The sequence below is a fragment of the Myotis daubentonii genome, chromosome 11 (genome assembly GCF_963259705.1).
Source record: "Myotis daubentonii chromosome 11, mMyoDau2.1, whole genome shotgun sequence".
Taxonomy (NCBI): domain Eukaryota; kingdom Metazoa; phylum Chordata; class Mammalia; order Chiroptera; family Vespertilionidae; genus Myotis; species Myotis daubentonii.
In genome coordinates this window covers 53,141,869-53,267,804 of record NC_081850.1, presented here as the reverse complement: position 1 = coordinate 53,267,804, position 125,936 = coordinate 53,141,869, and the positions used below count along the sequence as shown (strand labels likewise).

The window sequence follows — 125,936 nt, the reverse complement described above, 5'->3', positions numbered from 1 at the left end:
GAAGTAGCGCTTGACTTAAAGCAGCCATTGAGACTTCAGCGGCCCGGTGCCGACACCTCGGAGGGGACGCTAGTGCTGAACCCGGCGTGAGGTGAAGTCAGGACGGCGATGATACCAGACAGAACCTTCTGGAGCTGTTACATTCTGTAGCGATCACCCGGTTCATAGGAAACTGAGGCCTCTGTGTGGGAAGGGAGGCAGTGGTCCTGGCTCATCCGTAATGGCACTAGCCACAACGCTTATATGTACACACCTTTCCCAGCGACGGACTTGTTTTTGAAGTTCCGTCCGTGTTTTAAACCAGGGACATGTTTATAACCTGGTTAATCTTGCCTACACCATAGGAACGATATAGAGGGGTTCCAGTTTGTCCTGCTCATGTGGAGGAGGGGAGCTCATGCAGCAGCCCCTAGAGGGGAAGAATCGAACACCAACAGAGGCCAAAGACGTCTCCGGAAGTAGTCAGCAAGGGACAAGAAGCTGGTTTTTAAAAATATACATGCGTTTTTTTGTTTTCATTTAAAGGTAACAAAGCTATTATACGCCGAGAAGCTAAATTACAGAGACTAGCCACGTGCCTCACCTTAGGAAACCTGTGAGAGGTGAGATGGAGGGGAGGAGAGGCAGGGGATGGTGCTGTGCTCTGGGAAGCGATTTGGCTCAATAATGGAAGAATCAGGTAAAGTACATGCATTCACTAGTATGTAGTTGAAGAAAGTGTGGTGTAGTCAAATCAGGGAGGGCTTGAGTGCCCAGGTGAGGATTATTCCTGAATTGCAGAGGCTTCTAGGAGCCTTTGCCGGACTTGAAACAGGCAATGACTTGGTGAGAACCTTGGCTGCACATTAGAATCGCCTGGGAATCTTTTTAAAATCCTGATTTCTGGGCCTCATCCTCCGGAAATTCTGTTTCTTTGTCATGGGGTGGGGCCACAACATTAGTAACAAACAGAATTTCCAGAGGATGAGGCCCAGAAATGAGGATTTTAAAAAGATTCCCAGGCCGAAACCGGTTTGGCTCAGTGGATAGAGCGTCGGCCTGCGGACTGAAAGGTCCCAGGTTCGATTCCGGTCAAGGGCATGTACCTGGGTTGCGGGCACATCCCCAGTGGGGGGTGTGCAGGAGGCGGCTGATCGATGTTTCTCTCTCATCGATGTTTCTAACTATCTCTCTCCCTTCCTCTCTGTAGAAAATCAATAAAATATATTTAAATAAATAAATAGATAAAAAATAAAAATAAAAAGATTCCCAGGTGATTCTAATGTGCAGTCAAGGTTGAGAACCACTGTTCTGGAGGAATCTCCTGGCCGTGAAAGAGGGCTCTGAATGTAGGAAGGGAAGTTAGGAAAGACACAGCTGCCATCATTCCGGAGGGAGATGGGGGAGGGGGGACAAGGATAATATTCTAGGGCAGGGAGCATCGGGCTCAGGTGGAAGGAAAATAATGGAGGTAATGTACACAGTGCTTGGTAAGTGATAGCATTTAGGAGGCAGAGGAGAGTTACAGATAACATTTACAGCTTGGAAACCCCTGGACAGAAATAGCCACAACAGAAAAAGCCAGATGAGTAGATGGAGCAGGAGATGAGAGAAAGGAAGAATTCAGTGTGGACATATTAAACCCAGGGACTGTGGGATAGTCAGGAGACATTCAACAGGCGATTGGAAATCTAAGTCTGAAGTTGAGGAAGAGGAGGTTTTAATTCCATCAATGGTGGGCAAAGTTGTTTAGGGCCGACTCTTCTGCTGAAAACAACTAGAAGAGCTGGGGGGGGAAGGTTTTTAAAATCTCTCTGAAGGCATCAGAGGATGAACAAAGCAGTGAGGAATTATGGGCCCAAGTTCTAGGAGAGGAGGAAGCCAAGAACAGTGAGCCTACCATTTGGAGCCACTTTTCCTCTCAAGGTGACTGGTATTTCTAAAAGCAGAATCTGAACCCTAGTGGGTTTAACTCAGTGAAGGGAGCGCCCGCCTGGGTATGAAGGGTCCCGGGTTCAATTCTGCCCAAGGGCACATGCCTGGGTTGCAGGCTCCATCCCCAGTGTGGGGTGTGCAGGAGGCAGCCAATCAATGATTCTCATCATTGATGTTTCTATTTTTCTCTCCCTCTCCCTTCCTCTCTGAAATCAATCAATCAATAAAATAAAAAGCAGAATCTGAGAAGCTGAGTAGATAATTCAATAAACAAGGCTGGGGAGAAAATAGTTGACCTACCAAGGAGGAGCCCTGATAAATATACCAGGCTTTTTGTTGGAACCCTGAAGGCTACTGCACACTAGGAATAAAGGTGAAAACAGACTAAAGCCCAACTTTAAGTGATATAGATCCTTGATTGAATTAAAGTGATTGAGGCTTTCTAGGGCCCTTAGCCTAGCACTGCCTGCCAAAAGCAACGGTTAAATTCTCTCTGATAGGAAAAAATGTCATGCAAAAAATAACCAAGCATGTAAAGACAAAACATACTCAGAAACATTCTCAGGGATAGACATATAGTAGAAAGCCCAGGGGATTCAGATAATGGAGTTACCAGGCCTAGACCTTAAAATCGCTATGATTAATGAGTTCAATTAAAAGCAAATGAGGATTTCAGCAGCTTGAAAATTTGAGAACTAAAATTTACAGTAGCTAATATTAAGAATTCAATGGATAAATTTTAATAATGGATTAGACATAGCTGAGAAGAGAATTAGTGAACCAGGAGGTAGAGCAGAAAAATATCCAGGTTGAAACACAGAATCAAAAGGCTGAAAAAAACACAGAAAAGAGCATTAAAAAAACACATATGGGCCCTAACCGGTTTGGCTCAGTGGATAGAGCATCGGCATGCGGACTCAAGGGTCCCAGGTTCAATTCTGGTCAAGGGCATGTACCTTGGTTGCGGGCACATCCCCAGTAGGGAGTGTGCAGGAGGCAGCTGATCGATGTTTCTCTCGCATCGATGTTTCTAACTCTCTATCCCTCTCTCTTCCTCTCTGTAAAAATTCAATAAAATATATTTAAAAAAACACAACACATATGGGATATGAAGAATACGATTTATAAACATATAATTTTAGCTAGGAGAGGAGAAAGAGAATGAAGCAATGTTAGGAGAGAAAATAGCTAAGAATTTCCCAAAATTGATGAAATAAATCAAGCTTAATATTTAAGAATCACCATAAATTCCAAGCAATATAAAACATACCCTCCCTAGTGAATATTTAAGAAATCTGTGTCTCTTGTGCACTTTTAAATTGGCATCTAAATTTTTTCATAATAATTAGTTGCCAGGGATATAATTTCTAATATATTGTAAATATTAATCCTTTTAAATAAAATTGTTTCATTGCTCTTTTCAGTGTATCCAATGGCTTCAAAAACAGTGATTTGATACTATCCATTTAAAAAATACATGACAGCTGTTCATTAACCTTAAGAAATTTGAGATTCACTTTTGCTCCATGGACATATACTACCATTCCAATACTTGCCCCCTAAGTTCTATCCTATTAGAATTTTGTGCTTCAAAGACTTATTGATCGTTATAATACAGTAGCATCAACAAAAATCACTTATATAAAATCCATGGGGAGAATGTGTATATTTCTAGGGCTGAAATTCATGAATTTCAAAAGCAATTCTGTTGGGGTTTATACTAGTATATAACCTTTTGAAATAACCAAGTACTGTCAATTATAATTTGCAGAATGCTATAATTAAAATGTTTATTTCAGTATGTGGAAAAAAAGACATCAATTTATACTTCTTTGTTACAAAAATATGTAACATAAATATGATTGACTTTTAAAAAATATCCCATGATCATAAGATTCTGAATGTTAAAATTTTGTTTTGGATTGACATCATTGTAATTATTAACAGTATAAGCAACAAAAATACACCCAAACGCTTTGTAATTATTAAATATAACAGGTAAAATTTGCCCTAACCGGTTTGGCTCAGTGGATAGAGCGTCAGCCTGCAGACTCAAGGGTCCCAGGTTTGATTCCGGTCAAGGGCATGTACCTTGGTTGCAGGCACATCCCCAGTGGGGAGTGTGCAGGAGGCAGCTGATCGATGTTTCTCTCTCATCGATGTTTCTAACTCTCTATCCCTCTCCCTTCCTCTATGTAAAAAATCAATAAAATATATTAAAGGGGAAAAAAAAGAACATGTATCCACAATTCTAAAAAAAAAAAGTAAAATTTTGTTAGAAATTCCTGTCTTAATGAGAGAGGCTTGTATTATCTGTTGCTGTATAATAAATTATCTTGAACTTCGCATCTTAAAGTAACAGACATTTATTATTTCACACAGTTTCTGAAAGTCAGGGATCTGGAAGGGCTTAACTGGATGTTCCTCACTGTGGTTTTGATGTGCATTTCACTGATGACTAATAATATGGAGCATCTTTTTATAGGATTTTTGGTCATGTGTGTCTTGTCTCAGATCTTTTTTTTAATTGTGGGGGGTTTTATTTTGCCTTTTACTGTTGAGTTGTAAGAGTTCTTTATATATTCTAATACAAGTACCTTGTCAGAAATGTGGTTTTCAAATATTTTCTCAATTTGTGTCATTTCACTTTAATAGTGTCCTTTGAAGAACAAAAGTTTTAAATTTGAATGATGGTTACTTATGTTTTTGGAATAATGTCTAAGGAACTATTGCCTATTTGAAATCATAAAGACTTACACCCGTGTGAGACAGATAAAAGTTTCTAAAAATTCAAAATCAGAAATAAAAATGGGATCACTGAAAATTTTAAAGACATTATAAAGATCATAAGAGAATATATGTTAATGACTTTGAACATTTTATTTTATTTTTTTTCTTTTTAAAATATATTTTATTGATTTTTTTACAGAGAGGAAGGGAGAGAGATAGAGGGCCAGAAACATCGATGAGAGAGAAACATCAATCAGCTGCCTCCTGCACACCCACCACTGGGGATGTGCCCGCAACCAAGGTACATGCCCTTGACTGGAATCGAACCGGGGACCCTTGAGTCCACAGGCCGACACTCTATCCACCGAGCCAAACCGGTTAGGGCAACTTTGAACATTTTAATGAAACAGAGAAATTCCTAGAAAAATACAACTTAAAAATAACAGGAGACATAGAATTGAAAATTCCTAAGAGTAGTAAAAACAATTTAATAAATTAAAATCTTCCTACAGCCCTTGCTGGTGTGGCTCAGTTGGTTGAAGTGTTGTCCGGTACACCAAAAGGTGGTTTGATTCCTGGTCAGGGCACATACTCACATAGTGGGTTCGATTCCTGGTCGAGATGCGTGCCAGAGGCAACCAATCAATGTTTCTCTTTCACATCAATGTCTTTCTCCCTCCCTCCCTCCCTCTCCCTCTCTGAAATCAATTAAAAACAAAAACAAAACACCTTCCCACACACCCACAAAACCCTCCATTTGGTTTCATTAATGAAAATTCCAGTCTTTACAGATTCTTCCAGAGAATGTTAAAAAGGATACACTCCTCAACTCATTTTATGGGAAGCATAATCTTGTCATAAAACTTAACAAAAACAATAAGAGAAAGGAAAATTATTGGCAAACTTATTCATGAAAAAGGTTGTAAAACCCTGAGTGGGAGTGGAATGGAGTAAGCACATTCCTCCTGGTCTTTCCCAGTGCATGCAGCAGTAAAACCTAGCCAGAATGCGGGAAGCAGAAGCTATTTGAGAATTTTGAAAAGTACATCGTGGCAGGTGAATTGGGGAAGAACCCCAAAATATGAGGCACTGAACTGGTAATGAGTTCACCATTTTTTTATCCTCCTGCCACTTGGCCTCAGCCATGGGCAAGGTTATGAAAGCACGTGGCAGAGTGGGCTAAGTAAAGCTCTAGCTTTCTGGCTGGAGAACTAAGAAGAGGAACCCCGGGGAACTGAATAAATAGTATAAGGGAGATCATAGAATAAATAACATAATATTATTTATAAACTCCTTTAGAACTTTACACCTTCACAACTTTAGGTTGATCTGGTCTTCATCAGCATATAAAACACTTGGAGAACTGAATTTACTGTCACCCAGGTCTCAGACTAGCCACTGGGTGGCGCACACATGGGACAGGCCAGAACCCCATTGCAAAGTCTTTGAAAAGTGAAATGAAATTCTAACCACAGCTCACAAAAAGTCAGTTGGAACTAATGGCCTGAACCTAACTAGGTCAGTTGCATACTAATACAAAAATATCAACATTCTTCATAGGATTTAAACAAAGACCCAAAGTCTCATGTCATAATGTTCAAAATGTTTAAGATGCAATCTAGAATTACTTGGCATATGAATAACCATATAAGGAAAATTTCCACTCACAAATAAAAAGACAACACATGTCAATACCAAGATGACTCATACTGTATATTGCAATTATCTGACAAAGACTTTAAAGCAGCCATTATGAAAAATGCTCTAACAAATAATTGCAAACACTCTTGGAACAAATGGAAAACTAGAAAGTTCCAGCAAAGAAATGGGAAATACGTTTTATGGAAATGTTAGAACTAGAAAATAAAAAATAAATAAATAATAACTGGATAGACCCCCCCCCCCCCAGGAAAATGGAGATGTCAGCTAAGCCTGGAGGGCTGGGGACTGGGGCAGCTGGGAGGAAGAGGAAGTGGGGGAGGGGGGGCCCAGGGGAGAAGAAGAAAGAAAAGGAGGAGAAAAGAAAAAGTGGGAAAACAAATAATAAAATAGAAGACTTAAAATCCAAATATATCAATAATTTCATTAAATGTAACTGTTTTAAACATACCAATAAAAAAAATAGAGGTACTTACAATGAATAACAAAACATGAAACAATTATATTCTGCCTACAAGAAACTCATTTCAAATGTAATGCTATAGATAGGGTAAAAGTAAAAGAATGGAAACATTAATACCAGACAAAGCAAGGAAAATTATAAGGGATAAAGGCATATATTACATGATAATTAATCAAGTCACCAAGAAAACATTACAATCCTAAATATATATGTAAGTAACAACAATGACCTCAAAATACACGAAGCAAAAAGTGACAGAACTTAAGAGAGAAACACACAAATTCACAATTATAGTTGGGGACTTTACCTCTCCTATGACAAAAATCTAGCCCTGGCCGGGTAGCTCAATGAGTTGGAAGAAAAGGAGGAAGGAAGGACTACATTGGTTAATATATCAAATTATAATTCCCCTCTGCTAAAGATTTATTTTAGCAAGCACCCCAGTGATTCTGCTGCAGGCGGTCATGGTCAATACTATCTGGTACAGCAAGGAAAAGAAATAATACCGAGAAAAGGACAAAAAGGACAGTGTCATCATTAGGCAATCTGGTGGCAAGGTGAGAACAGAAGCCAGCCTGAGTGGGTTAGAGACTGATCTGGAGCCAGAGAGCATAGACAACCTTTGGGAAGCTCAACTGAGGAAAGAGATGGGCAAATAGTAAAAGGAAGACCTCAGAGCTGAAGTGGCTTTGTTGTCAGGATCAGAGAAACGAGAATATTTATGGGATGGAGAGAAGAAATCAGGAAGGGGGTGTAGAGAGGGAACTGAGGAGCCTGAGAAGTTGTGAGGGGACAGAATGAGGAGACAGGAGGGATCAACATCAAATTGTGGAAGGGCACCTCTTCCTCTGAGGCACAGAAAAGAAGCCAAAGCTCTGGAGAGATTTGTGGTGGGCATGGGATTGTTTGTGGAGTCCAGGTCATCAGAACTCTCTGGAGCTCTGGTGGCAGGATGAGAGATAAGTGGCTGAGAAAGAAGAGAGGGAAGCCGTGGGGCCCCAGGACACCAGAGAGGGTTGGAGAATCAGCTGTGGGGAATGGCATCCAGCGTCAGTAAGAGGTGGCTCCGTGGTCAGCTAAGCGGAGTGGGCTGGGGGCTGGGGCAGCTGGGCTTAGTTGCATGGGTCTGTAAGACCCCGTTCCTCTAGCTGGGGGGATGCAGTGAGGCGAGCAGAGGTGGGGGCTTCCCAGGATTGGGGAACGGAGAAGTGTGGGACAAGTTCCAGGGGAGAGGGGGTCAGCAGTGAAGTCCAAGGTTCTGGCCTAGAAAGAGGACACACTGTGTGTGTGTGTGTGTGTGAGTGTGTGTGTGTGTGTGTGAGTGTGTGTGTGTGTGAGAGAGTGTGAATTGAGTGGCTAAGTAAATTCATAAATGAATGAGGTGAATGGATGAAAGAGGATTGTATATGGTGTTCAAGGACTTGGTCAGTTTCTTCTAAATTGTTGAGGATTATATGTAAGTACATAAATGAATGAAAGGGAAACAGAGGTAGTTAGAATTGAAGGAAGCTCACCAAAGCTTTGAGGTAGGAAGTTTCAGAAAGCATTTTATGGAACCTAACTTAATATAAGGGCCAAGAACCTGGACCCTTGCCTCACTCCTTTACAGAAGCAGGAAGCAGACTGACAAATCTCAGAGGGAAGGTGGCGAAGGGTGGGTGGGTGAGGAAAGATTAACCAAAGAACTTATATGCATATATGCATAACTTATGGACACAGACAATAGTGTGGTGAAGGCCTGGTGGGGGCAGAAGTGTGGTGGAGGGGGTCAATGGGGGGAAAGAGGGGACTGTAATACTTTCAACAATAAAGGTAATTTTTTAAAAGTCCTCCTGTAGCACTTTTTAATATATGCCAGGGACTGTCCTAAGCATTTTGCATGTTGTAACTCATTTAAACTTCACATCATCCTGTGAAGCCAGCACTCTTATTATCTGCCTTATACAGATAAGGAAACTAAGGCAGAGAGGTGTTAAGTAACTTGCCCAGGATTACCCAGTAAGTGATGGAACTGGTATTTGAACTAGCCCATCTGTCCCCAGCGACCGTAACCAACCACTATACCATCCTGTCTCTCTTAGCCTGTCATTTCGCCTCATCCCCAAGCTTTTCTCCAATAGATATATTTCTCTCTTCACCCTTTACTGACTTCTCTTCCGAGTCCCTCAGACCGCATATTTCTGGAGAAAGTTTTCAATGAACCTTGCTTACTGTAAATAATTGTAAGAACTTTCCCTCAAATGATACCCAGACATACCATAACTTCATAGTAAAATACCCTGCCCCCCCCCCATCTTCTACACTTCATCTCCCACCCCCAACCCATTGGCTATGCCCCATCCCTGAGCCAGGCCCATATCACCTTCTTCCTCCCCAGCCCAGGGGGCTCTTCTCCCTGACCTGGGATTGGACCTCCCTGCCTTCCTGGGAAGACTCTAGGGAAGTGAGTGTTGGAGGAATCTATGACCTTCCAACTAAACAAATGCTTTACCTATCAGTCTATCACAGTGGCCGCCAACCTTTCGGACCTCATGGACCACCAGTGGTCCGCGGACCACGGGTTGGCGACCGCTGGTCTAGCAGATGCCTGCAACTTGACTACAGTGTTATAGAACAGGGGGCTTTCCGGATATCATCTTGGCCAGTTCCCGGGAGATGTCTCAATCTCACCCACTAGCCTCAGGTTGGAAACCTCCAGTGACAAAGTGACCCTGAATTTCCACCCACTAGGAGCCAGTGCCCAGGACATGCCTCCATGCTACCCACCAGGGACTCCTGCTCAGCCTCAGCTTGGATCCCTCCAGTGACAGAGTGGTCCTGAATTTCTACCCCCTGGGAGCAGCCCTAACCCAGAATCTCCACCTTCAGGATGAACACAGACTGGAACACAAAGAAGGAACCAACAGGCCATCTTCCTTTCTTTCCCTCTCTCATTAAATTGCGAATAATAATGCATTTACTTATTCTCCCACTTAAAAAGTGGTTTAAATCCTTTGAAGAATCTTGCAAGGTAGCTTGGCTAGACAGCAGGCAGGACAGTCCAGTGCCTCTGGTGGGGGGGCCACGATCTTCCACTCGCCTGTCTTTTGGTCCAGCAAGTAGGCATTTGGATTGATGGTGTAGTCCTTCGTCTGGACATCGCTGGCTGTGGTGATGCCCCCACATACAAAGACTTTGCTGTCTCCAATGGAGCAGATGGCATGGGACACATCCAAGGGACAGCAGTTTGGCAAGAGAGGCACTGTGGTGGTCGTCTTGTTGGCCTTTATCTTCTGCAGGTTGATTTCCACACTCTGCCGGTGGCTGTGCACACAGAGGTTGTTGTCTTGATCAAAAGAGAGCAGGGGCCGGTGGTTGAACTCAATGGGGAAGGTGATACATTGGACTACGTCCCCAGTGTTGGTGTCAAAGCAGTCCACCACCCCGACCCGAGAAATGTAGCCCTTCACCAAGCACCGCCCAGTGACAATGTAGAGGTTCCGGTCACCCTTGGTGATCACGGCTGTCCCATCCATCGGAATGCTCATCTTTCCTGCCAGGTACCAGGCCTCCTTGCGCTCATCATAGCGATAGATGTTAGAGACATACCGCCTTGGGGCAATGCTTCCACCCACTGAGTACACTGTCCCCCCGCAAGTCACCATGGTGTGGAAAACAAGCCCAATTGGGAGGTCAGGCAACTTGGTCCAGGAGTTGTCATCCATGTCATACCGCCAAGCTGTCTTCAGACCTGAAATCTGCTCAGTGGTGCCACCAGAGATGTAGATGTAGCGACCAGCAGAGGTGGCGCTAAGTGCTGCTGCCCGGTAGGGCATCTCTGAGAGCTTCAACCACAGGTTCTCCTGTATGATATAGGCAAATACTCCATCATTGAACTTGCCCTGGGCCTTTTGGCCACCTAGGATGACCACCGAATCAAGCAGGGCCCCTTTCCGCTGGTAGCTCAGCAGGCTGCATGGCTTCTCCTGCTTGCGGTCCACGAGGACACTCTCAATCATGGTTGCGTGAGCTGAGCTGTTCTCCATTCCCATCAGTTTGTTGCAGGCGAATGTCAGTGTCTTGTTGGAGACGGCATTAAGATTGATGTACATGAAGAACTTCTTGAAATACTTCTCCCGCTCATCCTTTCGAAAGTACACCCAATTGATGAGCGCGCTGAGAGCCTGGTCCTCATTGAGCACGTGCAAGTTTTCATCTCGAAGCAGGCGGCCAAAGATGACGGGTGGACAGCGCATGAAGTGCATGGAGCCCTCAGGACTAACCCAGTAGTGGAAGTTGTCACGAATGCCGGAGTAGGCCAAGTCTGATACCTCTTTGAGCTCAAACAACTCGGCCAAGAAGAGGTAGTGCAAGCAGTTGGCACGACGGATGGACTTAATCAGAAAGTCACTGCAGTGGATTCGAAGGCGTGGTGTGTTGAAATACTGGGCCCCGCGAAGGAGTTCCTCCACATTCTGCTCTGAGATCACCACCTTGCCACTGTAGAAGTAGTCCAGGAGCTGCTCCACTGTGGTCGGACTCAGGTAGTTGGGGTCAATGGTGATGAAGAGCTCATTGGCGGTCTTCATGTCGTTGCTGGAGATGAGGCTCTTCACGAGCGGAGAGACAGCAGCCAGCACGTTTTGATGTGCAAAGAAGACATGGTGATCCACAGTGAGGGCCATGTCCCAGTACTCTTTCCGTTTCCTCTGTTTGTTCAGGTTCTGCAGCACAAAGCTGTTGTAGTTTTTCTCAGTGAATTCCAATTTCATGGTGCTTTCTTGCTGTCTGAGGCAGAAGAGCAGCAGCAGGTACTGGAGAACAGACTTTCTCAGGCCTTTGGGTTCAAATTGATGGTTGTTTGTGGAGCAGTTGATCAGGGAGGAGTGGGTGTGGGAGAGAGGATGATGTCATAGAGTGGATGAGGTCATCACAATGCAGGTCCCCTCTGAGGCCTTTCTCCCCTCTTACGGCTCCAACCTGCCAAGACCAAATACCCTACTAGGACCTAGTGCCAAGGGCCCAGTGCTCAGTAGGAAACCAGGGTTGCAACTCCTACCTGGGACCTTCAAACCTCAATTTAAGGCTGCTTCTGGAATGTCAGAGCCACTTTGGATGGGGTTGGTGTAGGGAGGGATAAGGGAAGGCGGGGGAAGGAAAAGGATTATTAGATCATCTAGAGCAGTGGTTCTCAACCTTCCTAATGCCACGACCCTTTAATACAGTTCCTCATGTTGTGATGACCCCCAACCATAAAATTATTTTCGTTGCTACTTCATAACTGTAATTTTGCTACTGTTATGAACCGTCATGTAAATATCTGATATGCAGGATGTATTTAGGTGACCCCTGTGAAAGGGTCGTTTGACCCCCAAAGGGGGTCGCGACCCACAGGTTGAGAACCGCTGGTCTAGAAGAATCCTCCCAGTGTACAGGAGGGAAACAGACCTAGAGAAGAGAGGGGACTTGCCCAAGATTAGTAGCGAGCTGGGAGCAGAGCAGGACCCAGAACCCATCCTCTGTAACTTAGGACTCTTTCCACTCTCCCAGGCGTCTCCTAACTACTCAGCTCTCCCCGTCTCTGGTTCTTAGGCCTTGAAGTGTCTTTCTTGGGCAAGACTCCTGGGCATCAGAGAAGAAAAGCTCCGACGTTTGCGGCGGGAGATGGCATTCCTTAAAATAGAGGAAGAGATGGAGGCCACTCCCTGATGCAGGAGTTGGGGGGTACTGGGGGATGGGAGGGCCTCCGAAGCCCTGATTATTTCAGTTCCACAGCAAACGGGGACATTCACCCCACATTTCCCAGTCCCTAGTTGTAAACTGTTGGCGTCTGTCATGGGTCAGCTCTCTCCAAGTTGCCCATTCATGTGAGATGGGAATAATAGTACCTGCTTCAGAGTATTGAGTTAACATGAGAAACTCGTTTAAATGAGAATGTTAAGCACGGTGTTTGGCTTGTAGGAAACGTTCAATAAATGCTAGCCGTCATTATTTTATTAATATTACATTAGGCCAGCCAAGCAGGGCATTCCTGGCTCCTTCCTGCATGGATACTGTCGGGATACTGGAATGTGCCAGCCCTTAGGGCGCTCCTGAGCCGCCTGTGGCCACACGGTGGGGCTGGAGGGTCATCTCCCGCCTGTGTGGGACCCAGTGGGTGGACACTACAGGCTCTCAGTTACCCGAGCGCGCCACCCCGCTGCACCCCTCTCCGGGGTGCGAAGAGCCGTGGGGGTCCCCCTCTTCCGCTGGGCTGCCAGGCGCCTGCGTCCCCCAGGACAGAGGCGCAGGGCAGGTCCGTCTGCTCCGACCCCGGAATGGAAATGCCTGGCCTCTTAGGCTCACCACACACAGACCTGTGTCCAGGTTACCGATGGGGCACCGAGCGCAGACAGGGTGCGCGGGACCGCGAGGCCAGAGAGGAGCCGTCTCAGGTCGAGGCGTCCGCCCTCGACACCCCGCCCGGCGCGCGTGTTGAGCTGGGAACCCCCAAGGGCTGGTCCGGCGGGGCCCTCAGAAGGTTCGGCTGACATGGATCCCTCCTTGGGATAGACGCTGCGGGCACTCCGGGAGCCCCACGCCAGCCCGGAGACGGGGTGCCCACCTGGTCGAGTCCGCGAGCAGCATTGCTGATGGCGCGGAGAGGACCTGGGCTCGCCCCGCCTCGGGTCTCCTCCAACCTGGGCGCGGAGCCCCACTCCTGGCCCCCCGCGCGCCCTTAGCGCCCCCACTGGGAAAACTCAGCGCCGCCTGGAGCCTGGGGGGCGTGAGCCGGTCAGCGCTTCCTTTCCCCGGCCGAGTCAAATTCTCATTATTCGCGGGCTCTCCCGCACCCTTCCATTCCAGACCTGGCCTTTCCTTCATCTTGGCATTTGATACTTTGCAAATTACTGAAAAGGACCTACCTTTTCCTGCCGAATGCGTTCACCTTGATCCCTGGCGGGGACAGAGGCGCGCAGTCTCCTGAGATACCTGTCTGCACGGGGCTAGGCACTTGTGTTTTCCGACCGGAAGGTGGCTGAGACTTCAGCCCCTCCACAGAGCGGCCTTAGATGAGCTCCACCTGGCTCCGTTCTCTCCCCGTAAGCATTACTGAGCTCTAATGGTTTCTCCAGCCCCGATCTCGCAAGACTTGGGCAGAGGGTGAGGCCTCTTGGTGTTAATGCCAAACACCTTCTCACTCCCCTTGGCCTCCAGGCCTGCCCTTCAGAGAGGGTGTCAGACCTCACCTGCTGGGGCATTTGTACCCAAGAGTAGGAGCTGGGAGGGGAGGGTCCTACTGCTTCTCCCACTGCTTTGCTCCCCATACCCTGCAGCCTTGGGGTCATTTGGGTGGAGGTGGTTGTACCCCTTCGCTTTTGTTTCAGGCCCCCTGAACACCAGGGCAGGTAGGTCTCCCATCAGATGCTTCCATCCATTTAAGAAAGCCGGGCCTAGGAACGTGTCATGGAGACCTTTTTCCATGTTCCAGACGTGATACAGCTCGACAAACTGGGGCCCAGAGAGGACGAGGACCTTGATCAACTCAGACTGCTCAGCGCTAGGCTTGGAGCCAGGGTTCCTGACTCCTTCTGCTGCCCTCTGGTTACAATGGAGACCTGGAATCTGGCTTCTCATCCGCTTTTATTGAACTTGTGGGAGTTGTCATCTTTAAGAAATCCAATAAAAGGCATGCAATTACTGCCCATCTGCTCAGTCAGCTTTTTTGTCTGGCTTTTCTTCACTCCGGGCAGCTCCTCTGGTCAGCTTTTTCCTTACTCCAGCCAGCTGAGGACGGGCCTAAAGGGGCTGGCTGCGTGCCAGCGTCCACGCCTGGTTATAGATGTGTACGTTCTGGGTGGAGGGTGTTTCTTAGGGAGTTCAATAACTGGTCAGTGAATCCGTTGCTCATGGGGGTTGCCTAGAGGTGACCTGAAAAGGACCGCAGCCCAGGGCCTTCCGTCCTTCCTTGGCTTCCTGCCCAGCTCAGCACTTTCTGTTCATGACGACTCCCTAGAGGAGCGGACCCTAATATTTTAACTTTCTGGGACCATCAGTTGATATATCAATTTGTTGGGAAGCCCTGAAGAAAATGAGGTGCATGTTTTAAAGGTACACAGACCTGACCTGGAAATAGAAAACTCAGGAACCGTCTTTCAGTATCTCTCCCTCTTTTGTACTTTTAACAACTGGCTTTTTCACTTCTTTATTCCGTATTTTCCAACTCATAATTTGGCTTGCATATAACTTTAGCTTGCCATGGCCCTGATTCAAAGTCATGGCATCCTTACTTTTTTCAGTTCCACTGGTAAATTCTCTCATATTTCTTACCAAATTCCTGGTCCATGACCAGTTCAGGGATTGACTACCTTTGGATCCCATGTCCACTCTAGTCCAGTCAGCTGTGTGATGGTAGGTCACATGGTTCACACCATGGCAGCCTAAGGAGACATCTACAGAGGAGAGGTTGGAAATATTCAGAAGCTTGAATTACAGGAACTCAGAGTTATGGATTACCTTAGTCATCGATTCAGAATCGGGCATGAATCACAGGGAGGAAATTTTTACACAAAAGAAAAAGATTTTATTTTTGTCTTAGTCAGTATCCCTGGGTGAAATGAAGGGCACAGCACGAAACTGTGTTCACAGTGCAACACAGACCTTCTGGAAACAAGTTTCAAAGACTGGCTGCTCAGACTCCAGTCTTGAAGCAGGCAACCCCGTAACCCCTGCCCCTGCTGTCTTACCCCCTAGTGAGGTCATGATTGCAGGGACACTCGGCTTGGCGTCTGGGTTGGTCCCTCCCACATGGGCCGTGAAATTGTTATTCAGGGGAACTGTGTGTAGTTTGAGGCAAAACACAGAGCCAAATTATCGACTCTAAGCCCCGCATGGGATATCTCCTAGGAACATTTGGGCCTGTCACACATTCCAGGAAGGAGCAGCGGCACAGCTGCAGCCACAGCTGCCAGGAACAGCCTGGCTCCCGCCCTGCGTGTCGGGGAGGGCAGGGGCTGGAGGGTTTCCTCTGGGGGCCCTGAGTGAGCTCACCCTCACCCGAACGCTGACTTCATCCATCCAAGGCCGTTTGGCTTAGAGCCCAGGCAATATGAGGGGCGCTCTCCCATAACAGGCCCTGGGCCACCTAGCAGACTTGGGGTGTGTGTGTGTGTGTGTGTTTCAGGCCTAACCCAGCTCCCCAGAAATCAGGGGGTGCATATTGAGCTATGAAATGTCAGGGGGCTTTAAGAAAAAAAGAGGGGGGCATCAAGGGGTGGTGGTAGGAGGAGAACTTTGTTATTTTAAGGTAGAAAAATGCAAGGAAGTGAAGCTTTTTTCTCCATTTGTTCTTTGGCAATCCCATCTGAGAATTTCAGGGGCCATGCAGATGACATCATGTCTTACAACAAAGAACTCTCAGTAATTCTGTGAAATGGAACCCCTGCCCGCACCATGTTTCTGATGGAAGCTGCTTTATTATTTATGTGTTTTAAGCTGTGTTCTATGTCACATTTAAATGAGGGTTTAAATAGTCTTCAATATCTACCACAAGTAGATTCTAATGCATGAAGATCACAGGAAATGACCTGTCACCTCCCAGCATCGCAAACATTTGGAGTACAAAAAGCCTAGGGATGGATATTAAAAGTAAGAAAGGTACAGAAGAAGTTTACTTTAAAAATAACCCCAAAAAGTTTAAAACTTGATTTTTCCCCAAAGTCCAAATAATTGTGGTCTAACCATCAGAGTAAAGGCTTCATTGGCTCAATCCTTTGATAAGAATTAGTTCATGCACAACTGTATATCCAAGGGTGTGTGTGCAAGACACGCACATGCATCACACACGCAAGCACATACACCCACAAAGATGGATACACAGCTGAGCTTTTGATGTTCTAGGCACTTGATATCCATGTTCTTAGTCTGCCACCTGCCCATTACATTGGGCAAGTTACTTCTTAGGAGGCAGGACATTTTCTTCAAAATAGCCCTGGTTGACAACATTCCCTGCTGGGAAGTATCTAGCCACCACGAAGGAGGACCCGTCACTTGCAGATGCCTTTCCCACTCCCATCTTCTTCGTATTCTTCCATACCATGGCCGTGAAGTGTCCTGTGGGGGAGCAGACAGGGGGAGAGGGACACAGGTTAGTTAGCAACGTCTGGAGAAGGATGTCGCAAGAGATTCTTTAGCTCCTGCACCATCCTGCCAGACTCAGGAGCTTGATCTTCACAGACACCCATCAGAGACACGGGACACGGAACATACCAACTGCCTGCTTTTCTATAGCATCAGGTCCTCTCTGCTCGCCTCACCACTTATCGATGCCCAAAGGTTTCGTGGCCTCCCAGACATCATGACGAATCCAAGTTACCCCAACAATTAGGATACCACCCTACCTCGAACCTGCCTTCAACCCTCCCCCACACTGCACTCTTCAAAGTCGCCAACGATCTCCATGTTCCTCTCCAATGGTCACGTTTTGTCTTCATCTTACTCGACATCTCAAGAACATTAGGTTGACTCCTCACCTTTTCAAAGCACTCCCCTCTTGGGGGTTCCATGATGCCACCTCTTGCCATTATCCCCATCTCACTGCCTCTTCCTCCTCCTGATCTCACTTGTAAATTGTTGGAGGACTTGCACTTCCCTAGACTCAAATTTGGGCTCACTTTTCTTGCTGCACTCCTTAGGCAATTTCATCTTTCCCTGGCTCCTAAATTCACTTCTCCAGCCCAAACCTCTCCTCTGTGCTCCAAACACAACTACTTACTTGACATTTCCACTTGGATGACTCACAGACATCTCAAATTTAACCTCACTCTTGATTTTGGGCCGCCCAAAGTTATCCTTCTCCCCACCATCCCATTTCCTTTCATGACAGTTCTGTGCACGCAATCCTAGGGATAGGTCTGTATTCCTCACCTGTAGAGAGCGCCTGGGAAGGCACATGGGCATTTCTTTAATTATTGTCAGCTGAACCCAGTGGCGTTGGCAGAGCCACGTCCTGGAAACAGACCTTGCCAGAGGCAGGAGTGTTGTCAGCCTGACCTTCAGCCCAGGCGCCAGGGGGTGGGTTTCGTTATCTAAATCCAGCCAAGCACCAGGAATGAGTACGACTCAGGCCCACCCAAGAATGCACATAATCTCCTTTGTCTTGACCTTTAGTAAAACTTCCTGGGTTTTGCTGTATAAAATAAACAGGCTGTATTGGCTCTGGGTGCCTGTCTCTCCATCAGAGGACAGTGGTCCCTCCCAGTCCCAGCTTTCCCTACTGTATGTATGTCTGTCTCTCATTTTCTCAAGCCCCGTCACCCCTACTCAGGAACCGGACCGCTCTCTAGCCGCGCTGGACATGGGAAGAGAGAGAAATATTTATATTCACCCTACTTCATTCCCCCACAACAACCCAATGCTGACAAATCTAACTATATATAAAAGACATCTCAAGTCATCCACTCCCAAAACTTCGGTCCCATCCACAAACTTTTCTCACTTGGACCATTCATTGCAATAGTCCCCTGGCTGGTTCCCCAGCTTCCACCTTTGTCTTCTCCAGTTCACTTTTTGCTTAAGTAGCCAGAGTGATCGTTCTGTGACTGAATCAGACCTGTTCCTTCCCTGCTTAAAAATCCTTCGATTGCTTCCAATTGCACCTGGAATGAGAGTGAGTGCTTTGGACCAGTGGCCTCTTTTCCATTCCTTTAACACCCCAGGTTACTTCCCACCATGGAGCCCTGGCACACACTGGTGTGGAATACCTTCTGATGACCAACGTTTTCTTGTCCCTTAGGCCTCAGTCTTAATGTCACTTGTTCAGAGAAACCTTTCACAATCCCTTTGATTTCCAGAACATCTCCCTCCCAACATAGTCTTATCACACCTGTTTTTTCTCTTCATAACATTATTACCATTTGCAATGTTAGATTTGAGTACTGGCCTATTGCTTGGCTTCTTCATGAGGCTAGAGAGCCCCACATGGGCAGATACCAAATTGTTTTATTCACCAAAGTATACCCAGGACCCTGGCACAGCCTGCACATGCAGCTTTTACTGAATGAGTGAATGGAATGAAAGGCATATGAAAGAATCCTCTTGGATTCTGGTTCTGCTTTCACTAGAAGTGCAGGCCTTCTATGAACTCTTTGAGACCTTAACAAGGTAGAGCCTCCTTCAGTTCCCTCTGCTCTCCGTCAAACAGACCAGTTCTTTCTCAAGTTACTGCCTGATCCTCCGGACACTTCCGTGGCTTGCTGAAGCTTCTCAGTATCAGTCATCCACTCAGGTCACCTGCCCCTTACTCATGGATCCTTTCAAGCTGCTAACAAGGCTTACCTTCCTACTCCCCTCCCATTTTGGGGTCAAAGAATTGATGCTGTAAAGGTACTCTTTGCTCAATGCCATAAATTCTTCTTATCTCCTGAGAGTAAAGGTCGGGAGCTCATCTCTTCCACTCTGACTATTGAGGTGACAGATCAATGGGATATTTACTGCCATGTCACAGGATGGCATCTGTTTGCTAAAATAACCTTGAGGCAATTGTGTTTCCTCCTGGAGGGCAGGCACCACAGCAGCCTTACTGACCACCATACCCCCAGTGTTTAGTACTGGACTTGGAACATAGCAGATGCTCAATAAATATCAGATGAAGAAGAGACAGAGGGAAGGAAGAGGGAGGAAAATCACGATCAGAGTGGCCCAGTTTCTCACAGAGTGGTTCAGAAAGAAAGAGGGTAACCACTTTATAGCCATTGGAATGTGTGTGTTTTTTATAAAAGAAACAGATTTTGGTGAGGATGTGGAGAAATTGCAAAAGTTGTACATTGCGGATAGGAATGTAAAATGGTGCAGCTGCTGTGAAAGACAGTATGGTAGTTCCTCAAAAAGTTAAACATGGCCGAAACCGGTTTGGCTCAGTGGATAGAGCGTCGGCCTGCGGACTGAAGGGTCCCGGGTTCGATTCCGGTCAAGGGCATGTACCTGGGTTGCGGGCGCGTCCCCAGTGGGGGATGTGCAGGAGGCGGCTGATCTCTCTCATTGATGTTTCTGACTCTCTGTCTCTCTCCCTTCCTCTCTGTAAAAAGTCAATAGAGTATATTTAAAAAAAAAAAAAAAAGTTAAACATGGAATTACCATATGACCTAGCAGTCCACTTCTAAGTATATACCCAGAAGAATTAAAAGCAGGGACGTAGATATTTGCACGTCAATGTACACAGCAGCATTATTCACAAGGACTGAATAGCCAATGAGGGAGGACTAAATGTCCATCAATAAATGAATAAATAAAACGTTGCATATACAGACAATGGGATATTATTCAGCCTTAAAAAGGAATGAAATTCTAACATGTGCTACAACCTGTATGAACTTGAGGACATTATGCTAAGTGAAATAAGCCACCCAAAAGAACAAATATTGAGTGATTCCCACTTATATAAGGTTCCTAGAATAGTCAAATTCATAAAGACAGAAAATAGAATAGTAGTTACTAGAGGGATAGGGAGGGAGGGGAGTTATTGTTTAATGGGTTCAGAATTTCAATATGAGATGATGAAAAAGTTCTGGAGATGAACTTTTTCATTCATAGAGTGGTGGTTGCACAACACTATGAATGTATTTAGTCCCACTGAACTCTACACTTAAAAATGGTTAAGATGGTAAGTTTGATGTTAAGTATATTTTACCACAAAATTAAAGCAAGAGAGAAAGGAATAAATGAACGAATACATAGATAAATAAATAAATAATGGTAGCTACACTTTTCCAATTTTCCAGGGACAAGAAAACAGTGATATCTCCCATGTGTATCAGAAATGGTAAGGACTGAATAAATAACTGTTGATTGATTAAATGGTGTGTTTTCCCCTACAGTTGAACTTTTAAAAAAAAATTTGGGTATAGTTTACTTATTTGTCTACATACAAAAAAGATTTCCTTTCTGAAAATAACCAAACATAAACACTACTCAATAGAGTCGATGTGATACGGTCAACGCAAGAATGAAAAGAAAACAAACCTTAAGTACAACTGTGCACCTTTTCTGCTACTCCTTACGCTTGTATTAACCATCGCCCAACAAAACTCTGACTTTCACCTCAGAACAGAGAAACACTTCTTGCCGATTCACCCTGGTCCTTATGGTTGTGAGTCGCAGCTCCAGGCTTTTGGCAGCTTTGCCAGGTGTCACCGCTTCTATGGGCTGTCTGTTCATCAAGGCTCAAGTCCTTTCTCAGACAAGCCTTTTCTCTCAACAGACCGCATGCTTTGGCCATAGGCCCGCCCCCTCCCTCTGTCACCCAGAAAAGGAAGAAAGAGCTGCTGTTTATCCACTGGTTGCCAAGAATCTGATTACAGACACAACATGAGCTTCGGCAGCATGAATGCCTGTGGAAGCCTTTTCCAAACAGATGAGGCTAAGTTATCTTTCTTCTGGCCCGGGAGGTTTCTGTCCGCACCGAGATAACTGAGTATGGTATTCACAGATGAGTTAAAGGACACGACTTCCTTAGCAACCATCAGATACACACTGGTTTCTAACTCTAAACTACTAACAGCTTGCTTTTTCTTTTTCTCCTAAATAGATCACATCCTCTTTCCTGCTCTGGACCCAAACTTTCTAAAATATACATTTGAAAAACACATTAAGTTACAGCATAGCTTTGCAAGGGAATCATGCACAACCGTAAGAAAGAATGAGGAAGCTCTTTTTGTACCGACAGGGAACAATCTCTGCCAATCTGCTGTGTGAAGAAAGCCAGTGCAAAACAGATCCCGTATCTGACACCAGAATATAAAAAAGAAAACAAAAACATATATTTACACAAATACTGGCATAAGCTCAGAACAACTCTACAACGATACATAGGAAACTGGCATCAGTGGCTGGCCAGGGATGGAAGGCAGGCTTCTCCCCTCACACAGCTGACACGTATCAGGCCACGTGAAAAGTACCGCTAATTCAGAATACACCAACAAACAAACCTGCTCATTAAAACAGAATATAACAAAGGAGTTGCAAGAAACCATTTCCCTCCACTCAGCACTTGGCATAGAACTGTGTTCTTTACCACAAGATGCTGACAGGGGTGGGGTGGCTGGAAGGAGATTGTAGATATTTCAAAGGCCCTTCCACCTCCACCATGACCTTAGGTCAGGGGATCCCAGGGCAACGGTGCCGCTCTGGGGGAGGCTGGGGTGGGAGACGGGCCTGCAGATCTGAAAGGGTCTTGCGAGCCCTGATGGTAACTCCCCCCAAATCTGTGCTCCTGTCTTAGGCTCAGGCTCTGTCCGTCCCCAGGCATTGCCCACGTTCACCTGGGATGAGAGGGACTACAGTTCTTCTGGGGTTTTCCTCCTTAGGGGTGGGCAGTGTGGAGCGACGGTGAGGCGGGCGGTCAGTGACCACGGAAAGCTGAGTCCCGCTCCTGGCTCAGCTTTTTACTCCGTATCAATGCAAACAGCTTTCCCATTCTTCCTTACCAAGATCTACTATATACCGTGCGCGGTTCCTGCCTGGGAGCAGGGGCCGTGGAAAGAGCATCAGACTGAGGACAGAGGTGTAGAGAGGTCTCTGCCCCTTCCTGGGGCTCAGCGTCCTCCTCTGCGAAACTCGTGGCATGAAGCCCCACCCCACACCCAAATGGTGCTGCAAGGTTCCGAGCCAAGGACGGGTAGCAAAGCTAACCACTCGCTCTGACACCTGTCCAATGGCCCGTGAGTCTTGCTCACGGCGGAAGCAGATCCAGACACTATAAAATCACACGGCTCCTAGACACAGATCCTCATGAGAAGGACTCCAGGTTCTGCCAACACATTTTAATCACGGGAGGAGCCGTTACTGTCCCCTCCCTCATCATGGAACTGGGTTGCCACAGAGCCATCACTTCTCCCTGCGGGCCCTGGCGCCAGCCCCCTCAGGCCTGAGTGCCCAGGGGAGAAGCATTTCAGCAGATGTTTTGATTCCTGCCCACAGGGTTGCAAGAACTCCTGCCCGAAGGGGTGAGCAGAAAACCACAGGAAACAGTGACTGGTTCTGAGAACATGTCACTTCCCGCTTCTGAAGAACCTCCAGAGGGTCGGAGGCCGTAAGAGGCCCCACCCATGGGTGGGGTGGGGAGGAGAGGGAGAGGGTGGGTCAAGAATCCCCTTTTCAGTTTTTCTGGTCAGAGAAACTCACAGCCCCTTCCAACCCCTCCTGGGCCGCCCCAGGTGCACCTGCGGTGGTTCTGAGGCAAGAAGGAGCCGGGTGAGGCCTGGTGAGGGGCCAGAGGGAGCCCGGCGCTCAGAGATGCTGGCAGGGCTGGGGTGGGCCTTGAGTGGGTTACATGCTTACCGCTCACAGCGGAGGCCTACGAGAAAGGCTGGATGGTCCCCCAGTCAGCGGCTCCTGCACCTAAAGGCCACCTCCCAGAATGTCCTGTAGAGACCAGCGCCTTGCCCCTCTCCCTCTAAGACAGGGAAGGACGGGGCGTGGACCCACGTTCACACAAATAGCAGTGCCAGGGCTGAGACTAGCTCCAGGGGTTCTGCAACCCAAGCTCACCTGAACCTCAAAGGGCAGCCTGAAGGTGGAAGGAGAATGCCCGGGAGGCCATGAGGCCTGGGGCTGTGGCAGGAAGGAAGCGGGGCGTGAAGGGAGGAGGGAGTTAAAACCCAGAGAAGCGTGAGCGTGGCCCTTTTCCTGAAGCCCCAGGAAGCTGTTGGCAGTTTACGCAGGAGAGCAACGTGGGCAGAGAGGGTTTGGGAACATCCTGGGTGCTCAGGAGCAGGCTGGATGTAGGGAGCAAGACCAGAGTAGGATGACCGGTCACAAGTGCTGAGGCACCACTTCTGGAAAGCAGCACCCGGCAGCTTTTAAAATGCACAGCCCCTTACGACACACACCAGTCATCCGGAAACTTGGAGCTGGCGGGGCGGACAGCATCGGCCTGGGAGCTTAGATGGTGTGTGTGTGTGTGTGTGTGTGTGTGTGTGTGTGTGTTGGGGAAACAGGGTTTTACCCTTTGGGCAAAGTCAAATCAGACAAATATGGGAGAGGTAAAACAGGAGGGAAATGATTGGTTTTCAGAGGGTTAGCTCCTCTCTGACACCCAGCAGTCCAGGGCGAGGCCAGTGGTGCCACCCAGTCACTCACCAGTCCCTGAGGTGAAGCCAGGCTGCTGGAAGTTGTAGTTCTTAATCTCATTGTACCACCGATCAGCCACCTCCTGCCCTGTACGGAGAAGACACTGCTTAAAACTCAGCAGCAAAATCAACCCACTCCTATTCCTTCCATCTACTCCCACCAACCGCAAGCCACTCACCCCACAGGGAGGGGTCCGAGAAAGCGCCCATGAGCTGAAACAGGACTCCTGCCCAGGGGCACACCCGAGCTCAAGAGGTGGCCTCGGGGGTTCGGGGAGCCCTGGCCTGGGATCACCCGCCTCTGTTCCTCGCCCGGCCACGAACTCGCCGTGGCATCCTAGGCAAGGCCTTCCCGCCCTGGGCCTCCGTAAAGAGGGTTACCTGCAGTGCACTCCAGGGGCTGCTGCTGATGGTGTCCCAGAGCCTCCCCTCCTCCCACCCCAAGCCGGGCTCCCGGAATATCCACAGGAGGGAAGGCAATTGGGCTGCTGGGCCCCGGTGTCCGAGGCAGGCAGACGGGTCCTCTCTGGGAGCAGCCCCTGGCCTAGACGTGCTGATGGGAGAAACGCACAGCATTTCCCTGGGAGCTGCGGATCTCAGGGTCAGAGCTAGAAGGAGCCTCGGAGCTCGAGCTCGGAGCAGAATCGCAAGCTTGAATGTGTGCTCACGCCACCTGGGGCTCTTGCTAAAGTGCAGTAGGTCTCGGGGCAGCCTGTGAGTCTGCATTCCTAACAAGTGCCCAGAGGCCGCTGCTGGCTATGCACCACGCTCTGAGCGGCAAGGAAGGCCTTCGAGAGCCGTGGCCACACACTGGCCTCGTTGGGGGAACATGTGAAAGCTGCTGATGCCTGGGACCTGCCGCAAACAGATGGTACATGTATCTCTGGAGGAGAGACCCGGGCCCTGGTGTGTTTAAAAAGCACCACAAGAGCCCATGTGCAGCCAGTGTGGGGAACCGCTGCCTTAGCAACCACTTACCCAGCCCCCTCTCTGTCGAGATGGGAAACTGAGGCCAGAGAGGGAAGGGCTTGCTCAAGGCTCCCTAGGGAGCCAGTTCAAGGCTGGGAGGGAACCTCCTCTCCTACTGGCTCTTTCCCATCCCTCTCCCTCCTCCCCTGGGCCCGCCAGGCCCAAGACCAGGCCGGGGAGGCGGCTGCGGGCTGTGGACTCCTGCCTTCCCTGGGAGCATGCGCGCCCCTCTCCCCCCAGGGGCCCCGAGCTGGGGAACCAAGAGGACACTGGGGCCTCCCCGGGGAACTCCCAGGAATGTGAGGCCCGGGAGGGAGGAGGCGGCTGCCCCTGGGCTTGGAGAGGGCTTCAGGGAGGGAGGCCGTGCCGCCAACATTTTTCCTAAAAAGCCAGGACAGGGCTGTCAGACCAGGAAGCTCAAGGATGTCTGGCCCGTGTGGCGGGGTCGCCACTCCAGGCTGAGACGTCAGATGAAGGGCTGTCCTGCCCATGATGGTGATTTTCTTTCCGACGTGTTAAAAGCTCTGCTGTGCTTTTCTGGTGAGAAAGTTACTACCCCAGCTCTGTGAAACAATCTGTTTTAGAAGAATGGGAGGCAAGTAACATTCTTCTGCAGCTGGGGATGCTGGGGAGCAGGGTGGGGGGGGGGGGCCTGCCAGAGAGGCCTGCGGCGCACCCTGCTCCTCGGCTGGGAGCTCCTCCGAAAGAGGGTGCGGGCAGTCCGACTCCTCTCTGCATCCCCGGCAGCAGCACAGGCCTGGCCCCACCAGGGACACCGCGGTGGCGGCCCTCAGCCCCGGAGTGCAGAGCTCGGTTCCTGCCCGGCTCTGCTCTGCGCCCGTGGTGCCCATGGCTACCCGCGGAGGGAGGGCCCCAAGGGCTGGAAGGGGCTGCCGAGGCCGGGCAGAGGGCAGGGGAGCCCAGAAGGCGACCCACCTGGCTGATCGTAGGATGCCCAGGCCAGGTTCTCCCCGCACTGGCCGCGGCTGGACTCCGGGCTGTGCTTGAGGATCCGCGTGCTGGCCAGCGCCTCCGAATACCTGCCGGGAGGATGGTGTTTCTCAGAGGAGCCGCCCAGGGGGGCCCGAGATGAGCCCTGAACCGGCGTGGCCGCCCGTCCTTCCGGGGCTCCGGGCTCGGGGCTCCGGGCTCGCAGCGCAAACTGGGAGCGTCCCTTCTGAGCAGCTCTTTTGAGCCCCAAACAGCCCATTTTACAGAGGAGCAAACTGAGGTTCAGAGGAACAAAGGGGCCTGCAGAGTCGTTATTCAAGCCTGACTGATCCTGCCCCCCAGGGCCCAGGGCCGTCACCCCGGGGCGCAGGGGACTCACTGCTGAGCCTCCTGGTTGAGCTTCTTGCACAGCTTCAGCGGAGGGACGCCATGCCGCTGCCGGTACTCGTTGTGGGCCCGCAGGACCTCGTTGTTAAACTGCTTGGAAGCTGCAATGATTCCAAAATGGAGGTTGTCTCAGTGCAGGGAGAAGACCCACCGGGGTGAGAGGGCACCTTCTCAGCCAATAGCAGGCCCCTCAGTGCCCCAGCCAAAGGGACAATGTGAGGAGTGCTCCACCCCTCTGCCACCCTATCTCCCTCCCTCCACCCCTCTGCCACCCTATCTCCCTCCCTCATACCTCTGCCACCCTCTCTCCCTCCCTCACCCCTTTGCCACCCTGTCTCCCTCCCTCACACCTCTGCACATCTGCACCCATGGATTATGCAGGGCCCTATGGGCCATGTGAGGGATCTAGGTCTTTATCCAAAGCAGTGGGGAGCAACTGACTGGGGGCAGAGGAGTGAGCTGGGGAGATCAGTGTTTCTGAAAGTTCCTGCTGGCTACTGAGTGGAGGATGGGCCAGGGGTGCAGAGCAGATGTTGGGGTGGGGTTGGGGGTGCTGGGCAGTGAGCAATGGGACTTCTGAAAGACAATGTTTGAATGAGACTGGATATCTCAGACTGGACCTATGGTGCCTGGTGGGGACTGGGCAGGACTGGAGGCGGGCGCTCAGAGAGAGGGGCCAGGGTGGAGGAGCCCCCCCACTGGGCTGGTAAAATCAAGAAGACAGAGGGATAGGTGAAGAAAAAAGGACCAGGAAGGACAGCATTGGGAAGTGAATGAGGGGAGAGTGTGGAAAAGAATGTGTTGGCGTTGGGTGCAGAGGTGCATTGAGGGATGAAATGGAGCCTGTGCTCAATGGGGTCATGACCTTAGGAAGGGCAAGGTCTGGGGTCTAGGGTTGGGGAAAGAATAGGTGGGTGAAGCCAGGTCAGGCAAGGTCAATAGTGGGCAGAAGTCACATCAATTTGGATCTGAAACGGAACCCCATCCATCCAACACCCCCGTTCATCTCTCCACCCTTCATTCCTCCGTCCATTGATCTGTCCTCTCTGCTGCAGCAGCATCCACCCAGTCCCAGCCCACCCATCGGTTCCCGTGCTCTCTGAGCACCTCCTCCGTGCCAGGTCCCGTATGGTGTGCGAGGTACGCAGGGACGAAACAGCCAGGTTCTGCCTCAAAGAGCTCACACTCCGAAGGGAGACAGCCTGCAGACAGACACTAGCAAACGGGGCGACAGGGCCCCGGTGCGGCTGAGCACAGGTGCAAGAGGAACTTGACAGGCAACCTACGGCGGTCTGGGGACTCAGGAAGGAGGTGACCCCAGAGAGGAGGCCCCAAAGATGTCTGGACAGCAGCAAGCCAAGCGTGGACTGTGAAGGCCCTGAGTGACAGCTGTAGGGATCTGGGAGTGTCCCTCCGTGGGAATGGGGTGAACTGGGTGAGTCAGGAGTGAGGGCTACCGAGAACCCTTAAACTGAGCTCGTCCCATTTGGCAGGAGCCTGTCCCCAAGGCCTGGCTGAGGGCAGGCAGGGAGTAAACTGGAGAATGACAGAAGCATCAGGAAGCATCAGTAATTCCTGCCATTACCCCAGGTCACGTTCGTCAGCTGTCCTTCTCCTCGGCTGTCTTTTTACCCCATGGCTTTTGGCCAGATGCCAACCCAGGGGAGATGAAGGCAACTGCCCGTTGTGGAGGCAGAGCTGTCCCAGGGGCTTTCGGTGAGTTGAAGAATGAGTGGCACCGACCCCGAGGGCTGTGGAGCCCAGCAGGGCAGTCCGGTGAGGCCCAGGCACAGCGATGTGGGCAGCACAGGGACGCGAGGCCCGTGGACAGGCAGCCCCTGGAGCCAGGGCCGGGCTCCACTTGGTCCGCAGGGCTGTGGGCCTGCCGTCTCCCAGGCAGAGGGATATTTATAAGGCTGCTAATCACTGCACTCCCAGACTATGGGAAGTTAAGAGAAATAAAAGTGAAAGTTCCTGTGCTCGACCTAAGCTTGCTGCCTAGAAACCAAAGCCAGTCATAGTCCCCACCAGGCCCAGTTCCCTGGGGCAGGGTTCCCAGGAAGGGGTCAGGAGAACTTCCTGGTAATCATGACGGAGCCCTCCCTCCCCACCCTCTGGGCGGCACCCCCACCCCCTCGGAGGGGTCCCCTCCCAGCACAGCAGACAGTCCCAGCCCTGGAGGCTCCACACAGCAGGGCCTCAGCCTCAGGGAGACAGGAGATCCCTGGTGACCACACCCAGCAAGAGGCACACCCCACTTATGTAGAAAAGTCCAAGGACAAAGATAAACATCGGGAAAGAAGGTCAAAGGAAACCTACCCGTCCCCGCACCAGGCCGGGAGAGCCCTCACGGCCAGCCCTCAGTGGGGAGAGGGATTACGTCCTCATAGGAGGACCCACGGAGCTCAGGGGGCCGCCCCGAATGAGGGAGGTCTTTTCTTCTGCGTTGGCAACCACTGCTGGGTGCTGGGCTGGGCACCCTCATTGACTTCTCACCACCATTTGTGGGAGCTGTCCATTCTTTAAAAGGAGGAAACTGAGGCTCAGGAGGGGAGGTAACCTGTTCACATTCCCACAACTGGCTCAGGGGTGGGCCCGTGAGGACAGAAGCGCTGTCCTTCACCCCACCCCACCTCCAGGGGATACAAGTCAAAGGACATCACAGAGACAGAGGGACCGACCAGACCTGGAGGAGGGTCGGGCTCAGTGAGGTTGGCAGCTGCCTTCAAATCTCTGAGGGGGGGGGGGGGGGGGGGGGAGAAAAGAACTGAGGTTTCAGACCTGCCTAAGGGGCCCCAGAGGCGAACCGGGGGCTGCAGGAGTAGAAGCTCCAGGGGTAGGTCTGGGGCTCAAGGTCGGAGCTGCTGGGAGGTGGAAGGGGCTGTCTGGGCTGGCTCCCTGGGGCTGAGGGGTGAGGGGAGGGGCAGGGCTAGGCTGCCTGCGGGAGTGGAGGACACAGGCATCTCAGGGGGGGCTGACCTGGGGGCTCTGTAAGGTCCTTTGGGGCCTGGGCTTCTAAATGCCAAAGGCTCCAAGGAGGTCTGTGCCCTCCTCCCGCCTGGCTGTGGGCTAGCACAGGCTCCTCCCTCAGCATCTGTCCTCCTCTGAGGCTGCCTCATTTCTCTCCCCACTCCCACCAGAGGCCAGGACTGTCAGAGGCCGGGGCAGGAATTGTGGACAGGCTCCTTCTACCCCTTGGCAAGAAGCTGGTGTGAAAAACTTTTGCCAAGTCCCCTCACCAAACCAAAACCTAGTAACTAACCCAACTGCAGTGACAGCCCCTCCCTGGAGTGGAATTTTAAACCAATCAGTCTCGAATTTCCTGATCACTAATGGGACAAACTGCCTGATAAGACCTGCTGCTTCCCCCTAAGGGGAGAGGACGCTGCCTAACGTAACACACCCTTTAAAGTTCTTAGTCTCACCCTCTTTAGGCCTATAAAAACCTCCCATTTGTACAACTAACTCATCGGAGCACCCTTCTAGTTGCTAGAAAGCAATGAACCCATGAACTGCTGACTAAAGCCAATTAGATCTTCAGATGAATATTGTTCTTTAACACTGGAAACTGCCCTGGTCCCACCTTTGGGGTAAAACTGGTTTATCAGGAAGGAAGAATAAAAAGTTGAGGGGGGAAAAAAAGAAAGGAAGAAAGAGCAGCTTCCGTTCCAGGAAATTCAAGAGGCAAATACCAGCTCTGCCTCTGACTAGCTGTGTGATTTTGGTCAAGTTGCTTAATCACTCTATGCCTCATCCCGCTCCCCCCCCCCCCCCCCCCCCCCCGCATAGAAAGATGGAGATAGCAGTGTCCACCTCACAGGGCTGTTATGAGAATGAAAAGAATTAATCTAAGTCACCGCTTTAGAACAGTTCTGGAACACAGTGAACAGTTACTCGGTGTCAATTATAATGATATCATTACTAACAAAGCCTCTGACTTTGGGAGACGCTGTCCCATCGGATCCCATCCCTGATTTCCACGGGAGCCAGACTGCTGGTATTTGTATTAATCTTTTTTTTTTAAAAGCGTATTTTTATTGATTTCAGAGAGGAAGGGAAAGGGAGAGAAAGATAGAAACATCAATGATGAGCAAGAATCCTTGCTCGGCTGCCTCCTGCACGCCCCACACGGAGGATCGAGCTTGCAACCCGGGCATGTGCCCTGACCGGGAACTGAACCGTGACCTCCCGGTTCATAGGTTGAGGCTCAACCACGGAACCAGGTCAGCCGGGCTCTACCAATCTTCAATGACCTCTTACAGCACCTCTGAGCTCATCAGATATTTGCTGAGTGAATGAGTAAGCAAATGAATTGGACCATAGTCTTCTCTTTACAGATGAGGAAGCTAGAGTCTTTGGGAGGACATGTGAATTTCACAATTTCATAGGGTGAGTCCACATTCGAGCTAGATCTAAGAGCAGCCTCCTCTGTTTCAAATCTCTCCTACTTTCCACTTTGCATGTACTTCCCTTTCCCTAAGCAAGAATGGTGGTTGCTGGTTCCAGGCTGACCCTTTGCAGATAACAGTCACTGAGGGAATGCGGGAGCCAGGGCAGCCCGTGCCCATGCTCCAGGCCTGCCTCTCTGGGTTCCACATCCCCATCTGTGTGAGAAGGAAGTATGACACCCGTGGTTTTCAAAATATCTTCAAAGCAGGGAAACCCTTTCTTTGAACTTTCCGCCCCTCCCCCACCCCAGCCCCAGAAAAATCACAGATGAAAATGGAACAGCTGGAACCGATGTGGCCCACGCAGCCACACCCCGCAGAGGTGTCAGGACCCTGCTCAGTAGAAAATTCCTGGGCCAGTTGGTCCCCAAATGCTTTCTGCCCTGATGGCAGAGGTGGGTGGAGGGGACTTTAAGATTTTTAGAGGGAATTAGAGGGTGTGCAGAAGTCCCTCCTGAGCCAGATTCCAGGCTGAGGAGGAGGCAGGGAGCAGGTGGCAAGGGATCAGTGTGGTACGGGAGAAAGCCCACATCCGGGAAGTCAGAGAGCTGGCTTCAAATCCCAGTTTGTCCACCTACTGGTCAAGGTCTGAGTTGGGCATGGTACTCAACCTCTATAAATCGACACAATCGACAGGAAGAAGCTCCAAGCCTGGCATGCACCAGGAGCTTAACAATTGGTTGTCACTATATTAGGGACTAGCGGTTTCCACTGAGCCCAAGGCCTGCGCTGAGGGCCCATTGTCTTTCTCTGCCCCCATCACAGTTGCTGCAAACTGAAGCCAAGCAAGGTGGGCGATGGACCTGGAAGTCTCTGCATACTGGGCTGAGCGTCTCCTGGAATTAAACCTGTGTTAGCGCAGTAACAGTTTTCCAGCAATGCCTACCAACCCCAAGTAGCTCTGTGGTATCTCTGAGGTTTAAGATTAAAGAGAGATGAGCTCCTATGAGGAAACGAGGGCACAGAAGAGGCAGGGACCAGCTCCTTACAATGGCCTTTATGAAACCACATCAAGCCCCTTATGGCTACACATTTGTGAGAGCTGCGGGCCCTGCAGCGCAGACCTCAGGCTGGTGGCCTGGAGCTGCTGGTTGGGGCTGCACTGAAGGCCCATTGGGCCTGGGCTACCCAGAAAGCTCACTTTCTCTTGGAGACCCTTAGGGGAGCCAGGACGGTCCTGGGGGCTCCCAGTCTTTGGGAGAGACAAATACAACACATGTGGCTATGAGGGAGAGAGGCCTGAGCCAGCATTCTGGAAGGTCCCTGGTTGTGTGTGGGGGGTGGCACCTGCCTGAACCAGCTAACCTGCCCTCTGCCACTGTCCCCTTTCTCTGAAACCTGCTTGATTCTGTGTCTTCAGTCCTAGAAGCTGTCACCACCATCTTGCACCCAGACATACCTGTGGCACTGTCCTCTCATTTACAAGTTCGTCACCAAAACTGGCTTGAGGGTACCACCTCCCAAACCCATCCTCTCCTCCTCTGCAGCTCCTTAGAGTCCCTGTCATCGGTGCCTGACAACTGAAGCACCCTCTTCCTGACCCCCGCCTCTGCCCTCTTCCCACCTGATCACTCTCCTGCCACCGCCAGTGAACACCTTTCTATGGCACTGCAGGTCTCAGGGATAAAGTCCAAATTCCCAAGACTCTGGGGTTTGGCACCTCCTCCAGGAGCTTCCAATAGCCCTTTTGCAAAGGAGACCTCTCCTTCCCCTGAGCTCCCACTGCCCTTCACCTGCTCCCGTCTAGTGGCTGAGCCACTTCCCGCCTCTCATTGAAGCATGCGATGCCTGTCTCATCCCCAGGTGACTTGATTCATCGATTCGTTTCACAGTCCAAAGGAACACTCCTGAGGACCGGGTCATGCCCTCCACAGCACCGAGGCCACCGTACAGAGCCGACAGACGGTGGAATGGATGGAAAAAAAGGGAGGGAGAGAAGGGAGCAAGAAGGCAGGGAGAGATGGGCAGATGATTGAACAGATAGAAGAGCAAGCACTCAGCCGACAGCAGGGCAGGAGAATTGCTTCTCAGGGGAGGAGCTGGAAACCACTGATTAAAATGTGGCTTTAGGAAATTTGTGGATTTTCTCTTAATCTACAGGGAAAGGAGTTGATTCCTTAAAGTGCTCACTCACATCTGCCATGCTCGTGCCCCATCACCACCTACCGTCATGAATTTTAGCTTCATGACGACACCTCATGTCACCTTTCCACACTGTGAAGGCCCCAGGGGATCGTTTGGGCCACCTCACTGTACAGATGGGGGAAGAGCCTTGCTCAGGATCACACAGCAAGTGGTGAGCACAGCCAGGGCTGGAGGCCAGACCTGTCACTACGGGCAAGGCAGTGTAAGGCCAATGCCAGGGGAAGGCATACTCCCAGCGCGTGCCCATGAGGCTGGATCTCGAGGACAGATTCCAGAAGGGACCCAGCTTTACCCTTCTCAGGCTGACACCTCAGCCTCCATGAAGCAGGACTTCTGTTCAAGCTGTTCATTAAGGGCCTCCCGTGAGGCAGTAGCTATGCCCAGAGAGTCAGGGCTCCTGTCTGGCGGCCAGGAGTGAGGTGTCTGTGGGAAGCCGTCTATAGCTGGGCAGTGTCCCAAGCTGTGTAGGGGGAGGCTCGCGGTCACCTCCCCGCGGTGGGCTGCATCTCCCTGGCTGCAGCCAAGAAGAGACCTGCCCTCCTTCTAGGCGGAGGGAAGCCAGGGATGGCCTCTCAGCCCCGAAGTTGAGTCTACCAGGATGGGGAAGATTTTAAACCTCAGAGAAGTGGAAGAGGCAGAGTGATGGGGGTGGGTGCTGGGACCGGAGTGCCAGCCTCCGGATGGCTGAGTGGAGGTAGGAGGTGATGACACCAACTCCCAGAGGACTCCAAGTTGGGGCTGAAGCATGCACCCTCTCTCACCTGCAGGCCATGGGGTGGACGGTGTTGGGAGTGGCAGGTAAGATCTGCATTTTAGAAAGTTCACCGGGGGCAGCCACAGTGCTGAGCACCGGCCACCAACAGGTCGGAGAAAAAGGGGAAGCGGGAGTCTGTGCCCTGGTGGAGCCTGACACCCGGGCACATACTAGCAGCCTGGCACACACCCTGGCACACAGCCTGGCACAGAGGGGGCCTCAGGGAGGCGGGACAACGACAGAAGGATGCTCGAGCTGTCCTTAGGAGGACTGCTTGGAGCACGCCGCTTCTCAGGGAAAGATGCTGTCACCGTTTGGCTTTTTCCAACTTCTAACGCTGTCCGCCAGAAACAAAGCAACAGCCACGCCTTGGCCGGACCCTGAGCGCCGGGAAGCCCTCCCAGGCGCAGGCTCCGGCTCCCAGGCAGGGGGTCCCTCCCTCAGCCTCGCCTTCCCTCCCTCTCTCCGGTGGCCCCGCGGCCACCCAGCTTCCTGGCTGCCCCGGAAACTGCCTTCCACGCGCCTCCGGGCGCTTCGCCCCCTGCGCCGCTCCATCCGCGCCTGGGTCCCCGCCTGGCAGCCGGAGCCGCATCCCCGCGCCGCGGCGGCCGCCCAGCCCGGGAGATGCAGCCCGCCGCCGGGGGAGGTGACGGCGAGCATCCCAGAGCCCGCGGCTCCGAGCCCCCCCACCCCGCCCGGCCGGCCCGGCGGCCTCACCTGACTTGCCCATGGCCGGCTCGGCGCGCTCCGGGGCTCCCGCTGCCTCTGCGCTCCGGGGCCCGCGAGCCGCTAGGGTAGCCTCGGAGGGGCCGGGCCTCCGCAGCCCCTCCCCGGCGCCGCCCGGCCCCCGCCTTATAAGGCAGCAGCCGCTGCAGGCGAAGGCGCCCGGGGCCACCCGCCGGCTGCCTCGAGGAGGCGCTGCGCGCCCTGCGCACCGCGAGCCTCCCCAACCGGCTCCGGGGAGCCGGCCCGCGCAGGGACTCCAGGGCCAGCCCCAGGCTCTCCAGGTGCGCACCGGGGGCCCGGGGCTTTTGGGGTCTCAGCCCCGAGCTGCACCCTCTCGGGACTCGGAATCACGCGCCTCCCAGCAGGTTCTCAGTAGCTGTTCAGCGGACCCTGGTGCTCACCGTCGTGGCGCTGGAGGAGAATCTGGCGCGGAATTGGAGCTCTCCCCGCCTCCGCCCCGCGTGTGCCGCCTCGCCGTGTCCAGTGGCAACCGGGCGCGTCCGTCCTCTCCCCGGGACAGACCCTCTGGTGCGAATCCGGGTTGGAGTTCGAGTGCTGGCTCGTCTCTGCCGATTCAAGTCCTACCCATCCCTCAGGGCCTTCTGTCCCGTCCCCTTCTTGGCCTTGCGGGCAGTGGTCAGTACACACCTGGCCCTGGGAAGCCTGGGTCCCAGTGAGGCCCCGCCCCTGTGTGAGAAGGGCACTAGCACAAGGGCATAGCCTGAGTGTGACTCCCAGAGTAACTTCTTCCTGGGGAAAGAGCTCAGTAAATTCTAATTAAAGTACGCTGGTTTAAAGATCTTTCAATAAGCGGCACATTTAGTTTTCGCTTGTTGATTATAGGGAAACAGTAAGGCTGGGCACCACCCTGTTTACTCCCTCACACTGTGACCAGGCAAATACTTATTGATTTGAGTACTTCCCGTGTTAGAGTGTTAGAAAGCTGGCTCATTCCGAGTCAAAAGGGACTCTGGTGCTAGGCGGGCATCTGATCCTTTATATTCAATTCTCTTTCCCGTTTGCCAACAAATCCCCACTGACGTGGCCAAATGAACCAGTCGGAAGAAATCCATGTCGCCCCCAGCATCTCCAGAAGGCTGCTTCCATCTTAACCAAAAGTTCAAGGCTACGTTCGGGAGGAGACAGCTGAGCACAGGGAGCCACTCACTGCACACAGAGGGAAGCCCATCAGGGGACCAACAAGTCCCACTCACATCTCCTTGGACAGAGGTGAAGGCTGAGGCTAGAGAGAGCCTGAGAGTGGGTGGGGGGCAAAATCTGAACTCAGTGGCATCTTCGAGTCTATAGGCCTTAGAGCCGGCCTTAGCAGCAGGCACGTGGAAGGGACAGTGTGCGGAACAGTTAGGGCAGTGCCAGAGCTGCCCCCTACCAAGAGCTCTGAGCAGGTGGGGGGGGGGGGGGGGGGTCACTGCCCAGCGGGTCCTAGCTGGTACCCAGGCAGCACAGGCAAGAGAAACGGCAGCAAAGAGAGTGCTTGGCCCACGTTATCATTTCTTTTTGGTTTAATGTCCTAGTTAAAAACTCCTTATGCATTCTAAGATCATTAAAAGTCTCTGTTTTCTTCTAGAAGTTTCACGGTTTTAGCTTTTACATTTAGTTTTAGCTCCTACATTCATTTTGATTATTATGGCATGTGGTATGCAGTCAGGGTTGTAATTCTCTCTCTCTTGTTTGGCATATGAATATCCAGTTGCTCCAGTACCATTTCTTGAAAAGATAATTCTCTCGCAGTTGGCCAGCTATATGTGGCTCTCTATTCCATTCCATTGATCTATGTGTTTTTACACTAATGCACACGAAGTTACTGCAGCTTTATGTACGTCTTGAAATCAGGTAGTGTAAGTTCTCATTTTTTTCTTTTCAAAGTTGTTTTATCCATTTTAGGTCCTTTGCATTTTCATACAAATTTTAGAATCGGCTTGTAAATTACTGCAAAACAAACAAACAAACAAAAGGCCTGCTGGGGTTTTAATTGGTAATGCCTTGAATAGATACATACACTTGGGAAAAACTGACCTCTTCATAATATTGCACTTGCTGACCCATCTGTGCGGTGTATCTGTTTATTCATATCTTCTTTGATCTCCCTCAATTATGCTTTTGGGGATGTTGCTCTCTATGTAGTTCTCTATTCTTGCAATGTCTTCTTTAGATTTAGAAACCAGGGCAATGCTAACCTTAGAAAAGAAGTTGAAGAGGGTTCTCTCTTCTGTTTTCTGGAAGAGTTTGTAAAGAATTAGTATTATTTCTTCTATGAACATTTGCTAAATCATCAATGAAGCCATCTAGGTATGGAGGTGTTTTTCTTTTTCATTTTGTTTTTTGGGGGATGGGAGGTTTTAAATAATAAATTTAGCTTTATGAATAGATACAGAACCATTTAAGTGATCTATCTCTTCGAGTGAGCTTTGGTAACTTGTACCTTAAAAGGAATTAGTCCATTTCATTCATCATGGGATTTATAGGCATAAAGGAGCTGATAGTGTGTTATCCTCTCACTGTCTGTATGCAGTGTGGCGGTGCCCTTTATCTTGTCTGATATTGGTAATCTGTGTCTTCTAGAGGTTTATCACTATAGCCCGTCCTCATGTGTTAGATGCTGTATTTATGAGATTGCCTACCTGCTAGGGTTTATTTGTAACCCTGACATCAGTACTCTCAGTGCTGTGACAGTCATCTGAGGACTGTGCAGAGCGCGGGGAATTTGAGTTGCCCAGCACACAGTTCCCAGGTGATGTTGGAAAGTTGACGCTCGTCCTGTGTCGGCTCCCATACTGTCAACAAGCGGCCTCTTCCCAGGCTATTTAGTGCCATGCTTCTTGCATTTTTGTGTTGGTGACTTTGCTGTTTGAAATGCCCACAAGTGCTGTGTTGAGGTGCGGTGTAGTGTTCCTACATGCAGGAAGCCTGTGGTGTGCCTGATGGAGAAAATGTGTGTGAGATAAGCTTCGTTCGGGCATGAGTCATCGTGCCGCTGGCCGTGAGTCCAGTGCTCATGAATCAACAATATAAATGAGGCAAAATCAAAACAGATGAGCAGAGATGAATGACAATTAGAATACTTAGTTATGAGCGTGGGGCAGGACTGGAAGTCATGTGGCCCAAGTCCAAGTCCGTCTCTGCTGTCCAACAGCTGATTCTGATCCAGGAGCTTGAAATGAAGACAGCAATACCTATCTTAGAGGATTTTTTTTTTTTTTTTTTAGATTCAGATGACACATAACACATTGCGGACGGATCACGAGAATTCTGTTTTCTGTTCTAAGGCTTGTGGCCAATCATACTTTAAAAAGATATTAGTTTCGCCGAAACCGGTTTGGCTCAGTGGATAGAGCGTCAGCCTGTGGACTGAAGGGTCCCGGGTTCGATTCCGGTCAAGGGCATGTACTTGGGTTGCAGGCACGTCCCCAGTAGGGGATGTGCAGGAGGCAGCTGATCGATGTTTCTCTCTCATCGATGTTTCTAACTCTCTATCTCTCTCCCTTCCTCTCTGTGGAAAATCAATAAAATATATTTAAAAAAAAAAAAAAGATATTAGTTTGTAAGAACATGCAATAAATAACTTCAAAATGCAATGGGTATTTAATTTTCAAGCGTGCCTTTAGCATTTATGTAAAATGGTTTTTTGTACTTGTTCAATGGAAACTTATCTGGCCACTGGGTAAAACTAGCAATAAAACTGCTGGTCCGCAGTGTGTTAAAAGCACCCTTTAAATGCCGCATATGTTTGTCTGTGCCGTATTTCACGGTCACAATTTTTATAGGCATAGTTTGTACTTTAAGCCAGGTATCGCCAACCTTTCAGCCTCACAGACCGCCAGTGGTCCACGGACCACCAGCGGGCGACTGCTGCCTTAAGCCATCCTTTGGGGAAGAATTCATAATGATGTCAGAGCGTGGACTCTGAGAAGGGCTGAGTCATGGAGTGTAGAACATTCTGGGGAACCATGGAGGACGGAAACAACCCCCCACCCCCCCGAACAGGGAGGGGTGGGAAACTTGCTGTGAGGCTGTGAGGCATGCGGAGAACTCTCCGAGTACAGAAGACCTTGTACCTAACTGCACACCAAAGGGGGGCCGACATTCCCGTGTTCTCTTTCTAGCGTGAAGGCATGCAACCCAGGCTCAGCCAAACAGAAGCTCTGTCCAAGAACCTGGATCTGGAGGGGTTGGCCCAGAGGTGTGGAGGGGAGCTGAGAGAGATTCTAGAATGCTTCAGTATTTATGCCCAAGAATTGAAAGTAGATGTGGCCAAGTTCCCTTCAATGAGCAAGTTTAAGTTTTCTCCCATCAGCAGAATTTTGCCTTGACCTAGACCAGTGGTTCTCAACCTTCCTAATGCCACGCCCCTTTAATACAGTTCCTCATGTTGTGGTGACTCCCAACCATAAAATTATTTTCGTTGCTACTTCATAACTGTAATTATGCTACTGTTATGAATCATCATGTAAATATCTGATAGGCAGGATGTATTTTCATTGTTACAAATTGAACATAATTAAAGCATAGTGATTAATCACAAAAACAATATGTAATTATATATTCAATATGTGTTTTCCGATGGTCTTAGGTGACCCCTGTGAAAGGGTCATTCAACCCCCAAAGGGGTCGCGACCCACAGGTTGAGAACTGCTGATCTATACAGAGAAACCCCAGTCTGGCCATTGTGGCTCTGGATCTACAGAGGTTTTTGGAATAAAAATTAATTGTAATAGCTGGATGAGTGGAAGGCCATGGAAACTAGAAAAGCAGAGGAAAGAAAAACCTGGGCAGAAAATATCCTTATTTTACTAAGTTATGCTCTCTTTCTTTTTTAAAAAAAATACATTTCTATTTATATGTATTTTTGTTGATTTCAGAGAGGAAGGGAGAGGGAAATAGAAACATCAATGATAAGAGAGAATCATTGATTGGCTGCCTCCTGCACGCCCCCGACTGGGGATTGAGTCTGTAACCTGGGCATGTGCCCTTGACCAAAATCAAACCCGGGACCCTTCAGTCCACAGGCTGACGCTCTCTATCCAACTGAGCCAAACCAGCTAGGGCTATGCTCTCTTTCTTATTGCTGTTGGAAAATATATGGAATGGGATGAAGCCAAAGCTGTACTGAGAGGCAAATACACTGCATAATAAATATAAACATAAGCTTTGAGTTACACCTGGGTTCAAACTATCCCTGCTCTGCTACTTACCAGCCGTGTGACCTCAGAGAAATTATTTAATCTCCCAAGCCTTAGTTGCATCAACTGTGAACAGTGTTAATAGTACTATTTGTCTCTATAGAGAAGTTGTGAGAATTGCATGAGGTAATTCATTTAAAGCACTTGATAGTGTGCTTCTATGAAAGTAATTCTTGGACAGTTTTCAGTAAGTGGTCCAGGAGCCTTCTTGGCCATTTGTCACATGACAGTTCTCCCAGTGGGGACTGTCTGTAGAAGAGCGTGATACACAAGGCTCAGGCTGTTGTGGTCCCATGAGATCATCGATGTAAGATATAGCTGAACATGGCGCATTTAGTAGATTTCACATTTTGCTGATATGGCGTCGAGTTTTCCTATGAGCATATAGACCAAGTCCATCTGTCAGAGTCCAAATGAGAAAGAAACGCTGTAATTAGATGACATCACTGTCAATCTTGGATCAGTAAGAGGGAAGTAGGAAGCTGGAAGGGAGAGGACTTGTCACCAGGGCATGTCCATGGAACTAAACTGTTGATGAGTCTGTTATTGTCCCTCCTTCGTAAGAGAGGGGCCTCTCTGACTCTCTGCCCCGAGCTTAGGACCCAGGAGGAGAGAAGCTTCACTATCAAAGGGCTGAGAAAAATGTGTAGGTAGTGACTTCTTATTGCTTAATACTTCCTTGATGTGAAAGTAAAACACTTTAATGAAAATTCCTTCTAGGCGGTATCTGTATTGCTATGGATGGAATGTTTGTGTTCCCCTAAAATTCTTAGGTTGAAACGATCCCCAGTGTGATGGTGTTTGGATGAGGGGCCTTTGGGAGGTGGTTAGGTCATGAGGTTAGAGCCCTCCTGAATGGGATTAGTGTTCTTATAAAAGAACCCCCGCCCCCCCCCCCAAAAAAAAAGAAACCCTAGTCTGGCCATTATGGCTCAGTGATTGGGCATCAATGCATGAATCAGGAGGTCACAGTTCAATCCCTGGTCAGGGCACATGCCTGGGTCGAGGGCTCAATCCCCAATGGGGGACGTGCAGAAGGCAGCCAATCAATGATTCTCTCTCATCATTGATGCTTCTATCTCTCTCTTCCTCTCCCTTCCTCTCTCTGAAATCAATAATAATAATTTAAAAAACCCTCTTTTGTTAAAAGAAAGAAACCCCAGAGAACTCCTTCTCCTTTTCTACCATGTGGGGATACCACTAGAAATGAGCAGTCTGTAAGCCAGAAGAGGGCTCTCACAAAACCCGACCATGCTGGCATCCTGATCCGGACTCTAGAACTATGAGAAACAAGTTTCTGTTGTTTATAAGCCACCCAGACTATGATATTTTGTTATAGCAACCGGAGCTAAGACATTATCTTAGAATTCTGAACCTTACATATACTGACTTATAATGAAAATAATCTATTACCTAATTTGGAGCCTGGAGGGAGAAGACTCTCTCCTGATCTTTGATTTAAAAAAATAAAATGAGCCCTAGCCGGTTTGGCCTGTGGACTAAAGGGTCCCGGGTTCGATTCTGGTCAAGGGCACATGCCCAGGTTGCAGGCTCGACCCCCAGTAGCGGGTGTGCAGGAGGCAGCCGATCAATTATTATTTCTCATCATTGATGTTTATATCTCTCTTTCCCTCTGCCTTCATCTCTGAGATCAATAAAAATATATTTTAAATAAATAAATAAATTTGGGAGGGGTCTCCTAAAATGGCCTGAAACATGATTGATATCGTCAGTATATCTTAAATGTTATTATACTACTTATTTAAAAGGAGAAAAATAAACTAAGTATTGAACTAAAGGAACTAGACAAATTACAAAACATAATTAAAGAATCATAAACAAATACTGCATTCTAGTTAATGAATAAATTCTAAAATGTTTAGAGGTGAAATGTATGATGTTTGCGACTTACTTTGAAATGCATAAAAAATGGATTCAAGTTACTTTGAAACACAAATAAAATAAGGTACATGGATAGGAGAGATGGATAAAAGTGAAAAAAGCAAACACAGCAAAATGTTCATTAAGAATCTAGAGGGTGAGTGTATGGATTTTCACTTTAAAATTGTAGATGTCCTAACCCATTGGATCATTGGTTTGAGTGTTGGCCTGCGGACTGAAGGGTTGAGGGTTCGATTCTAGTCAAGAGCACATACCTCAGTTGCAGGCTTGATCCGCCCCCCCCTCCCTCCGCCCCCCGCCCCGGTCGGGACTGTGGTGGAGGCAACCAATTGATGTTTCTCTCTCACATTAATGTTTCTCTCTCTGTCTCTCCCCCATCCTTCCACTCTCTCTAAAAATCAATGGGAAAAAAATATTCTCAGGTGAGGATTAGCAACAACAACAACAAATAAAGATAAAATAGTCTGTAGGTTTGAAATTTTCATAACAAAGTCTTTAAAATTAATTGAATAAGTTAATATAGATAAAAGCAGAAAAGAATACATTAGAAAACAGAAAAGAACGGAATTGAAAAATATAGCCAAGGGCTGGAAGACATATTAAATAGACAGGTCTTTACAAAATCAAATAGATAAAAATGTCTATCTAAAAGGAAAGAAAAATCAAATGTATCACATTAGTAATAAAAAAGGGGATGCAATCTCTTCTTAGAAGTGTTCAGGAGAATATGGACAATTCTCCACTGGGAGATTTTCTGAACTGGACACTTTTCTAGGAAAATACAAATTACCAAGGTTTATTTAAGGTGAGAAAAATATCTAAATGAACTGATATAGCCTTAAAAAAAAAAAAAAAGGAGATCAGCTGCGGGGGAAAGAAAGGAACGAGCATTTCGGGATCAGGACAACCACACGAATTTGACAAGATCAGAGCTGCAGGAGAATGGACAGTGAAGTACAGAGAGATGGAAGGATCTTGGATTTGATTGATGATGCTTGGCGAGAAGATAAGCTGCCCTACGAGGATGTGGCAATACCACTGAGTGAGCTTCCTGAGCCTGAGCAGGACAACGGTGGCACCACAGACTCTGTTAAAGAACAAGAGATGGAGTGGACCGACTTGGCCTTACAGTACCTGCACGAGAACGTCCCCCCCCCCCCCCGTAGGAAACTGACATCTGGCTCCCTTCTCATGGACAGAAATTTTTTAATACAGAGATACAGAATGCTTAAAAAAAAAAAAGGAAAATATCACTGCTTATCTAAATACTAGTGGCCCAGTGTATGAAATTTGTGCACATTAAAAGGGAATTAATTAGCCCTAGCTGGTTTGGCTCACTGGATAGAGCGTTGCCCTGGGGACTGAAGGGTCCCGGGTTCGATTCCAGTCAAGGGCATGTACCTTAGTTGCAGGCACATCCCCAGTGGGGGGTGTGCAGGAGGCAGCTGATCAATGCTTCTCTCTCATCAATGTTTCTAACTCTCTATCCCTCTCCCTTCCTCTCTGTAAAAAATCAATAAAATATATTTTTTTTAAAAAGGGAATTAATTAGAGGAAATATTTTAATATTGCTATTTGTCCTTTCTTTATAATAGAAGTGTCAGAGATGAAAGAAAATTAGTAAAATGTATATGAATATAATATATAAATTTTTTAATAAATAATTACAACATGATATAACAACAAAGACATGATATAAAAACAAGTTGTAAAAACAACACTGACACAAACAATGAGTGATAAATTGATTAAACTTATTCTAATATCTCCCTGTACACCACATGAAGAGTAAAAACTCTTTCAGAGTGCTTGAGTAATTTCCCTTGTACGAAGTATTGACAACTTTAACTTTAACGTCACATGCTCTTCGAACTCGAGAGAAAGCAACTCATAACTGACCATGTGCAAAAACAGGTTCAGGTAGGAATATTCCTACTCTGTCTAGAGTTTGTCCTTGTGATTTATTTATTAATAGTCATCGCAAATGCTGGCATCATGGGAAACTGCCTTCAAATTATTTAAATGGGAGCCCAGGGTCAGATGGGGACAAATCAGTTCTTAGAATCAGAATAACCTCTCCTTCTGCAGATCCTGCTAATACTTCAGCTTCGATAACGTTAGGTCACAATCTTTTGATAATAAATCCAGTACCATTACAAAGACCCCATTTACTATTAAGATTTCCCAGTAGCATGATGATTACACCCACTTTCAATTTTAATTTATGACATGGCATTCCCAAAGGAGTAATACTATTAAGAATCAACGGAATCACCACTCAAATACGTGTGAAAATCTCCGAGTATATCCAAAATTTCTTCACTTAATTTTTGAACATGCTCATTTTTTTGGACAAAGAGTTGCACATTTAGATATATTTTTAATATTATCTATAGATATACTATTTCCTAAGGTAGCTTCAGTAATAGATCTGTTACAAATCATTTCATGGGGGATTTCAATAATGTCCATTCCTAAATGAAAATTGCTATCCAGTTTGCCATCTCCAAGTTTTTTTTTTTTTTTAAATATATACTTTATTGATTTTTTACAGAGAGGAAGGGAGAGAGATAGAGAGTTAGAAACATCAATGAGAGAGAAACATCGATCAGCTGCCTCCTGCATATCTCCTACTGGGGATGTGCCCACAACCCAGGTACATGCCCTTGACCGGAATCGAACCTGGGACCTTTCAGTCCGCAGGCTGACGCTCTATCCACTGAGCCAAACCGGTTTCGGCGCCATCTCCAAGTTTTACTAACCGTTCACTATAAGCAGAATCCTCTGATCTCATATTTGTTTTAAGAGACAACTTTCTGAAACATCCCCAACCATTGCAGTACTTTAAACTTGTTTGTACTATGGCCGATTGTATAGCATGTGGCACAATACTGAGACATTGTCGAAAATCCCCTCCAAGAAGGAGAACTTTCCCACCAAATGCAACATTCAAATTCATAATTTCTCTTAGTAATCTGCCTCTGGGCGCTCCAGGCGCTCTGAGGGCGGGGTCCTCCCTCAGGCCTCGCCCTTCCCAGAAACAGCTCAGGGAGGGCGCCTCAGGACCGGTGGGACTGATGGGAGGGGGGGGGGTGGCATGGAGGTGGTGCCTGCGCTTCTCATCACTTGCACACTATGTTTTATACCACAGCATGTGGCAGCGGCTGTGAAGGTCGCCACGGCAACCCAGCACTGACTGCAGGACTGACTTCTGGTTGGTTGAGCCTCCAGTCGTTACGGAGTTACGGACCCACGGTTTTTATATATTAGGATAGCTGGACCCAGCTAGGTTTGCAAGCAAGTTCTATCAAACTTTTGAGAGACAGATGATTCTGATACCATTTACATGTTCTAAAGCAGTAATTTTCCACCAGTGTGCCATGAATATTTTTTCCTTTTCACTTTTTGCCATGAATATTTTTTAAAATATATTTTACTGATTTTCTACATAGAGGAAGGGAGAGAGATAGAAACATCGATGAGAGAGAAACATCGATCAGCTGCCTCCTGCACACTCCCCACTGGGGATGCGCCTGCAACCAAGGTACATGCCCTTGACTGGAATCGAACCTGGGACCCTTGAGTCTGCAGGTTGACGCTCTACCCACTGAGCCAAACCGGTTAGGGCTGCCATAAATATTTTTAAAACATGCAATACCTGACTAATCGGGGGCACTGACCTCTTTTTCCTCAGATTGTCAAATTAAAAAATGACAACAGCTAACAGAACAATAACTGTCTGGTTTGAATGAATCAAAATTATACCTTTTTTTGTTGTTGTTGGATTGGCAAAAAACACATTTTTGGCGTGGTGCAGAATTTTAGTAGTTTATGTGTGCCAGGAGATGGAAAAGGTTGACTATCACTGTTCTAAAACATAGATAACCTCCCCTGTTCAATTCATGAAGCTAGAATTATCCTGATTCCAGAACCTGAAAAATATAGCAGGTACAAAAAACCATAGTGAATGTAAATACCAAATCCTAGATAAAATACCAACAAGTTGAATCTAACAGCGTACATCATGACCAAATAAAGTTTATTTTAAGGGTGTAGGGATGGCTTAATATTAAGAAATATATCCAGAACTTATAATAAGACAAAGAAAAAATATAAGGTAAATGCATGCTGAAAATATCTTTGATACAATTCAATATCCATAACTGAGTTGAACAACTTTTTTACTTTCCCTTAGCAGAATAAAAAGAAGCATCCTGAAACAAACAGTAAAACACATCAGACTGCTTAACAGTAAAACAATGGGACATGCCCATTCAAATCAAGAGCATAACAAAGTTTTTTGCTGTCGCCACTATTATTCAACATTGTTTTAGCCAATACCAGGACAACAAAAAAGAGAGAAGAAGAGTAAATATTGGGAAAGGAAGAGCATAGTTTTCATTGTGACTCCTCCCTGGAAAAACCTAAGAAAATCTACTAAATTAATATTAAAAATTTTTAATGATAGCCAGACCCAAGAATATTTTTAAAAAATCAATAGCTTTTCCCAGACAGCATCAATAACCAGTTAGAATGTATCATTGGGGAAATACTGACAATAGCAGCAACAGCAACCCATTTTAAAAGCAACCAAGTACAGATTCATTTCTCTAGCCCAGTGGTTCTCAACCTTCCTAATGCCGCGACCCTTTAATATAGCTCCTCATGTTGTGGTGACCCCCAACCATAAAATTATTTTCGTTGCTACTTCATAACTGTAATGTTGCTACTGTTATGAATTGTAATGTAAATATCTGATATGCAGGATGTATTTTTTTTAAAATATATTTTATTGATTTTTTACAGAGAGGAAGGGAGAGAGATAGAGAGTTAGAAACATCGATGAGAGAGAAACATCGATCAGTTGCCTCCTGCACACCTCCTACTGGGGATGTGCCCGCAACCCAGGTACATGCCCTTGACCGGAATCGAACCTGGGACCCCTCAGTCCACAGGCCGACGCTCTATCCACTGAGCCAAACCGGTTCCGGCATGCAGGATGTATTTTCATTGTTACAAATTGAACATAATTAAAGCACAGTGATTAATCACAAAAACAATATGTAATTATATATGTGTTTTCCGATGGTCTTAGGCGACCCCTGTGAAAGGGTCGTTCGACCCCCAAAGGGGTCGCGACCCACAGGTTGAGAACCGCTGCTCTAGACACATAGCCAAATGGATTCTATTCTAAGCATGATATCCCGTCCTCACGCGTGACACCCTGAGCTGCTTTAGGAAGAAAAGGACTCACCGTGATGAGGGGCGCTGTCCTGGCTGATGGGGAAGGGTGGTCTGGACTCACGTGGGCCAGAGGCTGGTCCGCCATTTCAGAGCCAGCAAAGCCTGAACAGAAGAGGTTCCTGCCACAGCCTCAGCGGGCAGCCTGGAGCTCTGCTCTGGGCTGACGCACTGGCCACGTCTGGGTTTGGAGGGTGAGGATTCTCGGGGAGCTGGGGAGAGACTCTGGAAATGTGGGCCTGAAGGCGGCCTGGGAGAGAAGATGGAGAGGCACTCAGGAGGCTGAGTGGGGTCCGCAAGGAAGGCGCGCGCAGTGGAGCGCCTCCAAAAGTTTAAAGCAAGAGGCCTTCCCCACCTTGGGCCGTGCGCGGGGATGACTGGCACATACCGCCACCTCTCCTGGTCCTCTTGGCACTGCCCTGGCCTGCTGTGCTGGCTGCTCTTTGCTCCACTTCCTTCCCTAAATTGACTCTCCACCCTGCTCTCTGCCCAGAAGGCTGACCTGCAAGGTTACTGCACCAGGTTCCCCTTTCCTCTGGTTTCCGACTGGGTCCGCAGGGGCCGAGGCCGAGGGAGGGAGGGAGGACGTGCCAGCTCCACGCAGCGCCTCCCCTCACCTTTGGGCTAGGGGAGCTCATCCCCGCGGCACACTCCCGGTGCTTTCTTACACCTGCTCACACCCGTGTCATAGGTCTCACTAGTAAGCCTCCCTCGAATGATCCAGTTTGGGTGGCCCCCTATTTTCCTGCCAGACCCTGACCAAAATGAACACTTGCCTGACTGCTCGGGAAAGCGACTGTCCAGCAGAGTTCGGAGGGAGAGTGGCCTGGGGATAACAGGTGAGGCTGAGCTTCGCCCGATTACCTGGTGAGAGTCTGGCCAAGATGGGGCTTCCACCTGTGCATCATTAGGCAGGCACGTGCCCACCAGCAGACGCCGTCCCAAACATGAAGCCATGTTCCCTCACGTCCCTCACAGGGCACGAGGTAAGTCCCGCCCCCACGCGGACAGCGGAGGGGCCCTGTCCCCATCAATGCAGCGATTAATGCCCAGGGACGGCTCTCGTAGGATTCTGCGCCCACTGGTAGAGTCAGGTGCACTGCGGGTGACTTTATTCTTTGCTTATATTTCTAGGTACTTTGGGGAATGCACATGTTATTTTTATAATGAGAAAACAATACTAGTAGTTTTGGAAAAAACGAGAGAAGGTGGGGGCGTGGCAAGGGTGTTACCAAACTTCCCGCGTGGTGTGAAGGGCCCCTGCCTTACCCTGACCCTCACCACCTGCCTCCTGAGAACTCGGCTCCACCTCAGACGTGGCATTTGTTCTCTGTGCTCCATTTTGCTCTGGGCCGGCGAGAGGACGAGGTGAGAAGCACCGTGGAAACGGAAGTGCTGGAGAGCGGATCAGTGACTTTTATGATTCCTGCTGCTCTTTGGTCCTGCCCGATAGTCAGACCCACCCCGCAAGCCTGCCTGTCGGTCTGCCGAGCCTACTCCCCTCAGCTGACCCGCGTCCCCGGTGCGTGGGGCGCTCCGCAGGGCGGCTCCGTCCCGAGAAGCACTCGCCCTGCCCAGCGGCCGGCGCCAGGGAAAGCCCAGACCTGGCTGCAGTGCTGGCTCTGCCCTACTCGCTGCGGGAACTGGACCAGTGCTTCTGCTGTCTGGGCCTGTTCCCCTCGCGGGACAAAGTGGAACCTAGCCCTTCAGCTTCGGGATTGTTGGGTTGGGAAAGGAATTTCCCTCTGCTTCCCTTCCCCTTCCCTCAAGCCCCTTCAGCAGCTGAGAGAGGGGGAAGGCTCGGGCACAGCCTCAGGTCCCTTTGAGAAACACACTGAGTGGCCAGATTGTTATGACCACCCCATCAGTCCGATGAAGTGAATTAATTATGCAAATAATAATAATAATAAAACCTTGAGAGTATTTGCTTAGGAAGTTTTCAATATTCAGTATTTTTGGAAGTGTCAATGAAGTCCTGATGGGGCGGTCATAATAATCTGGCCACTCAGTGTAGAGCGCCCCCTGTTGGAGTGTGGGAGGGTGACCTCCAGGAGCCTGTGGCTGAGGGAAAATCATTAATTAAATCAAACGAAGGAACATATGTTTTCTATGGGTTTTGTGTCAAGGTCATTAGTGTTGCTGGCAGGTGTGACTTTCTTCCCACAGTGGAGCTGAAACAGACCCCAGCCTCCCCTGAGGGAGGGGCCCAGGCCCCGGGGAGGCCAGCACCCAGCCTGGCCCCGTTAACATGTCCTCAGTAGAGTCCAGAGCAAGCGACACAGCTCACCCCAGAGCGAGAAATGGCTTCATTTTAAATGTCCACGTTGCCCGGAAGTGCACACATAACCATATAAAGATCCTTTTTATTAAAATATAAAAGTTTTCCAATATATTGCATTGAAGACATTTATATAAAAAAGCAATTGCAACGAACATGCTACATTGGCATTGAGATATTCTGAAAGCTTAAGTGCCCATGTTTAAACAACATTTTGGTATAATAAGCATATCCTTATATATTTCAGAGGGTACATATAATACTGAAAAAATACTTCATGTAAAATCTAAGTTTATGTGCATACAAAAAAGTATTACACTGAATAGCTTATTTCAAACTGTGAAACATTCAAAGTATTCAATTTCTTAGACAACATGCAAACATTTTAACATTTAGATTGACATTTTAAATATATAAACCATAATTCTATAATTTTATATCAGAAAAGAAAGTCAGACAGAACACATATCTACATTGTGCATGCCACAAACGCAAATGTGTCTTCAAAACGGAAAGTACTGGGTTAGTACACATGATTGTCACTTTACAAATATGGCTATTCACCTTCTTCATAATAAAATAGGAAAATCATGTATTATTTACATGAGCTACTAATTATTTCATTTTTTGGCAATTATTTAAGTAGCAGCAATTGGTTTAAAGACTGATGTTTAAAAACTCTTTACCTCGATGAATACTGAGAATGGAATATACACCTGGTTAACATAAAGATGCACAGTGCAAGATGCTTTGATGCGATAGATCTCCTCCCTTTCACCAAAGTCACAGACACATGCTTGTAACCACTGAGACTGTGATTCCATTTGGTTAGCTTGCTTTTGCTTGTCACAATGGATGGGTTCCTAAATTAAATGCTGTAAGTTCAGGCTGCCTGATGATCTAATGATAGTTCCAAAGATGCTTTAGCTCCATTCTATCCTTTAATGCAGGGGCTCTTCACTGTGCCCCCAGCTTCTACACAGAGTAGGCTATTGTCTGTAAACAAACACACAAACACTAGGGGCCCTTAACACTTACAGGAACTCTAAAATGAAGTTCCTGTGATACAAAGCCCACGTCGAGTGAGTTATCTTTCTAAAAAGTGACAATGTCATTCACCAGTGACACTGAACATATTTTAGTGAGGGACCCACCTAATGAGCAACCTGTAAATTGGAAGGCAGTGATCCACCAGAAGAAACATCCTCTTTTCATTAGTATTTGGAGGAAAATTTTTGAACATTTATAAAAACAAAACCAAACCCCTACTAATATTGGCAGATTAAAAAAGAATACTGTGTGGTGAACAGAGGTGATGAATGCTTTGACCTGGCCACTCTCCAACTTGGAACCTGCAGGCAGGAAAGGAGACTGAGGCACATTCTGCATGTCTCATGGGCAGTCAGTGATGTCCTAGACCATGTGCAAGGCGAAGCCCAGCGTGAGGAGGAAGAGGCCAGAGGGGAAGGGCGCTCTGGCCCGGACCCCGGCTGACGGCACGGTGCTGGAGACCTGCACCTGAGAAATGATGAGGGCAGAGAGCGGGACGTGGGATGCCAGGGTAGGGCTGTCAGCGTTGATAAGGGATTCGATCTTCTCGGCTTCTCTATTGCAGGCCTCAATCTGGGAGAGGAAAATCATATTCTCTTAATATAAAACCACAGAACCCATGAAAAGGTCAAGTCAAATTCCACATCTACTCCAACACAGGGAATGTGCTTTCACTTTGCCTTTTTCTTAGCCAAAGTAACATTTAATTATGGTCTTAATTCACTACATAAATAATAACAGCATCGATGGAAATCAAATCAGAAATGAAAGGATCCACAATGCCACTGTCCCTTCTTTTTCCACAATCCTGTCACTGCTTATCCGCATTCAGACATTAGCTTTCATGGTTAAACACAGTCACAGGGAACGGACTTTCATGCCTGTTCACACATCCAATTGCTGAAGGAGCAATTAGAGGCAAGTAATTAGGCTGAACGAACTTCCTAATGATGGCAGTGTAGAGGCCGCTTGTATTCCCCTCTTCGCTTGGGCCCTCACTATTTTGATGCTGAAACTTGGGGGTCTATGTGAGTGAGGTTCACCTCGATATTGTGGGGAAGAAAAACTGGGGCCCACAAGACCAGCTCCTCCCCCCCGGTGGGAGCACAGACTCAGGAGACAGGAGTCTGTTCTGCTTTGTCACTGTGCGACCTGCCACTCCCTTGCCTCCCAAGATCATTCCATCTGCCCACACCTAGAGCGACAGCATCTCAAGCTCTCCCCTCCCCGACTCAGCATTCTGCTGTCAAATGTGTACCTGGCCCGTCACCTGGCAAAGTGCTGGAGGGTGCAGCTCTGTCCCTCAGACACCGCCCGGCTTCTCCCTCCTGCCCTGCCGAAATGCCTCCTTTCCTCTCCTCACCACCTGATCCTCCCCATGCTGGTCTGTGCCCACCCCCTGCCAAGTCCACCGAACTTGAAGTTGACAACATGCCGCACAACTGCATGCTGAACCCCACCTGCAGAGCTTTGGGATAATGATCGACAGGAATGATCAGGATCACTATTTCGGATTCAATGCTGAAGTATCCAAATACGTCACACTGTGGGACGGACACGTGCATGCGGATTTTCTGAAGTATGTCCAGAACCGTTATTGGCTTTTTGTTCGTTACCTAGAAAGAGAAAATAAACTTCTATTATCAGAAAAAAAGAACTCCTCATTACTGCCTAAGCCAAGGGGCTGTTTGGCCAAGGAACCCGTCAGTGCAGGGCCCTGCAGCTGGATGTGAAGTTGATGCCGATGAGGTTTTGCCTGACTTGGAGCTCTGTAGCTAAAATAAGCACTCGCACCAGAAGCTCTGTGTCAAAGTGACTGTTCTGAGGACAATGGGGAGATGGGGGTAACTTTCGAGGCAGTGACAGGTACTGGCTGCTACATGTCTGGGAGCCCTGTTTCCACCTGCTTTGTGTACCTGTACTTCAATGATTCATTGCCAGACAGAATTTAGAACACAGGACTTAGGAGACAGGGCTTGGAAGACAGGACCAAGAGAGACAGAGCTTAGGCACAGAACCTACACAGAACGTTCTCTAGAGACAGAAGAACTTCGCTGGCGAGAGCATGCCGGAGGATCCTGGAGAGGGACTGGCCTCGGAGCCTAGAGACAGAGCCTAGGGGGAGAACATGGCAAGGGATCCTGGACTGAACCTGACTACAGAGATTGGCAGGAGAACCTGACTGGAACCTGGACACTGAATCTGACTGGAGAGCCTGGACAGAGCCTGGCTGGGGAACCTAGCGAGGGAACATGGCTGCAGAGCCTCGCTGGAGATCCGAAGCAGAACCTCTCTGGAGATCCGGGCTAGAGATCCTGGCTAGGTTGCTGATCAACTGAACGCTGTCTCCATGTCATTCCTTCTTCGCCGACTCCGTCCACGCCTTTGGGGACCCCTGGACCTGCTGGGGTTGGACCCCGGCATATGGCGCCCGAACAGGGACCCCTAGGTAAGCGCCCCGCACTCGGGATGGATAGGACTCCACCATAGGAAAAGGGTGGATAGTCTTCGCCGACTCCGTCCACACCTTTGGGAACCCCTGGAAAAGGATTCCCCTAGGTAAGCCCTCCCCCATTGAGAACCCCCACACTCGGGACGGATAGGACTCCACCAGGGTACTGCAGACCCCCCTATAGACGATAAGTAGGGTAAGAAGGTGGATAGTACAGAATTTAGATTGAGAAGATGTGCCATACTCAGTCCAAAGAAAGAAGACTCTGTATTGATCCTTAGATTGAGAAGATGTGCCATACTGAGTCCAAAGAAAGAAGACTCTGTATTGGTCTTTAGATTAAGAAGATGTGCCATACTGAGTCTAAAGAAAAAAAGACTCCGTATTGATCTTTTAACACATATGCTTGCTAGCAGAGGAGTTAAGGTTACTCCCAGTCAGATGGAACATTTTATACAAGAAATATGTCCATGCTTTTCTGAGGAAGGAAAGGTGCCGGAAAGGTAAATGTAGAAGCATGGGAGAAGGTAGGCCCAAGGAGCCTTATCCTTAACCCCACTGCAGCCTTTCCACCCCGGGAAAGTGCAGGATTGGCAAGCTCTCCCTGGGATGATAGATCAGGACTCAGGTAATAGCAGAAAGCGCCAATCCTACTCTTAAAATGGATACAAGAGAGCGTTTCAGGTTTTTCTTTTTAATGCTTGCTTTTAAAAAATAAAAAAGGGGGAATTTGCCGGGAGCCGGTCTATCCTTGCTGTTTCAAGGGACCTGGCATATATGGCATACGGTTCTTAATATGTTTGCTCACCTTCTTGGCGCTGTGTTTTAACCAAAGTCACCTCTCCGAGAAAGGTTGAATCCCCAGGTAGGGATTTTCCCCTGAAGTTAGGGAGGGAATGAAACCCCTCAACTAAGTGCCAGGCGGGTAATTAATCCCTTTAACTACGAACAATCATGCTTAAACTACATAATCTTTTCTCCCTGGAATGGAGATAAGAAACGCCCTAACCTTTGTAATAGAGATTGATAGGATTGAATCAACTGGTATAAATACAGTTGTAACAAGACAGAAACACAGAGAACTCAGAACACAGAACTAAGGACACAGGGCTTGGAAGACAGGACCAAGAGAGACAGAGCTTAGGCACAGAACCTACACAGAACGTTCTCTAGAGACAGAAGAACTTCGCTGGCGAGAGCATGCCGGAGGATCCTGGAGAGGGACTGGCCTCGGAGCCTAGAGACAGAGCCTAGGGGGAGAACATGGCAAGGGATCCTGGACTGAACCTGACTACAGAGATTGGCAGGAGAACCTGACTGGAACCTGGACACTGAATCTGACTGGAGAGCCTGGACAGAGCCTGGCTGGGGAACCTAGCGAGGGAACATGGCTGCAGAGCCTCGCTGGAGATCCGAAGCAGAACCTCTCTGGAGATCCGGGCTAGAGATCCTGGCTAGGTTGCTGATCAACTGAACGCTGTCTCCATGTCATTCCTTCTTCGCCGACTCCGTCCACGCCTTTGGGGACCCCTGGACCTGCTGGGGTTGGACCCCGGCAATTCATTCGTTAACAGTGGGCAGTAAAAGCGATGGTACAGAAAAAGAAAAGAGGCAAAACTCTCACGGGATGGTGGCTGGCTCTGGAAGCAGCCCACAGGGAAATGGGACCGTGAGGGCAGGCAACCCCGAGACCATCTGGCAGCTACCAGTCTCTGGCCGCCTGGTTTTGCCTCTAGCCCTAACCTGCTTCCTGTGCCAGGAGGGGACCTTTCCCAGAAAGGCTCGGGCTGTGCTGCCTGGAGCAAGGTCACCACCCAGCCAGGGTGTAGGAAGGAAGCCCAGGATCGGGAGCCAGACAGCTGGAGTTCAAACCCTCATTTCACCGCTTACGAGCTGAATGGCCTCGGGCAAGCTGCTTCTCTGCAAATCAGTCTCTTCATCTATAACTGGGACAATACACTCTACTCTGAAGGGTTACAGCGGTTTACCAATAAGGTTTCCACCCAGCATATAAAGCAACTTACCTTGGCAATTGTATCCAGTTTTTCTTTGTCAAATAAAACTCTTAACATCCCAGCACATAATGGGCAACAAGCACCTGTGCAACAGAAACCATATCATCTGTGGTCAGAATTAGAACCAAGGACACAAAACAGTTGGTGACAGGACCAACCCTTCGCTTTGTGCGAGGAGAGTTGCAGCTGGCCTCCCTGATGACTGCACTTTAGGTCCCCTGACCAACCCGGGGTCTTACAATCTATACCAGGGGTGGGCAAACTTTTTGACTTGAGGGCCACAATGGGTTCTTAAACTGGACCGGAGGGCCGGAACAAAAGCATGGACGGAGTGTTTGTGTGAACTAATATGAATTCAAAGTAAACATTACATAAAAGGGTACGGTCTTTTTTTTTTTTTTTAATTTTATTCATTTCAAACAGGCCACGGCTAATCTATACATTTACCCAAATCCTTCCTCCATCCTCGCTTCACCCTTTACTACTTCTCAGGGTGAGGTGCTGTGGTGCGAGGCAGCACAGAGAGACACAAAGCCTAGCCCTGCCTCGCCTCAACCTCACTGTGACCCTGGGCAAGTGCTCTCCTGGGCTTTTGATTTCTACCTGAAAACAAAGGAGCAGGTACTTCAGGGATTCCATGGGTGTTTAACTCTAATATAACTTTAAAAATTATTTTAAAGTGTTAAAAAAACCCAACAGAATATCAGAACAAGGTCTCCAGGAGGAAGGAGACTTTGGTTTACTCACTGCTGAGCCCCCAATGCCTAGAAGAGTATGTGGCACATAGTGGAAGCTCAGAAAACAATTGATGAATTCATGGGTGGAGCAATGGACTTGCTGGACTTTGCACTAATCTGTTCTGACTTGGGATAAAGTCTCTTCTGCCTGCTCTGTTTAACTGAAGAGTAAGAGACTGTAAGGGAAGTTGTTTAAGAAAACTGTGATCGCTTATAATAGTCTTTTTACAAGACTTCCTCCATTATATGCAACTAAAACAACTAAATTGGATCCTAAGGCCAATCTAAGACAACAACTATCTTTTTTTTTTTTAAAAATATATTTTATTGATTTTTTTAAAGAGAGGAAGGGAGAGGGATAGAGAGTTATAAACATCAATGAGCGAGAAACATCGATCAGCTGCCTCCTGCACACTCCCCACTGGGGACATGCCCGCAGCCAAGGTACATGCCCTTGAGTGGAATTGAACCTGGGACCCTTGAGTCCGTAGGCCGATGCTCTATCCACTGAGCCAAACTGGTTACGGCAGACAACAACTGTCTTCTGTTTTTCTCCTGGACCATGTGGGTTAGGCCTTCTCTCAATTTCAAATGTTTGTGTTCATCAAAACTACTTCAATTATTCATTCGTTAATTACTAATTCTTTGTTCATTAGCTTTATGGTAATATATATTTTAAAAGTAAACATTATGCATTTGAACAAATAATCATAATTTTAGTAATTAAATACTGCGTTATCTGTTTATGTATAGGTGTTCGGTATGAGATTTTGCTGGAAAAAAGTTGGCCATATTGTTTTAAAACCACTGGACCAGATGATGTCTAAGGTAATCCACAGCTTTTTAAGGTCAACCCAGAGTTATGCACCTAATCAGTATCAGGTAGAGTTAAGATTTTTTTTTGAAATTTTTAAATAAGCTCCTAACGCTCTCCTCAGGGATTCACTGTCTGGAGGCAGATAATCAAGGCTTCCCAATCCCGCCCCTGCCCACCCCACATACCGGGTGGGACGATGGGTTTGCACTCAGCTGCCGAGAGTGAAGGACACTTCACAGCAGCACACTCCGTGACAGAACTGTGCTCTGAGAGGACCCCGACGGCCTGGCAGGGCCCAAAGTAATCGACTGCCACGCGGTCCGAGTAGGCTGCGCACACGCTACTGTAGGTCTCCCCGTTGTGCCCACAGACGGGCTCTGTGGCTCTGCAGAAGGGCTGAGGGCAAATAATCACACTTAGCCTGGAAACCTGTATGGCGCATGTTTCCTAACCGAGGCTCCTCAGTAGATCTCCCTACTTTCAGGAAGGAGAAAAGATGCAGATATAATTTCTGGGGACCCTCTTAATTAAGCTCCTGAGGTGGCCTCCACATGGTGGAGGGGGACAAGCGGGCTGTCCCAAAATGAACTGAAGAGATGACTGTTCTCAGCCGTTCTGGGACTTGGTGCTCACTCGTGTGAACCGATAGGAGATAAAACTCCCACTCCCTCAGACTTCTATCATTCCAGAAGTGCCCGTTTGAAGAAAACAAAATCAATCTTCATGCAAATATGGAGGCTTTATCATTTCACACTTGGGTACGGGATAAGGAGAAGGAAGAGTGGAGAGATCCGTGGGGCAGAGAGACTCTATCTAGATCAGCGGTTCTCAACCTGTGGGTCTCGACCCCTTTGTGGGTCAAACAATCCTTTCACAGGGGTTGCCTAAGACCATCGGAAAACATATATAATTACATATTGTTTTTGTGATTAATCACTATGCTTTAATTATGTTCAATTTGTAACAATGAAAATACATCCTGCATATCAGATATTTACATTACGATTCATAACAGTAGCAAAATTGCAGTTATGAAGTAGCAACGAAAATAATTTTATGGTTGGGGGTCACCACAACATGAGGAGCTGTATTAAAGGGTCGCGGCATTAGGAAGGTTGAGAACCACTGCTCTAGATCCATTAGCAGGTAAGGACTCTGTGAGAGAAAAATAGCCAGGAAGAGGGCACAAGAGAAGAGAAGACTGGGAATTCAATGTAGCAGGTATCAGAACACAAGCTCCCTGGGGAGAGAAACTGAGGAAGGGATTTTCCTGACAATGAAGACCAGGAAATGAGAAGCAATCATGCCAGGTGTTGGCTGGCTGTGGGCAGAGGATTCCCGGGGAGAGGGGCCAGCACACAGATCAGAGGTGTATGGGAAGCCTCAGCGGGGTTGTCCTTGAGGTTATTCTTAAAACATGAAAACATGAATACAGATTCCACAACCTTATAAGACACAAAGATAAACTGATATAAAAAGACACTGTCTTAGAGAAACTTCTGATTAATTTCAGTGATGTGATAGAGACTTCATTGGAAGAGTGTTTGGAAAAGAACTCTTTTCTTGGTTGTTTTAATGCCCATTCTTCCTGATTTGTTTTCCAGTGAGGGCCCACAGAACTACGGAAAGTGGAAATGGTGCCGACTCATGGTGAGGGGGGAAACTTTAAATTCTTTTCCTATAAGAAGCCACTCTCTTTTCTTGCTGGTACACTAGATGGGCAAAGGCACACACACTAGCAAGGAAGTCCTCCGGAGTTGGGAGGAAAAGGCCGTCTGGGGTGGTTCCTTTTAGTAGAGGGCCGAGTTCTCTGGATGGAACAGGGTTCAGAGAAGACCTTCGAGTGGTCTTCATCTGTAAAAGCAATTTTATCTCTGTGCCTTGGGCTTGTCAGCTATACAACTGTACCTGGCATGGGCCTTTGTACAAGAGGCTCTTCCCTCGCTGGTACAAAGTGCAGAGATTGCTGTGCTCCATGTGGTTCGTGTCACAAACAGGATCTCGGACCTGGTCGCAGGTGAGCTGTCGTGGCAAACACTCAAACTGGCTACACCCAAATTTGTCAAAAGTCGTCAGGCAGACTTGTGGTTTGGCTATGCACCTGAAAAACACAAAGGTGCACCAGGAGCCAGGAAGGACTATGGGGAGGGGGCGGCAAAGCACTGACAAGGACAGGCGGTCGAGAGCAGGAGGGAAACTGAAAACACTTCCTATCCCCAAGAGCTTACGGAGAGCAGGACAGTCGAGCACACACAGAGTAGGCTATCAGGTAGAAGAGCACACACAGAATGCTAATGGGAAGCAGTCATCCTGACGAGGAGCCTGGAGAAAGCACGGGTGGCGTGGTCCCTGGCTGGAACCTGGAGGTTAAGGAGGCTGCACTGGCCTGAAGGCTGAGGAAGCAGCATATGCAAAGGTGTGATGCTCAAGACTCTGTGGTGCTGGGAAGGGCAGGTGATCCTGAGGGCAGGAGCAAAGAATGCACAGGCAGGAATGGCATGACATGAGGCCATCAAGTGGGGCTGATGCTGGAAGCCCTGTAGTCAATAATAAATGAAACATTTTCAGGGACTTAGTTTTTAGCTTGGCTAATATCAGTCTGTCTTAAGAGGAGGCTTCACAACATGTGCTGAAAAATTCAGGTTTCTGTGCTGACGAGGCTGGGGACCTGATGCTGGCTGGTTGCGAGTCCCTGAGAGAACATCACTCCATGAAGCCAGGTTTTCCTAGAAACATCTGGACCTTGCTTCATTCTCAACTCCTGAACTAAGAGGGATTAGGGATGATGATTCTTTTCTTCTTTAGACTTTTCTGCTTCCCTCATTTCTATAAAGAGTATTTATAACTTTCTACAGGAAGATAATATGTTTAGCTTTCACTGGGTCTTTGAAGTAACAGATATACAAATATTAGTCTGTAAAACAAAAGAAGATAGTAGCCAGCATTATTTAATTTCAAAGGAAATTACTTCCATCCTCTTAGGGATAAGCCTCCTGCACTGAAACCACCACCACCACCATCACTACTGCTATGTATGGTTGTCTTTTCTTGTGGGATTGAAAATTAGATTATGTGCAGTTATGGAAATTTAAGATATTTGAAGGGAAATAATGGAAAAGAATATTTAGAACTTAATCACTTACTAACATGGAAGGAATGAGAACCAAGACCATCAGGAGAAACTTGGTAATTTTACGAAGAAAAACTTTTCAATTTGAATATCTATAATAATAAAAGCGTAACATGCTAATTAGACCGGACAGCCGAACGACCTTCTGGACGACCTTCTGGACAAAGCCGGGGCTGCAAGGGCTGAGCCCCTTGCATGAATTTTGTGCATTGGGCCTCTAGTATAGAAATAAGAGGACCAATAGGAAAAGTTGGGAACTGGGGGGTAAATTAAACATGGGTTACTGTCTTGCTTACTGTTGTGACCTACCATTTAGGAATATGCCTGGTACATACTTTATGAAGGAATACTTTTTTTTTAAACAATTATTTTTGAACAGATAATACAAGCCCATGGTGAAACTGAAAAAGTGTGAAATGGTATATAGAGAAAAATAAGTCTCTCTCCTATTTTTGTGTCCCAGTCACTGAGTTCCCTTCACCAGCAGCAAACACTATTACTAAATTTCCATAGAGGACATACCAATCCTCCTTCTAACCCGCTCTTGTATGGGAGTGCCTATTTCTCTATATTGTGTTATCAAACGTTTTTTTTTTTTTCAGAGTGGAAATCTTTTTTTTTCTTTTCATTTTTTTAATGGTTTAAAGTATTACATATAGTATTACATATGTTTCCTTGTTATCAAACTTTTTATCTTTGTCAATCTGGTAGATGGAAAATGGTACACCTTGGAGTTTTAATTTAATTTACATTTTGCTTAATATGAGGAAGGTTAAGCATTTTGGTAGATTAGTAGACATTCATCAAATTCATTTAATTTTCCTCCTGGGAACACATCCAGATTACGTTTCCTAGTTTCCCTTGCAGGCAGTTGTGGCCAAGTGACTAAGTTCTAGACAATGGAATGTGCTGGAAGTGGAGATGAATGCCACTTTTAAACCTGGCCCACAAAAGCTTCTCAGGAGCAATCTCCATCACCTCCCTTCTCTCATCGGCTGGCCTGATGCAGAGGATACAGAGGAGGACTAGGAGGCCGAGGTCAGAGCTGGCAGAGTCACTAGACGGAAGGATCCTAAGTCCCTGAGTCACCACGTGGAAAGCCACCTGCTGAACATCCAAATGGACTGTATTTGAACTTCTGTTATGTTAAAGTAATGATACTTTGGGGTTTATATACAGTAGCTAGAGTTACTCACCCTAACTATTAAAAGCATCTTTTATTTTTATTTATTGATGAGAGAAAGAGAGAGAGATTTCTTGTTCCACTTATTTACACATTCATTGGTTGATTCTTGTATGTGCCCTGATTGGGGATCAAACCCGCAACCTTGGTGTATCGAGAAAATGCTGATTCAAAGAGCATGTGTATTTCAAACCTTGGACAACACTAAGCAACTGAGCTACCTGGCCAGGGGTAAAAGCACCTTTTCAAGTGTTCAAGAACTATTTGTTACTTCTTTTTCTATGTTTATGTCCTTGGTCCATTTTTCTATTATGTTATCACTCTTTGCCCATTTTTATATTAGCCTGTTGATCTTTTTCACATTGATCTGTAAGGACTCTTATATTATAAGGACATCGGACCATTCTCTGTGATATTCTTCCCAGTTTGTTATTTGTCTGTAACCATGAAGAACATTTTCATTTTCATATAGCTGCAGTTTTCAATTTTTTATGTTGATTTTGTATTATACCAGTGATGGCGAACCTTTTGAGCTCGGCATGTCAGCATTTTTTGAAAAACCCTAACTTAACTCTGGTGCCGTGTCACATATAGAAATTTTTTGATATTTGCAACCATAGTAAAACAAAGATTTATATTTTTGATATTTATTTTATATATTTAAATGCCATTTAACAAAGAAAAATCAAGCAAAAAAATGAGTTCGCGTGTCACCTCTGACACGCGTGTCATAGGTTCGCCATCACTGTATTATACTCAGAAAGGACATCCCACTTTTGAGATTTTATACATTTTTAAATTATAAAACCAAGATAATCTATTAGAAAGATTAGCAAATAGAGGAAAACAAACAAGCAGATACTAAACAACCCTCAATTCTACCTCCCAACACAACTATATTATCCTTTTGGCTTACTTCTTTATATACGTTTTTTAATGCATAGCACTCTGTCTTCGTTCCATAGGAACTTTATGGCCTTAGATTTCATGGTATAAACTTTTCCAGATGGGCAACCAATTCCCTTTGCTCTTTCTTTAACACATCAGAAACTCTTCCTCTCCCTCCCCACTGCACAGAGTTTTAAGGATGGAGAGAGGCAACTGCTTATTTCCCACAAAGTCCTTCCTAAGCAAAGGGCTGTGGCACTGGGATGTGCCCTGTCAGGTCCATGCGGCGGCCAGTGAAGCCCAGCTCCAGAGGCTGCAGCCTCAGAGCCAGCAGGACACTCGCCCTGTGGCCACCACACACAGAAATCCACGAAGGGCAGGTCAACTCTACCCTGAGCTCGTGAGAAAACTGCAGAGAAAGGGCCCCTAACAAAAAATGTCAAATAATACTGAAGCTGCATTTTCCAGAGATTTCTCACATTCAGTTCCTAAAATGGAGGTAAGTAAGTAAAAGAAAATTTCCCATTATTATCGGGCATAAATAGTTAATAATTAGAATACATTCATTTCTCTCATCTCATATTACCCCTCCTTGCCTCACACTTTCTGTTCCAGTTTTTACAAAACTGTTGCTACAGCTCCCAGCATATACCGTGCTATCTGATGGCCAGCAGTCAGGATCTTTGCTCTCTCTGCCTTCACTGCAACATCATCTTTCCTCCAGTGTAAACCTTGCCTGCCATGTCCCACTCATCTTTCCAGACGAATGTCACATCGTATAGGCTTTCTCGGCCTCCCCCAGGCTGCACCAGCTGCTCCACTCCCAGGCCCCCAATCACACAGCAAGTCACCAACCAGCTTTCCCTGGCTCTTGCTCTCTAGACTCCCACCAGGGCAGAGACCTTCTGAATTCATCTTTGTATTTTCATTGTCTGTACATACTAGATGCTCATCTTCCGTTAAAAGGATGAGGCGCCATTTGACTTACCTCTGGTTTTTGGGGCAGGGGTTAGGATTACATGGGTCTTTTGAGATGCACGATCCGAACTCAAACTGCTGGTCCTGGAGGCCCACACAGCGAGCAATGCACGCACTGGGGTAGGTGCGTCCATTCTGCCCACACACGGGGACAAACTGGTCTGCACAGTTACAGGGCAGTCCTGAAGAGAGGAAACAGTCTCAAGATGTGGACTTGGATATGCCCCTTTCCCTGATATTTCCTTAGGAAGGCAAACCACTAACAATCATGTAGAGGTCTCATGTTAAGATAGATTGAAAATTAAGTTTAAAAAAACTTGCCCTACAATCTCTGAGAGGCAGCAGGCTCTGAAATGCCACTTGCTGAATAATGGCTTTCCTTTGTATCATTTATTGCCAGATAATTGAGGGCCCCCAGACTTTGATGCCAGGGTTAGGGACCCCTATAAACAAAGGTATAGGTAGAAAAAGTAAAGAATGTTCTTCCTAATCTGGAGTATAAAATCTAGAATTTAGAAGTTTAAAGTTTGGCTTGGGGGATTTCTAGACTGTACCCACCTTAGATTTTGGGTAAGCAGAATATGGACCAACAAGTACAAAAAACAAGACAAAGTAGAGAAGATTATAACTCCTCACATAGGTTCTTCCCGTCTCCTTCTGGAAGGGGGAGAACCAGGTAAGTCGGGAAATTATTGTAGTTTTGAGGCTTAAGAATTTTTATGAATGTCTCTCTCTCTCTCTCTGAGTCATGTTTGGACTGGAACACTATCTGGGTACCAAGAAATGTGCATTTTGGGGCCAGTAAAATCTCCTGAGAGTCTGTTAGCTAAATAGTCATGAACTTAATTTATTTCAGGACATGAGGGGCTGCAGGGAAAGGGGTCCTGATAATTGTAAAGTCCATCTTTCAAAATCATTTAAATGTAAGCAAATACATAAATAAATAAATGTCTCCCGGCTACATCCTTAGTTCACTCTTCATTCCTATGGGAGTTTCATGGTTTTTCTAAGCAGAATTATTGTCCTTAGCAGAGCAGAGCAGAGTAGATAAAGGATAATAATAAATAAAGAACAACAATTAGCAATGAGGGCTGGTGCTTATTAGGGTTCATAGAGGATGGGGTGGAGTTCATCTTGCCTATACTTCCCCATCAGTCTGCTGTTCACTTCTTATTTCCAATGTGCTGGAGATACAATGTAGGTAAACCCTATCCTGTTCTCCCCAACCCCACTCCAGGGAAAGAAAAATCAAATAGCTGTAGCAGTATGAAACAAGACAAGGGCAATCACCTGGTTCCTCTTTACCCAGAACCAGCGGTATTTCAGATCTGGGAAAAAGCAGAGGCCAATAAATACCAGTAGACTGTGCAGCTGCTGTTGACAACTGCAGCTTCATCTCAAGAAAAGAGCATCTCATCTCACCAACATTTTCACCTACTGTAGCTGGTGTGAGCATTCCAGTAGCAGAAAGCATAGGAAAGTCAAGAAAGTAGTATTCTTAATTGTATTTGTTCAGAAAAATTCTTGTCTCAAAATTAAAACAATTTTCCAGGTTAATTTTTTGGAGAAACCCCTAAGGAAACCAGTGGAAAGAACCCATGTGAGGAGTTTACAGCCTTCTGTCTTGTTTTTGGTATTACCCTTTAACTTCCCAGAAATCCCCCAAGCCAGATTTCAAACATCTAAATCCTAGATTTTATACACCAGACTGGGAGAAACAGTCTTTACTTTTCCTACCTATAGCTTAGTTTATAGGAGTCTCTACCATATATGAACCAGTGGGCTAAACTAAGGAAAGTCAAGGAATAAAGTGGTGAGCTTGGCTGGTGTTGCTCAGTGGTTGAGCAACGACCTATGAACCAGGAGGTCATGGTTTGATTCCTGGTCAGGGTACATGCCCGGGTTTCGGGCTCGATCCCTAGTGGGGGGCAGCTGGTCAATGATTTTCTCTCCTAATTGATGTTTCTATCGCTCCCTCTCCCTTCCTCTCTGAAATCAATAAAAATATATTTTTAAAAAAGAAAGTGGTGAGAAAAGCATCAGAACAGAAACAAACATAGAAAACACACAGACATTTTAGATCATGACCATACTTGCAGGGGTAAATGGGGTATTTTAGCAGGTAGAAAAATTCCATTTAACTAAAACCATCCCAATCACTGACTGACCCTGTTCTTTTTGCATGAAATTCCAGAATATTAGTGCTGGAAGGGCCCTAAGAAACCATTTTGTTTAATGCCTTCAATCCATAGAGGAGGAAACAGATCCAGAGAGGGAAAGTATCTTACTCTCATAAATACAGATTATGCACTCATTTTACTGTGTATTTTTGCAATTGAGACAAGACCAGAGAAGCTGCCCGGAAGGAAAAATGGGTACAAAGGGAGGCTGGCCTGCCAAGGATCTCTCTCCGTGACCACGGTTACCTGTGAAGGTGCGCCGGTCATCTTCTGAACTGTGTTCACTGAGGCACAGGCGGGTCGAGCACACCAAATTGCCAGCAAAACAAGAACAAACATTGCAGTCGATATTAAAGGATGTTCCATGACCTGAGAGAAATAAAATGTTGTTCCATATCATGCATTTATAAATAATCATAAATTTAAAGCTTAATAGTTTTAAAAGTTTTAAAATAGAAGTTCTTGAAAATTGACTTCTGAATATACAAATTTGGAGTTAAATCTGTATATTTATATTTATATTTGTGTATTTCTACCTCACCCTCTCCCCAAACCCCTAACGGGCTGGTCTCACCAGACTGCTCCCTATTCTCTGAGAATGCTTCTGGCTGCTCTTCTGCCTCAAATGCTCTCCTCCTTCTGGAACTTCACTCATCTCTCCAGGACCAGCCCTAATGCCACCTTTGGACCACAGATTCTCCCAATGCCCTTGCAGAAATAACTGGCTTCTTGAAGAGTGCTTGGTTTGCTACTTTTTGTGGCTCAAATTCTCTCCCCTCTTATCAAGGAAAGCATGACCTCAATCCCTCATCTCAGGCTCAGCTCCACGGGGCACGAGTATGCCCTTTTGTATAGAATAGATATTAATCAGTGAAAGTTTATGGAAGGAAGGAATTTGTTTATCCTTAGATATTTTCTGTGATACAAAGTACCTACTTGACATTTTTTTTAGCTAAGCAGAATATGAACTAAATGCTCTAGGGCAGAAATTTGCAAGCCAAGAGCACTCTTTTTTTCAAATAAGATCTCATACATAAAACTTAGCATAGTGCAGGGCATACAGTTAAGAGTTCAGTAAGTGTTAATTATTATTAGCTTTTAGTCCTTTCTTGAGGAGGCTTCTAAGAGAATTTCTCAGAAGTCCTGGTGTCCTTGTATAGTTTGAAAAATACTGCCCTGGAGTATCTGATTTTTAGACTTTGGTGAGAATCCATTCAATGTTCTTCCTACAAAGTTAAGATAACTAATCTCATATTAAAAACAAAAAGCAAATAAATACAGTTCAAGACTCACTTTTTCTTTTTCCTCCAACAATACAAGACTTCTGAAGGTCTATACAGTGCATCTCCATGCAGTTTTCTAAGAGTCCACTATGTCCACATGAACAAATTTTATAACAACCAACTTCCGAACCTGCGGACGATGGCACCTGGATTAGTGTCCCTTGACGAACGATGAAATCAGAGGCTTCTCCCAATTTGCAACCTGTATAAACAAAAATTAGCTGAGAGAGATGGTATTGTTTTATGATACTATTTTATGCATTAGATACATTTCACATAAGTCTTATAGGTTCTGTGTGTCTATTAAAGATTAAGAGACTTTTTCACCAAAGTAAGTAATTGTTTTGATTCACTGGCCAAAAACATATTCTCGCAAACAAAAATTCCATGTTCTGTGAGATGGTGGTGATTAAGGACCTATACCAGTGATGGCGAACCTATGACACGCGAACTCATTTTTTTGGTTGATTTTTCTTTGTTAAATGGCATTTAAATATATAAAATAAATATCAAAAATATAAATCTTTGTTTTACTATGGTTGCAAATATCAAAAAATTTCTATATGTGACATGGCACCAGAGTTAAGTTAGGGTTTTTCAAATGCTGACACGCCGAGCTCAAAAGGTTCGCCATCACTGACCTATATCCCAAAGTTGCTATATTCTGTTTAAAATTGCTACAAGATATGTAGTTTTTTTATTTTGGGAGGCTTATCAAAGATATTTTAAAACCACAGATATTTTTAAAATAGAGTATAAAAACTGATAGTATTTTTAGAATAATCTTGGTCATAAAACTTTTAGTGATGGAATGTAAGTATACCTTAACTTTTAAAGAAAGTTGAATATTTGATTGGGCTTAAGGGAAACCCATTAATTTCAAATTTTAACAAGATTTGTTATGACTCTATAGCTGGTATATTATGGTATTATACAAATATTATAGATGATCCTTTGAGACATCATGCTTATTTAATTTTATCTTTTGTTCCTTTTTATTTTACACACATTTAAAAATGTTAAGTCTAACATGATATAGAAACATTTTCAATTGGGAAATAAATAAATGAAAGCACAATGTTGCCTCAACTATATTTTAAAGGAACCGGCAAAGAGCTAAAGACTACCAAAATTCTATGAGATAAAAAAATGTTCTGCCTTAAAGTCATACACATTTCTATACAACATTAAATTTATGGAGTTGCCCTGGCCGGTTTGGCTCAGTGGATAGAACATCGGCCCGTGGACCCAAGGGTCCCAGGTTTGATTCCGGTGAAGGGCACGCACCTCAGGTGCAGGCTCCTCCCTGGCCCAGGACCTGGTGCAGAAGGCAACCAATTGATGTGTTTCTCTCACATCAATATTTCTCTTTGTCTTTCCCTCTCTCTTCCACTCTCTCTAAAAATCAATGGAAAAATATCCTCAGGTGAGGATTAAAAAAATAAATAAATAAAATAAAAATTTATGGAGTAATTACACATCCCACTGAGAATGCCTTTTCTCTAAATATTAAAAAAAGGAAGAAAAACCACAAACAACATTCAGTACATATTCTCAAACATTACAACACAAAGTACAAAGTATAAAAAACTGGTCCAAAGTTCTTTTTCCTTCTGTCAAGAACCATATAATCATTATGAGAGCCTAGTTTTGGATCAATATTAGTTTATAATCTAAATGACTATTAATAATTACATTTGTCTTTGTCCTTTTTGCTTACACAAATGACATGTTTACTAGGAAAACCACAAACATTATAGAAAAACATAATTTAGAAAATAAAGTCCCTTGTGATCTTATAGGATAACTCCTATAAAGAAACGCCAGCAACACATCCATAGTCATCCCACCCCATCTACCTCTCACCTTGCACACAAGAGTATGGAAGGCAGGGATCTCCAGATGGACACCCTTTCCGGTTTACCTCACAGAGCTCATTAGCAGGGCAAGGGTTGGGGTTACAGGGATGAGTCACCTCTTCTACAATGTTACCTAAAGTACTTGGCCCTGAAAACAGAAACACAGGTCAGTGTAACCTAACCAAAAGAGTAGCAGAGGTCTGTAAATTCTCTGGATTAATTATGTCTGAAATAAATGGACAGCTGATAAGCATAAAGCAAGGCCTGATTCTAGTAAGCTAATAAAACACCCAGATTTTCTGGTCATTTGTGAATTTAGTACAAACATATATTCATTCGTTTATTTATTGGGTATATATAATACTAGAGGCCCGGTGCAATTAGTGTACTGGCGCGCGAGGGCGGTGGGTGGGGGAGGGGCGGCGGGTAGTCTCTCAGCCCGGCCTGAGCCTTGTCACAGTCTAGGAGCCCTCAGGGGATGTCCGACTGAGAGCTTAGGCCCGCTCCTTAGTGCTGCTGTGGGGGTGGGAGAGGCTCCCATCCCCGCTGCTGCACTTGCCAGCTGTAAGCCTGGATTCTGGCTGAGTGGTGCTCCCCCTGTGGGAGCACACTAACTACCAGGGGGCAGCTCCTGCATTGAGCGTCTGCCTCCTGGTGGTCAGTGAATGTCATAGCGACCAATTGTTCCACTGTTTGGTCAATTTGCATATTAGCCTTTTATTATATAGGATGTCCAGCAAAGTTCTAGGTACTGGAGATATAGTAGTGAATAAAACAGACACACCTGAACAGAGTTTATATTTTGATCTGGTCAGGAAATAGACAATAAGGAGCAGGGGAGAGAGGGAGAGGGAGAGGGAGGGAGAGAGAGAGCGAGAGAGAGAGAGAGAGAGAGAGAGAGAGAGAGAGAGGGAGAGAGGGAGAGAGGGAGAGAATGTTGTGAATACATTCGTTTTGCTTACTTGATTTTAGGCCAGACTCAGACTTTAAGTCTAATAGAGGTAGAAGGGCTCTTGGAGTTTATCTCATCCAGCCCAATCATTTTATAAATAGGGAATCTGAGGCTCAAGATGTAGTCTGCTCGAAGTCACAGAGGCCTATGATTCTAGCCTAATGCTTTCATTTTTTGCCATACTAGTTACAAAGGCTAAGGGAAATAGTTTGTGGTCTTGAGAAAATATGGCAGGTATTTTACTAGAACTCCGATTTTACTTAGGATAGCAATGGGCCCACAGCTAAAGATAACCTTTCCCAGTTTCCCTTACAATTAGGGGTGGTTTTCCCTTACACTAGGATATGGTGGCGAGAATTCCAGGAGCCATGTTGTGATGATGAAGTCTAGGAAGTAATTTTGATGATGGAAGCCACGCACTAAAGATGATGGAGAAAGAAAAAGGAACCTGGATTCCTGATGATGGACCCATCATAACAGCCCCGGACTATTTCTTTCTGGGCTTTCTTTTACTTCTATCTGTTGTTCTGTTATTTGTAGTTGAACTTAATCCTATCTGACACAGGAAAACAAAGCAGGCGCTAAATTCACTCTTTCCCGCCAGTTTATGGCACTAATGCCCCCTGGTGGCAGCCTACACCCTCCTTGGTGTGCAGGCGTTCTACTTGTTACCCCTGGTTTCCACCATACAGTCACCTCCTGCCAGGAAGCTCAGATCCAGGATCCCTCGATGGGATACCAACATATTCTTTCAGCTCTCAGCACGAGTATTGGGCAGAGAAAAAACTTCCACTTTCATGTGCTAACTCCAACCATCATTCATTACTCCCTATTCGGTGGGTGAGTCAAGCCAATGCCTGGCTTGAGGAAATTCCACTTCCTAGTAAATCATGGCAAGGAGACAGCAATGATATGGAGCTGGTTATCTGAGAATGTTGGCCCCTGATTCACTGCTTAGAATTCCTGATTGCAACAGCTCACTACCTCCTCAGTCTGATATGATAATTGCTTCTGTTTATATATTTTAAGATGACAATTATTTCCAAAAAGGCCAAGCAAGTAAGATAAGAGTCACCAATTGAGAAAGTAACATTAAACCACATGTTCATCCAAAGCAAACATTAAGGGCAGAGATGGAAGGGAGAAGTGTTTGGAAGTTTAAAAATCTTACTGAGGTATGTATCCAAAGGTATACAACTTTCCAGGTCATCTGTAGGTGATAGAAGCTCACAAATACTTTCAGCTGTATGGTCTTCAGGGAATTTGTTCTGGTCCCCACATTTCTTGAGAATCTCCACACAGTCTGATCTTAAAAAGGAAAACACATACAAATTTAGGGTTCAAGGAACCTCCTCATATTGTCTAATCCAGCGGTCACCAACCGGTGGTCCGGAGACCACTGGTAGTCCGTGAGGTCCAAAAGGTTGGCGACCACTGGTCTAGTCAATATCAATTTTGTTTCTGAAGCTTTCTAGAAAGTGAGTTTTAATAACAATGTTTCACACTTGGTTAGGTGTAAGTATGGCAAAAAAGAACAGGAATCATAGCAGACTTAAGGTTGAATAGTAAGCAATGTATTACACTATGGAAGCATCCCTAACTTTCTCTTAAGAACCTGAGATCAAAGGCCTTGCTCAAATTTTGTAATTATACTTACTGTTATTACCATCAATGTGGCATTTCACTCATTGAAAGAAAATTAACTTAGGCTAGTTGATTTGCTCTTTGCGAAATTATACATCCTTTCTCTCAGGAGCATGCTTACTTTTTCCCTCCCTTTCTTCTTTTTAAAAATATTCTTTTAGTTATAAACATTAAGGTGTTTGGTCTATAACAATTAGAAAGTATACTACTTTAAAATTTTCTCAGTCTTCATTAGGGATTTGACTCCTATAAGTTTTCTATGCTAAGAGTCTATAAATTTCCCACCTGTTGATGCTTGCTTGTCATCCAATAGTTACCCTCATCTCTCCCCTAATCAGGTCATCCCCAAATCATGTCAGAGGACAAATCTAGACCCTGTTTAAGACTGAAATAATTGGCAATCAGTCATTAAGTGCTCAGCAGCACCAGCCACACAATGATTTAGGGGATGGATATTTATTTGGTTTTGGAAAAGCTTTTAAAAAAAGTGTCTGAAGAGCAGTTGACATTGAATACAATGTAGTTAATGCTTTTGGCTTCACCCACTATAGCAGCTTTCATCTTTATTTTGTCCTAGATCTCCTAAGCAAACCACTCATAAGTGTTTACTAGGAACAGGCCCTAATGACTATATGCACTAACTCCTTCACTTATCAAACATGTGTCAGGATTATGCTAATCCCCAAAGAAGAGAAAGAGGATATAAGAAAAAAGCAGGCAAGAAGAATAAACTCAAGGAGAGCCATGCTGAACAGAATATAAGTGCACAATTGAAATATAAAAATAGAATTGTGCATTGAAGATACTCAATAAATGTTTGTTGAATCAAGTTCCTTAAGATTTGTAAAAGTAAGAAATCTGTAGTAAGGATTAACTACCAGCTGGAGAAAAGTGGGAAGAATCCATGGGAAAGACAGGTATTTGAGGGGTTAGGAAGGACAGGCTGTGGGCAAATGGAGATGTAGGAAGAACTTTCAAGCAGAGGAAGAACAGTGGGAAAGCCTGTGACCTGTGGGGGTGATGGGCAGAGGGAAGCGGTGGGAGAGAAACTCCAACAGGCTACGGGTGAAGATCACGGAGGGCTGAACCCAGACTGGAGAGTGTTTATGATGAAAGAAACTTACTTGCAAATAATACTCCCCCGGGATTTACTATGACAAGGTTTAATCTGCAGTGAACAAGCTATTGCTTTCCACATTTCTGGCTGGCACTTTTTAATGTCAAGAACAGGTATGTTGATAAATGGCATCTTTATGCTTCCTTTTTCCCATAGCTTCATGTCATTCATGGCTCCTTGATCTGACTGAGCATTACAACTCCTGAAAAGCTCTGTTGGCCTGAAGAGAAAAAAAGGCCAGATGGAATCAAGAGGCAATTACTTTATAGAGAGAAGTGGTGGGTAAAATTCTAATCAGGAAATCCTCCTAGATTAGAAGGAACTCTGTTACAGTGCTTCCTTTCCCAGAGAGGATTTACCACATGGAGTATAGCATTGAAAGGTGAAATCATAAAGAAAGACTACTGCCTTTTAACTTAACAAAATCAAAATATAGTGGTCTTTTCACTTATTTAAAAACAAGAAAACCAAGGACAAAATACTTCCATTCCATGTACAGTAATTTGCTCCTACCTGTTGTTAAAATTAGTACAGTAAGTAAGGTTTCTACAGCCCAACTGGCAAGGTTCCCGAACATCTGCTAAGCAGGTCAACATGGACACTTCCACTGGATTATATTCACAAAAGCGATCAAACTCTTGCCAACTCTGTGTATTTCCCCAGCTCATACTATAAAGTTTAGTGCACAGTTCCCTGAAATGAAAGCACAAATGCAGAAACATATAGGTAAGCCAAATGAATAAATATTTGATTTGCATAAAATTCAAACTCTATGAATTGCATTTTAGAATATGTGAAAAAAATTACAAAAACCAAAAGACCAAGATCTATCTCCTAGAATTTAGAGCCAGAAAAAGTGATCTTTTTTATGAAAGAACTAGGGGCCCGGTGCACGAAATTCGTGCACTGGGTGTGTGTGTGGGGAGGGGAGTGTCCCTCAGCCCAGCCTGCCCCCTCTCACATACTGGGAGCCCTCAGGCGTTGACCCCCATCACCCTCCAATCGCAGGATCGGCCCCTTGCCCAGGCCTGACGCCTCCGCCAGAGGTGTCAGGCTTGGACAGGGGACCCCCATCTCCCCCCGATCACTGGCTCTGGCCCCCGCCCAGGCCTGAGGCCTCTGGCCCAGGAATCATGCCTGGGCAGGGGACCCCCATCTCCCTCTGATCGCTTGCTCCACCCCCGCCCAAGCCTGACGCCTCTGACCCAGGCTTCAGGCCTGGGCAAGGGGACCATCATATCCCCCCAATCCCTGGCTCTGCCCCCCACCCAGGCCTGAGGCCTCCGGCAGAGGTGTCAGGCCTGGGCAGGGGACCCCCAGCTCCCCGCGGTTGCAGGCTCCGCCCCAGCCCAGGCCTAACGCCTCTGGCCTAGGCGTCCGGCCCGGGCAGCGGGGACCCGCAGCTGCAGCGGCCCCATGATCGTGGGCTCAGCTTTAGGCCCAGGCAAGGGACCCCTAGCTCCCGGGACTGCCAGCTTCGACCGTGCCCAGCTCCCATCGCTGGCTCCACCCCTACTTCCTGCTATCACTGGCCAGGGCGGCAAAGGCGCCTGATTCTCCGATCATGGCTGGGGGGCAGGGCAAAGGCGGCCCCAGGGCCGCCTTTGCCCTGCCCCCCAGCTCTTAGCTCCCCCCTGGGTTTTCGATCACTGTCAGTGGCAGGGGGCTTCTTCCTGCTTTCCCTTTCACCTCCCTGCATTGTGCCTACATATGCAAATTAACCGCCATCTTGTTGGCAGTTAACTGCCAATCTTAGTTGGCAGTTAACTGCCAATCATAGTTGGCAGTTAATTTGCATATAGCCCTGATTAGCCAATGAAAAGGGTATCGTTGTACGCCAATTACCATTTTTCTCTTTTATTAGATAGGATTAGCCTTCTTTTATCACCCATCTCTTTCCTTTTTGCTATAGTTGCTAGAAAGCTCAGTGCTAAATTTAACGTTTAATTTATAGTATTTGTACATCCTCATTCTTGGCAAAATTCTTGCCCTCCAAATTTCTGATTTCTCTTTTACCTTTATGTAAAGTTAAAGCATACAATTTTGCCTCCACAAAGATATATTTCACTATATTTATGTTCCAATCACAGAAGGCAAACTGTTACATGGTCCTCAGACATCTTTTAATAAGCACTACAGATTTAGGGTTCACCAGTTTCTCCCTGAAAAACTATCCCCAAACCACTTATATTTCTGAAGATATATTAAGACATTCTCTATGTAAAGGCTTAGGAATTCCAAAACTTCTATCTACTATTGTAGTTAATACATGACATTCTGATTTTCAGTAGTCAATGATTACAGTGCAACTTAAATACATGTATATCGTTAAAATAATATCATTACTATTTCTAAAGTGCTTTTACACGTTATATTCATTTGTTTAATTTTTAAAATTTATAATAAAAATGTAAATACATGTAGTACAAAACTTTAATACTACAAAAATATGCAAATTCACAAGTAAAAATTCTCCACTCCTGTAACATTTTATTTGATTTTCATAATTACTCCTATGAGGAGGGTATCTTTAATTTCATGTTTGTTCATTCACTCTATCAATGTTTATTGAGTGCCTAATTTGTGTGAGGCCCTGTTTAAGGCACTAGGTATGCAGTGGTGAATAAAAGAGACCAGGTCTCTGCTCTCAAGGACTTATACATCATGAGGATGAGGAAGGTGAGATCATGTTACATTGGGTACCTTGATCTGGAAATCAGTCCTTTCTCTAGTACAGACCAACTTAACTACTCTTTAAGCCCTTTTGTTAACATTCTGTAAAACATCTCAGAGTTAGTTTTCTATATTTTAACAGAAATTATACAAATTGAGATACCAATCAATCATCTTACAAAGTTTAATGAGGACAAAATAAGATGGAAGTTAAAGCATTAGTTGACAGAAAACCTTACATTAAAGTAAGAGAGGGCAAACAGTGTTTTTTACTGAATTTTGAGACAACACAGCCATTCCAATCTCCAGCGACTTTAGGGCATAAACTCTTTTGTGGACATTCAAAGAATTACTCAGCATCCCTCCCACAAATACATTTATCAGTTCCTTCCAGCAACCCAATTGCCTTAATTACAGGACCAACTTCACTTCTCTTTAAGTCCTTCTATTAATTTTCTTTGGATATTTTCCATCTCTTTGATAAAGTTTGATGAGCTATTCTAGGCACACTTTTTTGCTAACAGCCCATCCAATTTAGAAACCACAGGGAATGCCAAAACCGGTTTGGCTCAGTGGATAGAGCGTTGGCCTGCGGACTGAAAGGTCCCAGGTTTGATTCCGGTCAAGGGCATGTACCTGGGTTGCGGGCACATCCCCAGTAGGAGATGTGCTGGAGGCAGCTGATCGATGTTTCTCTCTCATCGATGTTTCTAACTCTCTATCTCTCTCCCTTCCTCTCTGTAAAAAATCAATAAAATATATTAAAAAAAAAAAAAAAGAAACCACAGGAAAGATGGTTTTACTCCTGTTATGTCAGATTCACTTCAGGATATTCTAGTAATATTTGATCCCTTCTCACCCTAAATACCTCTAATAAAGTAAACTTCTTTCTCACCTGTGCTCCATCAGGACCTTAGTTATCTCCATTTATTCTTGTCTCTAGCTTGTGTCTCCTCCATCCTGTATCTGTACTGTCAGTTTTTATCCTTAAGTGTATCACCCAAATGAATGTCTATACACTGCTATCTAACTTTGGGTATAAGTGTCAACCCAGGCTATTTACTAATATATATAAAAAGTTGGTTAAGTTCAAAGTGTCATAATTTAACAAAGAGAATATCCCTTAAGATGACACATATTAAAATATATTCTAAATTATAAGCTTACTTAATATCCTCAAGTTTGGAATCCATATTGTATTACTTAAAAATATTTATTAGCCCTGCCAATACTAATCCTCTATACCCCAAAATACAGTGCTTTCACCACTCAATGTACAAAAACAATGTTGTGTATATAGTAGTCCCCCTTTATCTGCAGGGGATACATTCCAAGACCCTCAGTGGATACCAAACCCTATAATATCCTATGTTTTTGCCTGTGCATACATACCTATGATGAAGTTTAATTTATAAATTAGGCACAGTAAGAGATTGACAAAAACTAATAAAATAATTATAATATAATAAAAGTTATGTGAATGTGGTTTTTTTCTCTCTCAGCAAATTAGCATGAATTTCTTTTTTCTTCTTCATAATTTCACTGATGAAAGATTCATTTTTATCGTAGTTCTTAGCAACCTCAGATTTTTTTCCTTCCTTATTAAGTCAAGAACTTCCACCTTTTCACTTAAAGGAAGCACTTTCTGGCTTTTCTTTGACATATCTGAATTGCCAGCATCACCACTCTTGCTTAAGCTTTGGGAACATTAAGTAAAATAAAGGCTATTTGAACACAAACACTGCAATACCTTGACAGCTGATCTGATCACCTAGAAGGTTACTAAGTGGCTAATAGGCAGGGAACGTATACAACCTGGAGCTGTTGGACAAAGGCATGATTCACATCCTGGGAAGGACAAAGTTGGATGGATGAAGTGGATGGTGTGAGGTATCATCACACTACTCAGAACAGCATGCAATTAAAACATGAATTATTTATTTCTGGAATTTTCCACTTAATATTTTCCGACCATGGTTGATCCAGGGTAACTTGAAACCATGGGAAGCGAAACTGCAAATAAGGGGGGGGGGGGGGGCGGATTACTGTATATATGATACTCAATAAATATTTGCTGGATAAAAGAATGAAAAATTTTATATCTTCTAAACTCAAGTCTACACAATGCAAGAATATAACAGATATTTGTTAGACTTAAAAATCATTAGTTAAAGTGCTATTTTCTATTGGTTTTAATAAAGGAAAACGAGATACTGACCTACATGTTGAAGTGTTTGCTTTAGAACAACAATGCAATTTAGCCCCATCAAGGCCTGTAGAGGGAGGAGGGTGCAGAGTGACTCCAGGGTGAACAGACTGTGAGCTTTCAAGAAAACACTGCCAAAGAGGATCCTGAGGCAAGGGCTGGGTCTTACAACCCTCAATGAGGCCGTCGACAATCTCCATTTCCGTTTTCTTAGACATTAGAATCCTCTTGCAGGCACTTTGGCAAGCATGGTCTTCAGCTCTGTCACAGCAATATAAACCTACATTTTCAGGATACAAGTAGCTTAATTAGCTGGTTTTATGTCATGTACTCTCAGAAAAAAAGAACATGGTGCTATACTGGAAACCATTACTACTGAGTCATATATCAATATCTGCAGTATACAGGGCCCACCAAATTCTCTCTCCATTACTTTGCGGTATAGTAAATAAAGCTATTTACCAGGTATACCTATAGACTAGGTATCTATTACCAGAACTCACCATTATTGAAAAACAAGTCTTTCAATATTCCAGTATAAATCAAAACAATGGCATCTGGCTTATAAATCCTATCAGTTTTTTGTCAGTTGGTTAATTAGTCAGCTTTTTAAACTTTGATAACCTGAAAAAAATTGATTATAGGATATACAACCTGACATTTTAAAAAATAGCAGGATCTCATCTCATTTAATGATGTTTCTATAATAAAAAGTCATAACTGTTTATTGGTAAAAATCCAAACATTACAGATACATGTAATATGGAACCAATAGTTATATACTAAAAATGTATCATACTATACATTTAGTTCTGCAACTTTATTATATATTGAACTTCTTTCTATGTAAATAGATAGTTGTTGTTATTATATAGCTATATGATTTAGTTATCTAGTTATCACTTTTAACCAATAACCTATTGATGGATGTTTAGGTTTTTCTAATTTTTCTCTATTATCACCAATATTGTAGCAAATATCCTGTATATGTGTAGATAAAATTTTGCCAATATGTATGTGTTGTTGAAGGACAAAGTCTGATAAGTGGAATTGCTAGATTAAAAGGTATAATTATTTGAAATTCTCATGGTTGTAACCTCAAATCTGTACTAACAAATTCTCCCACCTCAGAATAGAGTGCCTGTTTCTTCATACCCTTGCCAGCTCCGTTGTTCTGGCATATTTTAGCTGTGACAATAATGTCCAATCTGTAAAATCTAAACACCAAAGGAAGTCTGGTATCTCCCAAATGCCCCAGACTGCAGATATCTACAAAATTTTACTTCTATTTTATATAGTTATTTTACCAAAGATTGAAATGAGAGAAATATGTCCCTTTTACTTACTATCTGTTGGGTTCCTCATTGGGTAAGATTGGGTATAATTGTTCACACAGTGTATTAATTGTGGACTAATAGAGGCACAGTAATTTTCCACTGCTTTGATCTGAGATGGTCCAGGAGAAGAGTCTGTTCGAAAAATGGCTTGACAGTATTCTCGGCAGTTTGTGTGATGGCCTGCATAGCTGCAACATACTGAGCCCACTAAGGGGAAAAAGAGAAGACATTGAAATGGATCAGCTATTTGCTAACAATAAATCATCATCATGACAAAACAACATGTGTCGTTTTGAATTTTGGAAATAAAACCATGCCACAGAAGACAAGTACTGAAAATCAGCACTAATGTAGGCATAGCCATTAGTACTTTCAGGTGCTCACCAGTATAAGAAAGTCACTATTGGTCAATTTATAGTCCAATGGCTTTCAGCAGGAGTAATACTATCCCCCTGGGAGAATGTGAATGCATATGTTAATATTTCTGGTTTTCATGACGTGGGGAACATTAATGCAATTTAGTGCATGGGGGTCAGGACTAGTAAATGTTCTGCAACATACAGGGTAGTCTCACACAGCCAATGTTTCCCAAAATGCCAATAGTGCCCATGGTGAGAACTACTAGAAAAGCTTTCCATATTAGATTTGTGGAGATTTATAAACAAAGCAAAGCAAAACAAAACAAAAATAAAACAAAGCCCCAAATGTCTCACATTTATAAAATAGGACCATTAAAAACTAAGAGATAGCCCAGCTGGTGTGGCTCAGTGGCTGAGCATCGACCTATAAACCAGAAGGTCACAGTCCAATTCCCTGACAGAGTACATGGCCTGATTACGGGCTCCATCCCCAGTAGGGGGTGTGCAAGAGACAGCCGATCAATGATTCTCTCTCATCATTGATGTTTCTATCTCTCTCTCCCTCTCCATTCCTCTCTAAAATCATTAAAAAATATATTTTGAAAAAACTAAGAGATATCAGGATCATTTCATAAGTTTGACTATTATATAATTGTATATTTTGAAACAAAAGCGCCAAAGTTCTACAATGTTTGAACATCTGCAAGAATATGCCTAAATTAAAATAGTCTTCACTTTACAACTGATATAACCTTTTCAATTTTGAAAAGTAAAACCCACATTTGACTCTGGATTTATGTATTTTTAAAAATCAAGAGGACCATTTAAAGTATCTGGGAAGAGCTAGATGAGTGACTGGGTAGTGCAAATGTGGAATTTATAATGGAAAGAGCAAGAAATATTCATAGCGAGGCTAAGCAATCTGTGGGAAGCTGAAGGAAGACATGATAGAGGTATGGCAGGAAAAGGGTAAGAGAAAGGCAGGTAGGAAATCTCTGATAATCATTAGAGATTGTTCACACAGTGTATTAATTGTGGACTAATAGAGGCATGGTTATGGAGGAACCAGAATCAGATTTCTGGTGACTGTGCAGGCAACTTCCAGAAATAATAATGGTAGTGATAAGAGCATATATAAATTAATTAAACTAGGACTGAACTAATGCAGGACAGGCCTCAATTCCCTGGACAAGGACACTGTTTCATACCTATTGTGCCACATAAGTTTTCGACTTGTAATTACTACCAAATTTACTGTGTTCACTGATGCATTGTTCATTTGCATCACAAAGAACAATTATTAATGGCTACATTTATCACATGGGTTTGTACCTATAGATGTGTATTTGCTCCACACACAGCACGTAGTGAAAGTCCGCTGAACTGAACTGAGTGGCAGCCCTCAGCAAGCGCAGCATTGTGTCATGTGGGAGTGCTTAACTTCTGAAAGTGATCCTATTTACTCAAATGGGGTAAATACGTGACCTTCCTCTAATACATCTAGCACTAGTACAGGACATGGGAACGAACGCCTAAGCACTCCAGAGGAAGGTGCCTATCAGAATCCTGCGGGCACAGTCCTTCAGATGGTTTACTAAGAGCCTAAGTTATAACGCAGGGTCTTGGCAGTGTTTATAACAGCTAAATCATAATCTGTAAACTGTGCTTTGCTCTTTGGACTGTTGGTATAACCGTCAATAACATACTTACTTTCATTTCTGCTAATGCAACTGAAAAGAGCATTCTGTAAATTAAAAACAAACAGAAATTAACAACCACACTGAATTTCTACTTTTATTTCACTTTATGGTTATATGGAAATCAGGATATCACAAACATTTAATTCTTTCTAAATCCAAGACTGAAAACAAAAAAGCTATACGATGGCATTCTGGTGAAAAGGGAAACCATCTTCTAATACACATTAGGGATCAAGATTGTCATCTGAGCCATAAACTGACCATGTATGGCAAACCAAGTTTATGTAAAGCTATACCAATGTGTGTATGTGGGGGGAACTATAATATATTAATCTCAATTATTTCTTGCAGAATTATATAGAAGTTCCAGAAAATGATATATAATAAAGGACCTCTAGGGAAATACACCTATTTCATATAACCACTGCATTTTAGAGTTGCCAGAACCTTAGAGGTCATCTTTAATTGTTATCAAACTTGGCCATGCACTAGTATCACCTGAGCTTCCTAGGCCTTATCCTAGACCAGGGGTCCTCAAACTTTTTAAACAGGGGGCCAGTTCACTGTCCCTCAGACCGTTGGAGGGCCAGACTATAGTTTAAAAAAAAACCATGAACAAATTCCTATGCACACTGCACATATCTTATTTTGAAGTAAAAAAACAAAGCGGGAACAAATACAATATTTGTATTTGCATGTGGCCCGCGGGCCGTAGTTTGAGGACCCCTGTCCTAGACAAAGAAACAGACTCAGGAGTAAAGCACAAAAATTTAAACAAGGCTTCAAAGGTGTTTCTTACATAGCCATCCTGTGGACAGATGGGAATCTCTCTATCATTTTACAGATGAAGGACTGGTTTTCTCAGCAGGGGATAAACTGCTCAAAGTCACAGAGCAAGTCAAAAGCAGAGCCTGAGACTCAAATTAGTGTTTATAGAGCTCTTAGATTACTCTTAGATAATATCACACTGTGTTAAAATCATTGTAAGGAAAAGAAGAAGTGAAGAAAGACAAAAACAAAATATTCCTATACATGGCCATTTGGATATTCAGGGCTTGTCCACTATGATTATTATCACTCACAATTGGAAAAGGATGAATTCTTAAAAGAAATGATATGGGCATAAATAAAAGGTAAACGGAAATCAAGTGCACCCTATTGTTGAATAGAGATGATTTGGGCTTTTAAGTTCAGCTAAATCACAAGCCAGCCATGTGACCTGGACTTGTTAAAGGACCAGCTTTACTGATATTTAAAAACTAGCTTCAAGCCTGGCCGGTGTGGCTCAGCAGTTGAGCATTGACTTATGAACCAGGAGGTTGTGGTTTGATTTCCAGTCAGGGCACATGCCAGGGTTGCGAACTTCATCCCCAGTAGGGGTGTGCAGAAGGCAGCCAATCAATGACTCTCTTTCATCATTGATGTTTCTATCTCTCTTTCCCTCTCCTTCCATTCTGAAATCAATAAAAATATATTTTTAAAAAATAAAACTCTGACCTTACAAATAAAAGAAATATCACTCTGGGTCAGCCTGTGGGATCACTTTGCTTGAGAGATGTACAAAAGGACACAAAATCTGAAAAATGTCAGAGATGATCTAATCTAACTTCTTATTTGACAGATGCCAGAGACAGGCCTAGAAAGGAAAACACTTATAGACCCTAGATTTTACCCACACCAAGATGGTAGAATTGGGTAGAAAGAAACCTTACGGCCTGCAAGCTTCAAGTATTTGCTGTATGGCTCTTTACAGAAAAAGTTTGCTGACCCCTGATTTAGAAGAAGGGCACAGCTGTCTCCCTTGACATCATATTCAGAGTTCAGAAATATTCCCTAAGTATCTTTCATTTCTTTTAATGTCTATTGATAGACCCTTCACAAATAGATTTACTCTAATTAGTTGAACCAAAAACATTTATATTTCCTCAGTGTTAATACTGTTTTTATATCTCTATCTTTACCAATTTTAATGTTTAAAAGAATGGGCCTTCAACCCTTCTCTTGATTACTTTACACTCATCATGATTACATAGACTCTAATCATGTCACCTTTTGTGATAAAAGGTTTCTAATCTTAAGTAACTATATTTACGTATAAATGATTTCTTAGGTAACTAAACCATAGAACTCCACTTTTCACTGTTTAATTACTGCTGATTAGTTTGACAGGGCTTAAGATATACACATAATGAGTCACAGCATTAACTTATATTTCCTCATTTCTTTTGTTTATTATGTATTTTTATTGACTTCAAAGAGAAAGGGAGAGGGAGAGATAGAAACATCAATGAGGAGAGAGAATCATTGATCGGTTGCCTCCTACATGCCCCCCACTGGGGATTGAGCCCACAACCTGGGAATCGAACCGTGACCTCCTGGTTCATAGGTCGACTCTCAATCACTGAGCCATGCCAGCCAGGCTTTCCTCATTTCTTAAGATAGCCAATCTTGAGTTCTTAGTCAATTGTCCTTCAAATGTCTGATCGCCATCTGGTGGCAAAAACAGGAAGTAACTGAGAGTTTATAATTATTGGTATATAATAAATATATTATTAAATGGAGCCTCTTTTGACATTCTGCCACCAATATTATACCCAATGTGCCTTCCTATAACAGCGCCCTCACCACTCATTTTACCCTAGACTAGATCAAACTTACAGTGTTACTGAAGTGAAGATCTACCTCAACATCAGAGACCCAAAGAACATGTCAGCATACTGGAGTTGACAGGGTCTCAAGAGATCTTCAACTTCACTATACAGCTGGACAACATTATTGTGATAACAGATACAATACAGTAAGTCTGCACTTAACATCGTTGATAGGTTCTGTGACTTTCACAAAAGAATATATAATGCTATTTTACCATTGGCTAATTGATATAAACAAGAGTTAAGTTCCTACAGCATCTCTCACCAACATCATTACTAAACAATGTTGAACAAAATGATGTTTTTCAATGATGTGCTATATTAACACATTGCATACCGCATAGAAATCTCTAAGACATACGCCAGGGACCGCACGTTTTTGGGCAAACTGCACGTTATTTAAATCATCATAATGCACTTTAGGTGTTGTTTTTCAATAATTATAACATTTTTATTTACAAAAACAATTAAACAATTAAAGTTCCTAGTACTTTTTTAACGTATGGTACTGCGTAAAACATTTTCCTCTATGAAAAGGGACCAAACAAAATTTACATAAGTATCTAGATTCGTTCCTTTTTCCATGGGCATGAAAAACAAGAACACTTGTGGGCGGTCCTTAACAGACGGCACACGAAACATGAGAAAACTCCTGAGTGGTACGAAAATGTGTTAAGTGCTTTCTCTACTCATCCAAAGAATGCCTAATTTATAGACTTTATACAAGTGTTATTTATTCTGAAACAAAGAACCTGTGCAAGTCAGCTGTCCAGAGTGAAAAAAATTCCTGTTAAAAATCCTATATAATAAAAGGCTAATATGCAAATCAATCGAACGGCAGAATGACTGGTCGCTATGATGCACACTGACCACCAGGGGGCAGATGCTCAACGCAGGAGCTGCCCCCTTGTGGTCAGTGCGCTCCCACAGGGGGAAGCGCCACTCAGTCAGAAGCCAGGCTCACGCTGGCGAGAGCCTCTCCCACCTCCGCGGCAGTTGGACATCCCCCGAGGGCTCCTTGGACTGTGAGAGGGCTCAGGCTGGGCTGAGTGAACCCCCCCCCCCCCACACCCAGTGCATGAATTTTGTGCTCCGGGCCTCTAGTTCTATCTATAAAAATATTAATTGTAGCACCTTTTTACAAGGCAAAACATTTTTGTTCAGCCTTTAAGTCTTACCTGTTCTGTAGAGATTTCCCCATTACCCTGAACAGGGATTTTTGTTCCTCCAGGCACCAATGTGTCTTGTACAGACTTCTAGCAATGTACTTGTCTCACTGTATTGTAATGAACTATCTGAATTTCTCTCTTCTCATGAACTAGACTATGAGCTTCTAGTAGGTAGTGGCTAAATCTTTTCATCTTTGTACCCTGAGAACAGTGTCTGACACCAATTAAGTCTATCATTTTGGAGTGTATAAATTCAGTGAATGCTGAGTGAATAAATGAATGACAGATACAAAGACAAAAGGGACATAAACTCTGCCTCCAGGAACTCAGAGTGTAGTGTTAAAAAGTGACATGTGAACAGAATTATCCTATAAGATGACAAATGCTATATAATAAAGCATGTAAAGGACTTTAGAAGTAGCAATCAATTTTATGTGTGTGGAGGCAAGAGAACTTGGCAGGAAAGTTTTTAAATAGAAACTATCTAAGTCAAAATTTGAAGCAAAGTTGCTAGTTGGATAGGGGTAGTGGTGTGCTGGGATCAGCTTTCAAGGGAGTTTGGGGATTGGGGGAAGAGTCCAGATTTTGCCGTATTTGCTGATGTCCATTATACCCTAATCATAGCTGCTTTCAAACTTAAAACTGGTTTACAAAACTCCTGAATATTTAATAATCGGTTATCCCTAGCTAGTAAGATCCCAGTTCCATCATATCACTGAATGGGGAGTAATAGGATAGATTCAGAAAGAGGGACTTTCAGGTAGAACAAACAGGTTGTACAACTACAATTAACAAAACTCCTCAATGGCTCACCTATAGGATAAAGTTCATGTTCCTCAGTCTGACATACCAAACTCTTCTCTATCTAGCCTCTGACTCTTTCCTCCCTTATGCAACTTATAATTTCTGCTATAAACCATGCATTTTATTTAAGGGAGTGATATGACTATATTTGGTCTTTCAAAAAAACTATTCTAAGAAAGTAGTAGATAAAAGAAGAAATTAGAGATAGGAAAGCTAGTTGGGCAGCTGTTGTCCAGAAAGTGGTTTAAAGGCCTCAGCTAAGACAGTAATTGAGGATCTGGAAAGCAGACTGACTTTAGATGTATTTCGAAGGCAAATTTTTAGAGCTTGATAGCTAGTTATTTGTGGGAGATGATGAAAAAATAGTCAATACCACTTAGGTTTTTAGTTTATGTGTCTGGAACCAAGCAAGACATGTAAGAAAAAGGTTTAGTTCATGTGTGTGTGGAGGGGGGAGGGGGGTATGCAGCAGAAGGGAAGGAGGGGTAAGGAAGGTAGGAAGGGTAATAATCAGTTTGCCTGATTTGAAATGCCAATTGAATATCAAAAGTACACATTCAAGAGTGATTCAGGAGTACTTAAGTGAAGCTAGCAAAGAAGATTCTGGGTTTGTCATCATATAGGGGCAATGACGTTATGGGGGAGTAGATGAGATTGCCTAGTGGGGAAAACCTAGCCATGGAGATTAGACCAGGTCATAATACAATCTGAACAATTAAATTTCCCTTTTGGTATGATCTCATTCAGGTGACTTCTCGGAAAAATGGACTAGAGAGGAAATATACTAGCACTGGGAGACTAAATAGGAGTTATTATCTTCCCCAAACTATAATATAAAGTATGACAAAATGAAACAATATACAAATGGAACATAATCAAGGTTTTATAGTATCTTAAGCCAGTACTGCAGGACCTAATAGGTTTCGCTCTTTTTGGAGCTCATCAGCTGCAGGTAACGGCTCAAATCTACTCTGATACAGTACACCTATATAGCATTTTACCATTTACCAAGCCTCCCATTCAGTTTTCTACTTATTATATCACGACAATTTTCAGAGCTTCCTTATCTTTACATTTAGGTCCCCTGAAGGCTTTGCTGGGACAAAGTACCATAAGATTCTTTTTGCTAAAACCCTCCACAGCTGACTGTCTCTATTCTTAGAACCACTGCAGCACAGATCCAATCACACTGAGGTGTAGGAGGCCTCCAGCTATCCAGATAATCCTGCTGGTGCTGATATCCTGGTAATCCTATGTCTAAATGGGGATATTTTTTTATCCCTTTTCTTTATGCTTCTGGTAGTAAATCTAGAATCAAGGTTAATTTGAGAGAAAATGAAGCAAAATAAAATACACAGAAATCTTTAGAACAAACATTTAATTTTGAATTTCCTGAGGATATACTGTATGTAGACATACATAAATATGCACCAAACACTGGCATCCAGGGGTAGGTCAAAGTGTATGGCAGGCTACCATTTGTGTTACGGGGGGCAGAGGAGGAATATATGTACATATTTGCTTTTATATGCATAAGATATCTCTGGTAACGTAAGGAACTGAGTAGTTGCAGTACAAGAGGTGAAAGAAAGACTTTTTATTGTATAACATTTTAAATTTTGAACCATGTGAATATTCAAAAAATAAAATTTAACACATACCTGCACCCTTCTCTTAATGCATTTAAGCAGCATGTTGATAGAATGATGCTGAAAGAACTGAGCCTAAAACTCACAAGGCCAACCATCTTTGTTATTGAGCTTCTTAGAGCCTCTTTTTAACACCCTGAATCGTAATTTTATTTTAGTATTTTTATAGGACCAGAGCTCCAGGACAGAATATTATTTTAGTTTTGTTTAGCAACTGTCGAGTTTACAACTTAAATGCCTAAAGATTTTTAAAAAGTGAGTCCTCACAAAAATATCTTTTACAGACTTTCCTTCACAGTTTCTCATCTTCCTTATAAAGTAACATCAAATAACTGGACTGAACAAAGCTAGGAAAGAAAGGAGAGAAATGAGGATGACATTTCTGAAAATATAAAGAAAGCATAAAGAATCTGTGGACGAAGTAAGTCTGATGACAAATTTGTAGCATTATACTTCAGTGGGTCATGCAGCAAGTGGAAAGGTGTTTATATTTATGGCCATTATGTTAAGAGAATGGCAGGTAAGGACTGACATAAAGGTACAAAATGGATTTATCAGCCTGAAACTAAAATTTCTGTCATTAACCATTGCCAGGTCCCTGGAAATTTACCAGCCTCAGATAATCTTGATGTTTATTATGACGTTCAAGGAAGAAAATAACTATCATCAGACAATTTTTAAAAATTACACTTGTATCACAACTCATGGAAAACATGGGTTCGTTTTTACTTTAGTTCTAATCAGCCAATGTGCACTAGTTTGGCTACGCTGATGGTTTATAGCCCGCATTTGTTCTGACTGTTGGTGCCTATGGGGTTCCAGTTATTAAATATTTTAAGTATCATCTCTGGTTCTAGCATCATATATTCATGAATCCGGTGGCCTGACCAATACTTCTAGGGCTAAGGACCGAGCTTGTGAAAATGCATGGAGAACCTGGAAGTGAGCATTCACATGACACCACGCCAGAGTTCCAAGCCACTGGTTGATTTTGGTGGCCCCAACCAAACAGATGTGATTCTGAAAGAAGTACTCTTAACTACTGAAGGAAGCACTCTTTCTTAAGTGTTGGTCAGAATAAGAGAACTGCAGAGTTGAGAAATCTTTAGTCAAATCTCCTGTCCACTACAGAAATCCCCTTCACAACAGGTGAATCCAGTAAGCCTTTGCTTGAACACTGCCAGTGATAGGAAGTTCTTTTTCTTGGAATATCTCATTTCATTTTGAACATAGGTCTGGTCCTCTCTGATTAGTATCTGGCTCCTTCTCTTCTAGTTCCCTAAAGAAGCAACTTTCAAAGCCCAGCTCTCTCCCTTTTTCTATGCTTTTTCTTTCATTGTTTTCTTTTATTCTTGAAGTTCAAGGTTTACTTCACAGTTATCTTCGGGCATGATTTCTCTTCTCTTCTTTAGTCCCGCATTTCTAACTACCTCTGAGATATAGGTATTAACCTTTAAAAAGACCTTAACACTCAACATACTTCAATTCCTTTAAACAACTTTCCCAATGTATATGCTATTGTTGTGTATATACTGTTGTGTATTTGCTTTTTTAAAAAACTAAAAAATACATTGTTTTAAACAATGTGTATGTTGTGACTTACTCACTTTGTATTGTCATCATTCTTTTTTTTTTTTTTTGCATTTCAATAATTATAGCTATTTTAGAACTTCCTTTAGAGAGGAAGTCTTTCTATAAAGGGTCCAGTAATGGCAATTCTCTGCTTTTGTTGTCTGGAAATATCTTAATTATGAAAAAAATTTTTTGCTAGACATGGGATTCTAGATTAATAGTTATTTTCTTTCAGAGCAGTTTAGGTATCATTCTGTCTCTGGCCTCCTCTGTTGCTATTGAGAAATCAGCTGATGGTCTCCTTTGAAGGTGATGTCCTTTTTTTCGGACTGCTTTTCAGATCTCTGGCTATGAGGTGTGTCTATAAATATACATTTTAAAGTCCTGCTGGGGATTTGTTGGGCTTCTTTAAACACTGAATCGACTCCATATTCTTTCTTATCTTCTAGTGTTCCAATTAGATGACTTTCTCTATCCACCATTTCCCTTAAACTCTTTCAGCCTGTCCCTATATGCAGCTATGCCAAATAATTTCTTCAGTTCTTTTTTCTTTTTTAAATATATTTTATTGATTTTTTACAGAGAGGAAGGGAGAGGGATAGAGAGTTAGAAACATGGATGAGAGAGAAACATCGATCAGCTGCCTCCTGCACATCTCCTACTGGAGATGTGCCCGCAACCAAGGCACATGCCCTTGAATGGAATCGAACCCAGGACCCTTTAGTCCTCAGGCCAACGCTCTATCCACTGAGCCAAACCGGTTAGGGCAATTTCTTCAGTTCTATCTCCCAATTCACTGATTCACTAATAATTATTTTTTTATTTCCCTGAATATCATTTCCTATATTGAATCCATCAATAAATTCTGTGGATGGATTCTGCCTTCAAGTCTCTCATTTATTCCTGAATACTCGACTCTGTTGCTATCAGCCTAGTTTAGGGCCTCATCTGATTTGGTTCAGTGGTTGATGTTGACCTATGAGCCAGAAGGTCACGGTTCAATTCCTGGTCAAGGTACATGCCTGGGTTGCGGCTTGATCCCTGGCGTGGGGTGTGCAGGAGGCCGATCAATGACTCTCTCATTGATGTTTCTATCTCTCTCTCCCTTTCCCTCCCTCTCTGAAATCAGTAAAAAAAAAAAAATACATATATATATATATATATATATATATATATACACACACATACATACACACACACAACAAAACAAAACAAAACAAAAAACCTGCCTCTCGGTATTCAATAAATATTTACTAGTATTGATTTGTGTAAGAAACCAGATGTTATAAAATCAGACATAATAATGTCTTACATTTAACTGATTTATCTTAGCTTCATTGAAAACAAAACTCAGAATCTTAAATGTTATTAAAATGTTTTAACTTTATTCAAGTAAGTAAATTCTTAGGAAATCCCCTCAAAAGCGATTCTGCATCAGCTCACCAGGAAAGAGAAACATTAGCTCCTTTGAATATATTATTCACTCTCTGAATCTCTAATCAAACTATAAAAAAATCATCCTTCAGGATAAATGCTAACCCCTAATATTGTAAGCCTAAAGGAAAACTTACACAACTAGAAGTTCACCCCAGGGACCACTCTAGTGTTAAGAAAAAGATACTAAGAGCCTAATTTTATAAATTATTCTAATGTTGATAAACAACCAATCCAGTTAAAATAGGTTCCATAATACCAAACTTACCCAATTCACTTTACCCATTATCTTTAAACTAAATTTCAACAATCATGACAGTGATTGTTATTTGGGGTTTATAATGCAGAACCTTCTTTCTGTATTAAAGTGTTCTTGTCTCTCTTTTCATTTCTAAATACATATAAGAAATCAAACTGAGTTTTGAAATATCTTGAATTATTAGGAGGTTCAACTTTTTTCTATATACAAATGAACTCTCTTGGCATGTAGCTTTTTGGAAAATAGGTTCTTAATTCTAAACCAAGTAAGAGAAATAAACTACTAAAAGTAAACTACTCTTAGTATTTCTTTCATAGGACAGTGTTTATCTCTCTTACCTTTCCTGTCCCGTCCTTCATCAACACATACTGGCAGACTTCCTAGGGCAATGCGGAAATCCAGACAAGAGAAGGAAGCACACTAAAATAATGGAGGACAGGCTACAGGAGATGGACAATGTCAGACATCATGTGGGAGAAAAGAAGGAATTATAGTTAGCCACTTTGTTCAAGAGAAACTAAAACTAGTTATTTCAAAGGTAGAGAGATAAGAAGGGAAAAAAAAGATCTTTTACTTCTTTATAGCAAGGCTCTCTTCAATAAGAGAGGAAAGTTACAGTTAATTTGGAAATTTGTCTTCAGAGGAACAGAGGTAAGTTAGCAAATAGTACAAAGAGACAAAAGATAAATAAGAGTCTCCAATTTAAAAATATTAATCAAGAGGCAGAATTATAAGCTTTGAGAAAAGCAAAAAAGCAAATCAGAACTATAATCTAGAAGCAGTTAAGAAAGTTGTCCTGTCTTTCTTCTCCAAGAGCACACAGACTATTAGAAGCAATAGAACCCTGGCCAGGTGGCTCAGTTGGTTAGAGCATCGTCCCATATGCTTTGAGGCTTTGGATTTGACTCCTGCTAAGGGTACATACCTAGGTTGCAGGTTCAAACCCTGGTAGGGGCTTGCACAGGAGGCAACTGACTTACGTTTCTCTTCCCCCTCCCCACCTTTCTCTCTCTAAAATCAATGAACATATCCTTGGGAGAGGATGAAAAAAAAAAAAGCAATAAGAATTCCAATGTTTATATATAAAAAATAGAGGCCCGATGCATGAAATTCATGCAAGAGTAGGCCTTCCTCCCCCGCCCCCCAGCTGCTGGCACCAGCTTCCCTCTGGCACCTGGGACCGGGGCTTCCCTCCGGACGCTGGCAGGCAATCAGGACACGGGCTTCCCTCGTAGCCCTGCTTCGTCCGGAAGGATGTCCAGTCTAATTAGCATATTATGCTTTTATTATTATAGATGATGAATGAGGTATATGCATTTAAGTATCCTTAATTACATGGTCTTATACTATGAAAAAACAATAATGCTGTCACATTTAACCATGAAATTCTAGAAACAAAACAAAGCAGTCCCAATAAGGAACCTTTTCACATCAGGGACACTTCTGTACATGTTTGCATGATATGAAACACCTTACCTACTTCTGCCCTAATAACTCTCCCCTCTCTATATCACAGTGCTTAAAATACCACCATTGGGAGACAAGAGTCCTTCCGATTTAATACAGCCTTTGTAAGTTAGTACTTTCACCTCACCCCACCCCACCCAAATGCAAGATCCTAGGAAAAATTGAAGCTATTTACAATAGCAATATGGGTTTGTTTTTCTTTTCTTTTCTTTTTTGGGGGTCAAGGGATAGGAAAAGGGGAAAAGAGAATATGGATCCTAAGAAAAATTATTTTACAACTTTGGATACAACCAATTGCTTTGTTAAGAAAACATTATAGGTTAAATCCTCTGTATATGTGATTTAGGCATTTATTTAAAATTAATGCTTAATTTCAACAAAAGTCAACTAAAGTCTTAAGATTTCTAAACAAGACAAATGATATTTTTGTCAAGGCTATATTTTCTGAAAAGTAAAAGGCAATTTATGTAAGAATGAATTCATTTTAAAATTTAAGTGATTCTATCCATTTTTATAATATCTGAATAGTCTATCCAAATTTGTTAAATACTATACATACCTCATATTCTTTTCTGCAAACTTTGGAAATATCATTTTTTGAAGATGCCTAAATGAGACAAAAAATTTCTCCATTAATTTTATTATACATTGCTATTCAGCACAGAATAAAAAAGAACAGGGAAAACCTTATGCTCAAATATTTTAAAATTCCTTATATACAACAAACACATTTCATGCAATTTCTCTTAAACAAACATCAGCCCCAGAACCTATCGGATATGCTAGAACTCACTCTAACCTTTTATGGCTTTAATCTCACATAATAACATAGTCTTTTTGTTATTTCAGAAACTAGATAACTTTGAAGGAAATGTAAATCAGAAGACTTTTTATTTTTTTAGCTGAATTCCACGCTGCAGCAAATTTTCTTGTGAAGCTCTGCCAGGATATTTATATTTTGCTTCTTCTTTAACCCTTCATATTATAAGTTCTCATACTAACTTTTCCTCAGAAAAGATCCATATATAACAAAAAGGGCAATTAAAGAGGGAAAGGCTATCCCTAGAAATTAACAAGTTATTTTTATGTAATTCTCTTAACAAGTTAACAGAGATATTGTCTCTTCTACAGATGAAGAAACTGATGTTCAGAGAAATATTAAGTTTTTACAGAGAAAGTATGTACTTTCTACATAAAACAAGCCATAACAAATCTGCTGAGGGGTGGTTATTCTTCCACATGATATCAGTCCCTATTTAGAGATGTTTTAGAGCCATGGCCTCTGGTCCCTTGTTCTATTTCCTCTATCACCTAAGCTCATGTAATTTTGAATAGGCCAGCTGAAGAGGATGGGGACTAGATCCATTATAGTTCCAATCTTCTGCGACTCAGCTTCATCCCAATGGCTGGAGGAGAGCAGCAGATAGCTGGGCTGTATACTGCCCAAAGGATGTTGCAGTGGTATGTATGAAAGTGAAGGTGACACTATGTCTCACATACCCCTGTCCAGAGGACAGTAATTAGAAGAAGAAAATCAAAGAAGCTTTCCAGCTGTGGTTTCAGGTCCACCTAAACTTCCCAGTTAAGTCTACTCCCACCACTTGGAGTATGAGGAACCAGACTAGTTTTCTGACAACACTCTGAGGAGCCACATGAAAATGAACGTAATGAGGAGTAACTCTGGGCCCAGCCTGAACTGGACTAGAGATATATCAAATAAAAAAGAAGTCATAATTCACTGTAGGAGTCATGCTCACCTTAGGAGCCGAGAAGGGATATAAGAACATACTCAGGGAAAACCCAGGATAAAAGACAGAAGGGAAAATGAAAGCAAAATAAGCCAACTGTATCAACTGCTCTTACTTAGGCATAGCCCAAATTCACATGACCATTTGGAGTCATTCAGCACTGACTAAGCATGACCACAGGCAAAGTACAACAGGCCTCAATTCCTACAATATTCATTATTTTTCTTTAATAATTTTTATTTTTTAATTACAGTTGACATGCAATAGTATATTAGTTTCAAGTATATAACACAGTGATTAGACATTTATATAACTTATAAATATTCTTTCTTTGTGTGGCAGAGAGGTTGAGAAAGAATAAGAGAGGGCTCGGGGTCTTATATGCAGCAGTAATAACTGAAAAAGCAGCGAGTCTAAAAGGAAGTGGTCTCTGCAAGAAATAATAAATTTTCAGCTTTATAGGTCACCTCTCCAAAGGTATGAGGTGGCCAAGGATCAAGGCATATGCACAACTAAAACCCAAACTGCACTTCATGCTTTTCAAGAGCCTGATTGTTCAGTATTACCTGCTTGCAAGCCTGTCGACACTCCAAGGTAATAGCCAGTTCACAGCAGCCTAAGCCAACCCAGCCATCAGATTTCTTAAACACACCTTAAAAACAAAATGTTCAAATGTTTTGGTCATAAACAGTGAGAAATACAAATAGCATGTCAAATTGGTTTGTGGATACCACTAAGAATCAAAGTGTTTACAGAAAAACTAGCTCAGACAAAAGGGCCTCAAAATTAGTAAGCCTCTCCCCTCAGCCTTATTCCCATGCTATCAGTCTCCTGAGGTACCTCACAGCGTAATTATCAGGTCCTTTGTTTTTTTCTCTCATCTCCCTGCCCACCCTAAACCCTCTAGGTCAGTGGTTCTCAATCTTCCTAATGCCGCGACCCTTTAATACAGTTCCCTCATGTTGTGGTGACCCCCAATTTCATTGTTACAAATTGAACATAATTAAAGCATAGTGATTAATCACAAAAACAATATGTAATTATATATGTGTTTTCCGATGGTCTTAGGCGACCCCTGTAAAAGGGTCGTTTGACCCCCAAAGGGGTCGCGACCCACAGGTTGAGAACCGCTGCTCTAGGTCATTCTCATTCTTGGGTAGGTAGCATCTTTAGAGGACATACAGGTTCAGGAAAGCAAGGAGAGGCCTTCCTCACCTTTAGACTGTGAAGCAGAGGCAAAGATTCCAATTTAACTTAACAAAGAGGTACTGAATTCAAACATATTAAATACCTACAGTAGTGTGAAGCCCATGACACCATTTAAAATCAGCACTTAGTAAACAGACAGGAACATCTCCTCTGAGCCAGGACTAATTTTGATGGGCAAAATAACTCTTCTGGTTCAGTTTATGTACAGCAGCTAATTCTCCAACCAAATCACTGATAACAAGATATATCATAATATCACTTTTATAAAATTATAAAAAATAATTTAGTTGCCCTAACTGGTTTGGCTCAATGGATAAACCGTCAGCCTGCGGACTCAAGGGTCCCAGGTTCGATTCCAGTCAAGGGCATGTACCTTGGTTGCGGGCACATACCCAGTGGGGAGTGTGCAGGAGGCAGCTGATCGATGTTTCTCTCTCATCGATATTTCTAAGTCCCTATCCCTCTCCTTTCCTCTCTGTAAAGAATCAATAAAATATATTAAAAAAATAATAATTTAGTGTATTTTTAGAGCCCTTTTTGTAATCAAATGTCAATGAATGACTCATAGAATAAAATTAGGAGATATAATAATCATGAAGAGGAAAAAGATGTATGCTTGTAGGGATGCTGCAAACTCCTTATATCTTTTAAAAAATGTTTTATGGCCCTGCTGGTGTTGCTCAGCGGTTGAACATCAGCCCATGAACCAGGACAAGAGGTCACAGTTTGATTCCCAGTCAGGGTATATGCTCGGGTTGCGGGTTGGATCTAAGGGCATGCAGGAGGCAGGCAATAGATGATTCTCTCTCATCATTGATGTTTCTCTCTATATATACCTCTCCCTTCCTCTTTCTAAAAATGAATAAAATGGTATTTTAAAAAATGGTTTATGTTGCTTCCATGTAATACATGGGTCTTCAAACCTACATATACAATAAATTAGATTATTATTTACATCTGAAAAAAATGTCAGGGATTCAAAAGCTGTAAGTAGCATAGTTCTCCAAATCAAAGTAGGACTTAACACAACAAATAGAAGCATTCTGCTAAAAAACAAAACAAACAAAAGCAAAAAAGTGGCTCACAGATAAAGCTCTAAAATATAGGGTGGGGCAAAAAAAGGTTTATAGTTGTGAGGATGCAAAATACAGCTTATTGTTGTATTATTAATTATTGTAGTATTTTCCATACAAACAACTATAAACCTACTTTTGCCCAACCCTGTATAATATAAACCATCCCAATTGTTACAATTGGCTAAAAATACTGAATATCATAAGCCTCTATATCCCTACATGTTTTAAGAGTAAAAAGGGCAACAGACTCTTTTCTAGCCCCATTGCCTAGTTTCCTTTAAATCTTTGCTATTGAGAATCACTCACATTTTAGATATAATTTTGAATGGAATCACTGTAGGTCATAAATTCTGTGAACTTTTATATCATCATGCCATATATTGCTGTTTCCACATACCCAGTGGCCTCTTAGAAAATATTAAATTATTTGACAAGCATTTATATTTGCTGAGCCTCTACTATGTACAAGACACTCTATTAGATATTCTGTGGACTATGAAATAGATAAAATATATGATTTATTCCATTATAGAAATCAGTTTGGTAAAAATAATGTGTATGTATATGTATATGCATATATATCTATAATAATAAAAGGGTAATATGCTAATTAGACCGGGTTGCTGGTTGTCTGGTCCTCCTTCCGGACAAAGCCACAGTGGCGGGGGCTGAGGCAGAGGTGGCTAGGGGCAATCAGGCTGGCAGAGGAGCAATTAGGGGTGATCAGGCTGGCAGGGGAGGGCAGTTAGGGGCAAACAGGCTGGCAGGGGAGGGCAGTTAGGGGCGAACAGGCTGGCAGGGGAGGGCAGTTAGGGGCGATCAGGCCAGCAGGGGAGGGCAGTTAGGGGCAATCAGGCTGGCAGGGAAAGGCGGTTAGGAGTGATCAGCAGGCAGGCAGAGGGGTAAGGGGCAATCAGGCAGAGGCAGTTAGAGGCGATCAGGCAGGCAGGAGAGCGGTTAGGAGCCAGCAGTCCTGGATTGTGAGAGGATGTCCAACAGCCCACAGGGACCAGGCCTAAACCGGCAGTCAGACATTCCCTGAGGGGTCCCAGATTGGAGAGGGTGCAGGCTGGGCTGAGGGAACACTCCCCCACGTGCACGAATTTCATGCACTGGGCCTCTAGTATATAAATAAAATTCCAGGACATTAGGGGGATAATTAGGAAGACAGGTAAGAATGTGGGCAATGCCAGAAAGACAAATGTTTGAAATGCAAATTTCACACTGTATGACAGCCTTTAAAGTTCAGAGATATGTAAGGTTTATTCCCAATTTTCAAGGCACCGGCTTTAACTAAGACTGGAAAGTAAGCTTTACCAGTAATCCTAGGAGACCATGAATGCAAGGCTAGGGAGTTTGGCTTTTATTTCAACAGAAATGGATACCCTTGAGGGATTTTTTTTGAAAGGCTGGGGAGGACAGCTGTGATATGTTGAAATACTGGTACCAGTTACAAGTTTATTACAATATTCTATCCCAAGAATGTAATAAGAAAGGCTTGCCCGGCCGATGTGGCTCAATGGTTGAGCTTCGATCTATGAACCAGGAGATCCCTGGTTTAATTCCCAGTCAGGGTATGTGCCCAGTTGTGGACTCGATCCCAGTGTGGAGCCTGCAAGAGGCAAGCCAATCAATGATTCTCTCTCATCATCGATGTTTCTATCTCTCTCTCTCTCCTTCTCCCCATCCTCTCTGAAATGAATAAAAATATATTATATATATAAAAAAGGCTTGAACGAGGAGTAGTGCAGACAGATGCAAGATTTTATAAGCAGAGAGTCAAAGGAGTTAGAAAGAAAAAGCAGCCAAAGATAACTTGATCTCCAATAGTATCATTCACAAGAGAGACAATCATAAAATGAGTTTGGTTTTGGATTTGCACTTCAGATACCACTTAGATGCAGTGATCCAGGTAGAGATGTCTAGAAGTCACAAACAATTGACTAGGGCCCTAACCGGTTTGGCTCAGTGGATAGAGCGTCAGCCTGCGGACTCAAGGGTCCCAGGTCCGATTCCGGTCAAGGGCATGTACCTTGGTTGTGGGCACATCCCCAGCAGGGGGTGTGCAGGAGGCAGCTGATTGATGTTTCTCTCTATTGATGTTTCTAACTCTCTATCCCTCTCCCTTCCTCTCTGTAAAAAATCAATAAAATATATTTAAAAACCAAAAAAACACAAAAAACCAATTGACTAGGATTTGAAAGTTACCTTCCCAGAGCTGATTAGTTAGCAGAGTGAGTGTGGAGAAAGAATGGAAGAGGATTGTACTCAGGAATAACCACAGTCCTGGGTCAGTGGTTGGCAGTGGGAAGTGGGGGTATGTTAAGAGGAAAAAGGTAAGAAAGGGCAAAGTACAGCCACAAGGAGGTAAGTGGTCAATATCATCAAATGTCACAGAGAAATCAAAGAGAGTAAGTACTGAGAAAAAGCTGTAAGATTTACAAACTAAGATCCTGGTGAAGTGGAGACAAAAATACAGTTAACACATTAAGTGCTCTGTCAGTCACCAGTGACTGACATTATACTTTCCGTCCAGAAGACAAAACAGGCTGGGCACTTAACATGTTAAGTATTGAGTAAATGAGGATAAAGTATACATTTGAAAATTTGAGTGCCTATGGAAAAGAGAGGATAGAAACTCAAGGGCATACATTAAGTTATAGGGCTATGACACAGATTTTACAATCACAGTAAGTTTTTAAAAATAAAAGTGCTAAATGTTACACTTCTATTACTTACCTGGCAAAGATGAATTCATACAACTCCAAATTTCAACCTAAAATTGTAATCACCAAAAGGCTTTTATGTAGATAACCAGTTCCTAAATACAACACTTAATTTCTACAGAAATTATGTACAGTTGTTTTGATTACGTTTGTGTCTATAACAGTCAATGTTCTAATACTATATGAGTATCAACCAGCTATATTTATGGGGGGAAAAATCAAACAAATGCAAAATATTGCTTGTTCTTTTCCCATCTTCCCACCTAAGAGCACTGAAGATTAGTCTGGTTACTCAAGCTGCTTACTGGAATCACTGTTTCTAAGTACAAAGACAAAAGTATAGAGTGACTAAAGGAAAATGAATCACTCAGAATTGTGTGATCTCCATCTCCCCCCCTCACATAACCCAAGCTACTGTATCGTATCTAAAGAGACTCACTCATAGCAAGCTCAGATTTTTTTAGCTTGGTTTATGAGCACCTCAAACACTGAGGATGATGACCCAAACATTAGAGACATTTTAAGTTACATGATTCAGACAGGCAAGCAATACATCTACTGTATACCAGAAAATGGGAAGACAGGAATAATGAAAAATCATACATTTTCCCTTATCACAAATACAACTTTTCAAAGTCAAAGTAAATATAAAATTTAGTTAATATAGTTTTCATAAAATTGTCAAAATATAGTAAGTACAATTCCAAATTCCAGATAAACTATTATAATGAAATTTAAAGACTACATTTGTATTTAATATTATTTTTTCCTATGTCAGAGAATAAACAATATAAATGAAAGATATTTTATCTAGCAATTTATGTGAAGATCTTTTTAAAGTACCTAGATAAATCTAACATTTTACTTTGACCACAAACCTCCTTCACATTGAAAATTTTGCTAAATCTAAAGGGAACTCATTAGATGACTTCATTTAGACAAAACCTTCCATAGTTAAGTTAAACAAGACCTACCATTGTTTCGGGGCAATAATCTGGGGCTCGCTGCAACAGATGTTTTAGTCGGGATTCACTTTTTGAGGAGAATATCTATTTGACAAAAGAAAAAAGTTTTTGTGGCATTTTTTCATAAGAAATAAAAAGAGGTAAAATGCATTATCTTCTGAATTTATCAGTTGTCTAAAATATCTTCCTCTTATAAATGGAAAACCTTTGAAAGGATCAACATTAAAATGACATTTTTAAAAAGGTTGGTTAATTTGGCAAATAATCAAGAAAATGCAAATATAGCAAGTCTAGACCCTATTTCCTAATGACCAAAAATAGAGAAATTCAGGCTACCAAACTGTAGCCTGGGAGAAAAAAAAAAGAGAGAGAGAGAGAGAAGAAAAGAACCCCAGTAAATTTATCTTAAACTGTTCTACAAAACTGCTTAAGTCAACTGACCACAATAAAAAATACACTACGTTATACCTTGACATTGGTGAAGAATTTGTGAATAGTATTATGGCATAAACTTCTCTGCAAAGTGCCATAAAATAGAAACAAAACTGTTTTTTAATATAGATGCTGAGGAGCTGACAGTTCACTCACAAGGATACCTGGCTCACTTCCAAACAGAACTTTAGTTAATGAAATTAACTATTTGATGTCTAAGTAAATTATAAATCTTCATGTATATCAGACAGACTTTCATGGTTAGTTAAAGCTATAAAATCCATAAATGCTAAGGACAGTGAAAAAAGATTTATCTACAGGTAGTTTTAGTAGCCTTTTCCTTCCAAACTACCAACAATCTATCTATCTATCATCTATCTATCTATCTATCTATCTATCTATCTATCTATCTATCTATCTATCTATCTATCTAAAAGGCTAATATGCTAAGTGTCCATCCAACCAGTCACTATGACATGCACTGACCACCAGGGGCAGATGCTCAACACAGGAGCTGCTGTGATGTGCACTGGCCATTTACAGAGAAACGGCACCGTGGACCTGGCGCCCACAAAGCAACACTTGGCTTCTCCCAAGTGGGACACAGGCCCTGCTACCCCGAGCGACAGCCCATCAAATTGCAGCTGATGCTGCCGAGATCCCATGGTGCAAAATGGGGCCCACAGCCCAGCCCAGCCCGGAAACAGTGGCTGTGGGCCGGGTAATGATGTCACATAGCAACGCCTGGCTTCCTCTCCCTAGCAACTAGCCTCCTTGGAGTTTCTTCAGCCCAGGAATACGACTTGCTTTATAGCTAGATGGAAACATTTACACTTTAACCAAGTGTCTGTGAAGTGTTTTCTCATGCCTCATCTCATTTGATCCTCACAGAAGTCCTGGAATAGGTAGATAGGAGACTCGGTGGAATCCTATTTTCTTTCCATTAGCCAGAAAATGGAGATTTAGAAAGCTTAGAAACTTGACCTGACTGAAAAGAAGAAGTGGTGGACCTTGAAAATGACTTCAGGTTTTCTCACTGAGTCAAACACTGCTGCAGTTAAATCTTTTCCCCTTTGTTCTCCCTGTGTGATCTACAATAATAATCTGCTTCATGTTGATATTTACTGCTGTGTTGCTGATAATTACCTAAAAGAGAAGTTGGGGTGCTTCACTGGGGTGCTTCATTGGGCTGGAAAAAGTTAAGCTAAATCAGAACACAGGTCTAATTAAGCAAGTTTATTTTATATCTATAAAAGGCTAAGTTGATTTGTGCATGAGCGATACAAAGCTTTTGCTGGCGTCATTCGCACAAGTGTGTTTCGATCTGTCACTGTCAATCATGAATTTGGTTGACGCTTCTATTATAGAGAAAGGGCAAATAGTGATATTAAAATATTTCTTCTAATTAATTTCCTTTCAATGTGCATGAATTCATGCACTGGGCCACTAGTAATTAGTAAGTGAAGAGAGCTAGAATATCGCCATTTTGCAACCCCTAGTGACTTAATGCATTTAGGTGATTATCAATGATGACTGATAATATTATAAAAAAAGACAACCAGATACAATACTATTTATGAGGAAGACTTAAACAAAACCTAACGTGAATCTGGTCAATCCTCTGGATGTGTTTCATAAGGTAGCTGCTAGCCATGTGTGGTTATTTAAATTTAAACTAAAATCATTACAATTAAATAAAATTAAAAATTCAGTTCCTCAGTCTCTTTAATCATATTTCAAGTGTTCACTTGGCACACGTGGCTAGAGGCTACTGAACTGGATCACAGATATAGAATATTTTCATTACTGTATAAATTTCTACTGAACAGCTCTGCTTTAAATCTACCTACTAATTGCTAAGAAATAAAGAAAAAAGAGAAACACGTTAAAACCATGGGGATGTGAACAACATGATTCAGACTGTGGGAAACACTACAGAATGAATTACCAGATTTGTTCATCAAATTGTAAGAAGAAACCCATATATCAAAAGAAAAGATATATATATATAACCAAAAGATATATAACCAATATATTTCTTGGATTCTGATTCAAATTAAAAATAAACTTACCCTATATAATAAAGATGTAATATGCAAATGGTCGTTATGCCAGAAAGCGTAACAACCAACCGTGTAATGACCAGAACACGGATCAGCAGGAGGGTGGGGCAGTGAGCTACAAGTGGACAGCAGAGTGCTACAGGAGGGGGCAGGGCAGCAAGCTATGAAGGGGAGGCGGAGGGAGATATAGGAGGGCGGGGCAGCAGGTGGAGAGCTATGGGAGGGCAGCAGCAAGCTACTGGCTACAAGCAGGTGGCGGAGAGCTACAGGAGGGGGCAGGGCAGCAAGCTATGAGGGGGAGAGGGAGTGTGGGAAGCTACAGGAAGGCAGGGTAGCGAGTGGAGAGAGCTACTGGAGGGTGGCAGCGAGCTACTGGCGAGCTACTGGTGTACGGATTCGTGCACAGGGCTATTAGTGAAACAATAAATTTGAAAAATAACTAGATATTTGAATATTACATTGTAAAAGAAGTGATAATGATGTTTTTATTTTTAGACTACTTTAATGAGTATTTATATAAATTGAAAATTTATAGATCAAATTATATGACAACTGGGATTTGTTTCAATATAAACTTGTCTCAATATAATTGGGGGTGGAGGAGTGGATGGTTGTATAAATGAAACACAACTAGCCTTGACTTAATAATGCTAAAGCTGAATATGGGAGTTTATTGTGTGTGTGTGTGTGTGTGTGTGTGTGTGTGTGTGTATAATATATATAAAATTTTTTATTGATTTTAGAGAGGAAGGGAGAGGGAGAGAGAGATAGAAACATCAACTATGAGAATCGTTGATCAGCTGCCTCCTGCATGTCCCACACTGGGAATTGAGCCCACAACCCCGGCATGTGCCATGACATGACTTCCTGGTTCATAGGTCGACACTCAACCACTGAGCCACACCAGCTTGGGAAGGGGGTTATTATATTTTTATTTACCTGTGTGTGTGTGTGTGTGTGTGTGTGTGTGTGTGTATGACAATTCCCATGATAAAAAGATAAAAAAGAAGAAAACGAAAATAAATGGAAAGGGAAAGACAATGAAAGGCAAGAAGAATAAAAACAGAGAGAAAGAAAGAAGTAAGCATATGACATTGGTAGTGGAATGGAAAGAAGTACAGAGAAAGCTATGCTTTCACTCATCCTCTTTTGCCTCAACTTTATCTCCTCACAAAACAGAAACAAATAAACAAGCAAACAAAGCAAAGAACCTACAATACTTGAAACAGTTTAGAACAGCAGAAAGAACAATGTACTGAGCGACCTACTTGGCCTCAACCTGGTGGCTAAGAGCGTGGACTTGGTAATCAAACACTTGGGTTTGAGTCCCTGGTCCTCTAGTTATTTCCTTTGAGACCTTGGCAAGTAATTTAACTTTGCCATACCTCAGTTTCCTCATCTATAAAATGCAGACAATAATATTATCTCCTTCAAGGACTTAGTGTTAGCATTAAATGAAATAATGCATGTAAAGAACCTGGTACACAGGAAAAAATATTTTTAAAAAAATGTGTTCCCTAGGTTTCAGTTTTTTTTAATATCTAACAAACAAAATTAAGAAGTTAGACAATCGTCCTAGCCAGTGTGGCTCAGTTGGCTGAAGCGTTGTCCTACCCATTGAAAGGGGGCGAATTTGATTCCTGTTCAGGGCACATACCCAGATTGTGGGTTTGATTCCTGGTTGACAACCGATGGGTGTTTCTCTCTCTCTCCCTTCCACTCTCTAAAATCAATAAAAAACATTTCTTTGATGAGGATTAATAAAAAAAAAAAAGTTAGATAGTCCATCAGGTCACTCTGCCTCCAAAATTATAATTCTATAAAGCAGATTAAATTAACCAAGAAAGATAGTTATTAGGAATATAAATAACTGAGATAACTTATTAGAAATGTAAATAACTAATAATAACATTAGGAATATAAATAAGTTAAATAACTAATTTAGCTTACAGAGGCAGCATGTACATTTTTAGATAAGAAAGACTTGAACAGAAGCAGTTACTTTTCTCACTAAACTGATAATCACACTTAAGAAAGATGCATACTTACCCAGTATATCAGAATATGTACTATGATTACACAAATCATCTAAGAACAAAAAATTTAATAACCAAAACTGTACCCCATTCAAGGCAGAAATAATCAGATTTCAGAGCTTACACTCCTGATCTTGAGAGGTTTTTAACTCATACTTATCTCTTCTTTCTGTCATAACTTATTTAGTTTTGTCTTCAAACAAGCAAAGACTCTCTTTTTGAAACAAATCTTAATTTCCTGCACTGACTTACTGACTTCCCCCAATAATATCCTACATTTTCCTTTCATTGCATCCATGTCTTCACCAAACAACTTGTACACATTCATTGACCAACTTCCTTAAGCAATGGTATGATATGAGTACAACAAAGATGAATAAAACAGATTACAATCTCTATATTCAAAGAATTTATAACAGCTGGAAAGATACTGATATCTACACTAATAAAAGAGAAAGATGTAAATTGACTATTCCTTCGTGGTGCCCACCAGCCAATCAGGAGTGAGCATGCAAATTAACCCAACAAAGATGGCGGGCTTGTCGGCAGCACGCACCCACTGAGCAGCTGGGGGTGGGGCAGGATGCCTGTGTCCTGCCCCGCCCCAGCCTCTCCAGACCTCTGGGCAGTGTGGGAAGGCAGAAAGGCGGCTCTGGCCAGAGCAAAGGCAGTGCCGGCAGCCAGGGAAAGGAAGGCCTATTCTTGCACGAATCTTCGGGAAGCAGGCCTGTAGTATATATGTAAAAACAATACATTTTTGCAAACTTGAAATATTACATAATAAATTTAAATGTAAAAAAAGGTTTTAAGTCTCTGCACTATGACTTTTGAGCCCCACCACCCCAGTCAGTCAATCTAGAAATATTTATTGAGAGTTTTCATGTGAGGCACTAGTCTAAGCAGTGAGTGAGGGATTCAGCATAAACAAAGCAAACAAAATCCCTTCTCTAGAGTATCTCTCCTAATTTTTCTTTTAAAAATTAAGGGCCTTTTCTCAGATCACAAACTCCTTGACATCTGATACCTTCTTTCATTGACTATTATAAAACACCAGCCCTAACTTATCTAAATTCAAATTCTAAAGTTTTAATTCCAAATTTCCAAATGTCTTCACACAGTGGTTTTCACTGATGATTCAGCAACTCACCTTCCCCTTCCCTCCCCGCCCCCAAATGAAAATTTTCCCAACCTCCCATAACCGTCAGGGATACTACTATTCATTCCAACTTAAAACCTAAATGTCATCAAGACTCCATCCTTTCTTTATTCTCTACTGAAGAAATAATTATTCCTTACTCTGGGTATTTCCTTTCATTTTGAGTGAGCTCTGCTAGTTTTAGCAGCCTGGCTTCTCTCCACATGGCTCACACACTCACGCCTCCAAGTGACTGTGAAGACTGACTAGCTGAATGAATGACTTACCAGACTGCTAAGTTTGGTAGGAGAAAGTGAACATATGTAACCCAGACCTTACTTCTCTCCTCATCTGGGAATAAATCTAATTCTGCAGTTTAGTGTGTACCTGGAGATAAAAGTTACATTCAACACTTGTGTAACTACTAATAAGAGCAATATCTAGGGTCCAATTTGCCTTATTTCTTTGCCTAATTTCTCAATTAAAGTGAAACTAGGTCAGGGAAGAATGTTCTATATTAGGGTAACTACAGTATTCATTTAATTTACTAAGTGATAGAATTTCCAACATTTCTGAGTTTAAGAAATTAGAATTTGCCTGTTGCAAGTGGCTCATAAAAATCATTCACCCTATTAGAACACCTAGTGGAAAAAAACAAGAAGAAACAAAGCAAAAAGTCAGGAAAGCAATGTTTCCAAAAGTAGCAGAGCTTTTAAAAACTCCCTTATGGTGACAGCATCAAAGGGCCATTTTTGCTTTTAAAAGCTATTTTTCTGGCAATAAATTTGTAGAAAACTTAATCTGCTATAGTGTTTCGACATGAATTCTGAGGCAAGCCAAGTCACTGTCTTGTTTTATAATTAGAAAGTATTTTGCAAAAATCTTTCTAAATTCATAATATTGCTTGAGAGTACTTTTAATCCCAGTTAGATAGCTTTCTTGGTTTTAGGCAGTGACAAAATCCAGGTAATTACTTGAGAACTCCAAAAGGTGATAGAGGCCATTACTTCTCAAGCACTAAGGCTAAAACTACACAACCAAGATGATGAAAGAAAGGGAAGACTTTAAGACTTTAGGTATTGTCTCAGTAAAACTCGCCTGAAAAGGCTCAACAAGAAAAATTAAAACCTACAGAAAAGTTTCAAAAGTTGTACAGTGAACATCCAGTCTTCATGTAGATTGGCCCACTATTTTGCAACATATGGTTTAACTTTCTGCATAAACACATATATTACTATTATTTTGATGAAACATTTTAGAATTCATTGCAGACACAATATTCATTCCTAAATTCCAGCATGTGTCTCTTAAGAACAAGGTGGAAAGGCGGCTCCACCTACCTGGCCACAATACAATCACCAAATTCTGGATCAGAGCAAGCACTGATCCAGTATGATTATAGTCTATATTCAAATTTCACCAATTTATCCCAATAATTTTCTTTTTATAGCACTCTTTTAATTCCAGGATCCAACCCAGGATCATGCATTGCATCCAGTTATGTAACTATAAACAATTACATAACTAATACCCTCTAGAATTATTATGTACGCTTACCTGTTCACATACATCATGGCACATTTGGTTATCCTTGGAATGATCACAACACAATGCACCTAGGAAGAAAAAACAAATACCCAAAGTTGCCCACTTTAAATAAACAAGATAATTAAGCTAAACTGAATGGTTACAACAAACAATTTATTCAACGGATTATTATTACTCATTTTAATTCAACAAAACTTTACTGTGTATCTAGTAGAAGCCAAGGACAATGCTCGGTTGGTTCTTGCCCTCAAAAAGCTTGTAGTCTCATAGGAGAGATTGTCATGTAATAATAGCTAATGCACTGTGTACTTTCCATGTGCCAGAATTTTACTAAGTTTGCTTTATGCATTATCTTATTCAATGCTTACAATTGCCCTATGGACTCTATTCTAGTACTATACTTATAATGTAAAGTTAAATTAAAACGAAAAAAAGAGTGAATTTTGTTTTGGACATGTTAAATTTAGGGTTCCTACAGGACATCCAGATAGAAATTCCAGTAAAGTCAGAAATCCAGTCTGGATTGCAGGTAAAGCCAAGTCTAAAGATCCAAATTTGGAAACATCAGCATAAAGAAGGTATATGGAAATCAGTGACATTGCCTAAGGAGAGTTTCTAGTGAGAAGTGAACACAGCATCAAATTCTAAAGAACAGCAATATCTGAGACATGGAAGAAACAAAGACAGAGATTGAAATGGAATGGTCAGAAAGGTAGCAAGAAAGTGGCATCACAGAAGAGGGAGTAGCTAGTGTCATACACCCGAACAGTCAGGTTAGGTTGAAGACAAAAAAAGAAATGGGTTTACTAATTACGAGGCCACTTAGTGACCACAATGTACTTTCTGTGAAGCTGGTAGAAGTGAATGATATTAAGAAGTAAACCAGAGATGAGGAAGTATTTGTTTATAGCAAATAAAGTTAGCTCTAGAGAAGTCTAGCAGTAATCGAAGGGAAACAGAGAGTGGTAGTTATAGGAGGATACAGGATCAAGGGAAGATTTTTCCATTTTTTAACTGGCCTTTGTCCATGGTTCTGGGGAAACTCTAAACCCCGGGAATTTCCTGAGTAATAGGGATGCCTCTGTTATGTTTATGAAGTGATCCAAGGTCAAACCTAGATATCATCAGGTACAGAAAGGTCACCCACGTGATAAGAGAGTTGCTTTGATCCTCAGGATATCACCTCGATCTCTCAACCTCCAGCAGGACAGGGGAAATGAAGATTGAGTTCAACCACATGGCCAATAATTCAATTAATCATCTATGTGACGGAATCCTAATAAAATCTCTAGATACCAAAGCTCAGTGAACCTCTCCTGGCTGGTGAAGACCCTGATGTGCCAGGAGGATGATGCACATTGATTCCATGAGGAAAGGACACAGAAGCTCTGCATTTCCTCCCAGACCTGACCATGTATGTTTCTTCTTTTGACTGGTCCTCCTGATTTGTATCCTTTATAATAAAACTGTAATCATAATTATAGTACTTCCCCAAGATCTACAAATCATTGCAGTGAATTATTCATTCTGAGGGTGTCATGGTAAATCTGGATTTATAGCCAGCTGGTCGGAAGTGTGGGTGGCCTGAGGACCCCCAAAGTGTGGCTGGTGTCTGAAGTAAGGGCAGTCTTGTTAAGGCTCATGCTCTTCAACTTGTATGGTCTGTTCTAACTATGGTGGTCAGTGCAGAATTGAATTGCTGTATACCAGTTGCTGTATACCCAGAATATACGATGTGGGTTGTATTTGGGACTAGGGATATAATAATGAATAAATGTTATGCTCTCTGACTTCATCCAGGTTACAGTCTGATGGAAGAACAAAGTCTAGACAAGAGGAAAGGATGAAAGGGCACTCATAAATCAAGACAGCCTACATTTTCTCAGTGAAATAGTGATTAGGTCTGAAAACAAAAAGGGTTGAGATGGGGTTGGAGGCTTGGACTGAAATTGTAGAGGTCTGGAACAGCCACTCTGAAGAACAGAGAAAGAAGGTATCCTATCTAATAAAAGAGTAATATGTAAATTAACCATCACTCTGCAACAAATATGGCGGCGCCCATAGTGGCCAGGGCGGGACACTGGTGGCGTCACCCTGGCCATGCGGAAGGAGAGAAGGGGCCTTGGGTCGGAGTCTAGGGCTAGGGATGCTGGGCTAGCACCCCTGCTGCATGGAGGGAGGAGAGGGGAGGGGCCCCAGCCACGTGGAGGGCAAGGAGTGGAGGGGACTTGGGCATCGCTGCAGGCTGGGCTGAGGGCATCCCGCCCCCTGTGCATGAAGTTCGTGCACCAGGCCTCTAGTATAAATATGTTTCTCAAACTTGTGTTCTAGTAAACACTGTTTCATGAGTTGTTATTATCTATCCCTCAAGAGAAAAAGTTCCATATACAAATAAATATGGAAATGATAAAGAGAATTCTTCACTGCAGGACTTCATGAATACTTTAAAATGCTAATATTCATTATTAATCTCCTATAAAGGGATCTAAGTAGACTGATTTTTCACAGCACAGAAAACTTTTTTGATGCCACTTAACATTTTCAGAGTGTCAGTTTGCCAAATATCAATTTAGAGAAAAGAAAAAATGTTGCTGAACAGCATTATGGGCCCAGAAAAATTCATAAATTGGCTATACAGATAATCAGGAGGGGTGTGTTACTATTCTAGAGCAGTGATTTTCAACCCTCTTCATCTAATGGCACACATAAACTAATTACTAAAATCCTGTGGCACACCAAAAATATATATATTTTGCTGATCTGAAAAAAAATGGCACAATTTTTTAAAGATTTTAAAAAATTGATTATTAGAGAGAGAGGAAGGAAGAGGGAAAAAAGAAACATCAATGTGAGAGGAAAACATCAATCAGCAGCCTCCCACATGTCCCCTACCAAGAATGGAGCCCACAACTCAGACATATGCTCTGACCAAGGAATCTAACCGGCAACCCTTCTGGCAACCCTTCCGTACACAGGATAATGCCCAACCAACTGAATCACACAGGCCAGGGTGGCAAAATTTTGATTTATTCACAGTAGACAACTATTGTGTTGGCTGTTGTCATTTTTTAATTTGACAATCTAAGGGAAGAGAGGTCAGTGCCCTGACTAAATAGTCAGGTATTGCATTTTTAAAAAAATATATTTTTATTGATTTCAGAGAGGAAGGGAGAGGGAGAGATAGAAACATCAATGATGAGAGGGAATCATTGATTGGCTGCTTCCTACATGCTCCCCTACTGGGGATTGAGCCCATAATCCAGGCATGGGCCCTTGACCAGAATCGAACCCTGACCTCCTGGTTCACGGTCGACGCTCAACCACTGAGCCACACCGGCCAGGCAGGTATTGCATATTTTAAAAATTCTTGTGGCATGCCAAACTGAACATCAATGCTCTAGTCTAACATAAAGGTCACATGAGGGCAGAAAATCCAGCTGATCATGAGCAATGATACATAGCTCAGGATAACATATGGTCCCAATAAGCAGAGGCTTAGCAAAAATAAACAATCAGGCAGACAAGAGTCTGATTTGGGCCTAGGGATTTCGGAAAAAGTTTCTTAGAGGAAAGGTCTAAAGAACAGAGACACAAAATGTGTTATAATTAAAACTTCAATAACAATGGAAGGTTTTATTTAAAATATAAATATAAAAAGACTATTTTTTCCTACTTAAAGGTGAAGGTGAAATTTATAGTGGAGTGACTCCCCCAAGTTAAAATTTTGAAATAACTTTTTTTTCTTTTAATTAAGAAAAGAAGAAAAGACCTGACCAGGTGGCTCAGTTGGTTGCAGCGTCGTCCTGTACACCAAAAGGTTTCGGGTTTGATTATCAGTCAGGACAATACCTAGGTTGTTGGTTCAGTCCCTGGTCGGGGTGTAGATGGGAGATAACTGATCAACATCCCCCCTCTTCCTCTCTCTCTAAAATCAAAAAAATATTTCCTCAGGTGAGGATTTAAAAAAATGACTTATGCTCTCACTGTCCTGCTGGAACCTATGTTAACATTTTGATATATTTTCTTTTAGTCTTTCCAAATGCCTGATATTTCTGACAAAACGGGGTAAAAGAGGTCAGCCTGAAGTTTTCTGGCAATAACTCCCTTCCCCCTCACAACCAAGCATTCCTCTATAATAGTACATTTCCTCCCTGGAGAAAACTGCCACCCTCCCTTGAACAGTCTAGGGAACCTATGCTCCATCACATTTTCCACACTCTATTCTTAACTTTAACCATTATTATGTTGATACACATTTCTTCCTCTGGGACAACAAAAAGTTATTAGAATCTTTAATAACGCATATTTTTCAAGACATAAATGTCTACAAATAGGCATCAATTCATATGTCTTCATTAAGAATGGGGAGAAGGGTTTCAAATGCAATTAATGTGGCAATTAAAGTTCTTTGTGCTTTTTAGAGCTATTAAATGGATTAATTGGGTCAGTCAACTATTATAGTACAAAAAACTCTCCAAGGCCTAATGTTTTATACAAAAGACAAGGAATTCCGGAAATTTGTGTTTATAATTTGATTCTAATCTAATTTCTTATTCTTTAAGAAAAACTCTTATTCTCACAAAATGGAATTGAACAAATAAAGGTAAATCAAAATAAAAATTGATATTGACATAATGAAAATAGTGTTATTCTCATTAAAGACATAAGAATGAATGTCTTATTTTGCATTCTTATTCCAAGAGTCTGTAATTATAAAATTAATAGACAAAAAACTGATACTAAAGGCCATGTATCTTGTGTTTAAGAAGGTATTAGTGTAACCCAGAACTATGCAAGCCAAATTATCCAATAATTAGAAACATCAAGGTTTGGCCGCTGGTTTGGGCCACATGTGTACTAAAGATAGGCAAGTAAGCAGGAAGCACATGCTCCAGCCACAAGGGAAAAATGCAACTTCTAAGACCAACCAGCATTTAAAAAAATAAATACACACCCTAATTTAAACTAAAATATTCATAGAATTATAGGATTTTTGAAGTTAAAAGAGAATTTGCCACAGAAGCCTCTCAAAAGCTATAATTCAATTTGGTTAATGAAAAACCATGCTTGTTTTCTTTTCTAAAGAAAATAAAGATTCTCTCTAATTAATGCCTTCCTAAAAAATTACTAAAACAGAACATATGTATCCCAAACTATTGATGGGGAAAAACTAAATCTGAGCTGATACTGGAAAAAGGTCATTCTAAATAAAAAAGACATGTTAATAAAAAATCTGTTTTTTAAAAAAAATAAAAATTTTTTTTTTAAAAGGCCCTAACCGGTTTGGCTCAGTGGATAGAGCGTCAGCCTGTGGCCTAAAAGGTCCCAGGTTCGATTCCAGTCAAGGGCATGTACCTTGGTTGCAGGCACATCCCCAGTAGGAGGTGTGCAGGAGGCAGCTGATCGATGTTTCTCTCTCATCGATGTTTCTAACTCTCTATCCCTCTCCCTTTCTCTCTGTAAAAAAATCAATAAAATCAAAAATCTGTTCTTACTTTTAGTCAAATTTTTATTTCCAAAACAGTCTGGAAATGGACAATTACTTTAAAAATGTTTAAATGACAACTGCACTTTAATTTATAAATGCATTATTGCAATTGTTGCATTTATCCCTTTAATATACGTGTGTGTGTATGTGTGTATATATACATATAGATAGATATAGATATATATAGATACATAGATATATAGCTATAGATATATATCACAGTAAAATGATTATCCATGTACCCAACTACCTGGATTCAATATTACTAACATCTTATCATCTTGTTGTACTGCTTTACCTATCTATCTGGACAGATATATATTTTCTATTTCTTTCTGAATCACTTGCAAGTTACAGATAACCTTCTCCATTGCTTGCCTCATATTGCACTGCTGCAAAAACCAATTACAGACAGTCCTTGGGTTACGTTGGACTCGACACGTCGTTTTATGGTTACATCACCATCTCCCATTTATTTATAAAAAAAAAGTTCCATCATTTCAACATATGTACATATGTGCTTTATGTTTTTTGTTATTTATTTACCACAAGTAAAGGTCAGGAATTATCTTTCTTTTAAATTTTTTTTTTTATTGTTTCACTTCATTACTGCTGTGTATGTGCTCCATGTGAGTGACGTAGGTGCTTATGTAGGTGGGTTCCGACTTACGGCAAAAATCGCGTTACGCCGAGACCGGTTTGGCTCAGTGGATAGAGCGTCGGCCTGTGGACTGAAAGGTCCCAGGTTCGATTCCGGTCAAGGGCATGTACCTGGGTTGCGGGCACATCCCCAGTGGGAGATGTGCAGGAGGCAGCTGATTGATGTTTCTCTCTCATCGATGTTTCTAGCTCTCTATCTCTCTCCCTTCCTCTCTGTAAAAAATCAATAAAATATATTTTTTTAAAAAAATCGCGTTACGTCGCGCTGTAGGAACAGATCTCCGATGTAACCCAAGGACCTACTGTATATTCATTTAATTCTATTACCAATATGACTGCCAGATTATTATTTTTTTGTTAATCCTCACCCAAGGATATTTTTCCATTGACTTTTTAGGGAGAGTTGAAGAGAGAGGGAAAGACAGAGAGAAACATTGATGAGAGAAATACATTGATTGATTGACTCCTGCATGAGCCCCAACAAGGGCCTGGCTGGGGAGGAGCCTGCAACCAAGGTACATGCCCTTGACCAGAATCAAACCCGGGACCCTTGGGTCCACAGGCCAATGCTCTATCCACTGAACCAAACCAGCTAGGGCCAGATTAATTTTTTAATAGCCCTTTCATTTTATTACTCTTCTAATCAAGAGCCTATAATGGCTTCCTGCTTTTCTAATTCTAAATTTTGCAAATCTTCTAACTTTTCCTGCCCTGACATTCTATTATTTCTTAACAAGGAAAGCCTACATTTACCTTGAACACAGCTTTCTGCCTGAAATGCTCAAGTGCCCTCTCCTGCTGACCTAACTTAGTAAGCCTTTCTTTCCAACAAATCCAAGCCATGTTGGGGTTTTTTTTTGTTTTTTTTCTTGGCTATTTAAAGCCCTACTATTCTAGTCAGGACTAGAAACTTTAACTTAACTCTTCTCTCATCATTTCATGTTTGTACTTATGGTATCCCCAGACTGGCTGTAAACTTCTTGTACCCATTTAGCACAGTGCTCAGCTCAAAAATTGTATTCATTGGTTATTGAGTAATACTTTTCTACTTATAAAATGCCTTTGTATTAGGAAAAAAAGTACAAAAAGTTGTATTTCTCTCACTGTACCACTTCATTTCATATGGTCACCAACCCATAATTTAACAAACATCTTATGAGTTTGGCCTAGGTCAAAAGATAAATTTGATCCCAATCATATACTTAGGCACAGAGGTATGCAACCTGTTGGTGGTGGGCTCTGCAGCTATAAGGTCAAGAAGAGATGGGTGGGAAAAATTGAAGTTTCATGGTGGTGCAGTTAAAAGAGGAAGCTGGTTGGTGGAGAGTAGGAAATACAAGAGATGCATGAGACAGAACCAATCAGAGGTACAGAGAGACTGTCTCCAAAAGGAGTCTTGACTCCTGGCAGTCTTCTAGTTTCCAAAATAGTCTCTGAGGTTGTGTTGTGCTGAATTTCCTACCCTTGGATTTCTATGTGCTCCCCTCTTAGAGGCCACATAACTAACCCCCTAATCCTGAGCCACCTTGGTTTCTGTTCCTAAGGACAGCACCTTCATGTCTTCAGATCTTGGTTCTGAACTTTACCTTCTAAAAGAGGCCTCTCGTCATCACTATGTAAAGAACCACTCTCCCTCTACTCACAGAATTCTCTGTTATCATCTGGTTTCCTTCATAGCATCCTTATCACTACTAGAAATCATCTTATTTATCTGTTTATTGTCTATCTCTCCGCTCCTAGAATGTAAGCTCCTCAAGAACATCAATCCCACACGCAGAAGAGTACCTGACATATAGTGAGCAGTAAGCACTCAATAAATAAATATATTTTGAATAAACACCTGTAGTATCTGTTTTGCTCTTTTAAAACCCACATTTTTAATATATAAAAAAACACCTCTTGATATTATTCTACTTTTTTCCATAAGTGGCACATGGTGGAAAGGATGATTAATGAAAGGTCGCCTAAATCTATGGATATAAGACAGGAACTTTTAGCAGCATACCAGAATAAACTGTCATATCTGGTCTATCACCAACTCTAGCTCTTTCTGCAGTGTGTGGGCGAAGATACTTCTTTGGAAATAAAATCTGCTTCTTATTACTTTCCTCCAGATAGGCGTTTGCTTTTTCTAACTTAAAATTTATTACATTCTTTTTCAGGATTCTGGATTGACTATTATATAATTCCTCAAATGTCAACTTATTGAAACCTAGCCCGTAATTTTGCTCTTTGCCTCTTTTGTTCTGTAACAAAACATCTTAAATAGAAACAGAGCTATTATCAGGCGCATGACAGATCCACTGCATTTTAAGGTCCCATCCCATCCTTCAAAGGGAACACTAGAAGTGTGTGTTGGGGTGCAGGGGGCGGGGGGAGGACAGGGGTGGAAGGAAAGTGCACTGGAATAGGAAGCGTGGCATTACTCCAATGTAGAGGGTGTGGCCAAACTTCCCAAGAGATGATAATCATTGAGCAAGTAATATCACTCTCTCACCTCGACAGCCTCCCCAGAATAGGAATGAAAATCTGTGTCAGAACAGATAAGACTTGTAAAATCTTATACCAGAGTAAACAGGCGTATCCAATCTTGAACGGGGAAAGGACAGGGGAAAGAGCAGGAATACAAGCTCAGCCTTCACTGAAATACAATTTAATACTGTGTTCTCAACTTTTGCTTAGGATTGAAGAACATTTTCCACACTTTCTGCAGATACACAGAGGAAGCTTTTGTCCATTGTAGTACTCACTGGCCTTTATGTAAAGAAACAGGTAATAAATGTTTCCTAGAATTTAGTACAAGGGACAAATCTCACATTTAGATCAAACTGAAATTTTTCTTTTTAATCAAACAATGCAAACTCTATGCTGTCATGGACTTTTAGAGTTGGAAGGGCCTTTAGAAATCATTTAGCCCAGGTGCTAGGAAGGGAAAAGAGTTCTAGAAGCAAACGAGTTTTTATATTTCTACTAGAGGCCCAGTACATGAAATTCATGCACTGTGTGTGTGAGTGGGGGGGGTTCCCTCATCCCGGCCTGCGCCCTCTCACAGTCCGGGATCCCTCTCGCAGTCTTGGACCCCTCGGTCCTTATTGCCCACCTGCTTGCTGCTCCTAGCGCTGCCAGGGAGGTGGGAGACACTCCCGCTGCCACCACCACTGCCAAACGGCTCGCCAGCTGTGAGCTTGGCTTCTGGCTGAGCAGCACTCCACCTGTGGGAGCTCACTGACCACCAGGGGGCAGCTCCTGCATTGAGCATCTGCCCCCTGGTGGTCAGTGTGCATCATAGCGACCAGTCCTTCTGCCTGTTGTTCTGCTGTTCAGTCGATTTGCATATTAGGGTTTTATTATATAGGAGGATAATAATTTTATTGATATAAATCATGATAAATTGATTAAACAAGGCCATTAGACTGAGGTGGCTTTACTGCTTTCCTTAGTAGCCTACCTAAGCAATCCAAAACCTAACCTTATAATACCTTAAGGCTAAGGAATTGAAACCTAAGGACAATCAATCACAAACAGCCACCTAGGCTTTCCTGAATAAGGTATCCACTTAAACTATCGCCAAACAAATAATTTCTCTGCTTTGCTTCCACCTCTTCTCTATGAAAGTCTTTCCCCTGAACTCCTGTCATGTCCTGTTTGGTGCTGCTCATTTGAATAATTTGTTGCTCAAATGAACTCTTAAATTTTTAATGTCTCACTTTATATAGCAACAATCACGTAACACAAAATCCTCCTTTTACAATTAAGTTGTTTTTAGTATATTCATGGAGTTGTGCAACTATCACCACAATCTAACTTTAGAACACTTTCATCACCCTAAAGAAAATTCCATATTCATTAGCACTCATTTCCCCATTCCCCCAGCAAACCAGTTTCTTTACCACAGGAATCCCTGGACCCTTTCAAGGGATTCTAACAAGCTTTTTGAATTTATAAGAAAGGGGGTACAATGTGCAGTGTTTCCCAAACTCATTCAATAGCTAACATCTCAGTGCTTACTATATGCTATTCTAAATGCTTTTCATGTATTACCTCAATTCCCACACCAAAAATTTATTATATATGGATCTATATATATATATATAATAAATGTGGATATTAAAGCACAAAAAGACTGAGGCTAAGTAACCTGTTCAAGTATTCTTAACTACTCCACTCTACTACTCTACAATCAACCACAGAACCAACTAGTTGTGAGATGAGAATGAACCATGGGCCATAACTTTGGAAATGCTTTAGTTCAGTATCTTTAACTTAATGAGACAAATGAGGCCCGGAAAGGTAAGCTGATTTAGCAAGAATACAACGCATTCTCCCTCTCTCTCTCTCTTTCTCATTTGATTTCCATCTAATTGACAGCTAAATTTAGAACCCAATGCAATGAACTAATCCCAGGTTCCTGACTTAATTCTCTCCCTTCTTTAAAGACTTTCTTGCCTAAAAAAAAACCACAACAAAACCACAACCCCTCCAAGCTTTAACATTGTAAGCTGTCGGGGCTGGTGTTGCTCTCTCCCGGTGCAAGCTCTCGCGGTCAACGATGCACCCGCTCCATCCCTTTTGCACGTACAGTGCCTCGTTGGAGGACCGGTCAGTTTTCCTCCACCCGAGGCGGAGGTCAGCTCCCTCCCTCTGTGCACCCACAGCCCTTCATCTGCTCTGGACACTCCTGCCTTGCATTCCACAGCTTGTGTCCTGCTGTATGCACCCCACTTTCTAGCCAGAGAACTACTGGGGGGCAGGCAGGTATTCACATCAACTCCTAAAGCCCAGCAAAGGAGGCGCAGTAAGCCCTGACCACTTTCCTCCCCACTTCTGGTTTAATTCCTCCGGAGCCAGAACCGAAAGGAACCGAAGTCCAAAACTCTGCTCCAGCCTGCCAGCCCCCAGAGAGCGAGGCTGGCTGATGGTTTAGCGTTTCCAGTCGGAGCCCGGCGCCCGCAGCGCCATCGGGTCGGAAGGCTTGGCCCCTTCTCCTCTGGAACCTGGGCCCGTCCACGCTCGCCGCCCGAGGTCTGCCTTTCGGAACCCGGCGAGGGTCCAGCCACAATAACGGGTCAGGGCGGCGGTGGGCTGGCTGCACCTCCCAGACCCGTCCAACCCTCGCGACGATCCGCGGCGAAGGCATTTCACGCTTTTCGGGACAGACCCCCGAGTCTGGTGAGGAGATAGGGGACGAACTGGGATGCCGGGTCGGGTGGGTGACAGAGCAAGGCCTCGAACCTGCGTCCCCGCTCCCGGCTCAGCAGACCTTAGGGGCGGGGAAGGCGAGGGTGGAGCGGGGTCCGCGCTCGTTCAGCCTCGGCACCTCTCCCCGCCGGCTGGGACCTCCGGCCCTGGGTCACCGGACGCGGCCGGGTCTGGGGGTCGCGCGCCCCCCCTCCCAGCCCCGCGCCATCTTGGAGCGCTGAGGCGGCCGCCCCGGCCCGCCCCGAACCGCCGCTCCAGCAGTCACTCACCCGCACTGCCCGGGGCCAGGCCCCCTGCCACCTCCGCGACCCCCGCCACGGCCAGGAGAAGCGGCAGGGCAGCGAGCGGAGAGGCCCGGACGGTCGCCATGTCCCGGCCCGGAGGTCCGCAGCCGCGGGATGCTCGGACCCAGCCCGGCCGCCGCCGCCGCCGCCGCTCGCGGAGGCCCCGCCCCGGCGCCCTGGGCCTTTGCTGATTGGCTGCGGCGTGACCAAGCGCCGCCCCTCGGTCTGAAGGCGTTTCCAAAACCTGCGGGGGGCGGAACGTGCCCGCGACCCCGGCTCTTTGTTCCGGCCCAGCTGGGAGTCGGCTTCCGCAGCGGGGACCCCCTGCTGCACCTCCGGGGGGAGTCGGAGGATGTCGGAGCTGGAGGCCCTTAGGACACCTCTGCCGCGTCCCGGGGTTTGCAGATAAGGTCGCGGAGGCTCAGAGAGAGGACCGACCTGCCCGAGATCACACCGCAAGCCCTTTTATGAGAACCAAAGCCTGAGAACTAAGACGAAGTCCAAGGCTGAGCCAGAGTAACTTATCCTTCTCGCGGACCCTCCATAATCTCTCTCTTTTTAAAAAATAAATATATTTTATTGATTTTTTAGAGAGAGGAAGGGAGAGGGATAGAAAGTTAGAAACATGGATCAGCTGCCTCCTGCACACTCCCCATTGGGTATGTGCCCGCAACCAAGGTGCATGCCCTTGACCAGAATCGAACCCAGGACCCTTCCGTCTGCAGGCCAACGCTCTATCCACTGAGCCAAACCGGTTAGGGCCCTCCACAATCTCGTGATATCCTTTCTGCTCAGACACTGCCTCACGCTCAAAGAAGGCGTGTCACCCAGGACAGCGCGGCCTCCCCTACCGTCTGAGGTTCTCTGCCGCAGACACGGCCCCAAGCACAGACTCACCCCCGAAGTTCTTTGACGCGTGTGGCTTCCACGTGTCATTGATGCCTCATCCTATCAGGAAAAGGTTGGGGAGGAATGCTTGTGTATCTAGATATGGAGAGCCTCGAAGGTCAGGTTTAGACTTTAAGACACAGTTTGGAGGTGGGTCCCCACTTCACCCCTCACCTCTCCTTCCCCGCAGTTACTGGCGGGGGGGGGGGGGGGGGGGGGGGGGGGGAATGTTTGAAAGGGTACAGTGGCTAGCAAAGCACTCACTCTCTCGCTCTGGGTCTTCCTCTCTCAGTTCCCCAGTTAATACCTTTTCCCTCTCCCTTCCCTTAAAAACAACAACAAGAAAACATAACCAGAGTTAAACATTTTAAATCCTTTAATATCGTTAAATATGCAGTGTTTACATTTCCCTTATTGTCTCCTAATCTCCTTCCCCAGTTTTTCAAGTTCCAAACAAAGCCCATATATTGAAGGTGGTTTGTATGTCTTTAGGTCTCTTTATACCGATGGTCTCTCTCTCCACGTTTACAAAAGGACAACATGAATAAATTATGATAATCTTCCTAAAGCATCTGCTCTGATGGCAACTCTCTTGCTTTAAACTCTCTGAGAGGCCACCTTTTTTCTTACAGGATAGAATGATGTGCGATTGTTGAACATGGTGCCAGAGGTTCTTAGCAATTGGGCCCTGAAACAGCTTTTTCCACTTCATCTTCACACCCTCCCTGTACCCCTGCCATCGTCCTCTCAGAACCTCCTATCTTGTTCCAGACCTCTTCATTGCTTTCACCCCTTTCACAACATGTATCTCCTCTGCCCAGAATTCCCCAATTCTTGTGGTAACCTGGCTCAGCTGAGGGAACTAAGATGGTTGCTCTGGGCCCAACTGGGCCCTAGAACAGGGGTTCTCAACCGTGGCTGCACATTAGAATCACCTGGAAATCTTTTTAAAATCCTGATTTCTGGGCCTCATCCTCCGGAAATTCTGTTTCTTTGTTACTAATGTTGTGGCCCCACCCCATAACAAAGAAACAGAATTTCCGGAGGATGAGGCCCAGAAATCAGGATTTTAAAAAGATTCCCAGGCGATCCTAATGTGCAGCCAAGGTTGAGAGCCACTGCCCTAGAAGGACCTGAGCAGAAAGAGGGCTCGTGTAAAATGACTGACACATCTTGCTTTACCTTGAACTGTCCTGGTTTTAAAACTGCAAGCCCTATGTCCCAGGAACTTCATTAGTCCCAGGCAAAATGGGACAGTTGGCCTCCTTACTTCTGTACACCTCAGAAAATGTCATAAGGGACGCCTATAAGGGGGTTTCCATATAGAAAAATGGGGTCATATAGGTCATTGATACCACTCCCAAGGTAATTCAATAGGTGGACTGATTGCTATAAGCCGTGGAGATGGGTCATTCGACCATTGCTCCCTGTATTGGCCTCCTAGGCTGCCGGAACAACGTGACACAATCTGGGTGGCTTAAACAACAGAAATTAATGTCTCAAAGTTCTTGAAATGTATGTCTCTAAGTTCTTGAAACCAGAAGTCAGAGATCAAAGTGTTGGCAGGGTCGGTTCCTTTGAGAGCTGTGAGGAAATATCTGATTCATGCCTCTCCTAGCTTCATTGGTTGCTGGCAGTCTTTGGCATTCCTTGACTTGTGGATGCATCATCTTGGTCTCTGCCTTCATGTTCATGTGGGATCCTCTTATGCATATGTGTCCATCCAAATTTCTGCTTTTATAAGGACACCAGTCATATTGACTTAGGGGGCCCACCCTGCTCCAGTATGACTCATCTTAACTAAATACATCTGTGATAATCCCTATTTCTAAATAGGGTCACGTTCTGAGGAACTGGGGGTTAGGAATTCAGCATATGAATTTGGGGAGGGCAGCACACAATTCAACTCACAGCAGTAGCAAATGAAAGACCATCCACCTACCCCTTCAGAAATCATTGACTCTGAAGGAGAGGCTGAAGAAGGAAGAAAAGGATAAAGGATTGGCCAGTTGCTGTTCAAAGATTCTAAGTTCCCCAGTAACAGTAGTTGAGCTCACCTCAGTTGACTCACAGAAGTGATACCTGAAGTCTTATGCACAAAGAGAATGCTTGAATACTTGAAAATCTCATAGCTATAGAATCAGAAATGACTTTATTTCCAGGTAACTCTCATGAGATATGGCAGCAAAGTTGCTCTGGATGAATCAAACAATGTAATTAAGCTGAGGGGCTCTGTTAGTAGAGACAATTTCTCTACTACCAAGGTGTGTAATTGGGACAGACATGTTAGGAGAATGACTAAATCTGAGTTGTGGAGACACTAAGTGGAAGCTGCTTGAGATCCTCCCACCCCGAATGATGGCTGACCAGCTCCTATATCCTGGGGGAAGTCAGAAAATAGGGAGACTGAGGTACTTCTTGGCCAAGCATTCTGTGGTTCAATATCTGGATCATTAACCCTCCTGTAAAGGGAGCCAATAAGCAGATGGGACCTGGAGACTCTATTGACCATTATTGCCCATTGAGGCAAATAGCTGGACACTGGCCTCAGGCATGGTCAATGGGCTTGAACAAATAGCACATCCATTTTAGATTATCTTGCTGTTTTGTGATGAAGCCAAAAGCTTATTTCCAGTTTCCCTACATTAAGACAATCAGATCAGGTAGCTTTCCCACGAGATAGAAAGCAGCAATGTAACTTACTAGTAGTGGAAAGAGCATGGGCTTCCGAGACACCTGAGTCCAAATTGCACTCGACACTAGCTAGCTGTGTGACCATGGGCAAAGTCTTTCGACTTCTCTTTCCTTTCCTTTTATCTTCGACTTCTTGAGAAGATTAAAAAAGACATTGTAAATGTGTCTCACATTCCCGTAAAACTAAAACTTGACATATGCACAAGTTTACTCAATGTTCATGCAACTGCACAAAATTTTATATGCAACACATGGACTTTAATAGAACAGAATTTGGCCTTTATAAACTAGCTTACACATCAAGTCACATTTATAATGTGGCATGATTATTGTGTGGTCAGTTACATGTTCACTTGTTGTTGTGCAATTGGTTGTGACACCATGAGGAGAACACGCACCAAGCAGATGATTCTGAGCCTCTCCCGACACTTGATTGAGAACAGTGCACATGTGTACTGCCTGGTACAATTATAAGCAAGCAGATGTGCATGGGCCCAGATTAAAGAAAAGATCCGCACAGAACTACACTTTTTCTAATCAAGGACACATTTAAAGAAGATAAAATAAATGCACGGAAAACGGCATGAAAAAATTTATTCTGAGGACTATTCAAGAGGCAGTCACTTCACCTCACCAGCGTGGCTCAGTGGTTGAGCCTCAATCTATGACCCAGGAGATCAAGGTTCCATTCCCAGGTAGGGCACATACCCGGGTTGTGGGCTCCATCCCCAGTGGGGGCAGCCCATCAATGATTCTCTCTCATTATTGATGTTTCTCTTTCTCCCTCTCCCTTCCTCTCTGAAATAAAAAGAAAGAAAGAAAGAAAGAGAGAAAGAAAGAAAGAAAGAAAGAGAGAGAGAGAGAGAGAGAGAGAGAGAGAGAGAGAGAGAGAGAGAGAGAAAGAAAGAAAGAAAGGAAGAAAGAAAGAAAGAAAGAAAGAAAGAAAGAAAGAAAAGGGCAATCACTTAAACAACACATGGTGGTAACCTCTAGAACAGCGGTTCTCAACCTGTGGGTCGCGACCCCTTTGGCAGTCAAATGACCCTTTCACAGGGGTCACCTAAGACCATCCTGCATATCAGATATTTACATTACGATTCATAACAGCAGCAACATTACAGTGATGAAGTAGCAACAAAAATAATTTTATGGTTGGGTCACAACATGAGACACTGTATTTAAAGGGCCAGAAGGTTGAGAACCACTGCAGGGTGTGAAAAATTAAAACAGAACAAGTTTGTGTGTGTCTGTTGTCTTACTACATATTAAAAGCTATTTAGAATATCTATATTTAGGTTTCTCAAATCAAACACTTGAGAAACCTCCATTTGGGAAGACTGAGTTTTGCTCGATTAGACTATCCTTATTCAAGAGTTTTTTTTACAATGTGTGCTTGAACATGTCTGTTTCAATTCTGATACCTCCTTTCACGCTCTCTTCCACAGCTGGAATAAATCTGTCATTCTGTTCTTTTTTAGCTTTTTGTAATCATGATGATGTTTTATGTTTAATTCTAATTCATCTGAAGTTTATGGTAACGTATGGTGTGATGTATGGATCAAAGGCAAACCTTCATTTGATTTAATATTGTTGCTGTCCCACTATTTATTAAAAAGTGTTTTCTTCTTTGTGCTATTAATTTTGATCTGACATGTACATATTAACTTTGAATAGTTGGAATTTTCTGTTATCTTTGATACCACTGATTTTACAAAACTTAAACAATAGTGGTGTATAGTTTAGTAGTTGTTACTTCATAATAAGTTCAAATCTGATAGGAAGAATCTAACATTGTTACCTTCAAAAGAGCCTTGTATTGTTCAATTGTTCTTCACTAGCAATGCATGTAGTTCAGTAGAGTCTTGGGGAATTATAAACAGTAAATAACTATGTTTTTAAGCCCAGGTTTCCTATTGGCCTTACCTCAGACATAGCAAAATACAAATTTTGGGGAATAAGCATATTAAAGAAGTTCTGTTACAATTTGAGAGCTTCCACCATAGAAATTGAGGTCATTTTTATTGTATTTCTCCTTCTAAGCTCTGGCCAATCACTCTGCCTTACTTTATATTCACATAACACAATTTTTTTTTATTGACTCCATCTGTCATGTCTAGAATTGTGTTTGTTCCGATTTTTTTGATACTTACTACTGTAAATATGGTATTATTCCTGTTATTCTTTTCTGTCTATTGATGATATGTAGAAACACAATTGATTTTCGAGAAGGTATTTCTATCTCCTTAACTTTTCTGAACTCATATTACTGCTAATAGTTTTCTGGTTAATTTTTAGAAACACAAGAATAGTGTTTTCTGCAAAATTTGACAGTATTTCTTCCTTTGCTATATGCATGCCTCTTATTTTGCATTTGAGCACATTTTTATATCTACTTGCACTTGTGCATTTTAGAGCTACTTGGATAGGAATGCATGGTTTCTAGTCTAGCATGTAAGAAGCTTGGAGTGGCCACTCTGTGTTAGCAAGTAAAAAGATGAACATGCTGGTAAAGCAACAATTCTTCTTAGAGCCGCAAAAGAAGTGAGTGAGGTCAGAGGGTAAACTGCTGCCCTAGCATTGGAGAGGCCAGGCTGGGTTGCTGATGCCTGAGGACTTGGCACCCAGCAGGGACTTCCACGCAGGCGTTGCTTCCCTGCCTCTTCCTTCAGTCCCTCAGCCCTGGCCCCAAGCCGTCCAGGACCTGCTGCTCAAAGTGTGGCCTGCAGAGCAGCAGCACAGGCATCACCTGGGAACACGTGAGAGACGTAGAATCTCCGATCCCACCTCAGATTCACTGAATCCGAATCTGCATTTTCACAACATCCTCAAGGTGATTCATGAGCACATTAAACAAAATTCAAGAAGCTCTGATCTCGGGAGCTTGCAGAAATGTCCACCAGATGGCAGGATTGCAGCAGGCATTGGCAGCAGAGCCACAATCGGGCACCAAGTCTCCTTTGAATAGTACCGTAAAGGGCACTAGAAGCTTGGAGCCATCGCCCATGAACTGTGGAAAGCACGAATGGGAGAGCGAGCCCAGAGGAGAACCCTAGTCAGTGAGTGGCAGGTTGTGGCGTGTGAGCCATGAATCCCTCCTTCTCTGGGCTTACCCCAGGTGTTTCCACATGCATTGTCTAGGGCAGTGGTTCTCCACCTTCTGGCCCTTCAAATACAGTTCCTCATGTTGTGACCCAACCATAAAATTATTTTCGTTGCTACTTCATAACTGTCATGTTGCTACTGTTATGAATCGTCATGTAAATATCTGATATGCAGGATGGTCTTAGGCCACCCCTGTGAAAGGGTCGTTCGACCGCCAAAGGGGTCGCGACCCACAGGTTGAGAACTGCTGGTCTAGTGAGAGGGTGGCATGATACATCTCATTTTTACAGACAAGGAAATCGAGGCCCAGACACTCAGCCGAGCACTCGGCAGTGGCTAATGGTGTTGGAGACAGAATTGGAAGGCAGGTCTCTGGCTGCCTGGCCTAAGCTGAGAGCACCTCTAAACAGACATGGCTCAGGTGCTGACCGGAGCCACCTGCCTACCCCACTCCTTTCTTCCCCACCCAGCTGCTCTTTGAACAGCTGTCTTATTTTCTTTGGGAGGGCTAGAAACAGCTGTTGTAATAATTCAATTCGGAATGTTAATGGGCTCTCCACCATACGAAGGGCACTGGACTTAGCCTTCAAGGGAACAAAGCATCAGGTGTAATTTGGAACTAACCGGATCAGCCCTGGCCCCCAGAGGGTCCTCCGGGAATTTTGATGCTCCTGGCAGAGGTCCTCAAACTACGGCCCGCGGGCCATATGCGGCCCGCCGAAAACATTTATCGGGCCACCGGGTGTTTTTGCCACCGCTGCCTGTCCTGCTTAGCAGCCGTCTCATCCCGAGCCCGCAGTGCGCATGTGTGGAATGTCTGAGGGACAATGAACTGGCCCCCTGTTTAAAAAGTTTGAGGACCCCTGCTCCTGAGTCTATGGCCAGTACCAGCTGTGAGCCTCTGACTCTTCCATCAGCTTTCATCCCAACCTATTTACTTTTGCTGTTTTCATTATAAGAACGAAGATTCACTTGCACAAGCTCAAGTAAATTTTTTTCTCTAATTTTTTCTCCTAAGAATTCATTTGTATTAATTAGGGAAATCACATAGAATTCAAGAATAGAAGTCCTTTTTTTCTTCATTTTCAAAGGTAGTTTTATTTGGTTTTTAGAAAAATATATGCAATTACTGGGTTAATACCGTTTCTTTGGATCAGACCCCTACTTTCTCCCGAACGGTCTTCTTCACCAATCCACAGTCTCCAACAGTGCTTGGGGACAGCTCCAGTTGGCGGCTGACTTCCACATTTTCCAGAAGCAGGGAGCAGCAGGGGCTGCCTGCGTGTAGTTTGTTTCCCTTGCCCTTTCCCACTGCAGTAGGCACTGTGCATGTGAGTATGGAGGCGCCAGGCCCACCTCTGGGGGGCACAGCTCTGCCCTCAGGCCTTCTGGGGCTTCTCAGGGAAGAGCAGCGAAGGAGTGGCAGCCAGAGGCCAGTGTGTCAGGGGAGGGACTTACTGCGGGGCTTAAAGGGGCCTGGGTTAGGAAACTGGTACCAGGAGCCATCCTCTTTCCTCACTGCGCACACACACTTGCTAAGTAAGCAAGGCAGTGGGCAGCTTCAGGCTTCAGGGGTCTACAAACACAGGTCTGAGTGAGAGAGGGGTGATGGGAGATAGGCAATGAGCAGGGGAGCTGGGGGCCCCATTAAGGAGAGGGGAGAGGGCGGTATTTCCCCCTCTGCTTGTCGACCTGCTTCCTCTTCTGGATGCAGCTGAAGATCTCCTTAAAGAGCGCTTTGTAACTGGGAGGGGGGGGCGGTGCTGGTGCTGGTGCTGGTGCTGGTGCTGGCACCCGCGGGGGTGGGGCCCTGGCAGCTGGGGCCCTGGCCGGAGCCCTGGCAATCGGCACAGCCTTGTGGGACAGTGAGTCCCCCTTCTGCTGCTGGCACTCCTTCAGCGGCTCCTCGGACCTGGCCTTCAGGGCGCTATTCTGTGTGTCGAGTTCCGAGTTCCTGCAGCCGGGGCCCACCGCTCTGCTTCACAGCCTTGGCCTTCGGGATGCAGGTCCCCTCGTGGCTCTTGCCGACGTCCCCGCCCGCCAAGCTGCTCAGCACCGTCTCGCTGCTGTGGCTGCGGCTGCGCCGGAGGGGCTCCGGGAGGGGCCTCCGCTGGGCCTCGGGCACCGTCAGGGGCATCTCGTCCAGCAGCTCCGGCCGGGCTTTCTGAACGGGACCCATAGGGAGTCGGGCACCAGCTTTTCGATCCCAGGCACGAAGACACGCTCCGACTGCAGCCCCCGCCGCCGTCCCGCCTCAGCCTCTGCC

The 125,936-nt window shown here is 44.0% G+C and overlaps 4 protein-coding genes and 1 long non-coding RNA gene across 7 annotated transcripts; 2 read left to right on the top strand and 3 right to left on the bottom strand.

Annotated features, from left to right (window-relative positions):
- Positions 1 to 7,477: 7,477 nt before the first annotated feature.
- Positions 7,478 to 12,117, bottom strand: CCIN (calicin). The gene has a single exon (XM_059657331.1). It carries the CDS (start codon positions 11,515 to 11,517, stop codon positions 9,751 to 9,753), a length of 1,767 nt encoding a protein of 588 aa, XP_059513314.1. The 5' UTR covers positions 11,518 to 12,117; the 3' UTR covers positions 7,478 to 9,750.
- Positions 12,118 to 15,285: 3,168 nt separating this feature from the next.
- GLIPR2 (GLI pathogenesis related 2) lies at positions 15,286 to 34,367 on the bottom strand. Of its 2 annotated transcripts, XM_059657329.1 has the most exons (5): positions 34,222 to 34,364; positions 26,150 to 26,258; positions 25,756 to 25,859; positions 23,861 to 23,938; positions 15,286 to 16,837 (listed from the first exon to the last, which is right to left on the bottom strand). In XM_059657329.1, exons 1-5 carry the CDS (start codon positions 34,232 to 34,234, stop codon positions 16,677 to 16,679), a joined length of 465 nt encoding a protein of 154 aa, XP_059513312.1. In that variant the 5' UTR covers positions 34,235 to 34,364; the 3' UTR covers positions 15,286 to 16,676. The 2 variants fall into 2 exon arrangements, with proteins under 2 accessions (XP_059513312.1, XP_059513313.1); XM_059657330.1 differs by lacking the exons at positions 23,861 to 23,938; positions 25,756 to 25,859 and having other exon boundaries at positions 16,771 to 16,837; positions 34,222 to 34,367.
- Positions 34,368 to 34,661: 294 nt separating this feature from the next.
- Positions 34,662 to 35,820, top strand: LOC132212140 (uncharacterized). The gene is made up of 2 exons (XR_009447662.1): positions 34,662 to 34,758; positions 35,289 to 35,820. It is a non-coding gene; the product is annotated as an uncharacterized LOC132212140 (long non-coding RNA).
- Positions 35,821 to 42,196: 6,376 nt separating this feature from the next.
- On the top strand, positions 42,197 to 42,605 carry LOC132211703 (anaphase-promoting complex subunit 13-like). The gene has a single exon (XM_059656211.1). It carries the CDS (start codon positions 42,276 to 42,278, stop codon positions 42,603 to 42,605), a length of 330 nt encoding a protein of 109 aa, XP_059512194.1. The 5' UTR covers positions 42,197 to 42,275.
- Positions 42,606 to 48,919: 6,314 nt separating this feature from the next.
- On the bottom strand, positions 48,920 to 117,144 carry RECK (reversion inducing cysteine rich protein with kazal motifs). 2 transcript variants are annotated; one of them, XM_059657327.1, is made up of 21 exons: positions 116,972 to 117,144; positions 105,365 to 105,423; positions 98,151 to 98,225; positions 97,190 to 97,226; positions 92,732 to 92,817; positions 90,977 to 91,024; positions 79,423 to 79,456; positions 77,363 to 77,560; positions 76,029 to 76,296; positions 71,651 to 71,830; positions 71,145 to 71,357; positions 69,548 to 69,684; positions 67,432 to 67,572; positions 65,576 to 65,767; positions 64,529 to 64,651; positions 62,113 to 62,284; positions 57,832 to 58,024; positions 56,109 to 56,319; positions 54,379 to 54,452; positions 51,363 to 51,518; positions 48,920 to 50,475 (listed from the first exon to the last, which is right to left on the bottom strand). In XM_059657327.1, the coding sequence occupies exons 1-21, from the start codon at positions 117,069 to 117,071 to the stop codon at positions 50,266 to 50,268; spliced, it is 2,907 nt and encodes a 968-aa protein (XP_059513310.1). In that variant the 5' UTR covers positions 117,072 to 117,144; the 3' UTR covers positions 48,920 to 50,265. The 2 variants fall into 2 exon arrangements, with proteins under 2 accessions (XP_059513310.1, XP_059513311.1); XM_059657328.1 differs by lacking the exons at positions 97,190 to 97,226; positions 98,151 to 98,225; positions 105,365 to 105,423; positions 116,972 to 117,144 and adding an exon at positions 89,289 to 89,390 and having other exon boundaries at positions 92,732 to 92,819.
- Between the last annotated feature and the right edge of the window lie 8,792 nt (positions 117,145 to 125,936).

What these genes read in the sequence shown, in the direction of transcription:
- CCIN (XM_059657331.1), bottom strand. Translation starts at nt 11,517, where the DNA reads ATGAAATTGGAATTCACTGAGAAAAACTACAACAGCTTTGTGCTGCAG.
- LOC132211703 (XM_059656211.1), top strand. Translation starts at nt 42,276, where the DNA reads ATGGACAGTGAAGTACAGAGAGATGGAAGGATCTTGGATTTGATTGAT.
- RECK (XM_059657327.1), bottom strand. Translation starts at nt 117,071, where the DNA reads ATGGCGACCGTCCGGGCCTCTCCGCTCGCTGCCCTGCCGCTTCTCCTG. An exon ending in TGACCGGCGCACCTTCACAG is followed by an intron (nt 62,285 to 64,528) that starts GTAACCGTGGTC and finishes TCCTCTCTTCAG; the next exon opens with GACTGCCCTGTAACTGTGCA. An exon ending in CCCTGCCCCAAAAACCAGAG is followed by an intron (nt 58,025 to 62,112) that starts GTAAGTCAAATG and finishes TGTGTTTTTCAG; the next exon opens with GTGCATAGCCAAACCACAAG.
- GLIPR2 (XM_059657329.1), bottom strand. An exon ending in CTCAACCAGGAGGCTCAGCA is followed by an intron (nt 25,860 to 26,149) that starts GTGAGTCCCCTG and finishes TCCTCCCGGCAG; the next exon opens with GTATTCGGAGGCGCTGGCCA. An exon ending in GGCATCCTACGATCAGCCAG is followed by an intron (nt 23,939 to 25,755) that starts GTGGGTCGCCTT and finishes TTCTCCGTACAG; the next exon opens with GGCAGGAGGTGGCTGATCGG.